The sequence below is a fragment of the Myotis nattereri genome (genome assembly GCF_964212035.1).
Source record: "Myotis nattereri genome assembly, chromosome: 15".
Lineage (NCBI taxonomy): Eukaryota > Metazoa > Chordata > Mammalia > Chiroptera > Vespertilionidae > Myotis > Myotis nattereri.
Window position 1 is genome coordinate 51,996,794 of NC_138090.1, and position 143,187 is coordinate 52,139,980.

Here is a 143,187-nt window from a genome sequence, read left to right on the forward strand (position 1 = left end):
ACAACTCTAAGGTCAATAAATTTCTGCTTCCAAATTGTTGTACTCTGAAATTCAGTCAACTTCATTTCAAAGTCAGCCATGTCTATCCATGAAAACATTTGAAAGTTTAGTTCCTCCAGTTTTATGCTGTCTGGAAACCTCATGAATTTTGCTGTCTCTTCCAGTTCTCTGAATTTCGCAAATCTTGAGAGGAACTGCTCACTAGTTGACTCAATGATGTTTAAAAACAGCTTTTGAAGGCTTTGACAGTCCGTTGTGTCATCTTTTGGGAGGCCTTTGATGTACCTCTTGAGTTTTGGGAAATACCTAAATTTCTCACCATCCACATCCCTTTTTAAAACTTCCAGTTTCTTTTCAAAAGCCTTTATGTAACCAAACATAACTTCAAGTATCTTGCCAGTTCCTTGTAGTTTAACATTTAAGTCATTCAAATGTTCACAAAAATTGTAAATGCAAGATGATAAGAGAGGGTTTTGCGTGCCAGCTAAAGTTACTGGCGTGCCATGTTTGGCACACATGCCAGGGGTTCCCCCCCCGTCCTAGTTCATGAGTCAATGCTCAATCAGTGAGACATACCGGGCAGCATTTATTTATTGATTTTAGAGACAGAAATGGAGAGAGAGAAACAGAGAGTGAGGCGTTGATGTGCTGTTGTACCCATCTGTGCATTCATTGGTTGTCCCCTACATGTGCCCTGATGGGGGATCAAACCCACCATCCTGGGGCATCAGGTCCACACTCTCAACGACTGAGCCACCTGGATAGGATTCTGAACTTGTTTATTAATTTCAGGAGCTCATAGTAGAATCTCGAGAAATTTCTCTTTGGAGGGTCATGTCATCTCCTAACATCAACATCTCTTATGATGCATTGTGGTTCATAGTGACAGGTGTAATGTCTTATCTTTTATTTCTTCTTTTACTTATTTGAGGCTTGGTTTCTGTTTGTTTTTGCTTTAGTGTAGAGAGAAACATTGATGATAGAGAAACATTGATTGAGCTGAGTGTGCAGGAGGCACACTGGGGATGTGCCCGCCACCACGGTACATGCCCTTGACCGGAATTGAACCTGGGACCCTTCAGTCCTCAAGCCAATGCTCCATCCACTGAACCAAACCAGTTAGGGCTACATTTTCTGAATGTTATACATAAGCTTTGGTACATTGTCCTGTTATTTACTTTGCCTCTAGACTTCTTGAGGTCTCTTGTTTTTGGCTACCCTGAAATTCTTATGTCTTTCTTTATTATTCCTTTTACATAGAGAGGAAGGGAATTGGGGGGAGAGAGATGAGGAGAAACAGCAATTGGCTGCCATCTGCACAGTTGAAAACCAGGTATGGAACCCACATTCTGATATGTGCCCTAACCGGGAATATAACCCTCGACCCTTCAATACACAGGATGCTGCTCCAACCCACTGAATCACACTGGCTAGGGCATTGTGTGGTTTTTGGAAACAATACTTTCTGTTTTTTTTTTTGAGAACAGGCCACTGGGATCAATGAGAACAGAAGTATCGTGGCTGGTAGTGGTATCCCTGACCCTTTATTTTTATTTTATTTATTTATTTATTTTATTAAAAGACATTTATTCATCGTCAGGATCAGAGTATCGCATTTAGCAATCAACAGCAAGGGTGCAAAAAAAATAAAATATACATTAAAACCCTTGGTTGGAATGCTTTACACTTTCCACAGAACAGAAACTAAAATAACCTGTTATACAGTTAGTCACAAATACAGTCCTCGAGTTTTTTTCCCCATTCACATGAGTATTGTCTAACACATGTCTTCTTTGTAGCAGCTAGGCCCTGCCATCACTGTGCTTGATGAGTTCACACATCTGTTGAAACCTGTAGCTTCCCTGTCACTTCTCTGGCTCTCCTCTCCTGCTATGCTCTGTTTCCTGGCAGTAATTAAAACCTTCTGCCACTGCCATAGCTACTGCTGCTGCTGGAACCGCCACAGCCACCTTGGTTTCATGGTTTGGCAAAGTATTGACGTCCACCACCATAAGGGCCAGAGCTTCTGCCTCCAAAGTTTCCTCCTTTCATAGGCCCAACATTTGAAGATGGATGGTTGTAATTGCCAAAATCATTGTAGCTTCCACCACCTCCAAAATTGCTTCCACTACCACCGCCAAAGCCGCCTCCGCCTCCTCCGTTGTTATAGCTGTCATAGCTGCCACTCCCGCCATAGCCACTGCCCCGGTTTACATAACCCTGTCCACCACTTCCATAGCCTCTGCTTCCTCCAGAGTATCCAAGGCCGCCTCCTCCGTAACCACCATCATTACCAAATCCATTATAGCCGTCCCCACTGCCACCATATCCACTGCCACCTCAGGTGCCACCAAAGCCACCTCGACCACTGAAGTTTCCTCCACGACCAAAGTTGTTGTTTCCACCAAAACCACCTCCACGATCACCTCCGAAGTTTCCAGAACCACTTCGACCTCTTTGGCTGGACGAAGCACTAGCCATCTCTTGTTAGATAGAGCTTTCCTTACTTCACAGTTGTGGCCATTCAGAGTCTGGTATTTCTGAATGACAATCTTGTATACAGAATCATGGTCGTCAAAGGTTAGAGAAGCAATGCCTTTCTTTTTGCCACTGCCTCGGTTCAATCACTTCTATTTTTCCACACTGTTCAAAATAATTCCTTAGATGATGTTCTTCAGTGTCTTATTTAATACCATCAACAAAAATCTTTTTCACAGTTAAGTGGGCACCAGGTCTTTGAGAATCTTCTCTGGAGACAGCCCTCTTTGGTTCCACCACTCTTCCGTCCACCTTGTGTGGCCTTGTGTTCATGGCTGCATCCGTCTCCTCCTCAGTGGCATAGGTGACAAACCCAAAGCCTCTGGAGCGGTTGGTGTTTGGATCTGTCATCACCATACAGTCCATCAGCGTTCCCCATTGCTCAGAATGTCTCCTCAAATTCTCATCGGTTCTTTCAAAGCTCAAACCTCCGATAAAGAGCTTCCGCAGCTGCTCCAGCTCTTTGGGAGACTCAGACTTAGACATGATGACTGCAACAGGGGAAATTCCGACGACGCTTACTCTGCACCGTTCACCGGCAGAAAGGAGTGATCTAAGGAGCGAATCTCTTGTTTCAATTTTTATTTACAATATATTTTTATTGATTTCAGACAGCAAGAAGGAGGGAGAGAGAGATAGAAACATCAGTGATGAGAGAGAATCATTAATTGGCTGCCTTGTGCATGCCCCACAGCTGGAACCGAGCCTGCAACCCGGTCATGTGCCCTTGACCTCAATTGAACCTGGGACCCTTCAGTTCACAAGCAGATGCTCAATCCACTAAGCCCAACTGGCTAGGGCTGACCCTCTTTTTAAAAAAATACTCTTTTATTAATTTCTGAGAGGAAGCGGGGGGAGAGACAGAGAAATATTAATGATGTCAAAGTGTCACTGATCAGCTCCCTCCTGCATGCCCCCTACAGGAACTGAACCCACAAAACCTTTGCATGTGCCCTTGAGTGGAATAGAACCTTGGACCTTTCAGTCCGCACGCTGACACTCTATCCACTGAGCAAACCAGCTAAGGCTGACTCTTGCTTCCTTCCTTCCTTTATTTATTTATTTCCTTAGTTAGTTAGTTATTAACCATTTTTTTGACCTTCGATATCTTCAAATGTGTTTGCTCACCCAGTTTCCTGTCATCCTTTCTATGCAGTTGTCCTTATTTGGTATTCTGTATTACTGTTTGTCTTCATGGTACTCTTTTCTCCATTCCCTGTGGAATTTTTTTTTTCATGGATGGCTGTCTACTTAGTCTGGGATGGGGAAAGATTCTCTGTCTCTGATTCTGCCATCTTGCTGATGTCACTCACATAGGTCTTTTGCCTGTGGTCTCATTTGTGGTTTGTTGTTCTACCACAGTGCTGACCATACCTCGTTTTAGTTTTTCTTTTAAGATTTGCATCATTTATCTCATGCTGTGGCTCAACTTGGATTTAAGAGGCAAATTCTTCTGTGCATCACAGGAGAAACATGACTTTATCAATGACAGGGTAGACCCAGAGGCAGTCTTGTCTTGGTGAAGGGCTGTGGGGGCGGTTTTCATGACTGGGCTCTTTTACGTTCATAACTAGGAAGCCATTTTGTTCAACAATAAAAATATTTTGTTACCATTGCCCACTCCTCACCCAATTCTACTTCTTCTTGCTTAAGGTTGAAACTTTGCCTATGACTCAGTTTTAATAGTGATCCTTTTACTTGGATTCCCAGCCCATGGATAACCTGGACCTCTGTAAACTTTGCACCTCTACCTCTATCCCACGTCTCGGCTTTACTGCACTCCAGTGTTGTTGCATGCCTGCAGAGCTTTAGAGTGCATACGTATTATATTGACGCTGAACATCACATACTTTCCTATGATTGATATTTTATGGGTTTGAGCACATTGAAATTGTTTCACACAGACTCATATCGCCAGCATGAAAGGTCCTAAAGGAAGCCATTTGTGGAGTCATAACGAGCAGACCCTGCCTCTCTTCTTTTTGTGGCAGCCTATGCTTCTGTTCTCCCTTGGTGAGATTTTGATCATCCAGTGACCTTTTGGGCCATGTTATATATAACAACCATTTCCTGAGTAGCTAACTTACTTATCTTGAAAATCATTGTATGGAATCATGTCCAGTTGTGACATAAACAGTTGTCGTGAAGATACTATGTTTTTATCAGGTCAACATGCACTTTACCTACGTTTCCTTTTGAACAGGTTGCTGCTGTGGAGCAGAAATTATGGAGGCAACGAGTGAACAGAAGGTTTCAGTAAGAGTGTCACAGGCAAGGAATCCCAAGTTAGCCTTGTCATCCCGCAAGAGCCACCCCTGTGAGAGTTGTGGGCTCGTCTTGGGAAACATTTTCCACGTGATGGAGCTGCAGGGAACACAACACAGACCAATACTATTGAGGTGTGGAGCGTGTGCAAAACGATTTCATTTCTGTGCAAAATTTCAACAGCAGCATGTGTCAGAGAAGACTTTCATTAGAGGTGTGGAGAGGATCTCACTTGCAAACAGCTGCAATTTCAATGTGTCCCAGAATCATTTCTCATGCGGGGAGGTTGGGCAGGGTGTCTTTATGGGGTCAGGATCTCTGCACCTAAAGGCTATTCAGACCAGGGGCAGTCCAACTGCAATTTCCACGTGTGGGATGATGTTTCAAAGGAGAAAAAAATATTACAATAGAAAAGAATGTAAGGGAGACATTAGTTGCACCCACACAGTTATTCAGGAAAAAGGTGTCCATCTTGGAAGTTGGTGTTTTGATTCCTCTGAATGTGGAAAATTTTTTACCAAATGTTCTAGCTTTCATAATCAACAGAGAGGTCACACTGGAGAAAAGCCTTATGAATGCAGTGAATGTGGAAAAACTTTTGCACGGAGCAGTGGCCTTCGTTATCATCAGAGGGTTCACACAGGAGAAAAGCCTTATGAATGCAATGAATGTGGGAAATCTTTTACCGTAAAAACTAGCCTTCGTTATCATCAGAGAGTTCATACAGGAGAAAAGCCTTATAAATGCAGTGAATGTGGAAAATCTTTTGCACGGAGCAATGTCCTCCTTGATCATCAGAGAGTTCACACTGGAGAAAAGCCTTATAAGTGCAGTGAATGTGGAAAATCTTTTCTACGGAGCCATGTCCTTCGTTATCATCAGAGAGTTCATACAGGAGAAAAGCCCTATAAATGCAATGAATGTGGGAAATCTTTTAACCTGAAAACTAGACTTCGTTATCATCAGAGAGTTCATACAGGAGAAAAGCCTTATAAATGCAGTGAATGTGGAAAATCTTTTACCCAGAGCAGTACCCTTCATTTTCATGAGAGAGTTCACACAGGAGAAAAGCCTTATAAATGCAGTGAATGTGGGAAATCTTTTGCACGCAGTGATACCCTTTATTGTCATCAGAGAGTTCATACAGGAGAAAAGCCTTATAAATGCAGTGAATGTGGGAAAGCTTACACTACTAGGACTAATCTTTGTTGTCATCAGAGAGTGCACACTGGAGAGAGGCCTTATCAATGCAGTGAATGTAGAAAATCTTTTACCACTAACAGCCAGCTTCGTACTCATCAGAGAGTTCACACTAAAGAAAAGCCTTATAAATGTAATGAATGTGGAAAATCTTTTACATATAGCAGTAGTCTCCAATATCATCAGAGAGTTCACTCTGGAGTAAAGCCTTATCAATGCAGTGAATGTGGAAAATCTTTTATGGCTAAGGCTGACGTTCATCAACATCAGAGAGTTCATACGGGAGAAAAGCCTTATAAATGTAGTGAATGTGGAAAATCTTTTACCACTACTCGTGACCTTCATTGTCATCAGCGTATTCACACTGGAGAAAAGCCTTATCAGTGCAGTGAATGTGGAAAATCTTTTGCCCGGAGCAATGCACTTCGTTATCATCAGAGAGTTCATACGGGAGAAAAGCCTTATAAATGCAGTGAATGTGGGAAATGTTTTAAAAGTATCAGTGGTCTCCAGTATCATCAGAGAGTTCACAATGGAGAAAGCCCTTATGAGTGCAATTAATATGAGGTATCTCTCAGCCAAATTTCTAAATTTGCTCTCCACTGGAGTACAACTGTGAGAAATTTCTTAGATGTGTAGGAAATGTGGTTTCTTAGTTAGAAGTTAACAATAGTACAAGAAAATTTGTTAATCCTCATTTTTCTGAATTATATCCTATACATTTAATCACCTATCCTTTGTAAAATTCCCATAAGTGTTTTGGCTGTTCTATGTGTGTGTTTTTATGTTGGAACACTATGTAATTATGTTGCACATTCTAACATACAGAGATGTTCTGCCAGATCTATGTCACTGCACATTTCTGTTGCTGAAGGTATTTCACCTGAACCACCTATAAGGTCTCTACAGATGGCATCAGTCACCATCCTCCTGTGCCAGGGAAGCTATGTCTGTTGTCTCATTTGTCAACGATAATGAGGAATACCTGAGCCCTTGGTTCTTATTTGTTTCCCTGTCTTGTGTTGCCACATAGGACTCATTACTGTTGGCCCCAGTAAACATAATGTTGCAGAGGGCCTGCCATTTTCAGGGACACACTTTCCGCAGATGCTAATGATGAGTTTATTGTGTGCCTAAGTCACCAATGGAAGAACTGCCATTCTCATGTCTCTTTGGTTTGTAAAAAAACGAAGGCTTTTTCTTAAGCCTTCGTCAATCTGGGGTGTTCTATTTACTCTGTCGGTTAGTTTATAAGGAGATCAGGGCTTTCCAAGCGTGTTAAGGTGAAACACTTTTATGGGGTCTCAAACATTTTTCCCTTGGGGGAAGCGTATGGTTCAGAAATTAGCTCATCAGTTTTTTTGCAAATTTACATTGCTGCCCATATTTTCCTAGGAAACACTGTGTACACTCTACTTCTCATGTGAAGATGTGTGCTTTGAGACACAGAGATCACTCCAAAGAGGGGGTAGCTAGGACAACCTCAAGTATGTCTGGGAGCATGAATTTTTTTTCCTGTTTGCAAGCGATGCCAATACGTGTGAGGTGAATCTCTTGCCCAGGTCTTCTAGGGTGCCGTGTGCCGACAATATCACGGGTGATGGTCACTGGTTTGAGGACAATGGCATTCAGGGAAAACCCTTTCACTACAGAAACGCTGACCTAATTGTGGTTGGATGAGACTGCACCCCTTTAGGTGGAATAGTCCTAACCTAACTGTGCATCCAGGAATTATTTTGAGGAAAAGGCCACAAGAGCTGTTTGTACACAGATCTGAGGGACTCCAGAGATGTGCATCTTCTGTGGAGTAGTCATTGTCATTGATTATAATCAAGATGTTTTGTGGCTCCTGTAGTGTCTCAGAAGTTCTCCTCAGAGGCATTGTTGCGCTGGCAACAAAAGAAAGATGGAGAAATTAAAGATTGAAATAATAATTTAATCAAAAATAGAGTATAAAATAAAAGAAAAAGAAAGATGGAGACAATGGCTGTCTTTAGTTAGGAATGTGGCTTTTGTGAGTTTGGGTGAAAGTTCTTCATTGTTTATTACATTTTCTGTCACTGAGATTAGACTCTCACCCAGAGGGCATAAATACTGGTATTGAATATAGAGTTGCCAAACCTGTTCTTCCAGAATACTATTGAACCATTTTTAATAACTATAATGAGTAAATTACATGTGTTAAGTATAGTGTTTCATAAATCTTGACATGTGCATGAAACTGAAACCATCATTATAGTCATAATGCTGACCATATCTGTCTCTGTGTAATTGCATAATGACCTCTTTTAATCTGTCCCTGTTCTTCACAGCTCTCCTAGTTTCCATGGATTTACATTCCATTTTCATAGAGAACTTTATTTTTATGCTTTAGTTTATGTTTCATACAAACTTGAAGTTTTATTAAAGTTATACTAGTAACTCATCGTTTTTTCTGATATTGTTGTCATTGATATATCACCATCAGTTTGCCCACTTTAATAAATACTTGGTCATTTCTAATAAAGATAGTACAAACATTTCTGTATAATTCCTTGTCCTATCTAATAAAAGAGAAACATGGTAATTAGCGTATGACCGTACCCTTCCCATTGGCTAATCAGGGCAATATGCAAATTAACTGCCAGCCAAGATGGCGGCCGGCAGCCAGGCAGCTTGAAACTAACATGAGGCTTGCTTGCTTCAGTGACAGAGGAAACCAACGTTCCCTGCCTGCCTTGCCTGCCTTGCCGGCCTCTGAGCCTGCAATTTGAAACATTGTAAAAAATATAGAAGCTAAACAAAACCCCAGAAACCTGGTTTCAGCGAGCCGGGATCTCAGAGCTGGAGTTATACATTGTTTTGATTATAGAATCCAAGCAAACTCGATACCTGCTTTCAGCAGCAGTGGCCTCAGAGCTGGAGCCAGAGCTAAAGCTGGCCCAGAATTAAAAAAAAAAAAGGAGCAGTTGGGAGCTTCAGCCATCATCCCCTCACCCAGGCTGCCAGGCACCCCAGTGGGACCCCCACCCTGATCCAGGACAGTCTTCAGGGCACACCAGCCAGCCCCACCCATGCACCAGGCCTCTATCCTATATAGTAAAAGGGTAATCCTCTGAGCACCGGGATCAGCGGAGCCGCGAGGCTTCCCAGCACTGGGATCAACGGAGCCAGGAGGCCTCCCGGCACCAAGACAGCTTGACGGGGCAGCGCCCAAACCCCCTGATCTCCCCGCGGCTCTGTTCGTGACAGGGGAAGGCGCCCCAACCTCCTGATCAGCCCTGCTATGTGCCTGATACGGGGGAGCTCCCCAACCCCCTGATTGCCCTGCGGCTCTGTGTGTGACAGGGTATGGCGCCCCACCCCCACGGGCCCTGCTCTGTGTGTGACAGGGTAGAGCCATAACCTTCCCATCGGCCCTGCCTTGATTGTGAGAGTGGCAGCGCCCCAACCCCCTGATTGGCCCTGCTCTGTGGGTGATAGAGGGTGGCGCCCCAACCCCCTGATCCGCCCTGCTCTGTGTGTGACGGGGCGGTGCCCCAACTCCCCTATCGGCCCTACTCTGTGAGTGACAGGGGGGAGCTCCTCAACCCCCTGATGGGCCCTGCTCTGTGTGTGACAGGGGGGAGATCCCCAACCCCCTGATCAACCCTGCTCTGTGGGTGACAGGGTAAGGAGCCCCAATCCCCCTGATGAGCCCTGCTCTGTCCGTGAGGGGGCAGCGCCCCAATCCCCGGATTGGCCCTGCTCTGTGCGTGACAGGGGGTGGGGCCACAACCTCCCCATCGACCCTGCCTTGAGTGTGACAGGGGGCAGTGCCCCAACCCCCCAATCGGCCCTACCCTGAGCGTGACTGAGGGTGGCATCGCAACCTCCCAATCCGCCCTGCTCTGTGCATGACGGGGGGCCGCGCCCCAACTCCCCAATCAGCCTTGCTCTGTGCCCGGTCAGGGGCTGCACCTAGGGATTGGGCCTGCCCTCTGCCACCCGGGAGTAGGCCTAAGCCAGCAGGGCGTTATCTCCCAAGGAGTCCCAGACTGCGAGAGGGCACAGGCCAGGATGAGGGACCCCCCCTTCCCCCCAGTGCATAAATTTTTGTGCACCGGGCCTCTAGTATGTATATAAGTGTTATTTACTTTTGTCAAAATTTCAGTGCATAGTCTGGGGTTTTTGAGTAGATGAATGTTTAAATTTACTAAGATTAGCAAATTGTGATCTAAATGGAATATACCACTAGGGCCGGTGTGTTCAGTATTTGTCCATCATGTTGTTCAGCACAGGGTTGTGGATTTGATTGCCAGTGGTGATATGTGCCTGTGTTGTGGGCTAGATCCACAGAAGTGAGTGTGCAGGAGGTCACTGGCCAATATGGCACTCTTCCATCAATGTTTCTCTCCCTCCTTTCTCCCTCTAAAAATTAATAAACTGTTCTTCAAAAATAAAAAATAAACCTATCCCTAGCCAGTTTGGAACAGTGGATTGAGCGTCAGTCTGCCAACTAAAGGGTCCCTGATTGGATTCCGGCCAAGGGCACTGGGTTTGGGGCTGAATCCCCAGTAGTGTGCATGCAGGAGGTGTGATCAATGATTCTCCCTCTCCCTCTTCAAAATCAATAATATGTCTAAAAACAGAAAACAGTGTCTATGAGCATGTCTCCCTAAGAATGGAGTGACTCAACCAATAGCCGAGTTCTATGGTATGCTAATAAGTAATATTGTTTTTAAAAAATAAACCTTAACTGATTTTACTTTTTTGCATGAATAAACAGTAACAAAAGGATGTAACAACAGAGGCCTAATATAAAAATGACAAAAACATTCTATGAAAACAACAAAAACAAGATATAAAAACAACAGTGATGCAAACAATGACTGATAAAGTGATTAAACTTATTCTAATATTTCCCTGTACACCATAATAAGAGTGAAAACGCTTTCAGAGTGCTTGACTAATTTCCTTTGTGATGAAGTACTTAGAACTTTAACTGTAACATCACATGCTCTTCAAACTCTAGAGAAAGCAACATATAACTGACTATGTGCAAAAACGGGTTCAGGTAGGAACATGCCTACTCTGTCTAGAGTTTATCCTTGTGATTTATTAATAGTCATCACAAATGCTGGCATCACGGAAAACCATCGTTGAATCAATTTAAATGGAAGGCCAGTGTCAGATGGGGACAGATTAATTCTTGGAATCAGAACAGCCTCTCCCTCCGCAGATCCTGTTAATACTTCAGCTTTGACAGTGTTAGGTCGTAATCTTTTCTTTTTTTCTTTTTTCTTTTTTTTTTTAAGCCTTAAAGATTCACTGCACATATGCATACCCATCCATCATTATTTGTTATTTATAATGTTTTATGTGGTTTTAAAGTGTTGGGGCTGTATAGTACATAGGTCATCTTTCAGTATGAATATGTATTTCTTTTTTTTTTTTTTTCTATAGCAAAGATGGAAATTTGTTGAACAATAGATACAGACTCCCACGTGGAGAGAGGGACGAGTCCCACAGAATGAACTACCACATAGGGATGGGTAAAGGGCCCCACTGAGTTCTTTTTCCACATGGCTTATAAAGTCTGCACTTCCTGTGTCCTGATATCCCCTCTGATTGGTCAATATTCCCCTTCAAATTGGTTACTATAGTGATTCCTAAGGCCATCCTCCCTTATAGTCCTTCCGTTCCTCTGGGCTGTCTTCTTTTCCATCTGAATGAAGGGCTTCCTTCTCTTTATTTTGTAAATATAGACCTTTCCTGGCTACTTCCAGCTCCCTTGTCTTACGTAAAACCATCCTTCATCAACATCAGAGAGTTCATACAGGAGGAAAGCTTTATAAATGCACTGAATGTGGAAAGTCTTTCACAAGTAGCAATAGTTTCTGATATCATCAGAAAAAGCCATTATGAGTGCAATTGAAAGGGCGAGACCTCAACCTAGAGGCTCTGATGCCCAGCGCTCCCCGTGGTTGGTCACGGCGTTCCCCGCCCTTCTCCTGGCACCAGCGCTGGGTTGGCCGCCCCAGGTCTAATTTCCTGCCTGGGAAGGCGAGGGCCGCGGAGAGGGGGCGGGCCCGGGGCTCTGGGGGGAGCATGGGCGGCCGAACCCCCTCCAGCAGGGAAACGGTGCCCCGGGCACCTGGGTGCTGGGGAGCGGCCTGCGGCCTTCAGGGAAGGACGCCTATGGGGGGGGGGTGGCTAGGACTGCGCCCTCCATCTTGCCCTGGGTCCTCCATTTTTGGGGCAGCCGCCATGTGCTCAGGAGAGTACCTTCTTCCCGGAAGCCCAGGCCCCTGCTGGCCACACCCGGGATTTCTTTAAACTAACCAATGACAATCAAGGGACATGCGCGCCATAGAGATGACCACATCCTGTGTAACAAGACCCGACTCTGCCTGGCCAATTGGCGGGGCCCACAGTCCCCTCCCCTGCCCTTACTATAAAACCCACAATCCCATCAGGCCTCTCTCTCTCTCTCTCTCTCTCTCTCTCTCTCTCTCTCTCTCTCTCTGCCACTGGGCTTACCGTTGCATCGGTGAGTGTGGTCAGGGAGCCGAACTAGTTCGAAATGAAGGACTCTTTGCTTTTGCATCGAACTGGCTGGCTCCCTGGTGGGCCCTTGGGAATCTTGAAATCTGGGCACAACACAATTAATGTGAGGTATCTCTCAGCCAAATTTCTAAATTCGCTCTCCACATAAGAGTACAAATGTGAGAAATTTCTTAGATGTGTAGGAAATGTAGTTTGTTAGTTAGGACTTAACAATAGTACAAGAAAATTTCTGAACCCTCATTTTTCTAAAATGTATCTCATGCATTTAATCACCTATATTATGTAAAGTTCACATAAGTGTTTTTCTGTTGTGTTTGTGTGTTTTTATGTTGGAACACTATGTAATTATATTGCACGTTCTAATGTACAGAGATGTCCTGCCAGATCTATGTCACTGCATATTTCTGTTGCTGAAGGCAAATTTATTGTGAGTCTTTTCTCAGATGTATATTTGCTGTGTCTGTATCTGTCTTAAAACCTCCGATCATATGTTCTGCCTCATGTTTTATGAGTTTTGGCAATATTCTTTAACCAAAAGACAAACATTATTAAAACTTTTACATTTACTCTTAAGTGTTCCTACTCCCATATCTTTCTTCCTATTATATTCATTCTTTATATCCCTTCTCACTATTTTTATTTCCTCACCTCTAATTCTTTACAGCTCCTCTGCAACTTACACAAACCCTTCAGTTTGTCAATTTACCTTTTTCCTTTATCTCTATACTTCTATTATATCAAAACTATACATTCTGCCCTAACTGGTTTGGCTCAGTGGATAGAGCGTCGGCCTGTGGACTGAAAGTCCCAGGTTCCATTCTGGTCAAGGGCATGTACCTTGGTTGCAGGCACATCCCCAGTAGGGGGTGTGCAGGAGGCAGCTGATCCATGTTTCGCTCTCATCGATGTTTCTAACTGTCTCTCTCTCTTCCTCTCTGTAAAAAATCAATAAAAATATATTTCAAAACAAAAAAAAATGTACATACGTTCTAATTGGAATTAAATGTCAGTTCTACACAGGTTCCTCCATTGCCAGCTTCAGAGCAGTTGGAGTGGTAAGAAGTACTTCTCAGGGTCCATCTCTCTTTTAGTCCTTACTCTGCTCATGTCTGTCTCACTGCCTACAATACTACTCTCAAGGATCTTGGCTCTGAGTTCTTTTTAGGGAAAGGGGACGCTGGCTTTCTTCTGAAACTGCTTTCTGCTCGTGAGGGGTCAAAGGTTTCTCTCAGGGCCAAGAGACCCTTGCTCTCTGTCAGAGGGATGATGAGGCCTGGGCAAAGAAGGAGATGGCAATGGTGCCTAGAGGCGGTATTCCCTACATGCAAGTAGGAATTCTACCTTGTGGAGACAAATTTGCTATAAAATTTAGTGTGATTGGCAAAAGTTAGAACAGTAAGAATTATGACAAATGGTCTGATGAAAGAAAACAGCATTTTAGTTCTACTAATTTCCTGTTGAACACAATTTCTCTCCCTAAAATTGCCCTTATGTTTATTAAAGAGTCAAATTAAGATCAATTTATTTACTGAATTAAGTCTAGTTTAAAATTGGTCTTGCCGAATCTGGTTTGGCTCAGTGGATGGAGCGTTGGCCGGTGGACTGAAAGGTCCCAGGTTCGATTCCGGTCAAGGGCATGTACCTGGGTTGCGGGCACATCCCCAGTAGGAGGTGTGCAGGAGGCAGCTAATCGATGTTTCTCTCTCATCGATATTTTTAACTCTCTATCTCTCTCCCTTCCTCTCTGTAAAAAACAGTAAAATATATTTTAAAAATAATCGGTCTGATTGTTTATATGAACACAAGAATAACAGTTGATCATATAGGCTATTTTATTAAATATATTTTATTGATTTTTTACAGAGAGAAAGGGAGAGAGATAGAAACATCAATGAGAGAGAAACACCAATCAGCTGCCTCCTGCACATCTCCCACTGGGTATGTGCCCGCAACCAAGGCACATGCCCTTGACCGGAATCGAACCCGGGACCTTTCAGTCCGCAGGCCGACACTCTATCCACTGAGCCAAACCGGTTTTGGCGATCATATTGGCTATTTTAAATATATATACACGTTGCCGGAATCTCATGATAAAGTTTACTCCCGTGGTAAAGAAGCCAAGCTAACAGTTGCCATCAGGCTCAGTCTGTGATACCTGCACAATTGGGGTGCATTCCTCAAATTGAGGTTCCCACAGGTTTCTTGACGTTCTTTCATGCCATCTCTCAGGAAAGTAATCTTCGTTCCTTCCCTGGGAAGACCATTATAAACCACATGACCAAGCAAGGTACCAGGCTAATTATCCAAGGGGCTTATCAGCTTCAAAGTCAGTCTTCATTCCTTATCAGTAGTTCTCAACCTTCTGCCCCCCCCCCTTTTAAAAATATTTATTGTTCAGATTATTACAGTTGTTCCTCTTTTTTCTCCCCATAGCTCCCCTCCACTCAGTTCCCACCCCACCCTCTGCCCTTACCCCCCACCCCTACTATCCTCATCCATAGGTGTACGATTTTTGTCCAGTCTCTTACCACACCCCTTTCCCCCCCACCCTGAGAATTGTCAGTCCACTCCCTTTCTATGCCCCTGAGTCTATTATATTTACCAGTTTATTCTGTTCACCAGATTTTTTATTCACTTGATTCTTAGATTCACTTGTTGATAGATATGTATTTGTTGTTCATAATTTGTATCTTTACCTTCTTCTTCTCCCTCTTCTTAAAGGATACCTTTCAGCATTTGATATACTACTGGTTTGGTGGTGATGAACTCCTTTAGCTTTTCCTTATCTGTGAAGCTCTTTATCTGACCTTCAATTCTGAATGATAGCTTTGCTGGAGAAAGTAATCTTGGTTGTAGGTTCTTGGTATTCATCACTTTGAATATTTCTTGCCACTCCCTTCTGGCCTGCAAAGTTTCTGTTGAGAAATCAGCTGACAGTCGTATGGGTATTCCCTTGTAGGTAACTGAGTTTCTTTCTCTTGCTGCTTTTAAGATTCTCTCTTTATCTTTTGCTCCTGGCAGTTTAATTATGATGTGTCTTGGTGTGGTCCTCTTTGGATTCCTTTTGTTTGGGGTTCTCTGTGCTTCCTGGACTTGTAAGTCTATTCCTTTTACCAGGCAGGGGAAGTTTTCTGTCATTATTTCTTCATATAGGTTTTCAATATCTTGCTCTCTCTCTTCTTCTGGCACCCCTATAATTTGGGTGTTGGGACACTTGAAGTTGTCCCAGAGGCTCCTTACACTATCTTGATATTTTTGGATTGTTTTTTCTTTTTGCTTTTCTGGTTGGGTGTTTTTTACTTCTTCGTATTTTAAATCTTTGACTTGATTCTTGGGATCCTCTTGTCTGCTGTTGGATCTCTGTATATTATTCTTTATTTCAGTCAGTGTATGCTTAATTTCTAGTTGGTCCTTTTTCTTTTTTCTTTTTTTTTTTAAATATATATTTTATTGATTTTTTTACAGAGAGGAAGGGAGAGGGATAGAGAGTTAGAAACATCGATGAGAGAGAAGCATCGATCAGCTGCCTCCTGCACACCCCCTACTGGGGATGTGCCTGCAACCAAGGTACATGCCCTTGACCGGAATCGAACCTGGGACCCTTCAGTCCCCAGGCCAACGCTCTATCCAGTGAGCCAAACCAGTCAGGGCTATTTTACAATTTTAAATTTATATTGATTTCAGAGGGGAAGGGAGAGACAAAGAGAAATAGAAATATCAATGCTGACAATCACTTATTGGACAGAGGTTCTCATATACCTTAAGTATAAAATTTTCCTTCATAAGGAGAGAAAGCAAATCCTTAAGGCATTCCGGGGCCCATTGGAATGACTAAAGCCAGTTGTAGCTCAAGGAAAATTTTCTTAAAATTTAAACCCTGGAAAGGTAGTCAAATACATTAGGCTAAAATATTCTATATCATTATTATTAAACAGTATTAAGTAATGTATTCATTTAAAGTAATCAAGTTCCTGATTAACATAAGTATTTTAATAATATATATAAAACTTTTGATTGCTAGGCAAATATAGGAAAAACTTTTTTTTTCTTACTTTCAAAAATAGGCTTATCTTTCCAGTGGAAAATATACTTACATTCTTTTTTTTTTTTAAATATATTTTATTGATTTTTTACAGAGAGGAAGTGAGAGAGATAGAGAGTTAGAAACATCGATGAGAGAGAAACATAGATCAGCTGAGGTAGATGCCCCTGACTGGAGTCAAACCTGGGACCTTTCAGTCCACAGGCCGACGCTCTATCCACTGAGCCAAACTGGTTTTGGCAACTTACATTCTTAAGAAGCATAACAGAGATAGTAATTTTCTTAGCTGAGAAATAATCCCCTCCAACTTGGAAATCCCCATTGGGCTCCAATGACTTACTACACAGTTACTTTGATTTTCTTACTCTTACTTTGTCCACTGCATATTATTGCGTTCCTGGGTCCTCACACGGGGCACTACCTGTTGGGGGTGACCAGCAGACCCTGAGTGATGGGTGAATGATTACTCTGATACATGTTTCTGTGAAAGAGAGGGTTAAGGGACACACTGGCTATTGGAACCAAACAGCCCCATTAGCACACTTCCTTGGGCTTTTATTGTAACAACAGCTTGCACTAAAATTAACTATTAGATACTATCAGTAGGGTAAGCATCCTTGAGAAGACACATGTCTCTGCAGTGTCCTTTAAGAAAGGATGTGTAAGACTAAGCATACAGGTTCTAGTAAACACCCAGGTGCTTGCACATACACAGACTTGCTTCCCAACAAAACAAGTGTCAGATATAAGAGGCTGGATTGCAACCCAGTATTGTGCCTTGCATTGCCAGTGGGTAAAAGGGCCTAGTTGTGGGCTAGATCCCCAGAGCAGGGTGTGAACAAGGCTGCTGGCTGAGGTTGCACTCTCACGTTGATATTTCTCTCCCACTCTCTAATTCTTTCTCTAAAAATCAGTAAACTATTATTTAAAAACTAGAGGCCCATTGCATGAAGAGATTCGTGCAATAGGCCTTCCTTCCCCTGGCTGCCGGCACCGGTTTTCCTCCGGCACCTGGGACCCAGGCCTTTGCTCCGGCTGCAGCGGAGAAGTGAAGCCTCTTCAGCCTCAGTCTTTGCTCTCACCTGTGTATGCAAATTAACCACCATCTTTGTTGGGTTAATTTGCATAGTCACTCTGATTGGCTGGTGGGCATAGCAGAGTGACAACAATTTGCATGTTTCTATTTTATTAGTGTAGATAAATATTAAATATAAATTGATTGTACATTTATGCATTATTGCAGCAGTGAGTGAGAGTTTCACATTCTCCACATCCTAGAGAATATTTAGTTCAATCATTCTTTATTTAAACTTTTTTTGGGCTACCTTTTTTTTGGGGGTGGGGGTAACTTTGTCGTGCTACCTCACTGGTGTTTGATTGTATTTTTTTTAGGAATTTATAGTGAACCTTATCTCAGATGTGCATTTGCTGTGTCAGTATCTTTGTTAAAACATCTGATCATATTTTCGGCCTAATGTGCTATGACTGTTGGCACTTTTCTTTAAGAAAAAGATATTGAAATAACAAAGATGGATGTTGGAATTTCACTCATTTTGTGCCTCTTTTGCTTTATGAAGTAAATTTTTTTGTATTAGGAAAATGTGTTTATATATTTTACATTTTTAAAATATATTTTATTGATTTTTTACAGAGAGGAAGGGAGAGGGATAGAGAGTTGGAAATATTGATGAGAGAGAAACATCATTCAGCTGCCTCCTGCACACCTTCCACTGGGTATGTGCCCGCAACCAAGGCACATGCTCCCAACCGGAATCGAACCCGGGACCCTTCAGTCCACAGGCCGATGCTCTATCCACTGAGCCAAACCAGTCAGGGCTATTTTACAATTTTAAATTTATATTGATTTCAGAGGGGAAGGGAGAGACAAAGAGAAATAGAGATATCAATGCTGACAATCACTGATTGGCTGCCTTCCACACACAAACTACTGGGGACCAAACCCAAAACCTGGGCATGTGCCTGACCAGGAACCTAATCATGACTTCCAGGTTCATCGGTAGATGCTCAACCACTGATCCACACCAGCCAGGGTATGCATTTTCTCTTTAATTGTCACAACAACCTGGGATGTTGAAACTATCAAATTGTTGAGAAGATCCACAATTAGGGAAAAGAAGTAGGTTCTCCAAGTTTACTAATCAAACAAGTGTCAGATATCCCATGTGCCAAGTTCATAGGTGAGTCCAGAGAGATCCTGTGGTGTGGAGCAGGAAGTTGGCAGAGCTTGGGCAGTGAACCTGGGGTCTGAAGACAGGAAGGAGGTGGACATTAAACAGTGGTGTTCACATTTGGGAGATGTGTGAGCTGATGGTCCCAGAGACCTGGTGTTGGCACTTAAAAAAAGAAAAAAAATCCTATCTAATAATAGACAAACATGGTAATTAACTGTACCTTTGCTACCATTGCCATGGGCTGATCAGCATGATATGCAAATTAACCTCCAACAAAGATGGTGGCTAATTTGCATACTGCAGGCGGGGCGGGACACCGGGAGCCGCCATCTGGGCCCCTGTGTGCAACCCCAGGAGCCGCCAGAAAGCCGGGCCACAGGCAAGGCGGCCCCCTAGGATCCAGGAGCCCATTGGTGAGGTCTGCAGGTGAAGCAGCAATCAAGCTATGAGGGGGAGGGTGGGGGGCAGAAGGAGCTACAGGAGCAGCTCTGGCCAGAGACTGAAGACTCCAGAGCGAAGATGGAAGGCGGTGGCCAGAGTGAAGGTCTGGGTCCCGGGTGCCAGAGGAAAACTGGTGCTGGCAGCCAGGGGAAAGAAGGACTGTTGCACGAATCTTTGTGCAACAGGCCTCTAATTATATATATATATATATATATATATACACACACACACACACACACACACACACACATATATATATATATATATACATATATATTTTAAAATATATTTTATTGACTTTTTTACAGAGAGGAAGGGAGAGAGATAGAGAGTTAGAAACATCAATGAGAGAGAAACACCGATCAGCTGCCTCCTGCACACCTCCTACTGGGGATGTGCCTGCAACCCAAGTACATGCCCTTGACCGGAATCGAACCTGGGACCTTTCAGTCCACAGGCTGACACTCTATCCACTGAACCAAACCGGTTTTGGCCATATATATATATATATATATATATATATATATATATATATATATATTATTGATTTCAGAGGACAGGAGAGGCAAAGAGATAGAAACATCAGTATTGACAGAGAATCAACCATCGGCTGTCTCCTGCACGCCCCGTACTGGGGATTGAGTCCACAACCGGCCTGTGGGCTTGATTAGACTGGAAACCTGGATCCTTCAGTCCACAGGACAACACCCTATCCACTGAGCGAAACTAGATGGTATTTCTCTGCTGTCTCCCTTCCCAACCCATCTATTGCGCTGAGGGCAATCACAGTGACTAATGGGACTGTGATGAGAGAGCAGCCAGCCCTGGCATTAGGGCCTGGTGTCCACACTAAACTGGGGAGCCCTGGAGGAGGTTGAGGGGGGAAGGTGTGTAAAGAGAAGGATGGCAGGTGTCTCCATTCTGACAGGTTGGCATGACCTTTGAGGACATTGCCCTGTACTTCTCCAGGGAGGAATGGAGCCTCCTTGATGAGGGTCAGAGACAGCTGTACCTGAATGTGATGCTGGAGAACTTTGAACTTATATCCTCCCTGGGTAAGAACCCCACTCTGGCTGGTTTCTGGGACTTGGCTTTGCATTTCCTATGCCCCCTCACCTCCAGGGGGGGCTCTATCCTCACTTCTGGACTGTATACATTGCATGATTTTTCCAGTTTTCTGGGTAGCTGCTGTGGTTGGCAGGTTTGGTTTGATTGCTCTGCTCCCGTCTGCCCCTTTATTCACAACACCCGGTGTACTGAACTCATAGGGGAGGGTTTGTGGTTGGTTGTGTGGCGAGGAGCCAAATGGATTCCACTTGAGTATTGACCAAAGCATATGCTTTATTGCTGTTCTTGATTTGTATGTATTTGTTTTGAAAGTAGTCTCTACATCCTTATCCTATTTTTTTATATATATTTTATTGATTTTTTACAGAGAGGAAGGGAGAGGGATAGAGAGTTAGAAGCATTGATGAGAGAGAAACATCGATCAGCTGCCTCCTGCACACCCCCTCCTGGTGATGTGCCCGCAGCCAAGGTACATGCCCTTGACAGGAATCGAACCCGGGACCCTTCAGTCTGCAGGCCGACGCTCTATCCACTGAGCCAAACCGGTCAGGGCCCTTATCCTATTTTTAACCATGTTATTTGGCTAATGAGTCTTTTGAATACTTTTTCTAGTTCATAATAAGGTATTTTCTTTGCATTTGCTTAATTGTGCTTCCCAAATATTGCATTTTGTTTTATTTGCAAATTCCATGTTTTTGGCAACTGTGCATTCAAGAAGCCTAGTGTAGCTATTTTTCCAGCAGGCTCAGATGCTGCTTACCAGTGTTTTCTGATAAAGTGTTTTTTTTAGTGTTTTTTTTAGAGCTTTCTTGTTGCTTCCAGAGAACAGAAGAAAATGCTCAGGTCTCAGGTGACTGTGTGTGTGTGTGTGTGTGTGTGTGTGTGTGTGTTTAATCCTCTAAAGATTTTTTTTCTTTTCTTTTTTTTAACTTTCTCCTGCCTTCCCTCAGAGATTCAGCCTGTAATTCATGTCTCTGATGTCCTCAACATGTTCTCTATTGTTTGCCATAGATGAATAATTAGAGCCAGTGGTATCAGATGGAATGCAGCTGGACTCCAGCCTCACTGCGGCCCAGGCAGAGCTGACACTGCTGATGGCCTCAGAAGCAGATGCTCTGAAGTATTAGTGTCTGTTTTGTGACATTAACTTTGCTTAGTGGATTCAATGGAGGCAACATAGTTCTTGTTAGAAAGGAGCAATGTTCCCCAGCAACCTAAGACCTGAAGGAGACAAATGCCTAATGGCCTGAATGAAGAAAAAAATGCCTGTTATTCTGAAAGAGCAGGTCCTGAAGAAAGATATGCAAATCCAGCAGCTAAAGGAAGCCTCACAGGCGCCCCAGAAACAAACTTGCCCTAAAGATCACATCCGCTGGAGGTGGTGGAGGACACTTAGTATACTTGGTGTGTACTGAGCTATATGCCCCCCAGTCCAGTCCTGGATTGAGCTGTGGAAATACAGGATCCTGGCCTTGGACCGTAGGAACTACATTACCCAGAAGGCCGGGCGTGGAATGACAACGGGCTGAGCCAATGGAGGCTCAGGAAAGGCGTTTCCGCTTGGCCACTTCTGTAGGGCGGGACGGGTAGGCCTCCTGGCGGGGTTTTGTCTTCTCTCAGTTTTATTTTCAGGCGGTCAGGAGCTCCTGGTCGCAGAGTCCGGTGGAGAAGGCTGGAGGGTGGTGCTCCCCGCCTCAGAGCCCATGGTGGGAGCCTGCAGGGGTGCGCACAGCTCACATGTGGGATTGAAGCTCCCAGTCGCTATCAGGGCCGGGCCAGGGACCGCCATTCCCGCAGCGGCCTCCGGCCCCGCGCTGCCCACAGGGTCTAATGGCGGCGCCCGAGCTGAGTTGCAGGCCTGAGGTGAGTGCGTGTCCCTTCGGGTCCTCATCGCCTCCTCACACCCAACAGGACAGACCGGGTGCGGGCGCCTGTCCCGTCCTGCAGCTCAGTCCCGCGTGGAGGACCGTGAGGAAGGCGGAGGGGAGAGACGAGTGTGGTGGCTTCTGAGGACACAGCAAGTGCAGGGCAGAGAGGACGGGGTGACTCGCATCTGAGGTTCCCTGAGGATGTGGGTGGTTAGTATTGAGGCAAAAATCGGAGCCGGGCAGGGAGGACTTAAGAGCCGCATGCCCTGCTTTCCCCAGGCTGTGGGGTCCGACAGGAAACTGGGGTTGTGCCAGATCCTTCTGAACCCTCTCAAACTCTCTCTGGATGCCATGTGCCAAGTTCATGGGTGAGTGCAGAGAGGTGCTGTGCTGTGGAGCAGGAAGGGGGCAGAGCTGAGGGAGTGAACCTGGGGTCTGAGATGGGAAGGAGGTAGACATTACACAGTGGTGTGCACATCTGGCGGAAGTGTGAGCTGGTGGTCCCGGGGACCTGGTGTGAGGATTAAAGGGTGAAGCATAAGCCCAGGTTTGTCTTTGTCCTGGAAGCAGGATCTAGGAGACTGCAGTGGTGTTGCTTGGCAGGAAGGCTGGGGCCCTGCAGGCATGGCCCAGAGCTGCCTTAGATGATATTTCTCTGCTGTCCCCCTTCCCAACCCAGCTGCTCTGCTGAGGGCCATCACAGTGACTAATGGGACTGTGATGAGAGAGCAGCCTGCCCTGGCATGAGGGACTGGTGTCCACACTAAACTGGGGAGCCCTGGAGGAGGTTGAGGGTGGGGAAGAGGTGTAAGGAGTCGAATTACTGGTTCTCAGAGAGACAGCTCTGATTTCATTTCTCTCCATTCTGACAGGTTGGCGTGACCTTTGAGGACATTGCCCTGTACTTCTCCAGGGAGGAGTGGAGCCTCCTTGATGAGGATCAGAGGCAGCTGTACCTGAACGTGATGCTGGAGAACTTTGAACTTATATCCTCCCTGGGTAAGACCCTCACTCTGGCTGGTTCTGGAGACTTGGCTTTGCATGTCCTCATCCCCCCCTCACCTCTAGGAGTGCTCTGTCCTCACCTGTGGACTGTATACATTGCTTGATTTTTCCACTTTTCTGGGCAGTTGCTGTGGTTGGCAGGGTGGGTTTGTTTGTACTGCTCTATTCTAACCCTTTAGTCCATCGGTTCTCAGCCTGTGGGTTGCGACCCCTTTGGGGGTCGAACGACCCTTTCACAGGGGTCGCCTAAGACCATCCTATATATCAGATATTTACATTACGATTCATAACAGTAGCTATATTGCAGTTATGAAGTAGCAACGAAAATAATTTTATGGTTGGGTCACAACATGAGGAACTGTATTTAAAGGGCCAGAAGGTTGAGAACCACTGCTTTAGTCACTAAACCTGCTGTGGTGAACTCTTAGGGAAGGATTGTGGTTGGTAGTGTGTCAGGGGGCCAAATGGATTCCACCTTGACTAGTGAGTTAAAGCATTTTTTTAATATTCCTGATGGTCATTTGTACGTATTTTTTTGAAAATTGTCTCTATGACCCTAGTCCTAATTGTAACAATATTTTTTGGCTAATGAGTCTTTTGAATTCCTTTTCCAGTTTATATATTAAGGCACATGACTTTTAGCATTTGCTTAGTTGTTCTTCCCAAATATTGCATTCTTGTTTTATTTACAAATTTCATGTTTTGGTCAACTCTTCATTCAGGAAATCTAGTGTGGCTATTTTCCAGGCAGGCTCAGATGTTGGTTACCAGTGTTTACTGATAAGCTATTTTTAAAAAAATATATTTTATTGGATTTTTTTACAGAGAGGAAGGGAGAGGGATAGAGAGTTAGAAACATCGGTGAGAGAGAAACATCGATCAGCTGCCTCCTGCACACCCTTTACCAGGGATGTGCCCGCAACCAAGGTACATACCCCTGATCGGAATCGAACCTGGGACCCTTGAGTCCGCAGGCTGATACTCTATCTACTGAGCCAAACCAGTTAGGGCCTGATAAAGTATTTTTAAGAAATTTATTTAGAGTTTTTTCAATAAAACTATTGTGTTCTTCATAGCCTTCATTATAGTGTTAACATGACATGACCTTCTATACCTGGATATTAGCTTATTTATTTATTTATTTATTTATTTATTATGTTTTAAGTCTCACCTGAGGATATTTTGCTATTGAGTTTTAGAGAGAGATAAAGAGAGGAAAAGGCAGAGAAATATAGATGTGGAGAGCGACAGGTCGATCGGTTGCCTCCTGCACCTGCCCTGACCAGGTTTGGGCTGGGGGAGCCTTCAGCCAAGGTACATGCTGTGGCCCTGCATCCATCCTGGAACCCTAAGGGCCGCAGGCTGATGCTTTATCCACTGAGGCTGACCGTCCAGGGCTGATATTTGCTTTACTGAGCTGATCTGAGTGAAATCACAATATCTTCCATAAGTTCACCTCATTTGCAGGTATGGTCTCCCATCCTCCTGGAGATTGCCTTTTCATTTCATTGTGTTAATTGCTATTGTGCTGAGAAGTCGCTCTTTCCTTTGTTGTAGCCTGGACTGCTGGTTTTACTTTTCTGCCTGGAGGTTGGTATCACATCCCAAAAAATCTTGTCCAAAACACATCTCCAAAGTGTTTTCTCTGGGTTGTCTTGAAGGAGTTTTAGGTATTAAGAGACGAATGTAATGGTTTCGTGCAGTCTGAGTTAATTTTTATCAGTGGTGTTTAGTTTTGTTGTTTTACATGCAAATATCCATTTTCTCAGCACCATTCATTGAAGAAACTATCCTTTTCTACTTAACCTGTCTTGTGGTTTAGGTCAAAGATTACCTGGACCTACATGCCTGAGTTTATTCCTGTGTTTATGTTCTTTGCTATTGGTGTGTGTTTCTGGGTGTATTTCAGTAACACACTGGTTGGTGGCTTTGGCTTTGTGATAGATTGAAGGCAGGAAGTGTGATGCCACCAGGTCCATTGCTCAAGGTTACTTTTGCTGTTTGACGTATCTTGAGGTTTCAGACATTGGAATTCTCATCCAGATTGCATTTAATCTGGAGATTGCTTTGGCTAGTAGGGACATTTTAAAGATACTCCATTTTCAAATGCAAGAACACGGGATGTTTTGCCCTGGCCGGTTTGGCTCAGTGGATAGAGCGTCAGCCTGCAGACTGAAGGATCCGGGGTTTGATTCTGGTCAGGGGCACATGCCCGGGTTGCGAGCTCAATCCCCAGGGTGGGCGTGCGAGAGGCGGCTGATCAGTGATTCTCTTTCATCATTGATCTTTCTATTTCTCCCTCTTCCTTCCTCTCTAAAATCAATAAGAAAATATTTATTAAAAAAAAAAGAACATGGGATGTCTTTCCACTTTTTTGTGTTTTCTTCCATTTCTTTTTTCTTTTCTTTTTTTTTTTTTAAATATATTTTATTGATTCTTTTACAGAGAGGAAGGGAAAGAGATAGAGAGTTAGAAACATCGATGAGAGAGAAACATCGATCAGCTGCCTCCTGCACATCTCCTACTGGGGATGTGCCCGCAACCCAGGCACATGCCCCTGACCGGAATCGAACCCGGGACCCTTCAGTCCGCAGGCCGACGCTCTATCCACTGAGCCAAACCGGTTTCGGCTCTTTTTTCTTTTTTTAAAAAAAATATATTTTACTGATTTTTTTACAGAGAGGAAGGGAGAGGAATAGAGAGTTAGAAACATCAATGAGAGAGAAACATCGATCAGCTGCTCCTGCGCGCCCCCCACTGGAGATGTGCCTGCAACCAAGGTACATGCCCTTGACCAGAATCGAACCTGGGACCCTTCAGTCCGCAGGCCAGTGCTCTATCCACTGAGCCAAACCAGTTAGGGCTTCCATTTCTTTCATCACTGTAGTCTAGTGTTCAATGTACAGATCTTTCACCTTTGTGGTTGAATTTATTTCTCAGTATTTTATTTATTTTAATGTTATTGTCTACTTTCTTCATTTGTTTTTTAAAAAAATATGTTTTTGTTCATTTTTCAGAGAGACAGAAATGGAGAGGGAGAGAGTGAAACATCCAGTTCAGATACAACCATCAGCAGCCTCCTGCACCACCCCCCTACTGGGAATCTTGCCTACAATCCGGGCATATGCCCTGACCTGGAATAGAACTGGTGTCCTCTCAGTTCATGGGAAGATGCTCAACCAACCAAACCATACTGACCAGGGCCTTTCTTCATTTCTTTATCAAAAAATTCATTGTTAGTGTTTAGAAATGGAACTAATCGTGCTCGCTTCGGCAGCACATATACTAGAAATGGAGCTAATGTTTGTATGTTGATATTTTATCCTGTAAGTTTTCTGAATTTATTTTTTAATATTTATGTATTGCTCTTAGAGTGAGAGAGAGAAATTGCTCTGCTCTTCCACCCATTTCTGTATCATTGGCTGCTTGGCTCCCACCTCCCCCACCCCCCCCCCCCCCCCCGTTGTACCCTGATGGAAAATCAAACCCACTTCCTTGGTGTATCAGATCCACACTCTCCCAAACTGAGCTACCCAGCTAGGGCTCTGAATTTTTTAAATTAATTTTAGAAGTTTATAGTGAGTTCTTTACAATTGATTTTAGAGAGAGGAGGGGAGAGGAATAGAGAGTTAGAAACATTAAGGATGAGAGAGAATTATTGATTAGCTGCCTGCTGTATGCCCCCTACTGGGGATTGAACCCACTACTGGCATTTGCCCTGACCCAGAATAGAACTGTGACCTCCTGGTTCATAGGTTGACACTTGGGCTTACTTTCTTTTCTTTTTTTAAATTCTCATCTTTTTAGTTTTCATTTCAAAGAGCTTTACAAATTTGACCACCAATTTCATTCTTCAAATTTAAATTCTCTTATTCTATTTTTCTGAAGAAAATCTGCTCTTAAAGGGTATAAAATTATACTGAACAGGACTTCATTGGGTAAATGAAAATAGTTTATTTATTTATTTTTAAAAATATATTTTATTGGTTTTTACAGAGAGGAAGGAAGAGTGATAGAGAGTTAGAAACATCAATGAGTGCCAAACTGGTTTGGCTCAGTGGATACAGCGTCAGCCTGCGGACTTAAGGGTCCCGGGTTCGATTCCGGTCAAGGGCATGTACCTTGGTTGCGGGCACATCCCCAGCAGGAGGTGTGCAGGAGGCAGCTGGTCGGTGTTTCTCTCTCATCGATGTTTCTAACTCTCTATCCCTCTCCCTTCCTCTCTGTAAAAAAATCAATAAAATATATATTAAAAAAAAAAAAAAGAAACATCAATGAGAGAGAAACATCGATCAGCTGCCTCTTGCACAACCCTTATCGGGCATTGAGCCCGCAACCAAGGTACATGCCCTTGACTGGAATTGAACTCAGGACCTTTTAGTCTACAGCCCGAAGCTCTATGCACAGAGCCAAACCAGTTAGGGTGAAAATAGCTTTTTTTTTTTTTTTTTTTTTTTTTTTTTTTTTAAATATATTTTATTGATTTTTTACAGAGAGGAAGGGAGAGAGATAGAGAGCTAGAAACATCGATGAGAGAGAAACATCGACCAGCTGCCTCCTGCACATCCCCCACTGGGGATATGCCCGCAACCCAGGTACATGCCCCCGACCGGAATCGAACCCGGGACCTTTCAGTCCACAGGCCGACGCTCTATCCACTGAGCCAAACCGGTCTCGGCGAAAATAGCTTTTTTAATGAATGTTATATGCAATAAACATTGATATTTTAAGAAAAAACTATTCTAATTATAATATTATATGCAATAAAAATTAATATTTCAAGGAAAACAGGCTTTTAAGTGTAGTAATATTACCAAAACTGTACTAACATAGTATAATATCACAAAAGTTGTAGGAAAGATTAAAAATCTGCAAATAACAAGATTACTTCTATTATATTCTAAAATGTTTTTTTCCTCTGGCTCTATTTTGGCTCATCAGTTTATGTTGTTCATTATATTCCACATATGAGTGAGATTATATGATATTTGTATTTCTCCAACTGGCTTATTTCACTTAGCATAATGCTCTCCAGGTGCATCCATGCTATTGCAAATGGCACGCGTTCCTTCTTTTTTACAGCAGCGTAGTATTCCATTGTGTAGATGTACCACAGTTTTCTAATCCACTCATCTGCTGGTGAGCATTTAGGCTGTTTCCAAATCTTAACTATTGTAATTGTGCTGCAATGAACATAGGGGTGCATATATCCTTTCTGATTGGTGTTTCTGATTTCTTGGGATATATTCCTAGAAGTGGGATTACTGGCTCAAATGGGAGCTCCATTTTTAATTTTTTGAGGAAACTCCATACTGTTCTCCACAGTGGCTGCACCAGCATACATTCCTATCAGCAGTGCACGAGGGTTCCTTTTTCTCCACATCCTCGCCAGCACTTGTAGTTTATTGATTTGTTGATAACTGGTATTCTGACAGGTGTGAGATAGTACCTCATTGTTTTGATTTGCATCTCTCGGATGATTAGTGACTTTGAGCATGTTTTCTTATGTCTCTTGGCCTTCTGTAGGTCCTCTTTATTGAAACTAAAACTGATTTCTAGTTTCATACATTGTGACTAGATAAGGTACTTGATGTGATTTCTTCTCAAACTTTGAGACTAATTTTTTGACTTAACATATGATCTACTTAGAGAATGTCTCATGTGTGCTTGACAAGAATGCATCTCCTGCTGCACTTGGATGGGATGTTCTGTATATATTTCTTAGTTTTGTTTCTTTAGAGCAGCGGTTCTCAATCTGTGGGTCGCGACCCCTTTGTGGGTCCAACGACCCTTTCACAGGGGTCGCCTAAGACCATCTGCATATCAGATGTTTACATTACGATTCATAACAGTAGCAAAATTACAGTTATGAAGTAGCAATGAAAATAATTTTATGGTTGGGGGTCACAACATGAGGAATTGTATTTAAAGGGCCAGAAGGTTGAGAACCACTGCTCTAGAGTCTAGTCAGACTTCAGTTATTCTTATTGCTTTTGGATGGGATGTCTACCTATTATTGAAGGGGCATTTTCTGTTGTATCGCAACAGAAGCGAGCTAGACGCCTTAATGAGCCAATTAGTTAAGAGTCATCTTTATTGCTCACAGGTTCAGAGCAATTGTTGTCTTGATGTTGTCCTTGTTTTTAGTGCTGTGTTGATGTCTACACATTCAATGAAGCAGTTACTCCTTTCAACTTTAGGACCAATTCTAGCTCAAGAAATACTTTCGTTGGCGTATGGAATCAACGGTTGTTGACTGGGTGGGGTGTTGTTTCAGGTTTGAGAAAGTCCCAGTAGCCTAGTTTCCTTGAAGCCCCTTGAGCTGAGGTCAGAATAACAAGGAATGTATAGGTCCACGGTGGATTTGGCAGCAATTTTTTTTTTAAATATATTTTATTGATATTTCACAGAGAGGAAGGGAGAGAGAAAGAGAGCTAGAAACATCGATGAGAGAGAAACATTGATCAGCTGCCTCCCATACATCTCCCACTGGGGACGTGCCTGCAACCCAGGCACATGCCCCTGACCGGAACCGAACCTGGGACCCCCCAGTCCGCAGGCCGACGCTCCATCCACCGAGCCAAACCGGTTTCGGCTGGCAGCAATTTTTTTTTTCAGTGACAACTGATGGTTTTAGTGTCTTTGGTTACAAATACTGTTGGGGACATATTGATTTTTATTGCATTCCTAGGTCTAGTTGTTGCCAAAGGGATTTCTTTTGGAATTCATGCTGACAAACTTTATGGGGTCCTCTGATTGTGTAGACTGTGGGGAATTCATAGATGTTGCAGGGGCTCCTGTGATTCCAAAAAACACAAATTTGCAATGTTTTTCACAGAGCAGGCCACAAAGTCAACATTTTTGCAAGTGCAATGGTTGATAGAGAAATTTCTGACTCTTGGGTTTGACTGTAAGTATGTTTGATTACCCATTGTTCCATTGGCCTTTTTTTGCTCCACTGAGTTCCTTTCTATCTTAATTTCACTCTTTTGAAAAAAAATCTTTACTTGTGTATATTATTCTCTATTACTTTTCAGAGGAATTAGAAGGTAGTAAGGGAGATAGAGAGGAAGACAGAGAGAGAAACATTAATGGGAAAGAGACACATTGACTGGTTGCCTTGTGTATATGCCCTGACGGGGGCTGGCAGCTTATCACAACCCAGATTTATGACTTTGACGAGGAATCAAACCCTCAACCCTTTGCTGTGCAGGCCGTCACTCCAACCACTGAGCCAGCCAGGGTTTAATTCCCCTTATAGTGGTTTTTATTCATGTCTGGCTGTGTACTTGTTCTGGGAGTGGAAAGAATTCTTGTATTTCCTATTCTGCCATCTTGGTAATGGCATTCACATATATCTTTTTCCTGTATGTCTTCTGTGCTGTGTTGTTCTACCAAAGTGCTGGCCTTATATCTCTTTGGTTTTTCCTTTTGGATTTATATCATCTGAATCCCGTGCTGACTCATCTGTGTTTTAGATGGGAAGAATCATTTGTGTATCACAGAAGAAAGATGACTTAGTGAATGACACAATGGACTCACATGTGGTCTTGCCTTGGTGAAGGGCTGTTAGGGAGGTTTTTGATTCTGTTAATGTCATAAATATGAACTCATTTTGTTCAATAGTGTTTTATTATGACTGCCCATTCCTCACCCAGTTCTACTTCTCCTTGCTTATTGTTGGTACTTTGCAAACTACTCAGTTCTAACAGTGATCATTTCTTCTCAGATTCCTAGCCCACAGAAAACCTTAACTTTGCCCTAACCGGTTTGGCTCAGTGGATAGAGCGTCAGCCTGCGGACTGAAGGGTCCCAGGTTCGATTCCAGTCAAGGGCATATACCTTGGTTGTGGGCACATCCTCAGTAGGGGGTTTTGCAGGAGGCAGCTGATCGATGTTTTTGTTTTTTTTTTTGTTTTTTTGAGGGCCTGGAGGCTTTTATTTCTCCCCTTGTCCATGGGTGGTGGGTGGGCTCCACTACACAGCCACCTGGCTGGACCCTTGGCTTCTGGCCAGATCTTCCTCCCTCTGCTCCTGCCACTTCTTCTGCTGGAGCAGCCACCGCTTGCACTCAAACTCCTTCATTCGTATCACGTAGTCGAGGTGCTTGCAGTAGTCCCAGTCGTGCTGCTCGTGCTTGCAGGCCAGGAAGTTGGGTAAGCTGTTGCGCTTGCATTTGAGCAGCCAGATAAGGTAGTGAGCAGTAGTCTCACTGCTGGAGCACCAGTTGTGCATCATTCATCTGCTGCTGCGTGGCCACCATCTCACGCTCCTTGCGCCCGGGGAAGCCGTAGTCGGGCGGAAAGGTGGGCATCCGCAGAGGGTCTGGCTCCTCTGATGAATCGCCCAGGTAGCGCCTGGCCAGGTGTGCTCCCATAGCTGCAGCCGCCACAGATTTCTGTCTGATTTTTTTTTAAATATATTTTTATTGATTTCAGAAAGGAAGGGAGAGGGAGAGAGAGATAGAAACATCAATGATGAGAGGGAATCATTGATTGGCTGCCTCCTGCATGTTGGACCGAGCCAGCAAACCAGGTATATGCCCTTGACCAGAATCAAGTCAGGGACCCTTCAGTCTGCAGGCTGACGCTCTATCCACTGAGCCAAACCTGCTAGGGCTAGCTGATCGATGTTTGATGTTTCTCTCTCATCGATGTTTCTAACTCTCTATCCCTTTCCCTTCCTCCCTGTAAAAAAATCAATAAAATATATTAAAAAACGAAAAAGAAAACCTTAACTTCTCTAGACTTTGCAACTCTACCTCTTCCACAGGTCTCTTTTTACTGCACTCCAACATTGGTCAATGCCTGCAGAGCCTTAGTGTGCACATGTGTTATTATACTGATGTTGAACATCATGTGCGCTAATATAATTGATTTTTATGGGTTTGAGCACATTCAGATTTTTCTACACAGACTCAAGTCACCAGCATGAAAGGTCCTAAAGGAAGCCATTTGGGGAGGAACAATGAGCAGACCCTTGCCTCTTCTTTGTGTCCCATCTGTGCTTCTGTCCCTCCCTTGCTGAGATTTTCACCATTGACTGACCTTTGGGGCCAAAACCTATATAATAAAAGCGTAATATACTAAGTGTTTGGTTGAATGGTCGGCCCTTCAACCATTCAAAGCATAATATGCTAATGATATGCTAAGGCCGCTCAACCCCTCGCTATGATGTGCACTGACCGCCTGGGGCAGAAGGTCGACCGGTCGACCAGTTTCTATGACGTACACTGACCAGCAGGAGGCAGATCCTCTGACCGGTAAGTTAGCTTGCTGCTGGTTTCTGGCCGATCGGGACTGAGTGAGACGGGCTGGACACGCCCTGGAGCCCTTTTACAGTTCCTCCCTGGCTGGCCAACCTCCTGCGTCTCTCCCTGGCTCTGAAAATGCACCGGTGGGGTCCCTTTGCCTGGCCTGCGCCCTCTCCCAATGCAGGACCCCTCAAGGGATGTCGGAGAGCCAGTTTTGACCCGATCCTGCAGGCCAGACTAGGGTCCCCACTGGTGCACGAATTCGTGCACTGGGCCTCTATTACTGTATAAAACACATTTGTGGTGAAGATATTCTGTTTTCATAAGGTCAATATGTACCTCACCAGCCTTTCCTTTTGTTCAGGTTGCTGCTGTGGAGCAGAGAATGTGGAGGCACCAACTGAACAGAATGTTTCTGTAAGATTGTCACAGACAAGGAATCCCAAGTTAGCCTTGTCTTCCCAGAAGAGCCACAGTGAGAGTTGTAGACTAGTTTTGGGAAACATTTTCAAATTGACTGAGCTGCAGGGAACACAATATGGACAGACACTGTTGGGGAATGGGGCAGGTGCAAAAAAGCTCTTTTTCAAAGAATTTCACCAGCAGCATGTGAGAAAGAAGACTTTCATTAGAGATGTAGACAGGACCTCACTTACAAATGGCTGCAATTTGGACGTGTCCCAGAATCATTTTCCCTGGGGGAAGCTTGGGCAGGGCATTCTTACTGGGTCAGGGCATGTCCACCAAGAGACTACTCAGACCAGGGAAAGGCCAAATGATATTTTGAAGTGTGGGGTGACATTTCAAAGGAGAAAAGATTATTACATCAGAAAAGAATGCGAAGAAGACATTGGCTGCAACGACACGTTTATTCAAGACAAGGGTGTCCATGCTGGAAGTGGGCGTTTTGTTTGCTGTGAGTATGGAAAATATTTTACCAAGTGTTCTAGCTTTCATTATCAGAGACTTCATACGGGAGAAAGGTCTTATGAGTGCAGTAAATTTGGGAAATCTTTTATTAGTAGCAATCAACTTCATTATCATCAGACAGTTCACACTGGAGAAAAGCCTTATAAATGCAGTGAATGTGGGAAATCTTTTACCACTAGCAGTAACCTTCGTTGTCATCAGAGGGTTCACAATGGTGAAAAGCCTTATCAATGCAGTGCGTGTGGGAAAGCTTTTACCACAATGCAAAGCCTTTGTCATCATCAGAGACTTCACACTGGAGAAAGGCCTTATGAGTGCAGTGAATGTGGAAAATCTTTTACCACTAGCAGTAACCTTCATTGTCATCAGAGAGTTCACACAGGAGAAAAGCCTTATAAATGCAGTGAATGTGGGAAAGCTTTTACGAGGATGCAAAACCTTTGTCGTCATCAGAGACTTCACACTGGAGAAAGGCCTTATGAGTGCAGTGAGTGCGGGAAATCTTTTACCACTAGCACTGCATTTTGTTGTCATCAGAGAATTCATACTGGAGAAAGCCGTTATCAGTGCAGTGAATGTGGGAAATCTTTTACCACTAGCAGTAACCTTCGTTGTCATCAGAGAGTTCACACTGGAGAAAAGCCTTATAAATGCAGTGAATGTGGGAAAGCTTTTACCAATAACACTGATTTTTGTCGTCATCAGAGATTTCATACTGGAGAAAGACCTTATCAATGCAATGAATGTGGGAAATCTTTTACCGATAACAGCAACCTTCATTGTCATCAGAGGGTTCACACTGGAGAAAAGCCTTATAAATGCAGTGAATGTGAGAAAGCTTTTACTAGTAGCACTAAACTTTGTCGTCATCAGAGAGTACACACTGGAGAAAGGCCTTATCATTGCAGTGAATGTGGGAAATCTTTTATCACAAGCACTGACCTTCGTTGTCATCAGAGAGTTCACACTGGGGAAAGGCCTTATCAGTGCAGTGAATGTGGCAAATCTTTTACCAGTAGCAGTACACTCCGTAATCATCAACGTTCTCACACTGGAGAAAGGCCTTATCATTGTAGGGAATGTGGGAAATCTTTTATCACTAGCACTCAACTTCGTTGTCATCAGAGAGTTCACTCTGGAGAAAGGTCTTCTCAGTGTAGTGAATGTGGGAAATCTTTTATTACTAGCACTCACCCTAATTGTAATCAGAGAATTCACACTGGAGAAAGGCCTTATAAATGCAGTGAATGTGGGAAGTCTTTCACCAGGTCAGATAGTCTTCATGATCATCAGAGAGTTCATTCTGGAGAAAGGCCTTATGAATGCAGTGAATGTAGTAAATCTTTTACACGTAGAAATGGCCTCCGTGAACATCAGAGAGTTCACACGGGAGAAAAGCCTTATAAATGCAGGGAATGTGGTAAATCTTTTTCCAGTAGGGGCGGTCTCCATAATCATCAGAAAGTTCACTCTGGATAAAGGCCTTATGTGTGCAATTAATGTGAGGAATCTTTCAGCCAATCTTCTCTTTGCTTTGTGCATATGAATTCATGTGAAAAATTTCTTATATGTGTAGAAAATGTAGTTTTTTTGTTAGGTCTTAACAATATGGCAAACTTTGTGAAACCTCATTAATCTGAATTGAATCACATACATTTAAACACAAACATTATTGAAAGTTCCCTTAAGTGTTACTGTTTTTTTTGTGTGTGTGTGTGTGTGTGTGTTTATTATTCTGGAAGTGTATGTATCTATTTTGCACTTTCTTTTTTAAAATATTTTTATTGATTTCAGTGAGGAACGGAGAGGCTAAGATAGAAACATCAATGATGAGAGGGAATCATTGAATGGCTGCCTCTTAAACTTACCCTACATCAGGGGTGGGCAACCTTTTTGTGAGTGCGTGCCAAAACCAGCAAAATCTCTGACTCAAAATTCTTTTGCGTGCCAACCCTAATTTTTTGAGAACATGTTACACCTACTTGATATCTCTCTTAAGGTGTACATATGTGAGGAACCTTGAAGAAATAATAAAATTCATTCGAGTAACAAAAACACAGTATATGATGAAATAAAAAAGTCGATATTAAGCAAAAAATTGTAGATGGAAGATTATAAGAGAGGGTTTCGCGTGCCAGCAAAAGTTACTGGCGTGCCATGTTTGGCACGCGTGCCAAGGGTTGTCCACCCCTGCATGGTATCATGCCCACAATCTGGGCATTTGCCCTTGATTGTAATTGAACCCTGGACCCTTCCCTCTCACCTGACCCCATCAGAGTTGTCTGCCTGTTCTCTGTGGGTCTGTTTCTATAGTGTATTCTTTCTCTTAGCATAATGTTCAGATGCAGTTATTTGCAATGATTCCTTAAGGCAGTGGTTCTCAACCTTCTGGCCCTTTAAATACAGTTCCTCATGTTGTGACCCCCAACCATGAAATTATTTTCGTTGCTCCTTCATAACTGTAATGTTGCTACTGTTATGAATCATAATGTAAATATCTGATATGCAGGATGGTCTTAGCCGACCCCTGTGAAAGGGTCATTCAACCTCCAAAGGGGTCGCGACCCACAGGTTGAGAACCGCTGCCTTAAGGAGACTCAGTCCAGACTCCAGTTGTGACTTTTGTGACCCAGCCAGTATTCCTGTTGGTTTGGGTGAAAATTCTTTATTGTTATATTTTCTGTTACTGGGCGAGACTCTCGCCCAGAGGGAATAAGAAGGTGGATTGAATATAGATTTGCCAAACCTATTTTTCCAATAGAGTTGAACATACAATTTTTAAAAAAATCTGGAACCATTTTTAAAAGCTATGATGAATAAAGTACATGTGTTTAGTATAGCATTTCATAAATCTTGCTGTGTGCATGAAACTGAAACCATCATTATACGCATAACACTGACCATACCTGTCACTGTGAACTTGCTTCATGACCTTTTTTAATCTGCCCTGTTCTTCACAGCTTTCCTACTAACCATTGCTTTACATCCCATTTTAATAGATCACTTTGCAGTTTCTAAGTATTCTTCTGCTTTAATTTATGTTTCATAAGTACTTGGAGGTTTAGTAAAGATATATGAGTAACTCATCTTTTTTTCTGATATTCTTACCTTTGAATATATCACCAATAGTTTTTCCCTTTTTTTTAATATTTTATTGATTTTTTACAGAGAGGAAGGGAGAGAGAGAGTCAGAAACATCGATGAGAGAGAAACATCCATCAGCTGCCTCTTGCACATCTCCCATTGGGGATGTGCCCAACCCAGGTACATGCCCCTGACCGGAATCGAACCTGGGACCTTTCAGTCCGCAGGCCAACGCTCTATCCACTGAGCCAAACCGGTTTCGGCAGTTTTTCCCTTTTTATGAATATTTCGGTATTTTTAATAAAACTGGTTCAAACATTTCTGTATAATTCTTTATATGGATATAAGTTTAACTTTGTCAAAAATTCATTGCATAATTTAGATCATTGTGTATTTGAATGTTTAAATTTACAAAGATTAGCACTTTGTAATCTAAACTGAATATACCATCATGGATGTTGTGGCTCACTTGTTTGGGTGTAATACCATGCACAGTCGGGTTACCAATTGGATTGCTGGGATTGTGCCTAGGTTGTGTGCTAGCTCCTCGGAGTTGGGTGTGCAGGAGGCAGCTGGTTGATATTGCACTCTCACATTGTGTTTCTCTCCTGCCTTTTTATTTCTCCAAAAATTAATAAAATTGCCCATCCAGCATGTCTTAGTCATTGAGCTTTGACCTATGAACCAGGAGGTCATGGTTAGATTCCCAGTCAGGGCACATTCCCGAGTTGCTGGCTCAAATCCCAGTGTGGGGTGTGCAGAAGACAGCCAATCAATGATTCTCTTGCATCATTGGTGCCTCTATCTATCTCTCTGTCTCTCCTTTTCTTCCTGAGGTCAATATATATATATATATATATATATACATATTATATATATTTTTTTATTTTTTACAGAGAAGAAAGGGATAGAGGGTTAGAAACATCGATCAGGTGCCTCCTGCACACCTCCCACTGAGGACATGCCCGCAACCAAGGTACATGCCCTTGACTGGAATCAAACCCAGGACCTCTCGGTCCACAGGCCGACGCTCTATCCACCGAGCCAAACCGGTTAGGGCAATAAATATATATTTTAAAAATCAATAAACTGTTCTTTAAAAATACAAATGAACTGATTGTATCTTTTGGCATTTTTCCACCTATGTGTGATGGTTTTACATTCTACACATTCTAGCAAATATTTTGTTTTGTCATTTAAACAAATTCTGTAATTTTCTCATTCTACCTCACTGTTGTTTGATTGTATTTTTTCTAGGAATTTATGGTGAGACTTTTCTCAGAAGTGTGCTTGTTGAGTCTGTATCTTTGTTAAAGCCTCTTATCATATGTTTTGCCTACTGTGCTGTGAGTTTGGGCAGTTTTCTTTAACAAAAGGACAGTGGAACAACAAAGATGGATGTTGGAATTTCACTCATTTTGTGCCTTTTTAGCTTTAGGAAATAAATGTTTTTTTGTATTGGAATAATATGTTTTAATATTGTTTACTTTTCAATGAATAAGAGAATTTTAAATATTTTTATTGATTCATAGAGCAGGAGAGAGGGATAGAAACATCAGTGATGAGAGGCCAGCTGGCTTGACTCAGTGGTTCCACCTGGACCTATGTACCAGGAGGTCATGGTTCAATTCCCAGTCAGGGCACATGCCTGGGCCCTGTGGTTTACACCCAGTGTGAAGCTTGCAGGAGGCAGCTGATCAATGATTCTTGCTGATCAATGAGTCTCTCTGATCATTGATGATTCTCTCTCTCTTCCTTTCCTGGCCACTCCAGCCGCTCCTGCAGAGACCTTCCCAGGCAGGCACTTCTCACTCCCCGATGCCCACAAGCACCTTTGTCTTTGGGTGCATTTTAATGAGAAATGGGACCTATAAAAGCCCCTGACTCTGCTGCAGGGAGGTGGGTGCTGTGGGCACTCAGGTCTCATCGTGGTGGGCCCCACCTGGGCATCTCCAGCAGACACACTAGGGCTCCCTGAGTCTCAGTTGGCTGAATGTGACATGCAGATGATTGATGGCCCTTACTCTGGCCTTCCCAGATCAATAAAGGTAACAAGCTGAGTACTTGTTGCCAGGATTCCATGGCTAGATTTTTGAGCATTTTCTCTTTTAATTCTCACAACAACCTGGACAAGTAGAAACTCCTGTCAAATTGCTGAAAAATTCAGTATCAGAGAAATGAAGTCAGCTCCCCAAGTTTGCACCATAGACAAGTGTCAGATTCAAGGGACTGGATTTTTTTTTTTTAAATATATTTTATTGATTTTTTACAGAGAGAGGAAGGGAGAGAGATAGAGTTAGAAACATCGATGGGAGAGAAACATCGATCAGCCGCCTCCTGCACATCTCCCACTGGGGATGTGCCCGCAACCCAGGTACATGCCCTTGACTGGAATCGAACCTGGGACCCCTCAGTCCGCAGGCCGATGCTCTATCCACTGAGCCAAACCGGTTTCGGCGGGACTGGATTTTAACCATTGTTTTCTCCAGCGTCAGACACAGTCTCTACCGCTGATGTGCAGCCCTCACTGGAGCAGGTACAGTCTGAGGTCCAGGGTGGCTCAGCTACAGCTCCTGTTTCCATGGTTGCAGTTATGCGTTTCCTCCTGTTCCTTTTACATCTCAGAGCACTTCCCCTTGGTCTCCCCGTGTTCAGGGGAACGCCATCATTTCTCAGCTGCAGCGGTTTCTCCAGGGGAACCTGCTTTCAGAGTGAGCTGCTGTTTGTCTGCCTCCCCTTTGATGTCAGCACAGAGTTTGACCCTCAGGAGACCTCAGTAATTTGGTCTGGGTCTCTGCACTTGTGCCCACATATTGGGTGTCTGACTGTGATCCCATCCACTGTGATGAATTTTGTGCCTCAGCTTGACCCTTTAAATGATGTTCCTACGTGGCAGTGACATTCACCCTGCAGGAGAGGGGACAATGAACATGAATTCTGGGACCTAATGTTGGAAGTGATGCTGGAGTCCTACATGATCCTGGTCTCATTGGATGGGTGCTCACCTCTTATTCATACATAAGACCCACTGCCCATGTGACTCTGTCCTGTATATCACTACTGGCTGAATGAGACAATGGCTCTCACCATGTTTTCCCTGCAGCCCATATCATGTTCTGGATTCACATCCTCTTTCCTAGACCCCTGTGTGTGCACCATGGAGCTTGGGTTGACAAAGTCCTTATGAGTACAGGCCCTCACCACAGTGCATAGCACATGGGGCCACAACTGAGGTGCTTACGGTGCTTTACCTGACAATCCACCCTAACTGACTCTCCACACATATTTTTTAAAATATATTTTTATTGAGTTTTTACAGAGAGGAAGGGAGAGGGATAGAGAGCTAGAAACATAGATGAGAGAGAAACACCGACCAGCTGCCTCCTGCACACCTCCCACTGGGCATGTGCCTGCAACCAAAGCACATGTCTTTGACCGGAATCGAACCTGGGACCCTTCAGTCCGCAGGCCAACGCTCCATCCACTGAGCCAAACAGGTTTTGGCTCCACACACATTTTTTATTGTAGGTGAAGGTGGCTTTAGAGGTGAAGGTATTTTCCATTTTGGTCAGTTACTCCATTTTTCGAGTTGTTTCCATGTATATTAAGGTATACAGGTTAATAACTTTTTGGTTGTTTTCCCCCTGTTAATCTGTATTTTATCTATTTAATTATTAGGCCACCCAAAGAACCTAGAAAAGGAAATATTTTGCTTCTACAGTATCATTTCCCTCACTTTCTCCCATTGAACTCCAAAGAATAAAGGAATTCTGTTAGGGTTTGTGCCGAGATGTGGGCTGTGGAAGAATTCACACCTAAAAGAAGAGATGCAGAGAGGAAGTTTATTTTACTTTCCAAGAGAGGAAGGGGCCTGTATTGCTAGTCACTACAGGGCAGGGAAGAAAGGGTGGCTTCTGCTTTCCAGCAGTGCCTTTTGCTAAGGGACAAAGAATGGAGGGGCCTTGGGCTGAGCTGAAGGTGCGTAGATATGAGGGGCTGACTTTTAAAGATACTGTTTCTTTGCTTTCCAGGAGAGAGTGTGGAAAATGTCTTACTATTTTTCCCAAGGGTGTAAAATATGCTTAGAGCAAAAATTATGAAAAGTTCAAAAGAGGCTTGTTTGAAGGGGTGGTGGGAAAGAAACTTTCTACTAACTGGAGTCTCCTTGGTGCAAATTATCCCTGAGGTGTGACAACAGCAGGGAGGAGGGGTATACAAGAATGTAGCCTTGACAGTAGCTTATCTTGTTCTGCAGTTTGAACAGAGCAGGTATTTGAATTAGAGGCGCCAACAATCTTGGGGTTTAATTAGCAGGTGCTTCTCATAAATTTTGGAAGGTCACAGAAAAGAAACAGAAAGACTTGTTTCTTGTCTTTACAAATACCTAACCACATTTAGAACCAAAGGCTTTATTGACCTGAAGAGTGACTACTTCTAAGAGACCAAATAAAAAGACATCCGCGCCGAAACCGGTTTGGCTCAGTGGATAGAGCGTCGGCCTGCGGACTGAAAGGTCCCAGGTTCGATTCCGGTCAAGGGCATGTACCTGGGTTACGGGCATATCCCCAGTAGGAGATGTGCAGGAGGCAGCTGATCGATGTTTCTCTCTCATTGATGTTTCTAACTCTCTATCTCTCTCCCTTTCTCTCTGTCAAAAATCAATAAAATATATTAAAAAAAAAAAAAAAAAGACATCCGCAATACTGGGAGCATTGTGTTCAGGAGGACATCAACAATGGGTCCCCGAGGAAGGAAACCATTCATTGAATTTTCTACTCAACCCACAGGTTCTAACTCAGTGATGGCGAACCTTTTGAGCTCGCCGTGCCAGCATTTTGTAAAACCCTAACTTAACTCTGGTGCCGTGTCACATATAGAAATTTTTTGATATTTGCAACCATAGTAAAACAAAGATATATATATATTTCAAATATATTGATTTTTTGCAGAGAGGAAGGGAGAGGGATAGAGAGTTAGAGAAGCATCAGTGAGAGAGAAACATCGATCAGCTGCCTCCTGCACACCCCCTATTGGGGATGTGCCCGCAACCAAGGTACATGCCCTTGACTGAAATCAAACCTGGGACCCTTCAGTCCGCAGGCCGACGCTCTATCCACTGAGCCAAACCAGTTAGGGCAAGATTTATATTTTTGATATTTATTTTATATATTTAAATGCCATTTAACAAAGAAAAATCAACCCAAAAAATGAGTTCACGTGTCACCTCTGAAACGCGTGTTATAGGTTTGCCATCACTGTTCTAACTCCTACTATGGACAAAAATGATGGCACATGCTATACCTATCGAGCTGAGAGAGCCCAGCATGGCATGGCCAATTTTACAAACTCAGAGGCCAAAAGTAACCATACAGGATGGTTTGAAAATAAAGGTTTGTAAGTTAAAGCAATAGTTATGACCTAGCCTTGTTTTTATTTTTCTGTGTTGTTTTTTGTTTTGTTTTGTTTTTGCAAAGGTCTCTCTTTGCCTTATCGAGCCTATCTATTGTATTTTTGCATCTAGGATAACATACCTTTGGATTTTCAGGGAAATTTCCATTTTTACAGACTCCTAAGGGCACAATTTGTCAACATAGAAGACCACAGAGCCCCAATTACTATTGTTAGTCTGTTAAATATTAACTGTTAACTATTGATAACATTTAAGAAGTTTGTGTCTAGCCGAAACCGGTTTGGCTCAGTGGATAGAGCGTCGGCCTGAGGACTGAGGGGTCCCGGGTTCGATTCCGGTCGGGGGCATGTGCCTGGGTTGTGGGCATATCCCCAGTGGGAGATGTGCAGGAGGCAGCTGATCGATGTTTCTCTCTCATCGATGTTTCTGGCTCTCTATCTCTCTCCCTTCCGCTCTGTGAAAAATCAATAAAATATATTAAAAAAAAAAAAAAAAGTTTGTGTCTATTTTTTAATATATTTTATTGATTTTTTACAGAGAGGAAGGGAGAGGGACAGAGAGCTAGAAACATCGATGAGAGAGAAACATCCATCAGCTGCCTCCTGCACACACCCCACTGGGGATATGCCCGCAACCAAGGCACATGCCCCTGACTGGAACCAAACCTGGGACCCTTCAGTCCGCAGGCCGACGCTCCATCCACTTAGCCAAACCGGTTAGGGCTGTGTCTATTTGTTTTTGGGTTTTTTTTTTTACTTTTTATCCAATCCCAGAGATTTCCCTCCTCAGCCCACCCCCATAATTTATCACCTGTGAATGTCATTTAATCCCCTTATGTCTTCTCCTTTGAGTCTAATGTATAAAACAGGTGCACAACTACCATTCTCCTAAGCATTACTCAGTGTGTTCTTATTTTACTTCCTGGAAATTGTCACTGGATTGGGTCACATAAACTTAGAAAAATTCTCACGGGTTTGGACATTTATTACAACAAAACCCAAAGCAATTGACTCATTTGAAGCAGGAGAAAGTTACGTGGAGGGGTATCAGCATTTCCAGGGACCCAGCTGACTGAAGACAGATTTATAAACACAAATTTAGAGCAGACTCAGAACCCAGAGAGCTAGAGCTTTCCCGTTGCTTTCAGAGAACTGAAAAAAAAAATGCGCAAGACTCAGTTGACAGTGTGTGTGTGTGTGTGTGTGTGTGTGTGTGTGTGTTGAATCCTCATCCACGGATGTTTTTCTTTTTTACCATCCCCTGACTTCCCTTTTAGATTCTGCACTCAGTTCCATGCTTCCATTTCTCTGGATCCACTCCATTCATAGGTTTATTTGATTAGATTCCACATATGAGTGAGATCAAGTGATACTTGTCATTCTCTGACTGACTTATTTCACTTAGCGTGATGCTCTCCAGGTCCCTGCATGCCGTCTGAAAGGGTAAGAGATTATTCTTTTTTACCACTGCAGAGTATTCCATGGTATAAATGTACCACAGCTTTTTTTATCTACTCATCTACTGATGGGCAATGGGGCTGTTTGCAGATCTTTGCTATTGTAAATTGTGCTTCTTTGAACATAGAGGTGCATATATTCTGATTGTTTCACGTTTCTTAGGATTTATTCTTAGAAGTGGAATCACTGGATCAAATGGCAGTTCCATATTAAATTTTGCGAAAACTCCATACTGATTTTTCATAATGGCTGCACCAGTTTGCATTCCCTCCAGCAGTGTACTAGGGTGTTCCCTTTTTTCCACATCCTTGCCAGCACTTGTCATTTGTTGATTTGTTGATGGCCGCCATTCTGACAGTTGGGGGGTGGTCTTTAATTGTTGCTTTAATTTGCATCTCTCTGTTGATCAGTGACTTTGAGTGTTTTTTCACATGTCTCTTGGCCATCTTATCCACACTGCAGCCCAGGCAGAGCTGACACTTCTGGTGGCATCAGAAGCAGATGCTCTTAAATATGAGTGTCTGTTTTGTGACATGAACTTTGTATAATGGATTCAATGGAGGCAGGTTAAGGCAGTTAGAGACTTGAGCAACCTCCTCCAGCTACATTTGGCCTGAAGGAGACACATGCCAAAAGTCACGAATGAACAAACAATGCCTGCCATTCAGAAAGAGCAGGTCCTAAAGAAAGATATACAAAACCAGCCCCGCAGGTGCTGGAGAAACAAACTTGCCCCGGACATCACCTCCATGAAGGCACTAGAGGACCCTTAGTGTACTTGGTGTGTTCTTGGGCTATTTGCGCCTAAATCCAGTCCTTTAGTCAACTGAGAAATAGGGCACCCTGGCCTTGGAGCTTAGAAACTACATTACCCACAAGGCCAAGCATGGACTGCCACCAGGCTGAGCCAATGGGGGCTCAGAGAAGGCATTTCCGTTCGGCCGCTTCTGTAGGGCGGGACCGGTAGTCCCCTGGCGGGTTTTGTCTGTTCAGGTTTTTGTCGGGCGGTCGGGAGTTCTTGGGTTCAGAGTCCAGTGGAGGAGGCCGGAGAGTGCTTTTCCCCGCCCTACAGCCCATGGTCGGAGCCTACAGTGGTGTCACAGCTCACACTTGGGATTGAAACTGGGAGTCACCGCCCGGACCCACGCCAGGACCGGGCCAGAGACCGCCATTCCTGCAGCGGCTTCTGCTCCCGCCCGGCTCCGCCCACAGAGGGCAATGGCGGCGGCCCTGCTGAGGAGACGGGCTGAGGTGAGTTGAGTCCCCCAGGCCCTCACCGCCTCCTCACACAGACTCCACAGCCTGGGGAGGGCGCCTGTCCCGTCCTGCAGCTCAGTCCCGCGCGGAGGACCGTGAGGAAGGTGGAGGGGAGAGAGGAGTGTTGTGGCTTCTGAGGACACAGCAAGTGCAGGGCAGACAGGACGGGGGTGACTCGCATCTGAAGGTCCCTGAGGGTGTGGCTGTGAGTATTGACGGAAAGAGCAGAGGCTGCAGGGAGGACGGCGCAGACTCATTCGGGGCTTTCCCGGCTGTGGGTCCATCAGGGGCCTGGGGTGGTCCTGGATCCGGCTGGACTACAAGCTCTCCACACGCCATATGCCAAGTTCATGGGTGAGTCCAGCGAGATCCGGTGGCATTGGAGCAGGAAGGGGGCAGAGCTGAGGGAGTGAACCTGGGGTCTGAACATGGGAAGGGGATGAACATTACCCAGTGGTGTGCACATCTGGAGGAAGTGTGAGCTGATGGTCCCGGGACCTGGTGTGGGGACTTAAAGGTGAAGCATAAACCGACGCTTGGCTTTGTCTTGGAGGCAGGATCTAGGAGACTGCAGTGGTGTTGCCTGGCAGGACGGCTGGGGCCCTGCGGGCATCGCCCAGTCCTTAAATGGCATTGCTCTCTACCCTCCCCTCCCCCAATCCTTCCCACCCAACCCAGCTGCTCTGCTGAGGGCCATGCAGTGAGTAATAGGACTGTGATGAGAGAGCAGCCTGCACTGGCATTAGGGCCTGGTGTCCACAGTAACCGGGTGCCCTGGAGGAGGTTGTGGGGGGAAAGGTGGGTAAGGAGTAGGATTACTGGTTCTCAGAGAGACAGCTCTATTTCAATTGTCTTAATTCTGACAGGTTGGCGTGACCTTTGAGGACATTGCCCTGTACTTCTCCAGGGAGGAATGGAGCCTCCTTGATGAGGGTCAGAGACAGCTGTACCTGAATGTGATGCTGGAGAACTTTGAACTTATATCCTCCCTGGGTAAGACCCTCACTCTCACCAGTGACCTGGACTTGGCTTTGCCATTTCCCAGGCCCCATCCCCCAGGGTGTGCTCTGTCCTCCCATGTAGACTGTGGAACTGCTTGATTTTCCAGTTTCCTGGGTACATGCTGTCCTGGGGAGGGTTGGTCTGGTTCCACTGCTCCCTTCTATTCCTGAAGTCCCAATACTCCCCGCTGCACTAAACTCACAGGGAAGGACTTGTGGTTGGCTGTGTTGCAGGAAGCTTAAAGGATTCCACCTTAATTAGTGAGGGAAGCATTTTCTATATTCCTATTGGTAATCCTATATAATAAAGGGGTAATATGCATGTTGACCATCACTCCAACACACAAGATGGCCGGCAGGGGAGGGCAGTTGTGGGCGATCAGGCCAGCAGTGGAGGGCAGTTGGAGGGAACCAGGCCTGCACGGGAAGGCACTTGGGGGCAACCAGGCCAGCAGGGGACGGCAGTTGGGTGGACCAGTCCTTCAGGGGAGGGCATTTGGGTGGACCAGGCCTGCAGGGGAGGGCAGTTGGGTGGGCCAGGCCTGCAGGGGAGGGCAGTTGGGTGGACCAGGCCTGCAGGGGAGGGTAGTTGGGGGGTACCAGGCCTGCAGAAGGGGGCAATTGGGGGGACCAGGCCTGCAGGGGAGGGCAGTTAGGGGGACCAGGCCTGTAGGTGAGGGCAGTTGGGAGTTACTAGGCTTGCAGAAGAGGGCAGTTGGGAGGGCTAAGGCCAGCGGGGGAGGGTAGTTGGGGGGACAACGCCTGCAGGGGAGGGCATTTGGGGGGACAAGGCCTGCAGGGGAGGGCAGTTGGGAAGGACAAGGCCAGCAAGGGAGGGCAGTTGGGGGGACAAGGCCTGCAGCGGAGGGCAGTTGGGAGGGACAAGGCCAGCAGGGGAGGGCAGTTGGGGGGACAAGGCCTGCAGCGGAGGGCAGTTGGGAGGGACAAGGCCAGCATGGGAGGGCAGTTGGGGGGACAACCCCTGCAGGTGAGGGCAGTTTGGGGGGACAAGGCCAGCAGGGGAGGGCAATAGGGAGGGACAGGCCTGCAGGTGAGGGCAGTTGCGGTGGACAAGGCCAGCAGGGGAGGGGAGTTGGGAGGGACAAGGCCAGCAGGGGAGGGCTGTTGGGAGGGACAAGGCCAGCATGGGAGGGGAGTTGGGGGGGACAAGGCCAGCATGAGAGGGGAGTTGGGAGGGACAAGGCCAGCAGGGGACGGCAGTTGGGAGGACAAGGCCAGCAGGGGACGGCAGTTGCGGGGGACAAGGCCAGCATGGGAGGGGAGTTGAGGGGGACAAGGCCAGCATGAGAGGGGAGTTGGGAGGGACAAGGCCAGCATGGGAGGGGAGTTGGGGGGGACAAGGCCAGCATGGGAGGGCAGTTGGGGGGACAACCCCTGCAGGTGAGGGCAGTTTGGGGGGACAAGGCCAGCAGGGGAGGGCAATAGGGAGGAACAGGCCTGCAGGTGAGGGCAGTTGCAGTGGACAAGGCCAGCAGGGGAGGGCAGTTGGGAAGGACAAGGCCGACATGGGAGGGCAGTGGAGGTGACCAGGCCTGCAGGGGAGGGCAGTTGAGGGCAATCAGGCGTGCAGGGGAGGGCAGTTGAGGGCAATCAGGCCTGCAGGGGAGGACAGTTGGAGGGGACGAGGCCAGCATGGGAGGGCAGTGGAGGTGACCAGGCCTGCAGGGGAGGGCAGTTGAGGGCAATCAGGCGTGCAGGGGAGGGCAGTTGAGGGCAATCAGGCCTGCAGGGGAGGGCAGTTGAGGGCGATCAGGCCTGCAGGGAAGGGCAGTTGAGGGCGATCAGGCCTGCAGGGGAGGGCAGGTGGGGAGGACCAGGCCAGCAGGGGAGGGCAGTTGGGAGGGACAAGGCCTGCATGGGAGGGCAGTTGGAGGTGACCAGGCCTGCAGGGGAGGGCAGTTGAGGGCGATCAGGCCTGCAGGGGAGGGCAGTTGGGGGGACCAGGCCTGCACGGGAGGGCAATTGGGGCGAACCAGGCCAGCAGGGGAGGACAGTTGAGAGGGAAAAGACCTGCAGGGGAGGGCAGTTGGGGAGGGAACCAGGCCTGCAGGAGAAGGCAGTTGGTGGGGACCAGGCCTGCAGGGGAGGGCAGTTGGGGGCAACCAAGCCTTCATGGGAGGGCAGTTAGAGGTGACCAGGCTGGCAGGGGAGGGCAATTACGGGCTTCAGGCTGGCAGGGGAGCAGTTAGCATCGATCAGGCTGGTGGGGGAGTGGTTAGGGGATCAGGCTGGCAGGCAGAAGCAGTTAGGGGCAGTCAGGCAGGCAGGCAGGCGAGCAGTTAGGAGTCAGCAGTCCTGGATTGTGAGAGGGGTCCCAGATTGGAGAGGGTGCAGGCTGGGCTGAGAACCACCCCCCCCCAAGTGCACGAATTTCGTGCACTGGGCCTCTAGTGTGTATATATTTTTGAAAAACTGTCTCCACGTCCTTATCCTATTTACTAACTGTATTTTTTTATTAGAGTCTTTTGAATACCTTATATATTTTATATATTATTTGCTTATTACATACAGAAAGACATATTTTTGCATGTGCTTAATAGTTCTTTGCGGATATTACTCCCCCAAACCTGCTTTTCTACAAAGTCCATGTTGTTGGCAACCTTGCATTCAGCAGGCCTAGTGCCACCATGTTTCTAGCAAGCTCAGATGCTTCTTACTAGTGCTTAGCAATTAAATATTGTCAATGAAGTTATATAGACTTTGCTTTTGAGGCAGAGTCATTGATTGCATTGTTATTAGCCTGCAGTATAGTATTAACATACCTTCGTTTTTCCTGGGGAACTGCAACTCTGTGTGAATTTCTGTCTATATCACAATATTCGCTTTATTGTGCTGATCATAGCCGAATCCACAATATCTCCAAGGGATTCCTTCATATGGCTTGCAAGTATTTTCTTTTGTTCTCTAGATTGCCTTTCATTTCACTTTGTTTATTGCTATTGTGCATTGAAGATGCTATTTTTCCTTATTTGTTGCAGTGTGGACTGTTTATGTTTTCTATTTTGTGTGGTGGTTGGTCTCACATTCAGAAAATCCTGTCCAAAACAAACCTCCAAAACTTTTTCTCTAGGTTGTCCTGAGGAGTTTTAAGTTTTAGCGCTGACATTTAATTCTGTCATACAGTTGGCTTAGATTTTATCAGTGGTGTCCAGTTTTGTTGTTTTACATGTGAATGTCCATTTATACCAGCAGAATCTATCTTTCCCTTCTTCTGTGGCTTGCAGCTTTGTCTAAGATTACTTAAAAGTATGTGCCTGGGTTTTTTCTGTTTTCTGTTCTGTTCTGTTGATATATGTGTCTGTGTTTCTCCAGCAACACACTGTTTGCTTGCTTTCTCTTTGTAATATATTGAAGTCAGAAAGTGTGATGCCACCAGCTTTCTTCTTGCTCAAGACTGCTTTTGTTTCCCTCTAGTGGTCTGTAAACTGTGGCTCGCAAACCACAAGCGGCTCTTTGGCCCCTTGAGTGTGGCTCTTCCACAAAATACCATGTGCGAGCGTGCACGTACAGTGCGATTAAAACTTCGTGGCCCATGCGCAGAAGTCAGTATTTTGTGGAAGAGCCACACTCAAGGGGCCAAAGAGCCTCATGTGGCTTGCAAGCCGCAGTTTGCCGACCACTGCCTTAGCCCATTTTGCTCAGTGGATAGAGCCTCGGCCGGTGGACTCAAGGGGCCTAGTTTCGATTCTGGTCAAGAACATGTACCTGGGTTGCGGGCACATACCCAGTATGGAGTGTGCAGGAGGCAGCTGATCGATGTTTCTCTATCATCGATGTTTCTAACTCTCTATCCCTCTCCCTTCCTCTCTGTAAAAAATCATCAATAAAATATATTTTTTATAAAAAGATTGCTTTTGTTAATGGAGGTCTTTTGATTCCATTTCCAGATTTTCTGTTCATTTCATTTATATATATATATATATATATATACACATATATATATGTATGTGTATATATATATATATATATATATGTATGTATATATTATTGATTTTTTACAAGAGGAAGGGAGAAGGATAGAGAGTTAGAAACATCGATGAGAGAGAAACATCCATCAGTTACCTCCTGCACGCCCGTTACTGGGGATGTGCCCGCAACCAAGGTACATGCCCTTGACAGGAATCGAACCCGGGACCCTTGAGTCCGCAGGCCGATGCTCTATCCACTGAGCCAAACTGGTCAGGGCTCTCTTCATTTCTTTGTAAAATACCATTGGAGTTATTGGGATTGCATTTAATCTGTAGTTTGCCTTGTGTACTATGGCTGTCTCCGCCATATTTCATTTTCTGATCCATGAACACAGGTTGTCTTTCAACTGATTTGGGTTTTCTTTCATTCCTTTCATCACTGTCTTATAGTAGTCCCTGTACAGATGTTTCACATTTTGGTTGAATTTATTCCTTTGGGTTTCATTGTTTTGGATTCTTTCGTAAATTTGATTACATTCTTCATTTTTCCATCAAAGAATTTACTATTAGGTTGTAGAAATGGAACTAATGGTTATATGTTTATTTTGCATCCTGTAACTTTTCTGATTTTTTTTTTTTAAATATATTTTATTGATTTTTCACAGAGAGGAAGGGAGAGAGATAGAGAGTTAGAAACATCGATGAGAGAGGAACATCGATCAGCTGCCTCCTGCACATCTCCCACTGGGGGATGTGCCCACAACCCAGGTACATGCCCTTGACCGGAATCGAACCTGGGACCCTTCAGTCCGCAAGCCGACGCTCCATCCACCGAGCCAGACTGGTTTCGGCTGATTTTAATTCTTTATTCTTCTTTTATCCTCACCCGAATAGTGAGGATATTTTTTCCACTGATTGATTTTTTTATAGAGAGAGTGGGAGACAGAGAGAGAGAGAGAGAGAGAGAGAGAGAGAGAGAGAGAGAGAACATCGATTGGCTGCCTCCCACATGTTGCTTCTACTGTGAGTGGGGATTGGACCTTCAACCCAGGTATCTACCTTTGACTAGGAATCAAACCCTAGCCCTCCAGTGCACAAGGCAGCACTGTCATCAGTGAAGCACAGGGGCTAGGGATATTTATTTATTCTTTAAAGTAATTATTTATTTATTTATTTAAATATATGTATTTTTTATTTACTAGAGGAAAAGGAGAGAGAGATAAAAACATCAATGATGAGCCCTAGCTGGTTTTGCTCAGTGGATAGAGCGTCGGCTTGCGGACTGAAGGGTCCCAGGTTCGATTCCGGTCAAGGGCATGTACCTGGGCTGTGGGCACATCCCCAGTAGGAGATGTGCAGGAGGCAGCTGATGGATGTTTCTCTCTCATCACATCGAACTCTCTATCTCTCTCCCTTCCTCTCTGTAAAAAATCAATAAAATATATTTTAAAAAATGGTTTATTGGCATGTTAAGCGCTGTAATTCTTAGATTAATTACTATAACAGCAACTGCTGCAGCACCTGGGGTAGCATTACAGCGATCAGTCCAACTGCTACTTTTGTTCAAGACTGGCATAAAGATTCAGAACGGTTATGGAGTTCTCAACGGAAAATTGATAGTGAAATCAATGAACAATCAGCCAATCTTGAACAATCAGTAGTTTTATTAGGGGACCAAATTGTTAGTCTCCAAAGGCGATTACAGTTAAAATGTGATTGGAACCATACTAGTTTATATGTCACCCCTGTACCTTATAATGAAACAGCTTTGCTATCTTCTCTGTCATGAACCTGAAGCAAAACAAAAAAGGGGGAAAATGTAGCTGGACATGTGGAATGAGAAGTTAACTAGAAGAGGACGTTCTGCCAAGAAAAGACGGGAGCCTGCAAGCAGGCCACGTCAGAACAAAGTCTTGCAAACAAGACTTATTGTTTAGAGGCAGAACTTTCCTTGAGGTGATAAATAGTCTATAAGGGTGTGGAAAGTTCAAGGGAGGGTGCACTGCTCCAGGTGGAAAGAGTCTTTGTATAACATAGGAAATTAATAGTGTAATGTATAACTTAGCTCAGATGATCTCATGCTGGGGTCCAACCCCAGCAGGTCCAGGGGTCCCCAAAGGTGTGGACGGAGTCAGCGAAGAAGGAATGACAAGGAGACAGCGTTCAGTTGATCAGCAGCCTAGCCAGGATCTCCAGCCAAGTTCTGGTCTCGATCTCCAGAGAGGTTCTGCTTAGGATCTCCAGCCAGGTTCTGTGTCCATGGTCTCTTGCTAGGTTCTCCAGCCAGGTTCTGTAGCCATGTTCCCTCGCTAGGTTTTCCAGCCAGGTTCTGTCCAGGATCTCCAGCCAGGTTCAGTCACCAGGTTCTAGTCAGGTTCTCTTGCCAATTTCTGTAGTCAGGTTCAGTCCAGGATCTTTTGCCATGTTCTCTCGCTAGGTTCTGTCTCTAGGTTCTGAGGCCAGTTTCTGTCCAGGATCTTTTGCCATGTTCTCTCCAGCGAAGTTCTTCTGTCTCTAGAGAACGTTCTGTGTAGGTTCTGTGCCAATATCTGTCTTCTTAGTTCTGAGTCTTGCTGTCTTGTTACATCTGTATTTATACCAGTTGATTCAATCCTATCAATCTCTATTCCAAAGGTTAGGGCGTTTCTTATCTCCATTCCAGGGAGTAAAGATTATGTAGCTTAAGCATGATTGTTCGTAGTTAAAGTGATTAATTACCTGCCTGGCACTTAGTTAAGAGGTTTTATTCCCTCCCTAACTTCAGGGGAAAATCCCTACCTGGGGAAACAACCTTTCTCAGAGACCTTGGTTAAAACACATAGTGCCAAGAAGGTGAGCAAACATATTAAGAACAGTATGCCATATATGCCAGGTCCCTTGAAACAGCAAGCATGGACCGGCTCCCGGCAAATTCCCCCTTTTTTATTTTTTAAAAACCAGGCATTAAAAAGAAAAACCTGAAATGCTCTCTTGTATCCATTTTAAGAGTATGATTGGCGCTTTCCGCTATTACCTGAGTCCTGACCTATCACCCCAGGGAGAGCTTGCCAATCCTGCACTTTCCCGGGGTGGAAAGGCTGCAGTGGGGTTAAGGATAAGGCTCCTTGGGCCTACCTTCTCCCATGCCTTTACATTTACCTTTCCGGCACCTTTCCTTCCTCAGAAAAGCATGGACCTATTTCTTGTATAAAATGTTCCATCTGACTGGGAGTAACCTTAATTCCTCTGCTAGCAAGCATATGTGTTAAAAGATCAATACAGAGTCTTATTTCTTTAGACTCAGTATGGCACATCTTCTTAATCTAAGAATCAATACAGAGTCTTCTTTCTTTGGACTCAGTATGGCACATCTTCTCAATCTGAGTTCTGTACTATCCACCTTCTAACCCTACTTATCCTCTGTAGGGGGGTCTGCAGTACCCTGGTGGAGTCCTATCCGTCCCGAGTGTGGGGTTCTCAATGGGGGCGGGGGGGCTTACCTAGGGGAATCCTGTTCCAGGAGTTCCCAAAGGTGTGGACGGAGTCGGCGAAGACTATCCACCCTCTTCCTACGGTGGAGTCCTATCCGTCCCGAGTGTGGGGCGCTTACCTAGGGCTCCCTGTTCGGGCGCCATATGCTGGGGTCCAACCCCAGCGGGTCCAGGGGTCCCCAAAGGTGTGGACGGAGTCAGCGAAGAAGGAATGACACGGAGACAGCGTTCAGTTGATCAGCAGCCTAGCCAGGATCTCCAGCCAAGTTCTGGTCTCGATCTCCAGAGAGGTTCTGCTTAGGATCTCCAGCCAGGTTCTGTGTCCATGGTCTCTTGCTAGGTTCTCCAGCCAGGTTCTGTAGCCATGTTCCCTCGCTAGGTTTTCCAGCCAGGTTCTGTCCAGGATCTCCAGCCAGGTTCAGTCACCAGGTTCTAGTCAGGTTCTCTTGCCAATTTCTGTAGTCAGGTTCAGTCCAGGATCTTTTGCCATGTTCTCTCGCTAGGTTCTGTCTCTAGGTTCTGAGGCCAGTTTCTGTCCAGGATCTTTTGCCATGTTCTCTCCAGCGAAGTTCTTCTGTCTCTAGAGAACATTCTGTGTAGGTTCTCTGCCAATATCTGTCTTCTTAGTTCTGAGTCTTGCTGTCTTGTTACATCTGTATTTATACCAGTTGATTCAATCCTATCAATCTCTATTCCAAAGGTTAGGGCATTTCTTATCTCCATTCCAGGGAGTAAAGATTATGTAGCTTAAGCATGATTGTTCGTAGTTAAAGTGATTAATTACCCGCCTGGCACTTAGTTAAGAGCTTTTATTCCCTCCCTAACTTCAGGGGAAAATCCCTACCTGGGGAAACAACCTTTCTCAGAGACCTTGGTTAAAACACATAGTGCCAAGAAGGTGAGCAAACATATTAAGAACAGTATGCCATATATGCCAGGTCCCTTGAAACAGCAAGCATGGACCGGCTCCCGGCAATCTCACAAGCATGCCTGTTAATCATTGTCACTTGCTGTACTCCATTGTTATTTGCTGTGCTCCCTGAATAAAAGCCATGAGGGCTTTGGGGGCCTTTGCTACTTGCCTGACTAGCAATAGCCCTCTGCTTCTCTAAACTCAATCCTGCACGCCAAGCTCATCTCAGCGTCACCGTTCACAAAGAACATCAATGGTGCATCACAGGAGAACCATGACTTTATCAATGACAGGGTAGACCCAGAGGCAGTCTTGCCTTGATGAAGGACTCTGAGGGCGGTTTTCATGCCTGGGCTATGTTACATTCATAACTAGGAAGCCATTTTGTTCAACAACAAAAATGTTTTGTTACCATTGCCCACTCCTCACCCAATTTGACTTCTTGCTTAATGTTGACACCTTGCCTATGACTCAGTTTTAATAGTGATCATTCTACTCGGATTCCCAGGCCATGGATAACCTGAACCTCTTTCAACTTTGCACCTCTACCTGTTTCACACATCTCGCTTTACTGCACTCCAGTGTTGTTGCATGCCTGCAGAGCTTAAAGTACACACGTATTATATTGACGCTGAACAGCACGTTCTTTACTATGATTGATATTTTATGTGTTTGAGCACATTGAAATTATTTTACACAGACTCATATCGCCAGCATGAAAGGTCCTAAAGGAAGCCATTTGTGGAGTAATAATGAGCAGACCCTGCCTCTCTTCTTTTTGTGCCAGCTTATGCTTCTGTCCTCCCTTGGTGAGACTTTCCTCATCCAGTGACCTTTTGGGCCATGTTATATATAACAGCCATTTCCTGAGAGTCTCACTGACTTGTCTTGAAAATCATTGTATGGAATCATGTCCAGTTGTGACATAAACAATTCTGGTGAAGATATTCTGTTTTTATCAGGTCAGCATGCACTTTTGCTACGTTTCTTTTCTTCAGGTTGCTGCTGTGGAGCAGAGAATGTGGAGGCAACGACTGAACAGAAGGATTCTGTAAGAGTGTCACAGGCAAGGAATCCCAAGTTACCGTTGTCTTCCCAGGAGAGCCACCCCTGTGAGAGTTGTGGGCTAGTCTTGGGGAACATTTTCCACGTGATGGAGCTGCAGGGAACACAACACGGACAGATACTGTTGAGGTGTGGGGCATGTGCAAAACAATTTTATTTCCGTGCAAAATTTCACCAGCAGCATGTGAGAGAGAAGACTTTCACTAGAGGTGTGGACAAGATCTCACTTGCAAACAACTGCAATTTCAATGTGTCCCAGTATCGTTTCACATGTAGGGATGTTGGGCAGGGTGTCCTTACAGGGTCAGGACATCTCCACCTAAAGGCTACTCAGACCAGGCACAGCCCAACTGCCATTTCGACGTGTGGGATTTCGTTTCAAAGGAGAAAAAATTATTATAGTAGAAAAGAATGTAAGAGAGACGTTAGTTGCACCCACACGTTTATTCAGGAAAAAGGTGTCCATCTTGGAAGTGGGTGTTGTGTGTGCTCTGAATGTGGAATATATTTCACCAAATTTTCTAGCTTTCATTATCAACAGAGAAGTCACACTGGAGAAAAGCCTTATAAATGCAGTGAGTGTGGGAAAGCTTTTATCGCTAAGGCTGACGTTCATCAACATCAGAGAGTTCATACAGGAGAAAAGCCTTATAAATGCAGTGAGTGTGGAAAATCTTTTACCACTACTAGTGACCTTCATTGTCATCAGCGTATTCACACTGGAGAAAAGCCTTATCAATGCAGTGAATGTGGAAAATCTTTTGCCCGGAGCAATGCACTTGGTTATCATCAGAGAGTTCATACGGGAGAAAAGCCTTATCAATGCAGTGAATGTGGGAAATGTTTTAAAAGTATCAGTGGTCTCCAGTATCATCAGAGAGTTCACACTGGAGAAAAGCCTTATCAATGCAGTGAATGTGGCAAATCTTTTACCTCTAAGAACATCCTTCATCAACATCAGAGAGTTCACACTGGAGAAAAGCCTTATAAATGCAGTGAATGTGGGATATCTTTTACCCAGAGCTCTGCCCTTTCTCATCATCAGAGACTTCATACAGGAGAAAAGCCTTATAAATGCAATGAATGTGGAAAATCTTTTACCTCTAAGACCCACCTTCATCATCATCAGAGAGTTCATACAGGAGAAAAGCCTTATAAATGTAGTGAATGTGGGAAATCTTATAAAGGCAGAAGTGGTCTCCTATATCATCAAAGAGTTCACAATGGAGAAAGCCCTAATGAGTGCAATTAATATGAGGAATCTCTCAGCCAAATTTCTAAATCCGTTCTCCGCATAAAATTACAAATGTGAGAAATTTCTTAGATGTGTAGGAAATGTAGTTTCTTATTTAGGACTTAAAAATACTACAAGAAAATTTGTGAATCCTCATTTTTCTGAATTGTATCTCATACATTTAATCACCTATATTCTGTAAAGTTCCCATTAAGTCTTTTTGCTGTTGTGTTTCTGTGTTTTTATGTTGGAACACTATGTAATTATGTTGCACGTTCTAACATACGGAGATGTCCTGCCAGATCTGTGTCACTGCACATTTCTGTTGCTGAAGGTATTTCACCTCAACCACCTATAAGGTCCCTACAGATGGCATCAATCACCATCCTCCTGTCCCCAGGGAAGTTAATCTGTTGTCTAATTTGTTGATGGAAATGAGGAATACCTGAGCCCTTATTTCTTTCTTCTTTCCCTGTCATGCGTTGCCACATAGGACTCAGTACAGTTGGCCCCATAAACATAATGTTGCAGAAGAACTGCCATTTTCAGGGACACAATTTCTATAGATGCTAATGATGAGTTTATTGCGTGCCTAAGTCGTCAATGGAAGATCTGCCAGTCTCATGTTCTTTGGCTTGTAAAATAATGAAGGCTTTTTCCTAAGACTTCTTTAATCTGGAGTGTTCTATTTACTCTATAGATTAGTTTATAAGGAGATCTGGGCTTTCCAAGCATGATGAGGTGAAACACTTTCATGGGGTCTCAAACATCTTTTTCTTGGGGGAACAGTATGGTGCAGAAATTAGCTCAGCAGTTTTTGGCAAATTTACACTGCTGCCCATATTTTCCTAGGAAACACTGTGGATACTCTACTTCTCACGTGAAGATGGATGCTTTGCGACACAGAGATCACTCCAAAGAGTGGGTAGCTGGGACAACCTCAAGTATGTCTGGGAGCATGAGTTTTTTTTCTTGTTTGCAAGAGATGCTAATATGTGTAAAGTGAATCTCTGGCTCAGGTCTTGCAGAGGGCCATGTGCCCTAATGCCTACAATTTCACGGGTTATGGTCACTGATTTGAGGACAATCGCATTCATGAGAAACGCTTTCACTACAGAAACACTGACCTAATTGTTGTTGGATGAGACTGCACCCATTTAGATGGAATGGTCCTCATCTAACTGTGCATCCAGGAATTATTTTGAGGAAAAGACTACAAGAGCTGTGTGTACACAGATCTGAGGGACTCCAGGCTTGTTTATCTTCTGTGGAGCAGTCATTGTCATTGATTATAATCAAGATGTTTTGTGGCTCCTGTAGTTTCTCAGAAGTTTCCATCAGAGCCATTGTGGTGCTGGCATCAAAAGAAAGATGGACACAAAGGCTGTCTTTAGTCCAGGAATGTGGCTTTTGGGTTTGGGTGAAAGTTCTTCATTGTTTGTTACATTTTCTGTCACTGAGATGAGACTCTCACCCAGAGGGCATAAGTACAAGGGGATGGACTATAGAGGTGCCAAACCTGTTCTTCCAGAATACCATTGAACCATTTTTAACAGCTATAATGAGTAAATTACATCTGTTATAGTGTTTCATAAATCTTGACATGTGCATGAAACTGAAACCATCATTATAGTCATAATGCTGACCATATCTGTCTCTGTGTAACAGCTTTCCTAGTAACCATGGATTTACATTCCATTTTCATAGAGAACTTTATTTTTCTAAATATTTTTCTGCTTTATGTTTCATAAATACTTGGAGATTTAATAAGTTATACTAGTAATTCATCTTTTTTTCTGATATTCTTATCATATATCACCATCAATTTGTCCATTTTAATAAATGTTTGCTTATTTCTAATAAAGCTGGTACAAACATTTCTTCATAATTCCTTGTATGTATATAAGTGTTACTTACCTTTGTCAAAATTTCAGTGCATAATCTGTGGTTTTTGAGTAGATGAATGTTTAAATTTACTGAGGTTAGCAAATTGTGATCTAAATGGAATATACCACCAGCGGTGGCTGGTGTGGGTCAGTACTTGTCCATCATCTTGTGCAGCACAGGGTTGTGGATTTGATTGCCAGTAGGGATATGTGCCTGTGTTGTGGGCTAGATCCTCAGAAGTGGGTGTGCAGGAGGTCACTGGCCAATATGGCACTCTTCCATCAATGTTTCTCTCCCTCTCCCTTCTCTCTCTAAAAATTAATAAACTATTCTTTGAAAATAAAAAATAAGCCTTTCCCTAGCCGGATTGAGCATCAGTCTATGAACTAAAGGGTCCCTGATTCGATTCCGGCCAAGGGCACATGTATGGGTTTGGGATTGAATCCCCAGTAGTGGGCATGCAGGAGGTGCCATCAATGATTCTCTCTCCCTCTCCCTTCCTCTCCGAAATCAATAAGGAAATATGTTTTAAAACAAAAAACATCAGTGTCTATGAGCATGTCTCACTAAGAATGGAGTGACTCACCCAATAGCCGAGCTCTATGGTATGCTAATAAATAATAAAGATTGTTTTTTAAAAAAATATATATTTTATTGATTTTTCACAGAGAGGAAGGGCGAGGGACAGAGAGCTAGAAACATCCATGAGAGAGAAACATCCATCAGCTGCCTCCTTCACACCCCCCACTGGAGACATGCCCCTGACCGGAATCGAACCCGCGACTCCCCAGTCCACAGGCCGATGCTCCAGCCACCGAGCCAAACCGGTCAGGGTAAGATTGGTGTGGTTTTTTTGGTTTTATTTTGTTTTTTCGCGTCCCTGGGTGGGCACGAAGCTAGATTGTTTTTTAAAAATAAATAAACCTTAACTGAGTGTACTTTTTTGTATTTTTCCAGTGGTGTGTGAGGGATTCACATTCTTCACATCCTAGAGAATATTTTGTTTGCTCCATCATTATTTATTTAAACATTTTGTTTTGTAAGTTTGTCATGCTACCTCACTCTTTGGTTGTATTTTTTCTAGAACTTTATGGTGAGTCTTTTCTCAGATGTATATTTTCTGTGCTCGTATCTTTCTTAAAACCTCTGATCATATGTTCTGCCTAATGTTTTATGAGTTTTGGCAATTGTCTTTAACAAAAAGACAATGGGATAAGAAATATGGATGTTAGAATTTCACTCATTTTGTGCCTTTTTGATTTAGGAAATTAATTTTTGTATTGGCATAATGTGTTTTAATAATTTTTACCTTTTAAAAATATATATTTTTAGAGATTTTAAAAATATTTTTTATTGATTTCAGAGAGGAAGGGAGAGGGAGAAAGAGAGAATCATCAATAATGAGAGAGAATCATTGATGGGCTACCTCCTTCAAGCTGCTGCTGGTCTGGAAAGGACCCTGCAAGTCAGGCATGGGCCCTGATAAAAAATAGAATGGGGGACATCTTTGTGCGTGCACCGATGCTTAACCACTGAGCAACACCAGCTAGAAATTTTTTAGTTTTTAAATCTATGCACAATGCAGTGAACACTTTTATTTTTAACTCGCACTACTAACATTCCCCACCACCTTCAGAAGAGCAACTTTAGAAAACCTCAGGACAGGAACCCTTCAGTTCCCCAGTGCCAACAAGCACCTCTGTGTGTAAGGGCTTTTTAGAAAGAACTGGGGCCTTTCTGAACCCGCGGACCCACCCGCAGGGAGGCAGGACTGTGGGCACTAAGGTCTCAGTGTTGGGTCTCCAACTGGAATCTCCAGGAGACTCACTGCAGCTCCCTGCACCTCAGTTGGTTAAATGTGGACATGACCCTGATAACGGGACTTAGCTAGGACTGTGAGGATCAATAAAAGTTACAAACTTGGTACTTGCCGGGGCCAGGGTTCCAGAGATGACTTTTTGAGCATTTTCTCTTTTAATTCTCATAAAAAATGGGGAAGTCTAAACTGATATTGAACTACTGGGAACATCTTCGATTACAGAAATGAGGAAGATTTTCCAAGTTTATTTAAACAATGTCAGGGCTGAACAGCAGACTTTGAGTGATGGATGAATGATTACTCTGACCCATTTTTTTGTGATGAAAGGGCTAAGGGACTGCCTGGATATCAGAACCAAACAGCCCCCTTCGCCTGCCTCCTTAGGCTTTTATTGTAACAACAGCTTGAATCAAAATTAACTATTAGATACTGTCAGTAGGGTAAGCATCCTTGAGAACACACATGTATCTGCAGCGTCCTTTAACAAAGGACATCTAAAGACTAAGCATAAAGATTTTAGTAAACACCCAGGTGCTCGGACATAAACAGACTTGCTTCCCCACAAAATAAGTCAGATATAAAGCCTGGATTGCAAGCTAGTGTTGGGCCTTGGATTGCCAGTGGGGAAAAGGGCCTGGTAGTAGGCTAGATCCCCAGAACAAACGGGATGTGCACAAGGCTAATGATCGAGGTTTCACTGTCATACAGATGCTTCTTTGCCTTAATTCTCTAAAAATCAGTACAATATTATTTAAAAATAAATATAAATTGATTGTGCATTTTGCATTATACTAGCACCATCGTCGGCAAACTGCAGCTCGCAAGCCACATGCAACTCTTTGGCCCCTTGAGTGTGGCTCTTCCACAAAATACCACGTGTGAGCCCAAGCCGTCCTCTCCTTCCTTCGCGAAGTGGCTTCTCAGAAATCCTGGAGGGGAACTGGGGAGGCTGCCCAGGAGCGAAGGCGGGCGACGTCGACCTGGATTTCGAGATTGTAGACAGAGCAGGTGAGTGTGTCCCTCCGCCAACCTCTGCAGCCGCCCACCTCCCCTGGGTTGTGCCAGGAGGGGACAGGATTCCCCGGGCGGGCAGAGGGAGCGGAACTGGACCTCTGCCCTGACCCTGGCCCCCGGCAGTTCAGGCTGGTGCCAGCTGCTCTGTGTCCTGGGTGTCCTGTCCATTGTCACCTAGCGGTGAGGAAGTTGATTGTCTCCATGCCCGCTCAGCCCAGATGTTCAGACAGCTGCTCGTTCTGTCCCTCCTGCTCTGGACCCTGGGCACTTAGGCTGCAGTGCCACCTCCTGCTGGCTGGGGCACCTGTGGGAGCCTCTCTCCCCTTTCCCTGTGGCTTATGCCTTGTATCTGTCACTTAACTGGTTCTCTCTCTTCAAGCCGTGCGCCCCTCATGTCCGCCTTCTTACCTTCTACCCTACACACCTACCCCAGTCTTGGGCCTCACACAGAGTAGGTGCTCAGCACCCCACCTGGAATTCACCCTGTGGCCACCAGGGGGTGCACGCACCCTATGCTGGTCCACAGAGGCACCTGTGCAGTGGGGCAGTGGTCATGTGCCCAGAAACCTTACTCTTCCCAGATCACTGGTGGTTTTGTGACAGTGACCAAGGGAGAGGATCTTCCAGGGGAACCAGCCTGGCTGTGAGGCCAGGAGGGCAGGGGGCTTACTGCTCCTCTTCTGTGTGATCCCACATAATGTCCCACTTTCACGCATTTTAGTGGAATTCACCTCAAATAGGCCAGGAGCGCCCAGTGACCTCCACTTGACTAGAATGTATTCACGAATAGGGTTTCTCCGTGAGCTGGGCACAGGCAGCTGTCCGCCCTCTGCTGACCTCCAGTCCTCGGGGTGGGTGGTCCACCAGGTGGAGGAACAGCCTCCACCGCCTGGGCTGGGTCCATTGGCCTCCAGGCTGCATGTCAAAGTGCAGAGCTTGGGGACTGTTAGGTGGCTCAGGAAGGTGACATAGGAAATAAAGAGAACTGAGTCAATCAGAAAAGAAAGAAAAGGAAAGGTTTTATTCTGGGTCCCCGGGCGACCCACGGACCCCAAAGACAGGGCCAGTGGATTCGCGCCCACAGGGAGGGGGGCTTTGTTTTATACTGCGGTTGGGTGAGGGGCGGGGGCATGAACTGAGGAAGTTCCGCCACAGGGAGTCAGCAGGGTATTCAGGAAGGAGTCAGTATCTGTGTGGGGGTTGTTGTGGATTCAGGGAGAAGCCGGTATCTGTGTCTGGTATGCTGATCTGTCAGAAATTCCAGGGAGGGTCCATTATCTCATCACATGTCTGCATGTAACCGATCCTGGGCTCTCTCCGACCTAACATCCCGGCCTTTTGGTGATAGGGGATGCCGACTCATTCTGACTGCTTCCAGCTGACCAGGGATGTCAAGAGGAGCGCGGGGGTTTTAAAGGCCAGGGTCAGGCAGAGGCAGGTCAGAGGGGAGCCGGGTGTAAGGATGGAGCAGGAGCTGATTCACAGTCACCCGTGACATCTCCGCAATCCAGGAGCAGATGAACTTGAGGAGGCAGGGGGCTAGGAGAAAAAAGACACAGATGAGAATCAGGGGTCCTACCTGGGTAGGACCCGGGTAGCTAAGGGGCTTTGGAACCAGCCAAAAGGCAAGTTTTCCTGGGAGTGTCTTGCATGTAGTTTTTCATTCAGCTTAGTCAGGGTCTGCATGTTTTGCTCCACTACTCCAGACTCGTTGATGAAGTAGCAGCATTCTTCCTGAAGGAATATGCAGGTTCCTCCTTTTTCTGCAGTCAGAAGGTCTGAGGCGTGCTGGTTCTGTAGGGCTACTTGAGCTGTTGATGTCACTTGCCGCTGTAGGTAGGCTAAGGGAGACGGTAGTAGTCTCCAGGGCTAACTGGAGCTTGTCGTTCAACTCCTGAGCAGTGACCAGACTGTTCCTGAGGGCCCCCGCGGTGAGGCCTACTGAGGCAGCGATACTCACCCCTAACATGACAGGGAGGAAGGTGGCCCGGTGGGTCTGGGAGTGGGATGGAGGGAGCAGCCAGGCAAGTTCTGACTCTCCATACAAGGTTAATTGGGGAACTACTGTCTGGGTTCTGCTGGTGTGACTTGTTTGCCGTCTGGTAGCAGGTTTTACGGACCCTGAACCTCCACACATAAGCAGGTGGGGGTGGGTGTAGGTTGCTCAGGGCCGGCAGGAGGAGGAGGAGGGGGAGGGCAACCAAGGCGGACCTTAGTGGGGCACAACATCTCACATTTATACAAGTCATGCTGCTCTGGGGTCCTCTTGAGTCTGGAGAGGTGGTGCCACAATGGGTCGCCGAGCTGGAGTTGCCAAGCAACTTGGCCGTGGTGGGGACTGTGAGGATTACAGTGTGAGGTCCAATCCACCTAGGCTCCAAGGCTTGTGGATGTAGGTTCTTAAGGAGGACCAAGTCACCAGGGTGAAAGGGCTGGTCCTCGGGAGTCCTGGTTGGTCAGCTCTGGCTTGGGCAGAAACCTGTTCTCGTGTTCTCGGAGCAATTGCCTGGGTAAGATATGGGAGATAAGTACCCAGGGGAGGGGGATCAGTAAGGAGACAGTGGTTGAGCAAGAAGGGTCTCCCATATAGGAGTTCAAAAATGGCTTAAGAAGGTGGGGCTCCTTGGTGTAGCCCGGATTCAGCCAGGAGCTGCAAATTTCTAGAGAGAGAGTTTAGTTGGGTGGTCCAGTAGGTTGGAATTGAGTGGCTATGATGAGGGTTCAAGCTTGTGACAGACAAATCCAGCAGGCTGTAGAGGAGGGATTGATGTTCGAGAGTAGATGGAAAGTTGTGTTGATGAGGGTGGACAAAAGAGTAGGTCCAGGGTTCGTAAATAGAGAGTGACACTAGAGGATTTCCCATCCCAGACAGTAGAATTTATGACTCCCTCATCATTCCATGTCCGTTTCACCTGAAAATATTAAAACCTGAGCTTTTTCTGGAGTAAAAATTGGAGAGTCCCTTGCCAGGTAAGAGCCTGTGAGGAATGATGGGTCATGAGGTCCTGGATGGTGTCGCTGAATCTTCTTGGGGGATGGTGGGAGGCATTTGGTGAGCCTGAGAGAGGTAGGTATTACAGTGAAAGTGGGAGGAAATGTTAGAATGCGCTGTTATCCAAGGGAAAAGAGAAGGGAAGGAGCAGTGGAAGCCAGGGACCTGGATATGAGGCTGGAGAAAAGGAAGGGGGGTGGGAGCAGGCTGCCTGCTCCCAGGCCTCTAGCCGCTTGGATTTTAAAGTTGCCACATTTTTTTCCAGAGATAATGATTTCAGTTTCTGATAAAAGCCAGACTGTTGAATAAACCTGTGCATTCAAGGAAGTTTTCTTTGGGAAGAGTGGAAGGGGATGGGACGAGAAGGCGCCAAGGTCAGAACACTTTTCAGAGCATTAAAGGGATGAGGATGTTGGCCTTGGGATCTATGGGCTCAGTGAGGGGGTTCAATCGCCATGTCATGTCATAGAGGAGGTTTGCAAGAAGACTACAGTTGTGAACCCAGAGGCAAGAGTACCCAGTGAGCCTGAAGAAGGAGAACATTTCTTGTTCAGAGGAGGGGACAGTTGTGGAGGAGATAAGGAGATATGGCGTTCACAGCGAGACTAAGGTAGGTGGCTGTGGTCTGGGACAACAGGGCCCCATAAGGGGACACATGGCAGTGGGGGATCGGGGTCCCTGTGAAGGGAGGGGGCCAGGATTGGAAGGAGCAGGGAGGCTGAAGGGTTTGGAATGGGCTGCAGAGTGGCCACTAATTTGGTGAGGATGTCTCGTCCTAAAAGGGGCACAGGGCATGAAAACATGACTAAGAACGAGTGGGTTATAGGGCTATCACCAAGGAGGCAGGGAAGGGGTCCAGTGGTTAGCGGACAGGTGGATTTGCCGTCAATACCCATGACCGAGATCGTGGAAGGGAAAAGGGACCCTGACAAGGAGGGCAAAACAGAGAAGGCAGCCGCCATGTTGACCAGGAAGGAGACCAGTTGCCTTCAGCACAGCCCTGGGCTTGGCGAGGGTGGCGGGGGGGGGCGAGGGGGGAGTGTCGTCGAGGCTGGACTTCTTCAATCTTCAGCCAGTCCCAGCATGGCCAGCGGCGGGTCATGACCTGGAAAGCTGTCCCCTCCATGCTGGGGCGCAGAGGGCCCGCCACTTTTCCAGGGGCAGTCACTCTTCCAGTAGCCGCTTTGGCCTCATGCTGGGCAGGGCGTGGTTGGAGCCCGGGGCTGGGGGCACTGCTTTGCCCAGTGGCCTTCATTTCCGCATTTGAAGCATTCTCCAGGTGGTGTTCGTTCCTTTTGTTGCACCCCCGCCACGCACAGCCCCCTTGGGGCCATGGCAGCTGCCGTCGACTGCAGGGCCACAACTAAGGCGTGAATCTGCAGGTCTACCGTCTGTCGAAGGCAGGCCTCCCATTCCAACTGTGCCTCCTCCTCACAGGCATTAACCTTAAAGGCCATGTTCACTCGATCTCAGACTGGGGTCTGAGGGCTATTAAGGAGCTTAAAGGTCAGGTTAAAAAGGTTTATGGAAGTTTACGGTTAAGGTGGTCAGGTCAGTGCCCTCTCAATCTGTGAAGCTGGATGTAGAGAGTGGGGGCATAGATTCAGACTATGCCCTCAGTCCCTGCTGCCTCCCTCAGGGGTAGAATGGGCGCAGAAATAGAAGAGGCTGTTTTGGAGCTAACGTTCTCAGGACGGGCTCTCAGGGATAGGGGAGAAGGCGGCTGCTGGTTAAGAGGGTCTGAAGAGAAAGAGCTGAGGCCTTTTTCAATTTGAGGAAGGTCAGAGAGAGAGAGAGAATGGCTACCTCGATAAAGTCCTTCCCAGCTGCAAACTCTTGCAAAGGGAACTGGCCGGCCACCTGTCAATTTAATTGCTGGAGATTTGGCGGAGAGCGCATGGGGCGAGGTGGGTGGTTAGAATGAACAGGGGCGCACAGGGGGAATGCCACAACCTCCCGGGGGCGGGGCAGAGGGGAGGAGGGACAGAAGGAAGGTGGGACCTGCAGGCCCGTGTGTGTACTGACTGGGGAAGCAGGCAGGGGTGGGGGCAGGGTTGTCATCCGGTGACTTGAGTTTCTGGCTCCCGCAGTGGCTGCAGAGGTAGCAGCGGCAGTGGCGGAAGGGGGGAGGCCGGGGAAATTAGGTAATGGCGGAGAAGGCGTGGCTCAAGGAGGGTCCAGCAGGGAGGGAGGAGGAGAGGGTGTGGACGGACAGGGGCACAAGGCCGGCGGGAGAACGGGCGGCTTTTGCCGAGGGAGTTCGCGACGGTCTCCGGTGGATGGGGGGTGGGAGGACGCGGGGACGATGACAGTGCCGCTGTCCCCCACACATACCACACACACCGCGGGCTCAGCGGGGCACAGTGCAGCGCAGCCACAGCCTGGGGCAAGGAGAGGAGGCAGAAGGAACTTTGGGGGAAGGGACGGGGACACAGACAGGGTGGAGAAAGAGAGAGACTTGGGTACATTTCCCAGTTTGCTGGCGGAAATGACTGAGATCGGTACGGACAGTAAAGTCAAGGTCCCATTTTCATGAGGCCATGCTACGTTATAGAAATAGGACACAGGTCCGGGGCAGGCCTAGTGTTTAGCCAGGTTGGCAGGCAGGCACCCTAGAGGTGTGCTCAGATCAATTTTGGAATTTGGATTCCTCGTGCTCGATGCTTGTGGCCTGTAGCGGGGCCAAAGGCCAGCGTCTTAGCAATTTGACCCATGCTACGGACGGACGGAGGGACCAGGGGAGGTAGGGACGTCTCCACTACCTCCAGAGGTCCAGAGGAACCTTCCTGAAAGGGTCCAGAAAGGCAATCTCTGACGTGGCCGCATTTTACGGACAGACGCTGTTGGGCGGTGGCCACAAGGAATGGGGCAGGACTCACCGCTGATGTTGCCAAACTGGGAAAGGTTGCTGAGCTGAAGAAATGAGGTCCTGATGGGTCCTGGGCCACGAGGAGGGAGAGGCAGGCACCCTGAGCTGTGGAGGGATGGCCAAATGAGGTGCTCATGCCACCCGGGTTTCAAGGCACCAAATGTTAGGTGGCTCAGGAAGGTCACGTAGGAAATAAAGAGAACTGAGTCAATCAGAAAAGAAAGAAAAGGAAAGGTTTTATTCTGCGTCCCTGGGCGACCCAAGGACCCCAAAGACAGGGCCAGTGGATTTGCGCCCACAGGGAGGGGGGGCTTTGTTTTATACTGCGATTGAGGGGCGGGGACATGAACTGAGGAAGTTTCCGCCACAGGGTTCAGCAGGATACTCAGGAAGGAGTCAGTATCTGTGTGGGGGTCGTTGTGGATTCAGGGAGAAGTCAGTATCTGTGTCTGGCACGCTCATCTGTCAGAAATTCCAGGGAGGATCCATTATCTGATCCCATGTCTGCATGTATCCGATCCTGGGCTCTCTCTGACCTAACAGGGACCCCCAGGGACATCGAGGCCTAGGACCGCCAACTCGAGGTCTCCACCGCCAGCAGCTGGCATGGCCTGGGGTAAGCAGGAGCAGCCAATGCAGGCGGCAGGCACTGTCATGCAGAAAGGCGGGCCCGGATTCCACCAGGTTTGACTGGATGAAGGTGGAAGTGGATTCTAGCTTCCCCATCTCATAAAACGTGGGCAACATTCAGTCTCACAAAGGACACAGTGGAGGCCAGACCCAGGCCGGTGCAGCTCTCCGCCAGCTCCTCCCGGGTTGGGGAGATGAGTCAAAGTCTCAGCAGGAAGGAGGAGGAGGAGGTCAGTCTCAGCCGAGGTGGCTGAGGGCACTGAGGTAGCGTGTGGCCTCTAGGGCAGCCGGCTGGTGTCTGAGCCTTTGCTTCTGCCTAGACCTCCTGGAGTCTGAGAGTGGCCCACAGCTGATCTCCAGGGGCCTCTGTGTCCCAGCCAGGTGAGCAGAGGGGGGCCGGGCAGCAGGTGGCAGAGTGAGGGCTGTTGGCAGGCAACAGCCTTTTTGAGGCTGTCATGGCAGGAAGGGGGGTGGAGAATTCCAGAATGCCAGGGCTGGGGGCATAGCTGGGCTGCACACGAGCTCCGTGGCCCCTTCCTGCAGCAGCGTCTCTGTGCGGCGGCGGCAGCGGCTGGCCCAGAAGCTCCCGAGCCAGGTCACGGTGCTGGGCTTCCAGGGGGACACACTGCTGGAGCAGATGAGCGTCATCGGCGGGAACCTCACCGGCATCTTCATCCACCGCATCACCCCTGGCTCAGCGGCTGATGAGATGGCTTTGCGCCCAGGCACCCAGATCGTCACAGTGAGGTTCAGGGCTCTGTTCCTGCTGTTTGAACAGTGGCCTCATTGTCAGCTCCCGTGCGTGTGCGTGCACGTCTGTGTTTAAATTCACAGAACGTGTGGATGCACGTCTGTGTGTTCAAATACACAGAACGCGGGGCGGGGTTCACCACTTTAACTCTTAAAACTTTTTGTTGTGAAATATTAATGATGCTGCAGAAAACATAAATGTTCAACTTGACTAATTACCATTAAGCGAGTACAGTAGACGGGAGGGGACTTTGATGTTGCTGAAACTAGAACTTTAAGCTTTTTAACAATTTTTAACAATTGTAAGAAATTCACAAAATAGGCGTCACCGTCCCCGAGGCTTGCCCATCCCCTGGAGGAAACCCCATCTTCACGCCACGGGAGTCCTTTCTCCGTGTTTTGTTGTCAGTTACATCGTGGTTACAGCTGCAGAGTCCTTCATGGTGTTTGGGGACAGTCCTGATCCCCGAACGGGGCCAGTGCAGTTAAAGGCACATGCTCACTCTCCTTACAAAGTGTCCTCTCGGCCTGAGGCAGCGAGGGAGTGGACGGAGGGACAGTGAGAGCCAGGAACTTTCACAAGCAGGGCCGGGGAGGGGGATAGCAATGCCAGGGATGCCACTAACATCCTACAGGGCCCCAGGCGGCCCCACAGCAGTGACCCAGCTCCAAATGTCAGTAGTCCCAATGCCAAGAACCTGTGATGTAGAAAGCTCTAGAACAGTGATGGCGAACCTGACACGCGTGTCAGAGGTGACACGCAAACTCTTTTTTTGGTTTGATTTTTCTTTGTTAAATGGCATTTAAATATATAAAATAAATATCAAAAATATGTGTTTTACTATGGGTGCAAATATCAAAAAATTTCTGTATGTGACACGGCACCAGAGTTAAGTTAGGGTTTTTCAAAATGCTGACACACCGAGCTCAAAAGGTTCGCCATCACTGCTCTAGAACAAAGGTCCATTTTGGAGAGCAGACACTGGGTCCTGGGTGGTGCTCTCGGCATGCAGTTGGGAAGGGGTGGTGGTTGACTCAGGGTGGGAATGTGTGTGGCTTGGAGGAGCTAAATGCAGGTGCCCTGGTTCAGGGCCTGGGACAGAGGCCCTGATAGGCCTGTGGACAGCTGGGGGTGCATGTGGATGGCTGGGGCGGTGAGTGCAGATCTGTGCTCAGACTCCGACAAACCTGGTCGATAGCACCCGCCCCGGTGGTTTGCCCCCAGGTGGACTGTGAGGCCACAGAGCTCTTTTTCAAGGCCGTCCTGCAGGGCATGACCCTGGAGCAGGCCGTGAGTCTTCTCCGCAGGGTGGACGGTTTCTGCTGCCTGTCTGTGAAGGTCAACACGGAGGGTACACACTCCCTCCCCCCCCCCCCCCCCCGGCCCAACCCCCAGAAGCTCCCCTCTCAGGACCTGCCCAGCCTCCCAGTCCCAACTCTAAGCCGTGGCTGTGCCTGCCTCAGCCACCATGGACTACCCCAGAGCCAGGCCACACCCCCGGTCTGCAGAGGCCCCCAAGGCAGCCGGGACCTCCCACCCACTGACTCTGGCACCAGGACGGCTTCCAAGACTTTGGGGCGGTACCTTCTGTCCCTCCTCCTTTCACATTCCAGAACCTTCCCCCTGTGGGTCACGGCCTGGGCTGACCTGTCCTCTCTCACCAGGTTATAAGAAGCTGGTCCAGGACCTGGAGGCCAAAGTGACCACCTCAGGTGACTCCTTCTACATCCGGGTCAACCTGGCCTTGGAAGGGAGGACGGAGAGGGAGCTGCCAGTGCACTGCGGCAACATCCTGCACGTCACCTACACCATGTTCCAGGGCCCCGGCTGCTGGCATGCCCACCGCGTGGGCCCCTACAGAACCAGGGACGCAGAGGGCGGCACCATCCCCACCTATGCACAGTGAGCGGCTGTCGGACGGCCACTTCTCGGGGAGGGGACACTGCCCGAGTGGAATCCCCATGTGCCACCCCAGGTGGACAGGGTTTGTTTGTGAAAAGGGTGGACCTTGGTTCTAGAGCTTTCGGGGCCAGCGTTTCTAGCCTCAGCGCTGCGACCTGGGGGCAGCCCTGCTGCCTGGCACCGCCGGCCTGAGCAGCTTCCTGGCCTCATGCTGGCCCCAACCTGTGAAAACCGAAAGTGTCTCCAGACTTTGCCAGTGTCCCCAGGAGGTGGGCTCACCAGTCACCTGGTGTGTTCAGGACTGTGTTAATTTTAGCACAGAAAGTCCCACCTCCCAGGACCCTGTCCTGGGACAGATGTGGCAGGGCCAGCCCCCACCCCCCAGCAGCATCCGCCTGCCGGGAGCCGTGTACCAGCTCCCGGTACACGTGGTATCGGGTGGTACCGCTCAGCTCAGCAGTGTAGGGAGGCCAGGAGCCATGTCTCACCCAGGCTCACATCTGGGACATCAGCGGGCACCTCTGGTGGGCTGTGGGCATGCAGGGTTTCAGAGGCGCCGCTGGGCAGGGGGTGTGGAGCCTCCTGGCAGCTGTGTCTCCTCCTCCCAGGGCACAGCAGCTGCTCATCACCCTCCTGCAGAACCTGGCTCAGCAGAGCAGCTCCGCCCGCAAGGTGAGGCCGCTGCGGGGTCCTGGCCCGGGCCCTGTGTGTGTGTGTGTGTGTGGGGGGGGGGCCTGCCTCCTTCCTCCCTGGGCTGGCAGAGGGGTGGGGGCTGGCTAGGGGTCCTGTTGGGAGGGTGTGGGCTACTGATCTGAGGGAGTCTCCCTGTGAGTCCCTGCCCCATGGGTCCTGCACACCTTCCCCTGGGCCCCACAGGGCATCCAGCCTGCAGGTTCCTCCAGCGCCAGCAGTGCTGGATGTGCTTTCTTGGTTGTGCACTGCACCCCACTGCCTGGCCATCTGCACCCATTACTCCCTCTGAGGGTGGGGACATGGTGTCCTCCCCACGTAGGACACTCAGTGCCCCAGCAATGAGCTAGGGCGCTCCCCCTACCCCCATCATCATTATAAAGGAACCGACAGAAAGTATCCTGTCAGAAGCTACCGCCCACTGCCGGCTCTCCACCGCCTGGCCCTGACTGCCCACCGCTGGCTCTCCATGGACTGCCACTGACCGCCCACCGCCGGCTCTCCACGGCCCGGCACTGACCGCCCACTGCCGGCTCTCCACGGCCCGGCACTGACTGGGCTTTGAGACAAGTATCTTAGAAACTGACTCAATTCTCCTAAGAAGCTGACATGGTGATGCTATGAGCTTCCCGGCTTTCATGAATAAACACAGTCAGTTGGGCTGGAACAGGTGGGCTGGCCCCCAAGAGTGTCTGCCTGGAGCCGGCCAGTGGGACCTGACTTGGAGGAAGGGTCTTTGCAGGTGTAATTGGTGTGACCCGCGAGTGGGGGGCCTGTCCAAGGGCAAGTGTCGGGAGAGAGATACGCAGAGAGGGCATGTAGACCAGGCAGAGGCTGGAGCGACGGGGCCACCAGAAGCTGGAAAAGGCAGGAAGGGTCCTCCCCTGGAGCCACCGGAGGGAGGGGGCCCCGCCCACACCTTAACTTCAGACCTTCAGCCACCAAACTGTGAAGAGAACCCAGTTCTGGGGTCCCTGGCCACCGATTTTGTGGTCGTTTGTTAGGGCGGCCCCAGAGAAACTAACATAGGGTCACCCACCCCCACCCCCCAACCGTCCCCGTCTCCCCCCTCCCGCCCCCTGCCCCGCAGGCTCACCGACTCTCATGGCTGAGTTGGTAAACCCGGCTGTGCAGCATCTCCTCCTCGGCCAGGTGGCCCAGCACCTTAGCCTGGCGCAGGTAGGGGGTGAGGCGGCTGGGCAGATGCTGCGCACGATCCTGGGGCGGTGTCTCTCCGTCATCTCCCACAGCGTCTCCTCGTCCAGGGCTGCCAGCGAGGACTGCATGCGGTGCTGCTCCGCCATGGCCGGACCTGGACGACGGAAAGGGCAGCGGCGGAGGGCTGTCAGTGCAGGGCTCCCGGCCCCGAGGCCTTCCGCTTCCACCCATCCTCCCCACGGACAGGCAGGGAAGGAGAGGACCCCCGGCGAGGACAATGACACCAGCCCGGCCCTGGTGTCCTGTGACTGGCGGGCGGGACACCCACGGCACCAGGGGCGGAGCAAAGACCTGGCTTCTCTGGCTCTTGGGACACGGATCTGCCTCTGGCACACAGGCTGCTGCCTGGCCCGACCAGCGCTGGCTTAGGAGGTGGGTCTGGACCACTATCCTCCACAGGGGGGCGCAGGAGGGAGCGAGCCCCTGGACTCGCCCGTGTCCGCAGCACAGATGTGCGTAGGGAGACAGCAGTGCGCCTGTGGCGGTAACGTCTCCGGGCAGCACCGCCCTGAGGGAACGTGAGGCTGGGCGAGCTGGCACCCAGAGGCAGTGCCCGGGGCCCACATCCATCAGTGGGAAGCAGGCCGGGGCTGGGCTGCGCACAGAAAGCCACTGCTTGTCCTCGGCAGGGTGGACCCTGTCGCTTTCAGCAGCCCAGGACCCTGGCACTGAGACACCTGGGCGCAGCGCTGTAAACGCGCATTAGAGACGCCATAAAACTAGGACGGCTCTTGCGGGTGAGCAGTCAAGGCCACACTCCTCGGCTGGTGTGTGTACTGGCGGGGGGGGGGGGGGGGGGGGGGGGGGGGGGATGGCCAGGCCTCTGAGGGCTGAGCTGCAGGGCCTGGGCAGATCCTGGCTGGGTCCCAGCTCCAGTCTGTGTGGATCTAGTGCCTGAAGCAGTCACAACCCCGTCAGTCCCCGCCCCCGCCCTTGTGCTGGGAGGACCTCAGGGGGCTCCTCCCACTCCCACCCGGAGCACCCCCGCTCTGCTCTGGAACCACCGTGGCCACACTGCGTTCCCCGGGCACAAGGCCTTTAGCCTATTAATCCTTGTAACTCATTCTAAAATGCTGTGAGCTGTGGACTGTCTCGAGCATAGAAAACAGCCTCCTTCCTGGACTTCAGAATCCTGCGCTCAGTCCCTCTGCCCCATCCCCCCCTCTGCCCGCACACACACAGCACTTGAACAGCCACCTCGCACCCAGCGTCTCCACTGTGAACTCTCACTGTAGACAACAGCATCCGCTGGACGGGGCACCGCCCTCAGCAGGGGTTAGGGCAGTGATGGCGAACCTATGACATGCGTGTCAGAGGTGACACGAGAACTCAACCAGATTTTTCTTTGTTAAATGGCATTTAAATATATAAAATAAATATAAAAAATGTAAGTCTGGCTACATACACCTTGACTGCAGGCTGATTCAGTGATAGGAAGAAAGCACGGAGATGTACTGATGGTCCTATGGCTGCGCATTATGTTGTTTCCTTTTCTCATCACACTTGTGCATGAAGTCCTCGTGCACAGGTGGGCATAGGTAGGGCACAGGTGGGGCACAGGGGGGACACAGGTGCGAGTGTTTGCCCTGGACCCGAGAACCCTGTGATCTGGTCCTTTTCACGGGATGACAAGCTGTCTGGCTGGAGCCAAATGCCTCCTGAGAGGTGTGTGCAGTGAACCAGCTCCAACAGCAGAGCACGTCAGCGTGTAAACCACGGAAAATGGGAATGGCCGCTGCAGAGCCCTCCTCCGCGGACAGGCCCCCACGGGGCCGGCCCTCGAGTAGGTCTGTCTCGCTGCCCCTGGGGAGCGCATTCCATTTCTGCAGGGGACGGTCCATGGATGCTCATGAACCAGGATGTTGTGGGTTCGGTGGTGTCCCCCCAAAAGATGTTGAAGTCCTAACCCCTCAACACCTGTGAGTGTGGCCTTTTGGAAATAGGTCGCGATAGCTGAGGTCATTGGGTCGAGCCTTAAGCCCTATATGACAGGTGTCCTCATGGGACAAGGAGAGACCCAGGACACCCAGGGAGGGGCCAGGTGACAGCCCAGGCCAAGGGCTGCGGGCAGCACCAGGAGCTCAGAGCAGGCAGGCTCTCGGAGGGAGCCGGCCCTGCAGACCCCTGACTTTGGCTCCTGGCCTCTGAGGAGAGGGCTGGGGTGGCTGAAGTACTCGTGCTTTCTTTTTAGGATGAGATGTCCTAAAGCCACGTGGCTGGATTGTTAGACGCCACTGTGCTGCGCTCCTGACACGGTGAGCTATGCAGCATATAGGTCGGACCCCAATCAAGCTGTTTTTTAAAAACAGAAAGGCCCCAGAGCTGCCAGCGACCATTCCCACTGCCGTGGCCCCCTGGACAGGATGCAGGCTAGGGAGGTGGGGAGACGCTCCGGGGGCCTGGCCTGGCCCTGCCTCCCTTAGGCCAGCCCCCCTGACCTGTGGGTACCAGCCTCTCCTGTCTTTCTTCTTCCTCTCGGCCCAGGCAGGGCCTGCAGGCACCCTGTCTTAACCCCCCAACACCTATGAGTGTGACCTTTTAGGAAATAGGTCGCAGCATACATAACCAGGTTAAGATGAGGTCATGAAGTCAAGCCTGAAGCCCTCTATGATGGGTGTTCTCATGGGAAGAGGAGAGACCCAGACACACACAGGAGGGCCACCAGGCTCAGTCCTCAGGACGGGGGGGTGGGGGGGGGTGCACGCTGGGAGCCACTATGCTCTGCCCAGGAAGCTGAGTGCCCCCTGCCACTGCCCCTTCCCTCTGCTACATCCTGCATCCCTGCTCCCTGGGACTCCGGGATGCCTCTCGCACAGCACAGGCATCAGGGCTGCCCTCATGCCTTCTAGAGCAGCGGTCGCCAGCCGGTGTCTGCGGACCACTGGCCCATGAGGTCCGCAAGGTTGGCGACCGCTGTTCCAGATGACAGCCAGATGGTGCACATGTGAGTGCAGCCGCCTCCCACCGTGTCTGACTCAAAGATCCTGGATCACCAACATGTGAAACCAGCCGAGCGGGCAAGGGCAGAATGAGCAGACACGGTCTCTCCCTGTGCCTCACAAAATGAGCCGAAAATGTTTTTAAAGCAGCCACAAATGAGGCAGCTGGTCCTCCTCGCCTTACACCTAAACCTAGAAACCTCCCTTCTTCCTCTCTCTTTCCTCCTGGGGCACCAAAGCGGACATCAGAGTCCAAAACAGAGCATCCTTCATCCCTCCCGACCCACACTGTCCTCCTTGAAGGTGGAGCTGAGCCAGAGAGCACCCATCACTTAACCAAACACAACAGCCCCACACCAGGCCCCACCCCCGTCGGGAGGGAGACCCTCCTCCCCCCCACAACAGCTCTCAGACCCCCTTCAGGCTTGCCCGCCCTCCCCAGTGCTGACCTGCTCTCCGTGGACCGGCTCCATGCTGCGCTTCCTGGTCCTGCAGAAGGGACGCTGGGCGGTCTGAGCTGAGCAGCAGCTGGCGAGCAGGTCTGACAGGCAAGCCCGCCTGGCCACGCCTCACATGAGCCTGCACCCATCACTGAGCCCCAGGACATTCTCACAGCAGGGCTGTGTGCGGAGTTCCAAGAGCCATGGGAAGCTTCTGGAAACTGCCTGCGCATCTGGCCTCAGCGTGGGGGGAGATGCTCTCCCGCTTGTGAACAGCCGGCCTGGCTCATGATAAATCCCTCGGATGACGTCCGGGCACCATCAGGACTCATTCTGCAGCCTCTTCCGTCCTCACCATTAGTCCGGAAGCCTCTAAGCCAAGCATGTCACACTCACAGGCCAACACGGGCCAAATAAACAGGTGCAAGTGCATGTGGCCACAAAAAAACAAAAGCTTCAATTTTCTTTGAAAAGTAGGTTTATTCCGATAGAGACATGCTGAAAACAAAGGGCTGAAATGAATGAGTGATCGTTAACATAAAATAATAGAACATTTTAATAAAAATTAATATTTTTTCTTAAACATTTACTTATCAGACACTGGATAACTGCACAAATTAATAAGCGTAATGCAAATAAACCTATTTTTGTTCTCCGAGAGCGAGATATTTCCTGTTGCGCACACCAAAAAAGTCAGTCCAGGACTAATGAGGTGGCCATCGGCTACTAAAATATTCACTGCTGATATTAGTGGAGGGAAATGGTGTGCCTGCGCATAAGGGAAATGAATGCAACACGATTATAGTAATCAGTCATTAGCGAATGTTGTAGTTTGTTATTAATCATTATGTATAACAGGGTATTGTAAAAATTAAGATATGAAATTTTTATTAAAACGTTTCTTGCATACTGTTATACTGGCTGGGCCCGAAAATATTCGTTGTGGGCCGCATTTGACATGCTTGCTCTAAGCAATTCCTGGGGATCCTCTGGAATCACCATTAGATGGTCACTACTTAGATTTGGATGACGGTCTTTTTTTATTATTATTATTATTAATTTCAGAGAAAGAAAGAAACGTCAATGATGAGAATCATTTACTGGCTGCCTCCTGCACACCCCACACTGGGAATCGAGCCCACAACCCGGGCATGTGCCCTGACCGGGAATTGAACCGTGACTTCCTGTTTTTAGGTCGACGCTCAACCTCTGAGTCACACCATTGGGCTGGATTAAAGTCTTGGTTCTCCTACGTTAATGTATATCCAAAAAGACTCAACTGCTGGACACCTGCACGGCTCTGCCCTGATCATCACCTACCTGGACCCCTGTAACAATTTCCGAGCTGCCTCCTCCCATGGCCCCCAGTGCGAGTTCTCAGCACAGCAGACAGAGCGGCGGTCCTGTGAAAGGGGGTGCTCCGGTCATGTCATTCACTTTGGCTGACAGGCCCCCCAGTCCTACCATGGCCTGGGCACGAGGCCCACACTGACCTCATCTCCATTCACCTGCTCCACACACAGGGTCTCCCTGCTATCTGATGCGCCGGGCACACTCCTGTCCCAGGACCTTTGCACTTGCAGTTCCCTCTGCCTGCAATGTCCTTCCCCTCACCTTCCTCAGGACTCCCTTCCCAGAGAGGCCTACTCAGGCCATTCTATCTAACACCACACCTCCAACTCCCACCACCACCCCCGGCCCGCTTTCCCGTTTCTCTATTATGGACCCATGACTCCTGGCATATTGTGCATTCTAATTCCTTGTTGGTTTCTTGCCTGCATCCCACTGAGAGCCTGTCACCCCCAAAGGACAAGAATTCTTGTCTTTCTGGTGTAGAACCAGGTCATCTTCCCTCATAGGGCATTCTGGCTCCTCTCACCTCAAAGAAAGACCATCCTTAAGTGGCCACTAAGGCAACCAGGATGCACTTCAACTCCCCTTCATCATCTGGAGACCTTTCCTCATCGGTCCCTGCTCACACTCTTCCCTCCCACACCACACTGCACTCATGATGCCACAGCCACCTGCTTTCCATGCCTTGATGGTGCCAATCCCCTGCCCGTGTGGGGGGCCTTCAAACTCCCTGTTCCTTCTTCCTAGAACACTCACCGCAGGGTGTTCCCAGGGCCACCTCCTCTCACAACTCGGATGGCACCTTCTTCCCGCCACCAGTGTCAGTAACCCACCAGCTCTCCCACTTGCCTCATTTCACTGGCATCGCGGTAGCTATAGGAACTGCAGTCCTCTTACTGCTTTGCAGGCTTTGTCGAACTTGCCCTTTTCTGGAACATGGTCCTGGGAGGGCAGTGCTGTGCTGTCCATTCTGCCTGCCACCCAATCCAGCACCGGAGATCTCCATGCACGTCTGGTTCCCAGATGCTGGGTGCCAGTTGGACAGGGTCAGGCTGGGCTCGGGACTTCATCAGGTGCCCCGCCAGGCAAGTGGGTGGGAGACAGTCGCACCTGGAAAGGAAGTATCTGCCATTGAGAACCAGGTTTTGTGTGGGGTTTCTGGCAGGAAGGCTCTCTTTGGGAACAGCCCCTCTGACCCAGGACATCAAGGTATGCAGTGAGGACTCACAGGAACCCAGGCCAACCCAGGAGCCCCGCACCCAAGCCTCCTGCTGCCCAGGACAAGAAGAGCCACCATGACCATCCATACCAGGGATGGGAACCTTTCTCCTGCCAACAGCTGTTTGGCTATTTCTTTTTTTTATTATTATTTTTTATTTTAATATATTTTATTGATTTTTTACAGAAGGGAAGGCAGCGGGAGAGAGAGTTAGAAACATTGATGAGAGATAAACATCAATCAGCTGCCTCCTGCACACTCCCTACTGGGGATGTGCCTGCAACCAAGGTACATGCCCTTGACCGGAATCGAACCTGGGACCCTTGAGTCTGCAGGCTGACGCTCTATCCACTGAGCCAAACAGGTTAGGGCTGTTTGGCTATTTCTAACATAATTCTCAGGCCATACAAAATCATCAACTTAAATACCAGCCTGCTGTGTTTGGTTAAATACTTCATTAACTCACCCCTAATGCCATGGCAGGAGCAGACCAAATAGCATTCCCCACCCCTGCTCTAACCCCGAGTCCAGCACAGGCCCAGGGGAAGAGGCAGGGCTGGAGGGTACAGCTGCAGGCCGGTCCTGCCTTCCCATGACTCTGGCTTCAGCTCTGGAAGCTCCTGGACAGCCGCCTGCCCTCTCCTCCCCTGGACATCCAGGCACACCTGGTCTGCACCATAAAACCAGTATGCAAATCACTGAGATGTCACGTGCTTTCCTTATACTGTCTTCAAGATCCGTGTTTTACAACTCAGCCCCAGAGCACGGCTTACAAAACAGTGTGTGCACCCTCCCTCCCAGGAGACGCCTCCATGGAGGGAGAAGACCTAAGACCTCATAGTTCTATTTCACTTAACATCTAAGAGATTCATCTTTGCAAATGCTTAACATGCGATTAGTACCTGCATCCTTGCATGGCGCGTTTATTATCAGGTCAATTCTCTTGTAAGGGTTGCACGTATTTTTTTCAAGTATGTTTTTACTGATTTTTAGAAAGGAATAGGGATAGAAACATCGATGTCTGCCTTCTGCACGCCTCCTACTGGGGATGGAGCCCCAAACCCAGGTATGTGCCCTGACCAAGAATCAAACTGTGGCTCAACCACTGAGCCACGCCAGCTGGGACATATGCTGCCAGCAGGGTGTCATGAGAACTAAGCCCTCATGTACTTGCTGGTGTGCACCTGTTAGGACCCACTGCACGAGTGCCTGGTTTAGTGGGTGAACCTGATAGGGGCAGAAACAGAATACTGGGGACCAACTATAATTATAAGAAATGTGGCCGAAGCCGGTTTGGCTCAGTGGATAGAGCGTCGGCCTGCGGACTGAAGGGTCCCAGGTTCGGTTCCGGTCAGGGGCATGTGCCTGGGTGTTGGGAGCCATTAAAGATATTGGCTTAAACAAAGCCATCTTAAGAACTATAAGAAACTCCTGATTATCAGAGACCACCTGTGTCTTGCAAGTTGGCCAGCAGTTACAGATAAACTGCCCTCACACAGCTGCTAAATCACACATCTCCGCTGATAAGCACAGCCATCAAAAGCCTAATCTCTAGTAAAAGGTTACTGCCCATAGACCCCTTTTACCCACCCCCCTTCCCTAAAACAGTATATATCCTGCCGCTGTGAGAATAAAGTTTGAGGCTTGATCAGAACTTGTCTTGCCTCCATTCTTTCGTGTCCCTTGTTTGTCTCATTCTCCTAGGGTGTCTCTTCGTTCCCCCGTTGTTGTCCCGCAGGTCGGGACACCTGGGTTGCGGGCGCATCCCCGGTGGGGGATGTGCAAGAGGCGGCTGGTTGATGTTTCTCTCTCATCGATGTTTCTCTCTGTCTCTCTCCCTTCCTCTCTGTAAAAAATCAATAAAATATATTTTAAAAAAAAAGAAAAAAGAAATGTGGGTCATGCTGTTAACCGTGATTTTAAGGCAGGCACATTCTCACCTGGCTGGGAGATGCATTCCATCCTCCCCCTCAGGGAGCTGCCTATTATCCTGGAAAGATTAGCAGCCTTGCTGCAGGAACCAGAATCACTAGCCTTTTGAAGACCCACAGCCATTTGCTTATCACTAAGCCCTTTCAAGACTCCCAGCCCTTTACATACCCGCAGGCCTTTGCAAATCTCCAGCCCCCATTACCTGTCAACTTCCCCTCTGGCTACTTCCCCATGTAATCTCTGTCCTTCTACCCAGTATAAGCAGCGGGCTTATGGAGGGGGCAGAGCAGGTGGACGCCCTGCTGCTCTTCATGCTGTCAGCAGGACTGGAATATGTACTTATGTGATTCAATCCTGTCCCTGCTTAACTGGCTCAGGTAGTGACAGGCAGCATAGGGCCCTTGACTGTCCGGTTACATAATCTGGCAACTCTGGTGGGACACAAGGGGTGGGGGTGGGGCCTCTAGGGGATTCTGCTTGCTGCCTGGACTGGGGTCCCCCGGGAGCTGAGGCCTGGACTCTTCTTATTTGCAGCGCTGCCGGGAATTTTCCTGTTTCGAGTCCCAGCGCGGCCTCAGCAATCCCCGTCGTCTCACTTAAAACCTAAGTCTTGCCCTAGCTGGTTTGGCTCGGTGGATGGAGTGTTGGCCTGCGGACTGGAGGGTCATGGGTTCGATTCCGGTCAAGGGCCCATGCCTGAGTTGCGGGCTCGATCCCCAGGGCGGGGCCTGTAGGAGGTGGCCAAGGGATGACTCATCACTGATGTTTCTCTCCCTCCCCTTTCCTCTCTGAAATCAATAGGAAATACGTTAAACACACACCACACACACACACACACACACACACACACAAAACCTAAGTTAAATAGAGCGTTCTGGTGTTCTGTAATGGTGGAAGCGCGTTGTCTGTTGTCCCCCCTGTCTGGGTGAGCCTGACCAGCTCTCGATGGCAAGTGGCCTCTCACGGTCCTGGTCTCCGCACCCGAACCTGACCCGCGGGGTGCAGGGCACTGGGGTCTGTCATGGGGTGGGTTGTCTGGGCTGAGCCTGACCAGCTCCCCGTGGCAAGCGGCCTCTCACGGTCCCCTGGCTGCTCACCGTGGCCGCCCGCTGCCCACTGTGGGCCCTTGTAAACGCTGTGCATCAGGGTGGTCTTCGCCTGGTGTCACTGCCTGTCGTCTTGCTTAAGCTGTTCACGGATGGTTGCTGGGCGGCCCCTGGGTGCTGGGCGCCTCACGCTTCCTGCCAGTGGGAAAGGAAACGGCGTTCACTTACACGCTCGGCCTCCCTCTGACTCCCAACTGCGGACGAGGGCAGCGGAGCGGAGCTCTGGTCGGTGGGCGCCTGTAAATCCCGTTGAGAGCGTCTCCTGGCCGTCTGGTTCGATTTGTTTGTTAAAGACGGGGCAGCGCTGGGCACCGCTGGCCACGGGGCGGGGCGGCAGGAAGCCGTGCCTCTGGGTCACCTCCGCGGGGCAGGAAGAGCGAGCTGCAGGCCGACGAGGGCGCGTCCTGCTCCGTTCAGGCGGCGGGTCCGGGGTCCCGGGTGGGCGGGGGGCGGGAGCGGAGGAGCCCGGTGCGCGGCCCCAGGCGAGGCCGTCTCCACCCTCGGACCCGAGGGGGCTTTCCCACGGGGTTTAGTGAACACAGGCCGCCCCACCAGCGCCGGGTCCAGGTTCTCAAAGGCGGAGGCTGTGCAGGGGGTGTTCCCGTCCGGCACCAGTGAAAACGCGTCTCCCACGTTGCGCCCGGCGGCCTCACACCCTGAGGACCCGCCTCGTTCCTCACGCCCGAGCAGGACGCCCTGGCGCGACCGACGCGGAGCGTGAAGAAGCCAGACTCCTCAGCACAAAACTCCCGCTCCCGACACGCTAGCCGCCTCCGCCGTTTTCTGTGCGCAATGAGCGAGGCCCCGCCGCTCGCGAGACCCACCGAGGGTCTCGAGCCGCAGCGCCCCTCCTCCTATCACGTGACGACCACTCCTCCTATCACGTGATGAGAAGCTCTCGTTCCCTCCCGAGGCGCGGCTTCGGCGCACGCACGCACGCGCAGTGACGTCAGTTTCTGGCGGCGGCGGCTACGCGGGGTCGTGTTTTCGCTTGACGCCACAGACGCGCGCGCGCTCCGCTCCCAGCTGCCGCGGGATCATGGCGGGCACCGACGCGATGGCGAACTCCGGGTTGGCGCGGGAGCGGCTGCTCAAACAGGAAGACGTGACCAAAGTGGAATTCGAGACCAGCAAGGAAGTGGACGTGACGCCCACGTTCGACGTCTCTCACTCGGTCTAACCTGCCGCCATTGAATCCATGATACAAAGTTCATGTCACAAAACAGACACTTATACTTAAGAGCATCTGCTTCTGATGCCACCGGGAAGTGTCAGCTCTGCCTGGGCTGCAGTGTGGATAAGATGGCCAAGAGACATGTGAAAAAACGCTCAAAGCGGCTAATCATCAGAGAGATGCAAATTAAATCAACAATTGGGTGTCACCTCACCACTGTCAGAATGGCTGCCATCAGCAAATAAACAAAGCAGAAGTGCTGGGGAGGAGGTGGAAAAAAGGGAACCCAGATCACTGCTGGTGGGAATGCAAACTGCTACAGCCATTATGGAAATCAGTTTGCAGGTTTTGCAAAAAATTCAGTATGGAACTGTCATTTGATCCAGTGATTCTACTTCTAGGAATATATCCTAAGTAACCTGAAACAATCAGATAGAAAGTATGCACCACTCTGTTCATAGCAGCACAATTTACAATAGGAAAGGTCTGGAAACTGCCTAGGTACCCATCAGTAGATGAGTGGATAAAAAACAGTGGTATATTTACACCATGGAATACTATGCAGCAGTAAAAAAGAAGAATATTTACTGTTTCACACAGTATGGAGGGACCTGGAGAGCATGAAGCTAAGTGAAATAAGTCAGTCAGAGAAAGACAGTATCACTTGATCGCACCTGCATTTGGAATATAATGAACAAGAAACTGATGGATTGGATTCAGAGACATGGAAGCATGAAATTACTGCAGAATCTTGGAGGGAAAGTGGGGAAGAGTAAACAGTAATGTCCTCAGGTAAGGATTAAAAACACATGCATGCACACAATAAAAACAAGGTCTCCTGAGCCTTGAGTATTTTCTTCTGTTCTCTGAAAGCAAGGGGAAAACTCTAGCTTGCTGGGTCCTGGGTCTGCTCTACATTTGTGTTTATAAATATGTCTTCTGTCAGTTGTGTCCCTGGAAATGCTAATACTCCTCCAAGTAACGTTCTCCTGCTTCACATGAGTCAATTGCTTTTGGTGGTGTTGTAAGAAAATGTGCAAACCTGTGGAGACTTTTTCTAAGTTTATTTTACGGAAGTTAGCAATATTTCCCAGGAAGCAAAATAACAATAGATTGTGTAATGCTCGGAAGAATGGCAGTTTTACACCTTTTTTATACATTAGTATCAAAGGAAAAGACATAAGGGGGTTACATGAAATTCACTGGGGATATATTAGAGTGGGGGGAATGAGGAGGGAAATCTCTAGGATTAAATTAAAAATAAAAAAAAATAGACAAAAACTTCTTTTTAAAATGTTCTCCAACAGTTAACACTTAATATTTGACCCAACAACAATAATAATTGAGGACCTTAGGTCTTCGGTGTTTGGAGATTGTGCCCTTAGGAGTCTGTAAAAAAGGAAATTTTCCAGAAAATCCAAAGATATGTGTTCTAGATGCAAAAAGACAATAGACACGCTCAATAAGGTAAAGATTGAACTTTGCAAAGAAACAAACAAACAAAAAAAGAGGCTAGGGCATAACTACCCCTGTGACTTGCTTTTCCTTAAAAAGTTTTAACTTCAAACCATCATAGGTGGTTACTTTTGGCCTGAGTCTGTAGGATTCACCATGTGATGCCAGGCTACCTGAGCTTGCTATATTTACTATACCACCATTTTTGTCCATACTGTGGTGTTAAAACCTATGGGGTCAGGAGAAAAATCACTGAGCGCTGTAATTTCTTTGGGACCCATTGCTGACATCCTCCTGAACACAATGTCCCAGTACTGCTGGTGTCCCTTTATTTGGTCTCCTAGAAGTATTCACTCTTCAGGTCAATAAAGCCTTAGGTTCTAAAAGTGGTCAAGGTATTTGTAAGGACAAGGAAAAGGTCTTCCTGTTTCTTTTCTGTGACTTTCCACAATTTATGAGAAGCACTTGCTAATTAAACCCCAAAATTACTGGCTCCTCTAATTCAAAAGCTCCTCTGTTCAAACTGCAGAACAAGATAAGCTACTTTTTTTTTTTTTTTTTAGGTTACCACCAGTTATTAAGTGCTCTCAGCTGTTGTAGTAGCTGCTGTGTGTCAGCCTGTTCTTAAAACATAAAATGCTCTTCCCATTCCTCTTGTCCAGGACAGAACAATCTTCCAGGTAGCACGCCAACGGAACAAGAGACTCCAATGATGCCAGCTGCAATGATGGTGCCATCCAGAGAGGGAGAAGGTCATGGCACATTCAACCACGGCTTCCAGAGGTTTTGAAAAAGGAGCCTTTGGGGGCCCGGCCTGCCTGGCATTTTGATGCTGTCGGTGTGGGTTTATATTCCATAATGGTGTTGGGAGGTAGATTAAGCACTCGTTAAAGGGTATCCTGGATTTGGGCTGTGGTTGCTTGGTCACTGGCAGTCTTATTCCATATTTAAATAATGTCCTCCTGAAACCGGACAGAGACTACAGCCCCACAGTCCTCCCCAACCATGAACTGTTCCCCCAACATGGCCAGGATGAGGTTCTCCCAGCAACGCGATGCCAAGCCCTTCCGCAGCTGAATAATCCACTTGCCACGATTCTTATTTGCATCATCAGAAGAAAAGGTGCCGATCTGTTTGATATACTGTTCATAGCTCTGTGAGCTGGTGGGAAGGCAGGGGGTTCTCCTGGAGTACCAGAAAGTGTAGTTGTACTGCAAGGATGCTCGGCTGGTCCCAGGACAACAGCCTTCCTCTTGCTGCTGCTCTGACTTTTGTCCCATTCCATTTTTTCCTTCTCACCATCTTTCCTTGTGCTGTTTTCTTCATTCTGATCATGGTCACCACTGTCATCATCTTTCAATGCGTCAAACTTGTTCATTCTCTCGCTTTAAGGCTAAATTCTTACATACCTTTCCTTCTTGTCTTTGGTGTAAAAATGGGGAGCTGACTTCATTTCTCCGACACTGAACTTTTTCAGCAATTTGATATGGGATGCACCACAATGAGACCTGAGTGGCACAGCACCTGCCTCCCTGCAGCAGAGTCAGCAGCATTTTATAGGTCCCATTTCTCACAAAAATGCACCCAAAGACAAAGGTGCTGGTGGGCATTGGGGGAGTGAGGAGTGCCTGCCTGGGAAGGTCTCTGCAGAAGTTGCTGGAGCCAAGGCAGGCTGCAGGCACAGCTGCGTTACACAAGTGGACACCTCACCACTGGACCTTCTCCTATAGCTCCGGCATGGGGACTTACCTCGTACTTGTTTTTCACAGGAGGAAACTGACTTAGACCAGCAGAAGAGGTTATGTCATTGTAAGTCTCAGTGATAACAGAGAACTGAAATTCAAATCTAGGATGCCTGATCCAGGACAAAGGGTGTCTGATCACTGCTCATTTATTTCCTGCTGCATTGGCTTTGGGACTCTTTAAACACCCTGCCCAACCAGATGCCCTCTGGCCTTCTGGAGAGAAATGTTCCAACGCAAGCACCTCTATGACAGGAGACAAGGAAAATGCAGAAGAGGACAAAGCAAGGGCTTAGTGCAGGATCAGATGACAGGTGTTCTGAAAGCAATGGAGAATGTTAACACTGCAGGTTAAAATTAAAAATGTTCATTGCACAGGGCATAGCATTGAAAAAGTAATGAATCACCCAGCTGGTATGAGCCAGTGCTTGAGCTTCAATCCGTGACAAAGGGTCCTTGGTTAGATTCCCAGTCAGAGCACATGCCCGGATTGTAGGTTCCATCCCCAGTAGGGTATGGAGGAAGCAGTGACCAATGATTCCCTCTCATCTTTGATGTTTCTTTTCTTTTGTAAGATAATGGACTCAATTGTCTTTAATTTTTAATTGATTTCACAGAGGAAGGGAAAGAGTCAGACAGAAACATCAATGATTAAGGAGAATTAGTGATAAGCTGCCTCCTGCAAGTCCCACCTGGTGATCTAGCAGGGGCTCCTGCATGTGCCCTGAGGGAAAATGGGACTGTGACCTCCTGGTTCATAGGTCGACTGAGCCCCCTCGCCTGGCTATCATTGTTTCTCTCTCTCTCTCCACCTCCTTTGGTCTATGTACAATGGTCGGCAAACTCATTATTCAACAGAGCCAAATAGCAACAGTACTTCCTCAAAATAGACTCGCCCAGGCCAAAAACCTACTTCTGTGCATGGGCCAAGAAGTCTCAATTGCACTGTATGTGCGTGCCCACATATGCTATATTGGGGAAGAGCCACACTCAAGGGGCCAAAGAGCCACATGTGGCTCGCAAGCCGCAGTTTGCTGACCACTGGTCTATGAAATCAATAAAACTCTTTTAAAAATCAATTAAATATATTTATCAATTTAGTAAAATAAACTATTTTAAAATATATTTTTATTGATTTCAGAGAGTAAGGGAGAGGTAGAGAGAGAGAAACATCAATGATGAGAGAATGATTGATTGGCTGCCTCCTGCAGTCCCCACATGGATTGAGCCTGCAACCTGGGCACCTGCACTTGACTAGAAGCTCACCCTTTCAGTCTGAAGGCTGATGCTCGATTCACTGAGCCAAACCAGCTAGGGCAATTAAAATATCTTTTTTTTTTTTAATTATTAAAATATCTTTTAAGGAAAAAATATTAAAACATATCATCCCAATACAAAAAAAGTTTATTTTTTATAGTAAAAATGCACAAAATGAGTGAAATGCCAACATCCATCTTTGTTGTTCCACAATCCTATTGTTATAGAAAATTGCCAAAACTCATAGCACATTAGGCAGAACATATGATAAGATGTTTTAACAAAGATACAGACTCAACGAGCACACTTCTGAGAAAAGGCTCACCATAAATTACTAGAAAAAAATACAATCAAACAGTGAAGCAGCACAACAAATGTCTGGAAGAAAAAAAGTTTAAATCAATTATGATTGACTGAACAAACTATTCAAAGGATGTAAAACCCCAAGACACTGCTGAAAAATGTAAAAAACTGCAATCAGTTAAAGTTTATTTTCTACTTTTAAAGAATAGTTTAGTAATTTTTTTTTAATGTTTTATTGATTTTTTACAGAGAGGAAGGGAGAGAGACAGAGAGCCAGAAACATCGATCAGCTGCCCCCGGCACATCCCCCACCGGGGATGTGCCCGCAACCAAGGTACATGCCCTTGACCGGAATCGAACCTGGGACCCCTCAGTCTGCAGGCCAATGCTCTATCCACTGAGCCAAACCGGTTTCGGCATATTTTTTAGAGAGAGAAGGGAGAGGGAGAGAAACATTGATGGGAGAGTGCCATATCGGCAAGCCTGCCCCCTGCACACCCACTTCTGTGGATCTAGCCTACAAGCCAAGCACATATCCCCACTGGCAATCATCTCCACAACCCTGTGCTGCATGAGATGATGGTCAAGCACTGAGCCACGCTAGCCCTGGTGGTATAGTCTGTTTAGATCACAATTTGCTAATGTCCGTAAATTTAAACATTCATCTACTCAAAAACCCAGACATGCACTGAATTTTTGGTCAAGGTAAATAACAGTTATATACATATGAGAAATTATACAGAAATGTTAGTTAGTACCAGCTTTGTTAGGAAATAACCAAATATTTAAATGGAAAAACTGATGGTGATATATCAATGATAAGAATATCTATCAGAACCCTAACTAGTTTGGCTCAGGGTATACAGTGATGGCCTGTGGACCAAAGGGTCCCAGACTCGATTCCGCTCAAGGGCATGTACCTTGGTTGCAGGCACATCTCCAGTAGGGAAGGTGCAGGAGGCAGCTGATGGACTGAGCGATGTTTCTAACTCTCTACCCATTTCACATCCTCTTTGTAAAATCAATAAAATATATGTATATATATATATTTTTAGAGCTTTTATATTTTGAGTTTATTCTTCATTGAACTTTTAAAACACTACTGTACTTGAATATTAAAAGAAAAACAATAGCAAGTAGTGAGCATATTATGGTTACAATCCATAATTCATTCACTACTGTATATAAAATGCCAGCAGTGAGTGTTATTCTCTGGCCCCATTAAGAGGTCTGACACAGAACACCACCCCTAGGATGATGTTCATCATCCTCATATGCTTCTGCACTGTAATGGCACTATCTTTCTTGATTTGGATCAAAGTCCATCAGTTCTACCTGGTCCATTTCATCAGTCTCTTCTACTTCCTTCCTTTCCGGTAGGAGTTTTTCCAGCAAAGAGAGTTTATCAGGAGAGAGAAAGCCATTGTCAGGAAAGTTTCCCTTAAATTCCACGATTAGGCAACCCTTTTCATATGGTCTACGATTAATTGCCATGCCTTCATTTGATACACACTTGCTATCTCCATGCGTGACAATCTGATGTGGAAGAGAGGTGGTGACTATGTTTCAGTTGTCAAGAGTAGCTATTGGGCCGAAACCGGTTGGGCTAAGTGAATAGAGCATCGGCCTGTGGACTGAAAGGTCCCAGGTTCGATTCTGGTCAAGGGCATGTACCTGGGTTGTGGGCACATCCTCAGGAGATGTGCAGGAGGCAGCTGATCGATGTTTCTCTCTCATCGATGTTTCTGACTCTCTCTCTCCCTTCCTCTCTGTAAAAAATCAATAAAATATATTTAAAAAAAGAAAAAAAAGAGTAGCTATTGACTTTTGGAAGCCACACAATGTTTCATCCAGCCGTATGTCCGTACACATGAAAAGGTGTTCTCCTGGTCGAGTGAAAACAGCATGGTCCTTTGGATCTATAACAATGATAGTATCTCCTGGCTCCAGTCCTGGTTCCTGGTCTCCTTCACCATGGAATGTTATCTTCTGACCATCTTTCAATATGAATTTCTAGAGTTTTCTTCTCTCAAACTTCTTCCTTCTGTTATAGATTTTGCCTCTACCTTTAGGACTGATCCTTTCCCCATGGCCCCGGCACTCCATGCACTCAGACTGAATTTGCTGAACCATTCCAGGGCTTATCTGATGAATGCTTATTTGCATGCCAGTACCTGGCCATTTGGACAGCACACTACAGCTCCTTTCTTACCACCTCGGCCTTCACATTTATCACAAATCACATTCTTTTCTAGAACTAGTTTTCTCGCCGCACTAATATGTAAGTCTTCTAATGTACGGAGAGTTGATGCACAACTTTTTTACCTCTCCTTTCTCTCTGCTTCCTTCCTCCTCCACCAAAAAACATATCAAAGATGTCCATCGGGGAACCAAAACCACCACCTGCTCCAACTTCCATAAGTGCTTGGTCTCCTCCTTTATCACTATGCATCCCTTTTCTTTGCATCAGAGAGCACTTCATAAGTTTGAGAAAACTGTTTAAACTTCTCTCCTTTCATTTGGATTCTTATGAAGGTGGTACTTCAAGGCCAGCATCCTTTAAGCCTTTTTCAGTTCTTCCTGGGTGGCACTGGGTTTGACCCCCAAAACATCATAGTAAGTGGTTGCTTTCATCATACTTGACAGCCGGTGAGCAGGCTGAGGCAGGTGTGGAGGAGCTGGAAAGAGCATGTTGCTGTGCGCAGCTGAGGCAGCAGTCACTCCTCCACCTCACACCAAGCGTTCTGGAAACTTCCCTCAATAAAATATATTATTTTAAAAAAAGAATATCAGAAAGAAAGTTGAGTTACTAATATAACTTGAATAAATCTACAAGTATTTATGAAAAATCAATTAAAACAAAAAAATAAAGTTCTCTATGAAAATAGAATGTAAATCCATGGAAACTAGGAAAGCTTTGAAGAACAGGGACACGTTAAAATAGGTCATGAAGCAATTACACAGTGAAACACACAGTCAGCATTAGGACTGTAATGATGGTTTCAGTTTCATGCACATATCAAGATTTATGGCTGAACCGGTTTGGCTCAATGGATAGAGCATTGGCCTGAGGACTGAAGTGTCCCAGGTTCGATTCTGGTCAAGGGCATGTACCTTGGTTGCGGACACATCCCCAGTAGGGGGTGTGCAGGAGGCAGCTGATCGATCTCTCTCATCGATGTTTCAAACTCTCTATCCATCTCCCTTCTCTGTAAAAAATCAATAAAATATATTTTAAAAGAAACTAAAAAAAAAAAAAAGATTTATGAAACACTATACTTAACCCATGTAACTTACTCATTACAGCTGTTAAAAATGGTTCAACATAAAAACAAATGTATGTTCATCTATTTTAAAAGAACAGGTTTTGCAAGTCTATATTCATTCCACATTCATATGCCTTCTGGGTGAGAGTTTCATGTCAGTACAAAAAATGTAACAAACAATGAAGAACTTTCACCGAAAGCCACAAAAGAAACATCCTTAGACTACAGAGAGCCTTTGTCTCCATCTTTGTCTTGCTGCCTGAGCGCCAATACCTCTGATGGGAACATCTGAGAAGCTACAAGAGCCACAAAACATCTTGATTATAATGAATGACAATGACTGCTCCACAGAAGATAAACATGCCTGGGGTCCCATGGATATGTGTGCACAGAACTGCTGTAGTCTTTTCCTGAAAACAATTCCTGGATGCCCAGTTAGGTGAGGACCATTCCATCTAATGGGCTGCAGTCTCGTCCAACAATAATTAGGTCAGCGTTTCTGTAGTGAAAGGGTTTCCCCTGAATGCCATTGTCCTCAAACCAGTGACCATCACCTGTGAAATTATAGGCATTAGGGCACATGGCCCTCTGCAAGACCTGGGCAAGACATACCCTTCACATGTATTGGCATTCCTTGCAAACAAGAAAAAAATTCATGCTCCCAGACATACTTGAGGTTGTCACAGCTACCCCCTCTTTGGAGTGATCACTGTGTCTCAACGCATCCAGACATCACATGAGGAGTAGAGAGTCCAGAGTATTTCTTAGGAGAATATGGGAAGCAGTGTAAATTTGCCAAGAACTACTGAGCTAATTTCTGCACCATACTGTTGCCCCAAAGGCAAAAAGGTTTGAGACCCCATAAAAGTTGTTCACCTCATCATGCTTGGAGAGCCCCGACCTTCTTAAAGCTAACCCACACATTAAATAGAACAGCCAAGATTAAAGAAGTCTTGGGAAAAAGCCTTCATTATTGTACAAACCAAAGAGATATGAGACTGGCAGTTCTTCCACTGATGACTGAGGCACTCAATAAATTCATCACTGGCCTGCAGGGAAAGCATTCCCTCTGCAACATTATGTTTACCGGGGCCATCTGTAATGAGTCCCATGTGGCAACGCATGACAGGGAAACAAGAACGAACTATGGGCTTGGGTATTCCTCATTTTCTTTAACAAAAAAGACAGCAGAGTTAGCTTCCCTGGGCACATGAGGATGGTGATTGATGCCATTTGTAGGGACCTTATAAGTGGTTCAGGTGAAATACCATCAACAACAGAAATAAGAAGCGACATAGATCTGGCAGGACATCTCTCTATGTTAGAACGTGCAACATAATTACATAGTGTTCCAACATTAAAACAAAGACAACTACAAAAACTCTTATGGGAACTTTACATAATGTAGGTGATTAAATGTATGAGATACAATTCAGAAAAATGAGGATTCACAAATTTTCGTATACTAATGTTAAGTCCTAACTAAGAAACTACATTTCCCACACATCTCAGAAATGTCTCACATTTGTAATCTTATGCAGAGAGCGAATTTAGAAATTTGGCTGAGAGATACCTCATATTAATTGCACTCATAATGGCTTTCCCCATTGTGAACTCTCTGATGATATAGGAGACCACTTCTGCCATTATAAGATTTTCCACATTCACTGCACTTATAAGGCTTTTCTCCTGTATGAAGACTTTGATGATAACGAAGGCCATACTTCCATCTGAAAGATTTTCCACATTCACTGCATTTATAAGGTTTTTCTCGTGTATGGACTTTCTCATGACAATGAAGATTGTACTTACTGGTAAAAGATTTCCCACATTCACTGCATTTGTAAGGTTTTTCTCGCATATGAACTTTCTTATGACAACGAAGATTGTGCTTATTGGTAAAAGATTTTTGACATTCACTGCACTGATAAGGCCTTTCTCCAGTATGAACTCTCTGATGATATTGGAAACCTATTCTACTTTTAAAACATTTCCCACATTCAATGCATTTATAAGGCATTTCTCCCGTATGAACTCTCTGATGACGATGAAGGTCAGACTTTCTGGTAAAAGATTTTCCACATTCACTGCATTGATAAGGCTTTTCTCCAGTGTGACCTCTTTGATGATATTGGAGACCATTGCTACTTCTAAAAGATTTCCCACATTCACTGCATTCATAAGGCTTTTCTCCCGTATGAACTCTCTGATGACTGTAAAGGCTGGTCTTCGTGGTAAAAGATTTTCCACATTCACTGCATTGATAAGGCTTTTCTCCTGTGTGAACTCTCTGATGACAATGAAAATCGGGCTTACCGGTAAAAGATTTTCCACATTCAGTGCATTGATAAGGCTTTTCTCCTGTATGAACTCTGTGATGATATTGGAGACCATTGCTACTTTTCAAAGATTTTCCACATTCACTGCATTGATAAGGCTTTTCTCCAGTGTGAACTCTCTGATGATATTGGAGACTACTGAAACTTTGAAAACATTTTCCACATTCACTGCATATAAAAGGATTTTCTCCCATATGAACTCTCCGATGACGATGAAGGATGGTCTTCGTAGTAAAAGATTTTCCACATTCGGTGCATTGATAAGGCTTTTCTCCTGTATGAACTCTCTGATGACAATGAAGGGCGGTTTTATAGGTAAAAGATTTTCCACATTCACTGCATTGATAAGGCTTTTCTCCAGTGTGAACTCTCTGATGATATTGGAGACCACTGAAACTTCGAAAACATTTTCCACATTCACTGCATATAAAAGGATTTTCTCCTGTATGAACTCTCTGATGACGATGAAGGACGGTTTTCGTAGTAAAAGATTTTCCACATTCGGTGCATTGATAAGGCTTTTCTCCTGTATGAACTCTCTGATGAGAATGTAGGGCGGCCTTATAGGTAAAAGATTTTCCACATTCAGTGCATTGGTAAGGCTTTTTTCCACTGTGAACTCTCTGATGATATTGAAGAACACTGCTCCTTGTAAACGATTTTCCACATTCACTGCACTTATAAGGCTTTTCTCCTGTATGAACTCTCTGATGACAATGAAGGGCGGTCTTATAGGTAAAAGATTTCCCACATTCATTACATTGATAAGGCTTTTCACCAGTGTGAACACTCCGATGATATTGGAGACCATTGCCACTTCTAAAAGATTTTCCACATTCACTGCAGTTATAAGGTTTTTCTCCCGTATGAACTCTCTGATGACGACGAAGGACGGTCTTAGTGGTAAAAGATTTTTGACATTCACTGCATTGATAAGGCTTTTCTCCAGTGTGAACTCTCTGATGATGTTGGAGACCTTTTCTACCTTTAAAAGATTTTCCACAATCACTGATTTTATAAGGCTTTTCTCCTGTATGAACTCTCTGATGATAACGAAGGGTAGTGCTACTGGTAAAAGATTTTCCACATTCACTGCATTTATAAGGCTTTTCTCCAGTGTGAACTCTCTGTTGAAAATGAAAACCAGAAAATTTGGTAAAATATTTACCACATTAACAGCACACACAACAACCACTTCCAAGAGGGACACCTTTTTGCTGAATAAATGTGTGGGAGCAACTAATGTCTTTCTTACTTTCTTTTCTGCAGAAACAATTTTTTCTCCTTTCAATCGTCAGCCCATGCATAAAAATTGCATTTGGGCTGTCCCTGGTCTGAGGAGCCTTTAGGTGGAGATGTCCTGACCCATTAAGGACAACCTGCCCAACATCCCTGCATGTGAAATGTACTGGGACACATTGAACTTCCAGCTGTTGGCAAGTAACAGCATTTCCACACCTCTAATGAAAGTCTTCTCTCTCACATGCTGCTGGTGAAATTTTGCACACAAAGAAAAACTTTTTGCACATGCCCCACAGCTCAACATTATCTTCTGTATTGTGTACCCTGCAGCTTCATCACGTGGAAAATGTGTCCCAAGACTAGCCCACAACTCTCACAGGGTGACTCTTCTGGGAAGACAAGGGTAAATTTGGATTCCTTGCCTGTGACAATCTTCCAGAAACCTTTTGTTCAGTCACAATCTCCACATTCTCTTCTCCACAGCAGCAACCTGAACAAAAGGAAACGTAGGTGAAGTGCATGTTGACCTGACAAAAACAGAATATCTTCACCACAGATGTTTCTCTGTCATGACTAGACATGATTCCCTACAATGATTTTCAAGACGAGTGAGTCAGACTCTCAGGAAATGGCTGTTATATATAACATGGCCCAAAAGGTCACTGGATGAGGAAAATATCACCAAGGGAGGACAGAAGCATAGGCTGGCACAAAAAGAAGAGAGGCAGGGTCAGCTCGTTATTACTCAACAAATGGCTTCCTTTAGGACCCTTCATGTGGCGATAGGAGTCTGTGTAGAATAATTCCAATGTGTTCAAAACCATAAATGATCAATCAAATTAGAGCACGTGATGTTCAACGCCAATATAATAATACATGTGCACGCTAATGACTGAAGGCATGGAACAGTACTGGAGTGCAATAAAGCGAAATGTGTGAAAGAGGTAGAGGTGCAAAGTTTAGAGAGGTTAAGGTTATCCATGAGCTGGGAATCCGAGTAGAATTATCAGTATTAAAACTGAAAAGTGTCAACATTAAGCAAGAAGAAGTAGAATTGGGTGAGGAGTGGGCAATGGTAAGACAACATTGTTGAACAAAATGGGTTCCTAGATATAAATGTAACAAAGCCCAGGCGTGAAAACTGCCCCCACAGCCCTTCACCAAGGGAAGACTGCCTCAGGGTCTAGCAGTGCCTGTCATTGATAAAGTCATGTTTCTCCTGTGATGCACAAAGGATTCTGCCTCTCAAATCCCAGTTGAGCCACTGCATGGAATAAATGATGCAAATCTTAAAAGAAAAACTAAAAAGAGTGATGGTCAGCACTGTGGTAGAACAACAAAGCACAAAAGAGATCACGGGCAAAAGACCTATGTGAGTGACATCAGCAAGATGGCAGAATGAGAGATAGAGAAACGTTCCCCATCCCAGAGTAAGTAGACAGCTATCCATGAGAAAAACATCCCACAGGAAATGGGAATAAGAGTACCATGGAGACAAAAAGGAATACAGAATACCAAATAAGGACAACTGCATAGAAAGGATGACAGGAACTGGGTGAGGAAGCACATTTGAGAATACCTAAGGTCAAAAACAAGGGTTAATAATAACTAACGAACTGACTAAATAAATAAATACAGTAACGGTCAGCTCTAGCTGGTTTACTCAGTGGATAGAGTGTCAGCCCAGGGACCGAATGGTCCTAGGTTCCATTCCAGTCAAGGTCACAGGCTGAAGTTTGTTGTGGGTTCAGTTCCAGTAAGGGGGCATGCAGGAGGCAGCTGACCAGTGATACTCTCTCATCATTAATGTTTCTCTCTCTCTTTGTCTCTCTTTCTCTGTCTCCCTCCCTCTGAGAAATCAATAAAAATGTATTAAAACAAAAGGGTTAGCCCTAGCTGGTTTAGCTCAGTGGATACAGCATCAGCTTTTAGACTGAAGGGTCCCAGGTTCCATTCCGAGCAGGGCACATGACCGGGTTGTAGGCTCCGTTCCCGTTCGGGGGCGTTCAGGAGGCAGCCAAACAATGATTCTCTCTCATCATTGATGTTTCTATCCCTCACTCTCTCTCCCTTCTGAAATCAATAAAAATATATTTTAATAAATAAAAAAATAAAGGGTTAGCATTACCACTATCAGCCACTGTGCTTCTATTCTCATTGATCCTAGTGGCCTGTTCTCTAAAAACCTGGAAATTTTTTTATTTTAAACACCACAGAATGCCCTGGTCAGTGTGGCTCAGTTGGATGGAGCATCCTCCAGTGTATCAAAGGGTGGAGGGTTCCAATCTCGGTGAGAGCACATATCAGAATGAGGTTTTCATATCCGGTTTGCATGTGTGCAGAAGGCAGCCAGCCGATTGATTTTTCTCCCCCACCTCTATCTCTCTATCTCTTTCTCCATTTCTCTTCCTCTCTATGTAAAAGGAATCTAATTATATAAACAGCTAGGGGCCCTGGCAGCCTAAATGACTGAACTGACAACCGAACACCGGAAGTCAATCCTGACCCAGCACTGACTGCCGAGTCTGGAGGTCCAGAAGCGCCAGGCGGGGGTCAGATGTGGGAGTCAATCCCACGAAGGAGTCATTTCTGGGTCATGTAAGTGGAAACTGTAAGATATAGAAACAAGGAAGACCTATCCCTCCACCTGGGGAGATATTGGCAGAAGATTAGTAGGGAGCCAGAACTCCCACCAACTCAGAACAATAATGAATACCCATTTCCTCCCTGACCCCCCCCAACCCTCCCCAACACACACACACACCTACAAACCTGGGGCCAAGTGGGGAACCTTGACTTGTACTCTCTTCTTGAAATAATGAGATGGCATCTCACCCTTCCCTTTACCAGAGCAGTAACAAAGCAACCCAGATAAAACAGCTTGAAAAGATCCAGAGTTTCATAATGCTCAAAATTTCTAGGTTTCAATGATCAAATTAGTCATACAAAGAAGCGGAAAGATCTAAAACTGAATAAAAAAGATAATAGAGACTAACACTATTAGTGATGATAGAGTTATTTGATAATAAGTTTAACGCAGCCATCAAAACAATCTTTACATGAGTGATTTTGAACATCCTTAAAGGGGGAAAAAAGAAAGTTATGGCAAGTAAATAGAAAGTCTCAACAAAGAAAATGAAGCTATAAAGAAAAACCAGATGAAAATTATAGTACAGAAGACTATAATAACTGAAATAAATAACTCAGTAAGTAGGCTCAAAGCAGAAAGGATAAAACAGAGGAACCACTCAGGGAACTAGAAAATATAACCATAAAAATATCCAATGAGAATAGAGAGAAAACGGGCTGGAAAACAGCAACAGAAAAAGATCGGAACCAAGGAACCAGTGGAATCATAACAACAACAACAACAAAAACAGACCACAAAATAAAACTGTAACATTTGGAGTCCAGGAAGAAATGAAAGAAGATGGAGCTGAAAGACTACTTGAAGAAATAATGGCTGAAAACTCTTCCAATTGGTCAAAAGACAGAAATCCCCAATTTTAGAAGTTGAGCAAATACAAAATGAGATAAACCCAAAGATATCAACACCCACAACATAGTCAAATTTCTGAAAAATAAAAACGAAGAAAAGAATCTTGAAAGTTCTGAAAGATAAATAGCACTTCATCTATAAGGAAAAAGTAATTCTCATGACAATAGGTTTTCCATTGGAAACCATAAAGTCTAAAAATAAAAGAACTGTCAACAGAGTCCTATTTCCAGTGAAAATACCATTCAGCAATATGGGGAAAATCAAGGCTCCTCAGGAAAGAGAACACAAATGTAAAGAAAAATTGATAAAGGATAATATCCAAATCTCAAAAAATATATGAAATATATTCAATATCATCTCTCCAGGTAAACTCAAATTTGTTCCTCCAGGACTTACTTACCAGGATAGCTAAAATTAAATAGGTTTATAATATTAATTATTGGCAAGTATCTGCATGATCTGGAACTCTCAGTCACTGCTGGTGGTTGTATCACTTGGATAAAAGGATGTGCAAACAGTACCTTCTGCCCTAACCGGTTTGGCTCAGTGGATGGAGCATCGGCCTGGGGACTGGGGGGTCTCGGGTTCGATTCCAGTCAAGGGCATGTACCTTGGTTGCGGGCACTTCCCCAGTGGGGAAGTGCGGGAGGCTGCTGATCGATGTTTGTCTCTCATCGATGTTTCTAACTGTCCATCCCTTTCCCTTCCTCTCTGTGGAAAATCAATAAAATATATTAAAAAAAGAGAAGAAGATCCAATTATACCACTCAGTAACCCTGAAAAATGAAAGGATTTACCCTGATTAAGAACTCTGAAGAGCGGAAAAACCAAGATGGCGGCACAGGTAAACACCAGAGATTGCTGCCTCTCACAAACACTTCAAAAATAAACTAAAAGACGGAAAGGACATCATCCAGAACCACAGGAAGGCTGGCTGAGTGGAAATTCTACAACTAGAAGGAAAGAGAAAAGCATAACGTGACTCAGAGGAGGTGCAGCACGGAAGAAAAATACAGAGGTACAGAGGCACATGCGGAGAGGGTTGGCAGCTGAGGACACGGTTGTCTTTTTCAATCTGGAGGAAGTCTCAAGCTCTGAGCTCCCATTCTGGGCGAGTCTCTGGGGACCCAGTATCATATGGGAGAAACTGGGCTGTGTGGCATCAGTCAGAACTGGAGGGCAGCTTTCTCTCAGGGGTGCTTGCAGCAATGGCCAGGACACTGAGAAGCAGGGCCTCTGAGGGGAGGACTGAGAGCAGGACACTGAGAAGCAGGGCCTCTGAGGGCAGGACTGAGAGCAGCCATAACTGCTTGCTCTGCCCTGTTGATCCCCTGGGATCCTACGCAAGCCACTAGGCTTTTGCATATGAAAGGCCTGGCCCTTTACAATCTGATAATTACCTAACAAACTGCAGCTGGCCCAAGGCCCCAGGGAAACTTGAATTGCTTCACAGCTGGCTCCTGCTGGATAGCCTCAGGCAGAGGCTAGATTAGCACCTCCTTAGAGATCTAGGAGCCAGTCTGCCCAGTGGTCCGAGTGGGACCATCAAGAATGCAGCTATTCGGACTCATAAAGGACACACTCAGGGGGCAGACTCAGTGAGCACCAAAGCCCCATTGAAGCAAGATGTGCCCCAGAGGGGTGTCTCCACCACAGAAGTTCTCCCACTGCAGACACAGCTGATTCTCACAGCCAATTGGCCTGGAGGTCAATTCCTCTCAGAGTTACCTACAACAATCAAGGCTTAACTACAACAAGACTGGCTCAAGGGGGTGCACTGAGGCTGACCACCTCAGGTAATTGGGGAGGCTGAGCCACTGGGCCCTATAGGACACCTAGCACAGAAAGCTACTCTATCGAAATAGCGAAGCATAAAAAAATGAGGAGACAAAGAAACAAGACACAAATGACAGAAATGGAGGAAAGCAAACTACTGGATATAGAGTTCGAAACCACACTTTTAAAGTTTTTCAAGAATTTCCTAGAAACCGCCAATAAACTTAATGAAACCCTCAAGAAATCTAATGAGACCCTCGAGGTTGTGATAAAGGACCAACTAGAAATTAAGCATACACTGACTGAAATAAAGAATATTATACAGACCCCCAACAGCAGACTAGAAGATCCCAAGAATCAAGTCAAAGATTTGAAATACGAAGAAGCAAAAAACACCCAACCGGAAAAGCAAAATGAAAAAGAATCCAAAAATACGAAGATAGTGTAAGGAGCCTCTGGGAAAGCTTCAAGTGTACCAACATTCGATTTATAGGGGTGCCAGAAGAAGAGAGAGCAAGATATTGAAAACCTATTTGAAGAAATAATGACAGAAAACTTCCCTTACCTGGTGAAAGAAATAGATTTACAAGTCCAGGAAGCACAGAGAACCCCAAACAAAAGGAATCCAAAGAGGACCACACCAAGACACATCATCATTAAAATGCCAAGAGCAAAAGACAAAGAGAGAATCTTAAAAGCAGCAAGAGAAAGAAACTCAGTTACCTACAAGGAAGTACCCATATGACTGTCAGCTGATTTCTCAACAGAAACTTTGCAGGCCAGAAGGGAGTGGCAAGAAATATTCAAAGTGATGAATGCCAAGAACCTACAACCAAGATTACTTTATCCAGCAAAGCTATCATACAGAATTGAAGGTCAGATAAAGAGCTTCACAGATAAGAAAAAGCTAAAGGAGTTCATCACCACCAAACCAGTATTATATGAAATGCTGAAAGGTATCCTTTAAGAGGAGGAAGAAGAAGAAAAGGGTAAAGATACAAACTATGAACAACAAATACGCATCTATCAACAAGTGAATCTAAGAATCAAGTGAATAAATAATCTGATGAACAGAATGAACTGGTGATTATAATAGAATCAGGGACATAGAAAGGGAATGGAGTGACTATTCTTGGGGGGGGGAGGGGTATGGGAGATGCGGGAAAAGACTGAACAAAAATCGTGCAACTATGGATGAAGACAGTGGGTGGGGAGTCAGGGCGGAGGGTGGGGTGGGAATTGGGAGGAGTTTTGGGGGAAAAAAGAGTAACAAATGTAATAATCTGAACAATAAATATTTAATATAAAAAAATAAAAATCAAGTGAATAAATAATCTGATGAACAGAATGAACTGGTGATTATAATAGAATTAGGGGCATAGAAAGGGAGTGGACTGAATATTCTTGGGGGGAAAAGGGGTGTGGGGGATGCAGGAAGAGACCAGACAAAAATCGTGCACCTATGGATGAGGACAGTCGGTGGGGAGTGAGGATGAAGGGTGGGGTGGGAAACGGTTGAGGGGAGCTATGGGGAGGGAAAAGAGGAACAACTGTAATAATCTAAAAAATAAAGATTTAATTAAAAAAATAGAACTCTGAAGAAATCATACTAACAATTCAGTATAATTCACCAAATATTCTGCATAAAATATCACCTCAAATGGAGTACCATTTATGATTCCATAATTGGAATTTATGAGGAAGTAAAACAGTAGGTCTTTTTTATTCTCATAGTTTGCAGCCTCAGTAGTAATACAGATAAACTAATGAAAAAGTAGGTGTTTACTTTTTCTACAAATATTTAAATTGTTTGGGTAATTCCAAAAGACTATACATTCTTAGCCTAAATATACTTTAATGTATTTTTATTGTTGATTTTAGAGAAGAAGGGAGAGGGAGAGAAAGATAGAAACATCAATGATGAGAGAGAATCACTGATTGGCTTCTTCCTGCATACCCCACACTGGGGATCTAGCCCGTAACTCGGGCATGTGCCCTGACCAGGAATCCAACTGTGACTTCTTGGTTCATAGGTGGATGCTCAACCATTAAGAAACACCAACCAGGCAGCCTAAACATACTTTAAAAATTACTGTCATATATTGGGAAATGAGACATTAAAGTAATATATAATCTATACTAATAAAAGGATATTATGCTAATTAGACAGGGAGACTGGCTCTCTTCTGGACAAAGCCAAGGTGGAGGGGGCCTAGGCAGAGATAGTTAGGGGCCATGAGGCTGGCAGCACAGGGCAGTTGGGGGCCAGGAGGCTGGCAGGGGAGGGCAGTTGGGAGCCATCAGGCCAGAAGGGGAGTGGTTAGGCAGCAATCCGAGGCAGTAGGTTGGCAATCAGGAGCCAGTGGTCCCGGATTGCAAGAGGGATGTCCAACTAGCCCAAAACCGGCAGTCAGACATCCCCGAGGGGTCCCGGATTGGAGACTGGAGAGGGTGCAGGCTGAACTGAGGGGCACCCCGCCCCCTCCTCTCCCATGCACAAATTTCGAGCACCAGGTTTCTAGTAATAAATAAATACATAAGAATTTCAGGGAAGCCAAAAACAGAAGTGATCTAAAAAAACTCTAGAGACAAAGGAAATGACAAAACAACCTACCAAACCTTCTGTATAACATTCAGAAAAGTAATGTAATTCTAAGGGGAAATTTTATAGAGATAAATGCCTACATTGTCACAAAAGATCTCAAAGAACCTAACATGGCACCTCAGGAAACTAGAAGCACAATAGGAAAGTAAATCCAAAGGTTTCAAAGGAAAGAAACCATACATATTAGAACAAACATAAATAAGAGAGAGGCAAGACAAAAGAAAAGAACACCTAAAAGGTATATTTTTTAAAAAGATATGAAAAAGTTCAAGTCTTTACCTACACAAAAGGAAAAACAACCAAAAACCAAGCCTCAAATAAGTTAAAAAAGAAATGAAAGAGACCTAACTGGTGGCTTGGCTTAGTCAATAGAGCGTCGGCCTGCGGACTGAAGGGTCCCAGGTTCAATTCCAGTCAGGGGCATGTACCTTGGTTGTGGGCACATCCTCAGTAGGAGGCAGCTAATTAATTTTTCTCTCTCATCAATGTTTCTAACTTTCTATCCCTCTCCCTTCCTCTTATAAAAAAAAAATCAATATAATAGAGAAACCAAGTTGGCGGCATAAGTAAACACCAGAAATTCCTGCCTTGCACAACCACTTCAAAACTACAACAAAAAGACAAAACGGACATCATCCAGAACCTCAGCAATGCTGGATCAGTGGAAATTCTAAAACTAGAAGGAAAGAGAAAAGCACGCTAAGACTCAGAGGAGGTGCAGAAGTAAAGTGCAGAGGTACAGAGGAACACTCGGAAAGGGCTGGCAACTGAGAACATGGTTGTCTCTTTTAATCAGGAGGGAGGCTCTGAACTCGACCCAGACTCATACAGGGAGAAACTGGACTGTCTGGCATCGGGCGGTACTGGAGCGTGGCTTTCTCTCAGAGGTGCTTGCAGCAATTACTGCTGGACACTGAGACCTGGGGCCTCTTTGGGCAGGACTGAGGATCAGCCATAACTGTTTGCTGGGACCTGTTGATTCCCAGAGACTCTGCCCCACCCAAGCTGTGAGCATAGTCTTTTGCATATGAATGGCCTGGCCCTTCGGAATCTAAAATTACCTAGCAAACTGCAGCTGGGTCAGAGAGACCCAGAACATCCAAAAGAAGGCCTAAGGCCCCACAGCAGCTTGCACTGCTTCACAGCTGGGCCTCATCGGGACACCTCCAAACCTGAAACGAGGAAAAGGAATCTGCAGATCTCTCCATAGCTCCTGCTGGGTAGCCTCAGGTAGAGGCTAAATTAGCACCCCCTTAGAGATCAAAGAGTCAGTGTACCCAGTGGTCAGAGTGGGACCACTCAGATTACAACTCCTCAGATCTATAAGGGACACACTCAGGGGGAAAGACTCAGTGAGCACCCAAGCCCCACTGAAGCATGTTTTGCCCCAGAAGGGTGTCTAAACCATAAAATTTCTCCCATTGTGGACACGGCTGATTCTCACGGCCAATTGGCCTGGAGGTCAATTCCTCCCAGCGATACCTACGACAATCAAGGCTTCACTACAACAAGACGGTGCACAAAGCCCACAAAGGGTGCACTAAGAGTGTCCACCTCAGGTAATCGGGGAGGCTGAGCCACTGGGCCCTATAGGACAACTAGCAAACAAAGCCATTCTATCAACACAGGGAAGCTGCCAAAATGCAGAGACAAAGAAACAGGTCACAAAAGACAGAAATGGAGGAAAGCAAATTACAGGATATAGAGTTCAATACCACAGTCATAAGGTTTTTCAAGAATTTTCTAGAAACCGCAGATAAATTTAGTGAGACCCTTGAGGATATGAAAAACGACCAACTACAAATTAAGCATACACTTACTGACATAAAGAATAATATACAGAGATCCAAAAGCAGACTAGAGGATCGCAAAAATCAAGTCAAAGATTTGAAATACGAAGACACAAAAAACACCTACCCGGAAAAACAAAAAGAGAAAAGAATAAAAAATATGAAGATAGTGTAAGGAGTCTCCGGGACAACTTCAAGGGTACCAATATCTGAATTATGGGGTACAAGAAGAGGAGAGAAAGCAAGATATTGAAAACCTATTTGAGGAAATAATGACAGAAAACTTCCACTACCTGGTGAAAGAAATAGAATTACAAATCCAGAAAGTGCAAAGAACCCCAAACAAAAGGAATCCAAAGCTCCCCCCCACCAAAAAAAGGAATCCAAAGAGGACCACACCAAGACATGTCATAATTAAAATGCCAAGAGCAAAAGACAAAGAGAGGATCTTAAGAGGAGCAAGAGAAAAACAGTTAGTTATCTACAAGGGAATACCCATACAATTGTCAGCTGATTTCTAAACAGAAACTATGCAGCAAGAAGGAAGTGTGGCAAGAAATATTCAAAATGATGAATAGCAAGAACATACAACCTAGATTACTTTACCCAGCAAAGCTCTCATTCAGAATTGAAGGTCAGATAAAGAGCTTCACAGATAAGAAAAAGCCAAAAGAGTTTATCACCACCAAACCAGTATTATATGAAATCCTGAAAGGAATTCTTTAAGAAAAGGAAGAAGTGCCGTAACCGGTTTGGCTCAGTGGATAGAGCGTCGGCCAGCGGACTCAGGGGTCCCGGGTTCCATTCTGCTCAGGGGCATGTGCCTTGGTTGTGGGCACATCCCGAGTGGGGGGTGTGCAGGAGGCAGCCGATCCATGTTTCTCTCTCATCGATGTTTCTAACTCTCTATCCCTCTTCCTTCATCTCTGTAAAAAATCAATGAAATATATTTCAAAAAAAGAAAAGAAAAGGAAGAAGCCATAGCTGGTTTGGCTCAGTGGATAGAGCATCGGCCAGTGGACTCAAGGGTCCCAGGTTCAATTCTTGTAAAGGACATGTACCTTGGTTGCAGGCACATCCCCAGTGGGGAGTGTGCAGGAGGCAGCTGATCGATGTTCCTCTCTCATCGATGTTTCTAACTCTCTATCCCTCTCCCTTCATCTCTGTAAAAATTCAATAAAAATATATTTAAAAAAAAAAGGAAGAGGAGGAAAAGAAAAAGGTAAAGATAAAAATTATGAACAACAAATACATCGCTATCAACTAGTGAATCTAAAAATCAAGTGAATAAAAAACCTGATTGCTGAAACAGGTTTGGATCAGTGGATGGAGCGTTGACCTGCAGACTGAAGGGTCCCAGGTTCGATTCCAGTCAAGTGCATGTACCTTGGTTTCGGGAACATCCCCAGTGGGAGATGTGCAGGAGGCAGCTGATTGATGTTTCTTTCTCATCAATGTTTCTAACTATCTTTCTCCCTTTCTCTCTGTAAAAAAATCAATAAAATATATTTTTTAAAAAAATCTGATGAACAGAGTAAACTGGCGAATATAATAGAATCAGTGGCATAGAAAGGGAGTGGACTTACAATTCTCAGGGGAAAAAGGGTGGAGAGGGTGTGGGAAGGACTGGACAAAAATTGTACACCCATGGATGAGGACAGTGGGGGAGGGGGGTAAGGGCAGACGATGGGGTGGGAACCAGGTGGAGGGGAGCTATGGGGGTAAAAAAGAGGAACAACTGTAATAAGCTGAACAATAAAGATTTATTTTTAAAAAAATCAATGAAATATATTTTAAAAAAGCAACACATGAAAGATAAGACATTATGCCTATCACGATGAACCACAATGCATCATAAGAGATGTTGATGTGCCCTAACCGGTTTGGCTCAGTGGACAGAGCATTGGCCTACAGACTCAAGGGTCCAGGGTTCCATTCCAGTCAAGGACATGTAGGTTGCGGGCACATCCACAGTAGGGACTGTGCAGGAGGCAGCTGATCGATGTTTCTCTTTGTCGTCGATGTTTCTAACTCTCTATCCCTCTCCCTTCCTCTCTGTAAAAAATCAATAAAATATATTAAAAAAAAAAAAGAGATGTTGATGTTAGCACATGACATGATGCTCCATAGATACATTTGTCAAGATCCTACTATGAGCTTCTGAAATAATAACAAAATCAGAATCCTGTCCAGGTGGCTCAGTTGGTGAGTGTGTGGTCCTGATGCACCAAGGTTGTGGACTTGATCCCCCATCAGGGCACATGTAGGAGACAACCAATGAATGCATAGATAGGTAGAACAGCTGATCAGTGTTTCCCCTCCTTTTCTCTGTCTCCCTTCCTGTCTCTCAAATCAATAAATAAATGCTACTGGTATGTCTCACTGATTGAGCATTGACTCATGAACTAGGACGTCACAATTCGATTCTTTGTTAGGACACTTGCACTGGTTGCGAGCTCAATCACCAGTGGGGGTCGTGCAGGAGGCAGCTGATCAATGACTCTCTCTCATCATTGATGTTTCTATCTCTCTCTCCAATTCCTCTAGGAAATAAAAAAATACATATATTTTTAAATAAATAAATAATTTAAAGAATAAAGAGCCATAGCCAGTGTGGCTCACTGATGAGCGTGCAAGCTTGTGCACTGGAAGAACAGGGTTCAATTCCCAATCAAAGGCAGGTACTGGGTTGCTGGTCCCATCCACACTCTCAGTAGGGGCACATGTGGGAGGGAACCAATCGATTTTTCTCTCTCTCTCTGACTCCCACGCCCTCTCTCTAAAAAAACTAATCAATGAAAAAAATATCCTCACTATTCGGGTGAAGATAATAGAAGAATAAAGAATTAAATTCAGAAAGGTTACAGAAACATAAACAACATAAACATATAAATACGAGTTCAATTTCTACACACTAACAATATATTCTTTGACAGAAAAATGATGAAGGAACCTGACCAGTTTGGCTCAGTGGATAGAGCATCGGCCTGCGTACTTAATGGTCCCAGGTTTGATTCTGGTCAAGGGCATGTATCTTGGTTGTGGGTACATCCCCAGTGGTAGGTGTGCGAGAGGCAGCTGATTAATGTTTCTCTCCCATCAATGTTTCTAACTCTCTATTCCTCTCCATTCCTCTCTGGAAAAAAATCAATTAAAATATATTAAAAACAAAACAAAATAGCAAAAAAAACTAAATAAAATTCGCAGGAATAAATTCAACCAAAATGTGAAACATCTGTACATTGAATACTATAAGACAGTGATGAAAGGAATGGAAGAAAACACAAATAAGTTGAAAGACAACCTGTGTTCAAGGATCTGGAAATGAAATATGGTGGAGACAGCCGTAGTACACAAAGCAATCTAAGATCAAATGCAATCCCAATAATTCCAATGGTATTTTACAAAGAAATGAATAGATAATCTTGCAAAGGAATCAAAACCTCCATTAACACAATCAATCTTGAGGGAGAACAAAGCTGGTGGCATCACACTTCCTGCCTTCAATTTATTACAAAGAGAAAGCAAGCAAACAGTGTGTTGCTGGAGAAACACAGACACATACATCAACAGAACAGAACAGAAAACAGAGAAATAAACACAGGCACAGACTTTCAAGTATCTTTGACAAAGCAGCAGCCACAGAAGGAAGGAAAGATAGTTTCTTCAACGAATGGGGCTGGTAATAATCAACATTCAATAAAACAACAAAGCTGGACACTGCTGATAAAATTTAACTCAACCTGCAAAACAGAATTAAATGTCAGTGCTAAAACTTAAAATTCTTCAGGACAACCTAGAGAAAAAGTTTTGGAGGTTTGTTTTGGACAGGATTTCGTAAGTGTGACACCAACCACCACACAAAATAGAAAAAATGAACAGTCCACACTGCAACAAATAAAGAAAAATAGCGCCTTCACTGCACAACAGGAATAAACAAAAAGTGGGAACCAAGAAGGCGGCATAGGTAAACACCGGAGATTGCTGCCTTGCACAACCACTTCAAAAATACAACTAAAAGACTGAAAGGACAACACCCAGAACCACAGGAAGGCTGGCTGAGTGGAAATTCTACAACTAGAAGGAAAGAGAAAAGCATACCGAGACTCAGAGTAGGCGCAGTGCAGAAGTAAACTACTAAGGTGCGGAGGTACAGGTGGAGCGGACTGGCGGCTGAAAGCACAGTTGTCTTTTGCAATCGGGAGGGAGTCTCAGGCTCTGAGCTCCAGTTCCGGGCGAGTCTCTAGGGACCCAGACTCATACGGGAGAAGCGGGACTGTCTGGCATCGGTCGGAACTCGAGGGCAGCTTTCTCTCTGAGGGGCTTGCAGCGACTACCGGGTCATTGAGAAGCAAAGCCTCTGAGGGCAGGACTGAGAGCAGCCATAACTGCTGGCCCCGTCCTGTTGATCCCTTGGGACCCGCCCCGCCCAAGGCCTGCAGGGAGGCTTTTGCTGGATAGCCTAAGGCAAAGGCTAGATTAGCACCTCCCTAGAGATCCAGGAGCCAGGAAGCATAGAGGTCAAAGTGGGACCATCCAGTTTGCAGCTCCGTGAAAACATAAAGGACACACTCAGGGGGCAGACGCAGTGAGCACCAAAGCCCCACTGAAGCAAGTCTTGCCCCGGAGTGGTGTCTCCAGCACGGAAGTTCTCCCACTGCAAACACAGCTGATTCTCACAGACAATTGGTCTGGAGGCCAATTCGTCCCAGTGATACCTACAACAATCAAGGCTTAACTACTCCAAGACTGTGCACAAAGACCACAAGGGGGTGCACCAAGAGTGACCACCTCAGGTAATTGGGGAGGCTGAACCACTGGGCCCTATAGGACACTTAGCACAGAAAACCACTGTATCAACACAGGGAAGCATAAAAAATGCGGAGACAAAGAAAAAGGACACAAATGACAGAAATAGAGGAAAGCAAACTACTGGATATAGAGTTCAAAATCACACTTTTAAGGTCTTTCAATAATTTTCTAGAAACTGCCGATAAACTTAATGAGATCTACAAGAAATCTAATGAGACCCTCGATGTTGTGATAAAGAACCAACTAGAAATTAAGCATACACTGACTGAAATAAAGAATATTATACAGACTCCCAACAGCAGACTAGAGGATTGGAAGAATCAAGTCAACGATTTGAAATACGAAGAAGCAGAAAACACCCAACTGGAAAAGCAAAATGAAAAAAGATTCCAAAAATTCGAAGATAGTGTAAGAAGCCTCTGGGACAGCTTCAAGCGCACCAACATCCCAATTATAGGGGTGCCAGAAGAAGAGAGAGAGCAAGATATTGAAAACCTATTTGAAGAAATAATGACAGAAAACTTCCCTTACCTGGTGAAAGAAATAGACTTACAAGTCCAGGAAGCACAGAGAACCCCAAACAAAAGCAATCCAAAGAGGACCACACCAAGACACATCATCATTAAAATGCCAAGAGCAAAAGACAAAGAGAAAATCTTAAAAGCAGCAAGAGAAAGAAACTCAGTTACCTACAAGGGAGTACCCATATGACTGTCAGCTGATTTCTCAACAGAAACTTTGCAGGCCAGAAGGGAGTGGCAAGAAATATTCAAAGTGATGAATGCCAAGAACCTACAACCAAGATTACTTTATCCAGCAACGCTATCATTCAGAATTGAAGGTCAGATAAAGAGCTTCACAGATAAGGAAAACCTAAAGGAGTTCATCACCACCAAACCAGTATTATATGAAATGCTGAAAGGTATCCTTTAAGAAGAGGAAGAAGAAGAAAAGGGTAAAGATACAAATTATGAACAACAAATACGCATCTATCAACAAGTGAATCTGAAAATCAAGTGAATAATCTGATGAACAGAATGAACTGGTGATTATAATAGAATCAGGGGCATAGAAAGGGAGTGGATTGACTATTCTGGGGGGGGAAGGGGTGGGGGCATGCGGGAGAGACTGGACAAAAATCGTGCAACTATGGATGAGGACAGTGGGTGGGGAGTGAGGGCGGAGGGTGGCCTGGGAACTGGGTGGAGGGCAGTTATGGGGGGAAAAAAGAGTAACAAATGTAATAATCTGAACAATAAAGATTTAATTAAAAAAACCGCAATGAAAAGCAATCAAGAGGACGGGAGAAAATACTCGCAAATCATATGAAGGAATCTCTTGGAGATATTGTGGATTTGGCTATGATCAGCACAATAAAGCTAATATTGCTATTAGGACAGATTTTCAAACAAATAGTTGGAGTTCCCTGGGAATAATGAAGGTATGTTAATACTATACTGCAGGCTAAGAACAATGCAATGACTCTGCCTCAAAAGCAAACTCTATATAACTTCATTAACAATATTTAATTGCTAAGCACTAGTAACAAGCACCTGAGCTTGCTAGAAACATGGTGGCACTAGACCTGCTGAATGCAGGGTTGCCAAATACATGCACTTTGGAGAAAAGCGGGTGTGGGGGAGCAATATCTGCAAAGCACAATTAAGCACATGGAACATTATGTGTTCCTGTATCAAATAAGCAATTAATATATAAAATATACAAAATATTCCAAAGATTCTTTGGAATCTAAAAAAAAGTAGTTAATAAACTGGATAAGGATTTAGAGGCAATTTTTCAAATAATATTTACACATGACAAAGAGGAATACAGAAAATGCTTTTTTTCTTTTTTTCTTCAGAAAATGCTTTCTTCACTACTTAAGGTGGAATCCCTTAGATGTCTACAACACAGCCAACCACAAGCCCTTCCCTGTGAATTTAGTGGAGTGGGGAGTATTGGGACTTCAGGAATAGAAGGGAGCAGTGGAAACAGAACAGCCCTCCCCAGGACAGCATGTACCCAGGAAACTGGAAAATTCAAGCAGTACCACAGTCTACATGGGAGGACAGAGCACACCCTGGGGGATGGGGCCTGGGAAACCTCAAAGCCAAGTCCAGGTCACTGGTGAGAGTGAGGGTCTTACCCAGGGAGGACAGAAGTTCAAAGTTCTCCCGCATCACATTCAGGTACAGCTGTCTCTGACCCTCATCAAGGAGGCTCCATTCCTCCCTGGAGAAGTACAGGGCAATGTCCTCAAAGGTCAAGCCAACCTGTCAAAATCGAGACAATTGAAACCAGAGCTGCATTTCTGAGAACCAGTAATCCTACTCCTTACAAATCTTCCCCACCCTCAACATCCTCCAGGGCACCTTGTTAGTGTGGACACCAGCCCCTAATGCCAGTGCAGGCTGCTCTCTCATCACAGTGCCATTACTCACTGTGATGGCCCTCAGCAGAGCAGCTGGGTTGGTGGGAAGGATTGGGGGAGGGGAGGGGAGAGGGCAATGCCATTTAAGGTCAGGGCGATGTCTGCAGGGACCCAGACTTCCTGCCAAGCAACACCACTGCAGTCTCCTAGATCCTGCCTCCAACACAAAGACAAGCGTCCGTTTATGCTTCGCCTTTAAGTCCCCACACCAGGTCCCGGGACCATCAGCTCACACTTCCTCCAGATGTGCTCACCACTGGGTAATGTTCATCCCCTTCCCATGTTCAGACCCCAGGTTCACTGCCTCAGCTCTGCCCCCTTCCTGCTCCAATGCCACCGGATCTCGCTGGGCTCACCCATGAACTTGGCATATGGCGTGTAGAGAGCTTGGAGTCCAGCCGGATCCAGGACCACCCCAGGCCCCTGATGGACCCACAGCCGGGAAAGCCCCGAATGAGTCTGTGCCGTCCTCCCTGCAGCCTCTGCTCTTCCCGTCAATACTCACAGCCACACCCTCAGGGACCTTCAGATGCGAGTCACCCCAGTCCTCTCTGCCCTGCACCTGCTGTGTCCTCAGAAGCCACACACTCCTCTCTCCCCTCCACCTTCCTCACGGTCCCTCTGGCGGACTGAGCTGCAGGACAGGCGCCCTCCCCAGGCTGTACTGTTCGGTGTAAGAGGCGGTGAGGGCCTGGGGGACACAAACTCACCTCAGCCCGTCTCCTCAGCACCGGCGCCGCCATTGCCCTCTGTGGGCTGAGCCGGGCGGGAGCAGAAGCCGCTGCAGGAACGGAGGTCCCTGTCCCGGCTCTGGGCGGGTCTGGTGGCGACTCCGAGCTTTAATCCCAGGTGTGCGCTGTGAGCACCACTGGAGGCTCCCACCACGGGCTGCGAGGCCGGGAGCACCACTCTCCAGCCTTCTCCACTGGAATCAGGGACCAGGTACCGCCGACCGCTTAAGACAAAATGGAGAAAAGACCGGTCCCGCACACCAGAACTTGAAAAACGGAAACGCCCTTTCTGAGCTTCCTTTGGCTCAGCCCGGTGGCATTCCACGCGCGGCCTTCTGGGTAATGTAGTTCCCACGCTCCACGGCCAGGATCCTGTATTTCCTCAGCTGACTCCAGGAATGGTTTTGAGGGCAAATAGCCCAAGAAAACACCAAGTATACTCAGGACCCTCAGTGCCTTCAGGGGAGGTGATTTCAAGGGCAAGTTTGTTTCTGGGGCACCCGCGTGGCTTCCTTTAGCTGCTGGATTTGCATATCTTTCTTCAAGACCAGCTCTTTTCTGAATGGCAGGCATTGTGTCTTCTTTCAGGCCATTAGGCATCTGTCTCCTTCAGGATAAATGTAGCTTGCAGAGGTTGCTCAAGTGTCTAACTCATCTAACCTGCCTCCATTGAACGAAGTTAATGTCTCAAAACAGACATCACTATTTAAGAACATCTGCTTCTGGGGCCATTTGAAGTGTCAGCTCTGCCTGGGCTGCAGTGTGGATAAGATGGCCAAGAGACATGTGAAAAAATGGTGAAAGACGCTGATCATCAATGAGATGTAAATTAAAGCAACAATTAGATACCACCTAACAACTGTTGGCATGGCTACCGGTAACAAAGGACAAGTGCTGGTGAGCATATGGAAAAAAGGGAACCCTAGTACACTGCTGGTAGGAATGCAGACTGGTGCAGACATTATGGAAAACATCGGGAGTTTCCTCAAAAAATTAAATATGGAACTGCCATTTGATCCTGTGATCACACTTCTAAGAATATATCCTAAGAAACCTGAAACAACAATCAGAAAGAATGTATGCACCGCTATGTTCATAGCAGCACAATTTACAATAGTTAAGATTTAAAAACAGCCCAAATGACCATCAGTAGATGAGTGGATAGAAAAGCTGTGGTACATTTATACCATGGAATGCTACACAGCGGTAAAAAGGAAGTATCTCTTAACTGTTCACACAGCGTGGAGGGACCTGGAGAGCATCATGCTAAGTGAAATAAGTCAGTCAGAGAAAGAAAAGCATCTCTTGATCACACACATAGATGGAACCTAATTAACAAAATTAACTGAAGAATGGAGTGGATCCAGAGACATGGAAGCATGGAAGAGAGTGCAGAATCGCAGATGGAAGTCGAGGGAGGGTAAAAAAAAAAAAAGAGAGAGAGAGAATAAACATCCCTGGGTGAGGATTAAAGAAACACACACACACTCACACACACATACCAAACAAAGCCACATGAGCCTTGAGCATTTTCTTCTGTTCTCTGGCAGCAACCAGAAAGCTCTAGCTTGCTGTGTTCTTGGTTGGCTCTAAATTTGTGTTTGTAAATCTGTCTTCAGTCAACTCTATCCATGGAATTGCTGACCCCGCCCCCCCCCCCGCTCCCCCCCCCCCCCATGTAACTTTCACCTGCTTTCACATGAGTCCATTGCTTTTGGTGTTGTTGTAAGGAATGTCCAAACCTGTGGGGAATTTTCTAAGTTTCTTTGACCCAAGTTGGCAAAATAACAACAGATTGAGTAATGGTAAGAGGAACGGCAGTTTTGCACCTTTTTCATACACGAGACTCAAAGACATATGGGGGTTACATGAAATTAACTGGTAAAAAATTAGAGTGGGGAGGACTGAGGAGGGAAATTTCTGGGATTGAATAAAAAGTTAAAAAAAAAATAGACACAAACTTCTTTTTAAAATATTCTCCAAGCTGTAACCGGTTTGGCTCAGTGGATGGAGCATCAACCTGTTGACTGAAAGGTCCCAGGTTCAATTCCAGTCAAGGGCATGGACCTTGGTTGCGGGCACATCCCCAGTAGGAGGTGTGTAGGAGACAGCTGATCAATGTTTGTAACTCTCTATCCCTCTGCCTTTCTCTATGTAAAAAAATCAATACAATATACTTTTCTTATTTTTCTTTTTTCTTTTAAATATATTTCATTGATATATTACAGAGCGGAAGGGAGAGGGAGAGAGGGTTGGAAACACCGATGAGAGAGAAACATCGATCAGCTGCCTCTTGCACATCCCCTACTGGGGATATGCCTGAAACCTTGGTACATGCCCTTGACCAGAATCAAACCTGGGACCCTCGAGTCCGGAGGCTGACGCTCTGTCCACTGAGCCAAACCGGTTAAAGCCAATATAGTTTTCTTAAAAAAATGTTCTCCAATACTTAAGAGGTAATATTTAACACAGCAACAATAATAATTCTAGCTCTGAGATCTTCTGTGTTTGGAGATTGTGCCCTTAGGTGTCTGTAAAAAAGGAAATTTCCCTGAAAATCCAGAGGTATGTTATCCTAGATGCAAAAAGAAAATTGACAGGCTTAATAAGGTAAAGATTGACCTTTGCAAAGAAACAAAAGAAAAAAAGGAGTCTAGGACATAACTATCCCTGTGACTTGCTTTTACTTAGAAAGTTTTAATTTCAAACCATCGTAGGTGGTTACTTTTGTCCTCCGAGTTTGTAGGATTCACCATGCCATGCCAGGCTACCTGAGCTCCCTATGGTTACTATATACCATCATTTTTGTCCTTACTGTAGTGTTGAAACCTATGGTGTCAGGAGAAAAATCATTAAGTGGTTTATTTCCTTCGGGACCCATTGCTCACATCCTCCTGCACACAATGCCCCCAGTACCGCTGGTGTCCCTTTATTTCGTCTCCTAGAAGTATTCACTCTTCAGGTTAATAAAGCCTTAGGTTCTAAAAGTGGTTGAGGCATTTGTAAGGACAAGAAGAAGGTCTTTCTGTTTCTTTTCTGTGACCTTCCACAACTTATGAGAAGCACTTGCTAATTAAACCCCAAAATTACTGGCTCCTCTAATTCAAAAAGCTCCTCTGTTCAAACTGCAGAACAAGCTAAGCTATTTTTAAGGCTAATTTTTTACATACCCCTCCTTCCTGCTGTTTTTACACCACAGGGATAACTCACATCAAGGAGTCTCCAGTTAGTATAAAGTTTCCTCCCCTCCACACCTTCAAACATGCCTCTTCATAACTTTTTCTCTGGTCATATTTTATAGGCTGGGAAAGAAACTGATAAGACACCTCCCTAGAACATCTGCCAGACTGTCTCCTGGACTCCAAACAAACTGTAACTTTTAAGGACAGCCCCTCTTATCTAAACAACTTCAGCTCAACCCATGGCCCCTCCATTCTTTGTCCCTTAGTAACAGGCACTGCTGAAAAGCAGAAGCCACCATTTCTTCCCTGCCCTGAATTGACCAGCAATACTTGGCTTTTTCCTCTCTTGGAAAGTAAAATAAACTTCCTCTCTGCATTGCTTTTAGTTGTGCATTCTTTCACAGGCTGTATCACCGCCCAAAACTTAACAGTATTCCTTTATTTCGTGGAGTTACGGGAGTGATTGTGAAAGAAGATCAGGGAAATGACATTGTTGAAGCAAAATAATTTTCCCTTCTTTTGTAGTTTCTTTGGTTAGTCTACAAATTAAATGGTTAGCCTTAGCTGATTTGGCTTAGTGGAGAGAGTGTCGGCCTGTGGACTGAAGGGTTCCTGGTTCAATTCCAGTTAGGGGCAAATGCCAGGGTTGTGGGCTTGATCCCCAGTGTGGGGCACACAGGAGGTAGCCCAGAAATGATTCTCTGCCATCACTGATGTTTCCGTCTCTCACTCTCCCTGCCTCTCTGAGATCAATAGAAATATATTTTTTAAAAAATAAAATAAAAACTTAAATGGATATAACACAGATTAACGGGGGAAAACAATAAAAAAAAACTTATTAAAATGTAAACCTACTGCATAATTAAGCCTGTCAAAGGTGGGTCCCCCAGGCTGCAGGGGGCCCACAATGAATATTCAGTAATGATCACTCATTTTGTTATGGACCAATGTTCATGAGAGTAAGACCACCAACTCCAATTAGGTCTTAGCAGCAAGCGAGGATTTATTGAAAGCTGGCCAGTGTCTGCAACAGGTGCCTCCACACAGGGAGCCCCATCCTGCTGCAGCCCCGAGCCTTTCTCTAATAGCCTTTTGAAAGGGTGTGACAAGCCAAAACCGGTTTAGCTCAGTGGATAGAGTGTTGGCCTGCGGACTGAAGGGTCCCAGGTTCGATTCCGGTCAAGGGCATGTACCTTGGTTGCGGGCACATCCCCAGTGGGGGGTGTGCAGGAGGCAGCTGATCGATGTTCCTCTCTCATCGATGTTTCTAACTCTCTATCCCTCTCCCTTCCTCTCTGTAAAAAATCAATAAAAATATATTAAGAAAAATAAAAATAAAAAAAATAAAAATAAAGGGTGTGACAAACTCGACAGCGGCCAGTGCGGTGTCACACCTGGCTGGAGCTTTTTAACCACAACCCATTCTTTGAACAACCCAGTGGAAACTACCTACTCTTTGAAAGTTTAGTAGAAACAGGTGTAACGCTTGGCTGGAGCATGTCCGAGTTCCCGAACCACAGAGTGACATCAAGATACAGAGAATACAAACAAGTTACAAAATTTTCTTTACGTCAGTTAAGGGTTACATATCCATACCCATTTCACAATATGACGCTAAGCGTGCATGCCCATCACACTCCCTACTGGTCTTTAGGATGAATCAGACTCTGGATTCATCGCTAGTATCTAGTAGCTGCGAGTATTGCGTGTGCAAAACCATAAGTTTGACCGCCTGGATGCGGTCATGAATAAAATTGAGCAGGCAACGCAGCAAACAGGGCCTACATATTAATCCCACTATAAGCAAAAGTAAGGGTCCAGCCACCGCTGACAGGAGGGTCGTCAGCCAGGGGGACCAGGAGAAGAGATTCTCATACCAGTTCCCTGCTGCCTTGTGAGCCTCCGCTCTGTCAGCCAACCTCTTTCTTAGTTGGCTTAAACTTTCTCGGACTACTCCCGAGTGGTTGGTGTAAAAACAGCAAGCTTCTCCCAGGGCTAGGCGGAGTCCCCACTGCTTCAGGAATAATAAATCTAAGCCCTTCCTGTTCTGTAAAACCACTTCAGCCAGTGACCCCTATTGATTCCTCTAGTTTTCCTATGGACTTTTCAAAGGTGCTTAGGTCCTGGTCAATCTGGTGGCCCAGCTCTTGGTAGTTCTGGTCCCCTTTGATTAGGGCTGCTGTCCCTACAGCTGTGGACCCTGCTAATCCAAGCCCTACTACGAAGGGAATAAGTATCGGGACCCTCCTGACCCGCCCTAGTTCTATTAGGAGATGCTCTCATCTCCCCCCGCAGAGTAATAGTAGACTTGGGGCAAAATATGGGTTAGTACACAAAGAGATGGGCTCCCCCCCCCGACCTGCATGGTTAAGGAGAGAATGCACGGAGTGATTCCTACTGTACATGCCCACCAAGTTCTATTTGGGGCTACCAGGTACCAGGGGACCCCCGCCCCCGGCTCTCCTCTTAATTTTAGGGTTTTGTTGCAATTTCCCTGGTAAGGGGAGTCACCTAGTAATTTGCTGAGGCTACACATAGCCCTGTGCCAGAGATGTCCCCAAGGGTGAGCCCCCTCCTCCTGTGTCCCTATGGACAGAGTCCTGGTGTCTCCTGGTCCGTGGAGACATTTATAGGTCCTTGGGGAACAGGCCATTTCGGTGGTGATGGTTCCAGTACCGGCTTCACCCCTGGGCCTGGGCTCACGACGGTGGTCCACGCAGAAATGGGCGATGGGGTAGGGGTTTCCTTGGGAGCTGGCGTCCCCTGGACCTCCGGCAGCCTCACAGGTGCCAGCGGCCCGATGGGGTTGAAAGGCCGAGGGGTCTCTCGCCTCTGGATCGTGAAGAGCACCCCAGGGTCTGGTCCTGAAACATAGAGCCGCAGCCCCCCAGGTCGCCCACCCCCCTGCCCAGCCGGGGATCCAGTACTGCAGGGGCGTCAGCACCAGCTTAACTTTTAGTCCTCCGGGCTGGTGCCGCTTGACCCAGACGAGGTCTCCCGGCAAAAACTGATGTCCCCTGGGCTCCTTCTGCTGTTCAGTCTCTCGGTGAGCCTCTTTCACAATCCTTTGGGCTATTGTGGTGGCTTGCTGGAGTGCCTGCAAAGACTTAAGCAAATTACGGGTAGAGACGGGTGACCTCCTCCTCCCCCAACCTGGGCACCAATGGTGGTGGTCGCCCAAACATTATCTCAAAAGGAGTTAACCCTTGGATGTACGGGTTGCATCTAGAAACTTAGTTCTCGCCAGTCTCTATTTTTAGTTTGGTTAACCTTTCCTTTAATGTCCGATTTATTCTCTCTACCTGTCCTGAACTCTGTGGCCTGTATACACAATGCAATTTCCAAGTTACCTTTAATGCCTTAGCTGCCAATTGGGTGATCCTGGCGATGAACGCCGGGCCACTGTGGGACCCCATGTATAGTGGCAGGCCAAACGGGGGGACAATTTCTAAGAGGAATTTTTTAACCACTACCTGTGCTGTTTCTGCCTTGGTTGGGTATGCCTCAGGCCAGCCAGAGAAGGTGTCAATGAAAACCAGCAAGTATTTATACCCTCCTTGTCCTCCTGATATCTCGGTGAAGTTCACTTCCCAGTAATCTCTGGAGTTCTGACCTCGGAATCGCTGCCCCGGCGCGGCCACAACAGGGGTTCCTTGGTTCACCTGGGCACACAAGTTGGCACCTTCTGGCCAAGTCTTGAGACATTTTCTGGAGCCCTGGGATGTAAAAGTCTCTTCCCAGTAGTTCTGATAGCTTCGTTCCCCCCAGGTGGGTATTTTGGTGGGTTTGGGAAGCGATGGTCCGCCTCAGGGCTTCTGGCACTATAGGCCTTCCATCTGGCAGGGTTAGCCATTAAGCCTCTCCTTCCTGGGCCCTTAGTTTCTCAGCTAGCCTCTGCTCCTCTGGTAGATGAGTAGGCTTCTCTGGGAGCCTTCGTGCTGGCAGGGCAACGAGAACTTCTAGGGGCCCTACTGGTCTTTTAGCCACTTCCTTGGTTCCTATATGGCTGCTAGGAGGTTGAGTATCTCAGGAGCATTTTTAATGTCCTTTCCTCTTGAGTTCAGGAGACCTCTTTAAGGTGGCTCCCGTGTCCTCCTGTAAGGGCAGTGTGAGGAGATATATCCCTGCAGTCCCTGGGTAGGTCTGGCAGGACGAGTGCCGGGGTGCTCCCCAGGGCTTCTTTCTAATCCTGGCTGATTGTAGATCTCCCCTGGCTCCTCCTCATGTCACTACTGCCACCCCCGCATACCGGGTACTTTCCTCTACCAAGCTGCTCTCGTCTGTGTAGAGGGTCTCATCCGGATTCTGCAGGGGCTGGTCCACAAGGTCCTCGCGGAGGGAAGTGAGGGTTGTCAGTGTCTCCTCGCAGTCATGCAAAGGGGCCTCTGCCTCCTCGTCAGGGAGGAGTGTGGCCGGGTTCAAGGCAGCTGTTTTCAGGAAGCTGAAATATTCACTCTTTTCCCCTTTCCCCACCAGAGGGCCTGAGTGAGTGCTGAGTTCCATAAGGAAGTCCACCTTTTGGCCCCCCACTGTCAGGGTTATCCTGGGTTCTTGGGGGCCAGCTGAGCCCTGACAACCCTAATCCACCTCCTCCACTAACACGGGAGTCAGTTCCCCACTCCCTTTTCCAATGTCCTTTCTTTCTGCAAAATGCACATTGATTTTTCCCAAGCCCAGGGTCAGACTCCTTTTCTCCCATGAGGCTTTTCTTTGCCCTTGTTGTCTCTTCAGCCCCTTGGGCCTTTTTCCTTGCTTATAGCCAGGAGGACCTTCGCCATCCGGGTGTTTAAACTTGCCATTGGGTCCTCCCGATTGGTAAAAACTTTCTGAGCCCTCTAAACCAACTTGGAGATTGATTTCCCCTCAAAGTCCTCTAACTTCTGCAAATTTTCCTAATATTTGGGGCCGACTGGGAAACAAATGTAACATTTACAGCCAGGGTTAGGCCCCTGGACTGTCTCTGTCACCTTAGAGAGGGTTGTGGGTGTCCGAGCAGTAGAGTCTGGCGGTACTCGTCGAGAACCCGTTAATACTGGGGTTCCAGTCGGGTCGCCTGGAGGGAAACACAGCCTCTAATCTGTCATGGTCAGATGTAGGCTGTCCATCCAGACCCACAAAAATTTCCTCCCTTCCGCCCTGACCCTCTCTCTCTCTCTCTTCTGAAGTGAAAAGGGTAGCTGCTGACAATTATAAAAAATTATGGACTCCAAAAGAGAGATTAACCCCTGTGGATTCTGGGAGAAAGAAGGACCCCAGCCCCTCTAACTGTACAGGTCACTGGTAGAAAAGGGGACACAGACCACAAAAGGCTGCCTGTCTGGACCCAAAGGGGCTGCCCGCCTCAGTGGCAACACAGGAGCTGCAGGACCAGCAGACTCCGCAGGGCTCCACCAGTCCTCCCCCTCCCTGCCTCCACACTCCCCCTCCCTGCCTCCGCATGCCCGACCCCCACCCAGTGGGAGGAGAGGAGGGGAGAATGGAGCCGAGCCCTGGACTGGTGGAAACCGGCTGTGGAGGAGGCAGGCTCGGGATCGGGGTCTTTTGCCACCATGGGACCGGTGGGTGGAGGAGCATACGGGGGAGGCCTGACCCCGGGGAGTGCCTCCTCACCTGGACCTTGGAGAACAGGGGGAGTTCAGCCCTCTGGGCCGAGGCCAAGAGGACTGTCCGTCTCTGTCCCAATTTCTTTTCCTCATTCTGGCAACTCTTTAACCACCTTGGTTTTTCAGTCAAAATATCGACCCACACTTGAATATAGGGAATTTGGTCAGGGTGACCTGGCCGGCCATAGAAACATGGTAAACCTGAAAAGCAGTGGTTAAATTATAAGTCACTACATCCGGCCATCCAACCTGGAAAGTGGGCCACTCCCTTTCACAGAATTTCTGCAAATCAAAAGCATTAACATCATAACCTTTAAATCTACCCCAGAACTTCAATTTTAATACAGTAAATTTACAACCTAGGTAAGAGAAACTGATAGACAGAAATCTTTATTAACTAAGTGGGCTGATTCCCCTTTAATAGTGAGCAAAAGACTCAGAAAAATAATTCTCGCAGCTGCTGAGAGACTTTTGAAGACCATTATGGGTCCAGCCCAAATGTTCAGCCAGATGTATCAACAGAAAAGCAGAATAAATCAAAGTAGCTTTCACTTCACACAGACCAGTTAATGAGTAGCTAAGGCAAACACCCGTACTTATACTCTCTCAGTACTAGCTCAGACTGGAGCTGCATCTAGTCCTCCTTCTCCGTAGTAAATTGGCTAGTCCCACACAAACAAACAGCTGTTTCCAACATGCAATTGAGAACAGTGGGTTTACTTTGTCCCAACCCCATGATGATAGGTGGCGAGACAGACAAGGGAGGGGGTGACCTGTTTTCACAGATCCTCATGCAGATGCCCGCCTGGCTACATCCATTAGGAGCTTAGATTCGCCTTAGCTAAGGTGCACCCGTATAAACCCTGGGCCTGGTCACCTCCACTTGGGGGTGAGTCACCATTATACCATCTGACAAATCGTGGAACCGCAGGTTGGGGCCCACTCGGACTCTGTAACCGAAGTCGTGGAGCCACATAAAGGAGAGGAGAGGGCAGGCCCCCTCCCTCCACACTCACACTTTCACCGAATATTCACTCAGAGTTTAAACAATCCACCCAATTCCTAACTAATTCCCAATTCCTGAGAGAGCTCTATGGTTTCCCGGGAGGTGATCAAGCTCCCCTTCCACTCATCAGAGTGGGCCTGACTGATAGGGTCGACGAAGATGACTGACCCTAACCCATTTTGACAAAGACAAAGACAACAAAGAACAAAGACAAAATAAACCAGACAAATGCAACCTAAGGTTGCCTGGAACTTGCAGCTCGCTCCTTGAAGTCCTGAAAATTTTTCAAAAAACATTGCAGCAGGGTGCACACAGAAGCACATGACTTTTTGACAACAAATACCAAGACAACAAACACCAGACAGACAAACCCAGTGCAACCGAAAGTCACACTTTCCAGATGCCGTGGCCACCATCCTGGCCTCCTGGCTGGAGTCGGGAGGTAGTGCTGCATCCAGCCCTCCACTTGATTCCCCTCTGTGAGATCTCACCCTAGGCGCCTCCAGGCCTTACCTCCTGCAAGGTTTCCAATAAATCCTTACTGCCTTCCTGGCCCAAATGGGTGGGAGAGCCTCCTGCCCCTCTGGGGGTAACTCTCACCATCACCAGGTATCTCACTGCATGCCCAGCGATAAATGGGAGAGAGCCTCCTGCCTTAAATAGAGGGTCCCTCTCACCCCTGCCGCGGGAGAGCCTCCTGCGCTAAATAAGGGGTCCCTCTGTCGGGGATCTCACTGGGGCCTCCAACTGTTATGGACCAATGTTCGGAAGAGTAGAACCACCAACTCCAATTAGTTATTAGCAGCAAGCGAGGATTTATTGAAAGCTGGCCAGTGTCTGCAACAGGTGCCTCCACACAGGGAGCCCCATCCTGCTGCAGCCCCGAGCCTTTCTCTAATAGCCTTTTGAAAGGGTGTCACAAACTCAAGAGCGGCAAGTACGGTGTCACACCTGGCTGGAGCTTTTTAACCACAACCCATTCTTTGAACAATGCAGTGGAAACTACCTACTCTTTGAAAGTTTAGTAGAAACAGGTATAATGCTTGGCTGGAGCGTGTCCAAGTTCCCGAACCACAGAGTGACATCAAGATACAGAGAATACAAACAAGTTACAAAATTTTCTTGACGTCAGTTAAAGGTTACATATCTATACCCATTTCACAATATGATGCTAAGCGTGAATGCCCATCAGAATTTTAATCAGTCCTTTGTATTCAACCTCTCTATCAAAATAAACCTACATTTCTATAAAAATTCAAGTTTGATTTTGTGGTTTTGTGTTTTTTTTGCAGCGCACATAAACTTAAACCTTGTTTATATGGCTCATGTTAGCCTTTGAGCTTGACATGCTTAGTATATCGAAACGACTCAAAAATGAGTAACAGGCCGAAATGGCAAACACCATCATCTGAAAAGCCAACTTAATCTACAGTAAAAAAATGTTGTGTGGAGAGTCAGTCAGCGTAGATTGTCAGGAAAAGCACAGTAAGGACCTCAGTTACGGCCCAGTGTGCTGTGCACTGCGGTGAGGGCTTGTACTCAAAAGGACTCTGTTCCAAACCAAAGACCCATGGTGCAGGCACAGGAGACTGCGGAGGATGGGAGTCCAGAACATGACCGGGCTGCAGAGAAAGCATGTTGAGAGCCATTGTCTCAGCCAGGAGGGATATATAGCACAGGATCACATGGCAGTGGGTCCTAGGCATGAATAAGAGGTGAGCACCTGTCAACTGAGACCAGGATCATGTAGGACTCCATCATCACTTCCGAATATTAGGTCGCAACATTCATGTCAAATCGTACCCTCTCCTAAGGGGTGAGTGTCAGCGTCACATATTAGGGGTCAAACTGAAGCATGAAATTCACTTCAGTAAAGAGAACAGAAGTATGACACCCAACAGGTGGGGACAAGTGCAGAAACCCAGCCCTAATTACCGAGGTCTCCTGAGGGTCATAGTCTGTGCTGGGATCAAAGGGGAGGCAGACAAACAGCTGCTCACTCTGAAAGAAGGTTCTCGGAGAAAAACCACTGCACTGAGAAATGATGGCGTTCCCCTACACACAGGGAGGCCAGGGAAAAGTGCTCTGAGATGTTAAGGGAACGGGAGGAAACAAGAGCTGCAGCTGAGCCACCCTGGTCCTCAGACTGTACCTGCTCCAGTGAGGCCTGCACATCAGTGGTAGAGACTGTGTCTGCCGCTGGAGAAGATAATAGTTAAAATCCAGCCCCTTGAATCTGACTTCATTTCTCTGACATTAAGTTTTTTCAGCAATTTGATATGGGACGCACCACAATGACACCTGAGGGGCACAGCACCTGCCTCCCTGCAGCAGAGTCAGCAGCTTCTTCTTTTTTTTATTTTTTTTATTGGAAGGCCACTGACTTTATTGATTTAAAAAACTTTATATTGCCAAAGCTGGTTTGGCTCAGTGGATAGAGCGTCGGCCTGCGGACTGGGGGGGGGGGGGGGGTCCCAGGTTCGATTCCAGTTAAGGGCATGTACCTGGGTTGCGGGCACATCCCCAGTAGGAGATGTGCAGGAGGCGGCTGATCGATGTTTCTCTCTCATCGATGTTTCTGACTCTCTGTCTCTCTCCCTTCCTCTCTGTAAAAAATCAATAAAATATATTAAAAAAAACAAACAAACAAAACTTTATATGGACAGTGACTGTTTTGCCAAAAGAGAAGCCAAATGTCATTGAACAGACCAGGGGCGAGGGTAGGGGCCAGAAATCCACTCAGAAAAGCTGATTATCGACCTGAAACTGGCAGGGGAAAGAGGGAGATGCATGCAAGAGTGAGAATTCCAAAAAAGTTGAAATGGTGAGGGGAGAGAACTCCCCCAGAGACCCGGACATTGGTGGTGAGCAGACAGCAATCGCTTCCTTGGTAGAGGACAAGGGAGTAGCCCCCACTCAGCTGCAAACTCTGAAGACTCAAGGCTGGCATTAGGGATGGGGGGCTCCCCAGAGAGCATCACAAGAAGGCGTCACACCACTCTCGAAGGCACCCAAAGCAGTCCCGGGACTGCTTGGCATTGGCGCCCCATGTGTCCTTTAGCCATTCCCGGAAGAGGTCTTCGTCTTTCTTTAGCACCAGAAACTGGCCAAGGACCACATAAGCCTTGTCAAAGCCCCTTTCCTCCAGCTTCTTGCCCAGGACTTCGCCGATCCCGGCCAGGCTCCCCACTGGCTTTTCCCCCATGGGCTCTGCCACGAAGTCTTGGTGCTTTTGGGAGGTTGTCATCTTGATCAGGATTAATCGGCAGTTCCAGCTCATGTAACGGCTCCTCCCGCCCCCGCCAGCTGCTCCCGCCAATACCTCAACCCACTCAGCAGCTTCTTATATGTCCCATTTCTCACTAAAATGCACCCAAAGCCAAAGGTGCTTGCGGGCATCGGGGGAGTGAGGAGTGCCTGCCTGGGAATGTCTCTGCAGGGAGAGGCTGGAGTTGCTGGAGCCAAGGCAGGCTGCAGGCACAGCTGCGTTACACAAGTGGACACCTCACCACTGGACCTTCTCCAATAGCTCCTCCATGGGGACTTACCTCGTACTTGTTTTTCACAGGAGGAAACTGACTTAGACCAGCAGAAGGGGTTATGGCATTGTAAGTCCCAGTGATAACAGAGAACCTGAAATTCAAATCTAGGATGCCTGATTCACGGCAAAGGGTGTCTGATTCACTGCTCATTTATTTCCTGCTGCATTGGCTTTGGGACTCTTTAAACACCCTGCCCACCCAGATGCCCTCTGGCCTTCTGGAGAGAAATGTTCCAACGCAAGCACCTCTATGACAGGAGACAAGGAAAATGCAGAAGAGGACAAAGCAAGGGCTTAGTGCAGGATCAGATGACTGGTGTTCTGAAAGCAATGGAGAATGTTAACACTGCAGGTTAAAATTAAAAATGTTCATTGCACAGGGCATAGCATTTAAAAAGTAATGAATCACCCAGCTGGTATGAGTCAGTGCTTGAGCTTCAATCCGTGACAAAGGGTCCTTGGTTAGATTCCCAGTCAGAGCACATGCCCGGATTGTAGGTTCCATCCCCAGTAGGGTATGGAGGAAGCAGTGACCAATGATTCCCTCTCATCTTTGATGTTTCTTTTCTTTTGTAAGATAATGGACTCAATTTTCTTTAATTTTTAATTGATTTCACAGAGGAAGGGAAAGAGTCAGACAGAAACATCAACGATTAAGGAGAATTAGTGATAAGCTGCCTCCTGCAAGTCCCACCTGGTGATCTAGCAGGGGCTCATGCATGTGCCCTGAGGGAAAATGGGACTGTGACCTCCTGGTTCATAGGTCGACTGAGCCCCCTCGCCTGGCTATCATTGTTTCTCTCTCTCTCTCCACCTCCTTTGGTCTATGTACAATGGTCGGCAAACTCATTATTCAACAGAGCCAAATAGCAACAGTACTTCCTCAAAATAGACTCGCCCAGGCCAAAAACCTACTTCTGTGCATGGGCCAGGAAGTCTCAATTGCACTGTACGTGCGCGCCCACATATGCTATACTGGGGAAGAGCCACACTCAAGGGGCCAAAGAGCCACATGTAACTCGCAAGCCGCAGTTTGCCGACCACTGGTCTATGAAATCAATAAAACTCTTTTAAAAATCAATTAAATATATTTATCAATTTAGTAAAATAAATTAAACTATTTTAAAATATATTTTTATTGATTTCAGAGAGTAAGGGAGAGGTAGAGAGAGAGAAACATCAATGATGAGAGAATGATTGATTGGCTGCCTCCTGCAGTCCCCACACGGATTGAGCCTGCACTTGACTAGAAGCTCACCCTGGACCTTTCAGTCTGAAGGCTGATGCTCGATTCACTGAGCCAAACCTGCTAGGGCAATTAAAATATCTTTTTTTTTAAATTATTAAAATATATTTTAAGGAAAAAATGTTAAAACATATCATCCCAATACAAAAAAGTTTATTTTTTATAGTAAAAATGCACAAAATGAGTGAAATGCCAACATCCATCTTTGTTGTTCCACAATCCTATTGTTATAGAAAATTGCCAAAACTCATAGCACATTAGGCAGAACATATGATAAGATGTTTTGTTTTTTTTTTATATTTTATTGATTTTTTACAAAGAGGAAGGGAGAGAGATAGAGAGTCAGAAACATCGATGAGAGAGAATCATTGATCAGCTGCCTCCTGCACATCTCCCACTGGGGATATGCCCGCAACCCAGGTACATGCCCTTGACCGGAATCGAACCCGGGACCTCTCAGTCCGCAGGCCGACGCTCTATCCACTGAGCCAAACCGGTTTCGGCATGATAAGATGTTTTAACAAAGATACAGACTCAACAAGCACACTTCTGAGAAAAGGCTCACCATAAATTCCTAGAAAAAAATACAATCAAACAGTGAAGCAGCACAACAAATGTCTGGACGAAAAAAAGTTTAAATCAATTATGATTGACTGAACAAACTATTCTCTAGGATGTGAAACCCCAAGACACTGCTGAAAAATGTAAAAAACTGTAATCAGTTAAAGTTTATTTTCTATTTTTAAAGAATAGTTTATTAATTTTTAGAGAGAGAAGGGAGAGAGAGAAACATTGATGGAAGAGTGCCATATTGGCCAGTGACCTCCTGCACAACCACTTCTGTGGATCTAGCTCACAACGTGGCAAATATCCCTACCGGTAATCAAATCTACAACACTGTACTGCACGAGATGATGGCCAAGCACTGACCCACACCAGCCCCGGTGGTATATTCCATTTAGATAACAATTTGCTAATGTTGGTAAATTTAAACATTCATCTACTCAAAAACCAAGACTATGCACTGAATTTTTGACAAAGGTAAATAACACTTATATACATAGGAGAAATTATACAGAAATATTAGCACCAGCTTTTTTAGAAATAACCAAATATTTATTAAAATGGACAAACTGGCCAAAACCGGTTTGGCTTAGTGGATGGAGCGTCGGCCTGCGGACTGAGGGGTCCCGGGTTCGATTCCGGTCAAGGGCATGTACCTGGGTTGCGGGCACATCCCCAGTGGGAGATGTGCAGGAGGCGGCTGATGGATGTTTCTCTCTCATCGATGTTTCTGACTCTCTATCTCTCTCCCTTCCTCTGTGTAAAAAATCAATAAAATATTTAAAAAAAAATGGACAAACTGATGGTGATATATCAATGATAAGAATATCTATCAGAGCCCTAACTCGTTTCGCTCAGTGGATACAGTGCTGGCCTGTGGACCAAAGTGTCCCAGATTTGATTCTGGTCAAGAGCATGTACATCCGTTGCAGGCATATCCCCAGTAGGGGCAGTGCAGGAGGAAGCTGATGGCTTGAGTGATGTTTCTAACTACCCATTTCCCATCCTCTCTGTAAAATCAATAAAATATATGTAAATATTTTTTTCAGAGCTTTTATATTTGAGTATTTGAGTTTATTCTTCATATAACTTTTAAAACACTACTATACTTGAATATTAAAACAAAAACAACAGCAAGTAGTGAGCATATTATCGTTACAGTCCATCACTCATTCACTACTGTATATAAAATGCCAGCAGTGAATGTTATTCACTGGCCCCATTGAGAGGTCTGATGGCTCTGCATAAAGAGAGGCTGCCCTGGGCAAACATGGCGAGTGTGCATGCCACAGTTCACTTTCAGGCCATAATCGTCTACATTGCGTGTTAAAGGATCCTAGAAGGGCTGCATAAAAAAACAAGCAACAAACCTGAACCACCATGACCAGGCTTTGCTGTCCTACCGCTAGATGGTGCTAACAACACTTAAACAAAAGTTCCTGTTCAAGTGCGAGCAACTATGTGAAGGTGCCAAGTGAGCCCACAAGGAAATATAAAAAGTAATAAAGGAATGCATACAAACAAATTATGCCTTCATCTCTAAAATATATTAAAGTAACCTGAGATATATTCTTGGACTCAGTGACAATTCTTGAAATTTGTACCAAGAGAAAATATCAGATGGGGAGAACCAAGATGGCGGTGTAGGGTACGGACCTGTGCATGCTGCCTCCCACAACAGCATCAAAACTACCAACTATAAGACAAACAGCTGTCTTTCAGAACCATGGGAAAGCTGGCCCTGCGGAAGCTCTACGACTAGAAGGAAATAAAGAACAGCATTGAGACTGAGTAGGATACGCAGAGGCTCCAAGAACAGAGGTGTGGAGTCACACGCCAGGCAGGCTGCAACTGGATGCACGGTTTTTTCAATTGGAAGGGGTTACAGACTGTCAAATGCACTCAGCGGGACTCTGAGGTCCCAGACCCCTACTGGGAGTGGCGGGACGGCCTTGCAGCAGGTCAGAGAGTAAGGGACGCTTTTTCACAAAGCTGCTCGCCAGCACTCAGGGACGCTGAGATGCGCAGGGAGTCGCAGAGAGCCAAGGAGTCGCGGAGATGCCATTGCCCTTTGCTCTGCCCTGGTGTCTCCCGGAGACCCCGTCCTACTCAATTTACATCCCCGCCCAAGACGTGCCAGTGGAACAAAGAGAAACTCTTGTGCTTTTGCAGCCCAACCCAAAAAAAGGCAGACTTCAATTCCTCGCATACATAAGGGACACACGCAGGAAGCAGAATCAGAGAGCACTTCGTAAGCTTGAGAAATCTGTTTAAACTTCTCTCCCTTCATTTGAATTCTTATCAAGGTGGTACGTCAAGGCCAGCGTCCTATAAGCCTTTTTCAGTTCTTCCTGGGTGGCACTGGGTTTGACCCCCAAAACATCATAGTAAGTGGTTGCTTTCATCATATTTGACAGCCGGTGAGAAGGCCGAGGCAGGTGTGGAGGAGCTGGAAAGAGCGTGTTGCTGTGCTCAGCTGAGGCAGCAGCTGCTCCTCCACCTCACACCAAGTGTTCTGGAAACTTCCCTCAATAAAATGTATTCTTTTTTAAAAAGAATATCAGAAAAAAAGTTTAGTTACTAATATAACTTGAATAAATCCACAAGTATATGAAAAATCAATTAAAGCAAAAAATACTTAAAAAAAAATAAAGTTCTCTATGAAAATGGAATGTAAATCCACGGAAACTAGGAAAGCTTTGAAGAAAAGGGACAGGTTAAAGTAGGTCATGAAGCAATTACACAGTAAAACATATAGTCAGCATTATGACTATAATGATAGTTTCAGTTTAATGCACATGTCAAGATTTATGAAACACTATACTTAACACATGTAACTTACTCATTACAGCTGTTAAAAATGGTTCAAGATAAAACAAATGTACGTTCATCTACTTTAGAAGAACAGGTTTCGCAACTCTATATTCATTCCACATTCATATGCCCTCTGGGTGAGGGTCTCATGTCATTAGAGAAAATATAACAAACAATGAAGAACTTTCACCCAAACCCACAAAAGCCACATCCTTGCACTATAGACAGCCTTTGCTTCCACCTTTGTTTTACTGCCTGAGCATCAATGGCTCTCTGATGGGAACATCTGAGAAGCTATAAGAGCCACAAAACATCTCGATTATAATCAATGACAATGACTGCTCCACAAAAGATAAACATGCCTGGGGTCCCTCCGATCTGTGTACACACAGCTCTTGTAGTCTTTTCCCCAAAATGATTCCTGGATGCACAGATAGGTGAGGACCATTCCATCTAATGGGCTGCAGTCTCGTCCAACAATAATTAGGTCAGCGTTTCTGTAGTGAAAGGGTTTCCCCTGAATGCCATTGTCCTCAAACCAGTGACCATCACCTGTGAAATTGTAGGCATTAAGGCACATGGCCCTCTGCAAGACCTGGGCAAGACATACCCTTCACATGTATTGGAATCCCTTGCAAACAAGGAAAAAATTCATGCTCCCAGACATACTTGAGGTTGTCACAACTACCCCCTCTTTGGAGTGATCCTCTGTGTCTCAACGCATCCAGACATCACATGAGGATTAGAGAGTCCAGAGTATTTCTTAGGAAAATATGGGCAGCAGTGTAAATTTACCAAAAACTGCTGAGCTAATTTCTGCACCATACTGTTGCCCCAAGGGCAAAAAGGTTTGAGACCCCATAAAAGTTGTTCACCTCATCGTGCTTGGAGAGCTCTGATCTCCTTAAAGCTAACCCACGCAGTAAATAAAACACCCAAGATTAAAGAAGTCTTAGGAAAAATCCTCCTTTATTGTACAAACCAAAAAGATATGAGACTGGCAGTTCTTCCACTGATGACTCAGGCACTCAATAAATTAATCAATGGCCTGCAGGGAAAGCATTCCCTCTGCAACATTATGTTTACTGGGGCTAACAGTCATGAGTCCCATGTGGCATGACAGGGAAAAAAGAAAGAACTATGGGCTCAGGTATTCCTCATTTTCTTCAACAAAAAAGACAACAGACTTTGCTTCCCTGGGCACATGAGGATGGTGATTGACACCATCTGTAGGGACCTTATAGGTGGTTCACGTAAAATACCTTCAACAGAAATATGCAGTGACATAGATCTGGCAGGACATCTCTGTATGTTAGAAAGTGCAACATAATTACATAGTGTGCCAACATAAAAACAAAGACAACAACAAAAACACTTATGAGAACTTCACATAATGTAGGTGACTAAATGTATCCGATACAATTCAGAAAAATGAGGACTCACAAATTTTCTTGTATTAATATTAAGTCCTAACTAAGAAACTACATTTCCTACACATCTAAGAAATTTCTCACATTTGGACTCATATGTGAAGAGCGAATTTAGAAATTTGGCTGAGAGATACCTCATATTAATTGCACTCATGTTTTTCTCCAGTGTGAACTCTTCTGATGATATTGAAGACTACTGCTCCTTGTAAAAGATTTCCCACATTCACTGCATTTATAAGGCTTTTCTCCTGTATGAAGTCTCTGATGATAATGAAGGGCAGTGCTCTGGGTAAAAGATTTCCCACATTCACTACATTGATAAGGCTTTTCACCAGTGTGAACACTCTTATGATATTGGAGACCATTGCAACTTGTAAAAGATTTTCCACATTCACTGCATTTATAAGGTTTTTCTCCCGTATGAACTCTCTGGTGACGACGAAGGACGGTCTTAGTGGTAAAAGATTTTTGACATTCACTGCATTGATAAGGCTTTTCTCCACTGTGAACTCTCTGATGATATTGGAGACCTTTTCTACTTTGAAATGATTTTCCACATTCACTGCATTTATAAGGCTTTTCTCCAGTATGAACTCTCTGATGATGATGAAGGTCGGTCTTAGCGAAAAACGATTTCCCACATTCACTGCATTTATAAGGCTTTTCTCCAGTGTGAACACTCTGATGATATTGGAGAGAACTGCTACGTGTAAAAGATTTTCCACATTCACTGCATTTATGAGGCTTTTCCCCTGTATGAAGTCTGTGATGATAATAAAGAGTGGAGCTATGGGTAAAAGATTTCCCACATTCTCTGCATTTATAAGGCTTTTCTCCTGTATGAAGTCTGTGATGATAACGAAGTTCAATGCTCTGGATAAAAGACTTCCCACATTCACTGCATTTATAAGGCTTTTCTCCCGAATGAATTCTCTGATGTTGACAAAGGATGGTCTTAGAGGTAAAAGATTTTCCACATTCACTGCATTGATAAGGCTTTTCTCCAGTGTGTACTCTCTGATGATATTGGAGACCATTGCTCGTTTTAAAAGATTTCCCACAGACAGTGCATTTATAAGGCGTTTCTCCTGTATGAACTCTCTGATGAAAACGAAAGTGAGTGCTCCGGGTAAAAGATTTCCCACATTCACTGCACTGAAAAGGCTTTTCTCCTGTATGAACTACCTGATGATAACGAAGGCCAGTGCTCCGCGGAAAAGTTTTTCCATATTCACTGCATTTATAAAGCTTTTCTCCCAAATGAAGTCTCAGATGTCGATGAAGGTGGGTCTTAGCCGTAAAAGCTTTCCCACATTCACTGCATTGATAGGTCTTTTCTCCAGTGTGAACTCTCTGATGATACTGGAGAGCATGGCAACTTGTAAAAGATTTCCCACATTCACTGCATTTAAAAGGATTTTCTCCCATATGAAATCTCTGATGACGATGAAGGTGTGTCTTCTGGGTAAAAGATTTTCCACATTCACTGCATTGAAAAGGCCTTTCTCCTGTATGAACTCTCAGATGACGATGAAATTTGGACTTATAGGTAAAAGATTTACCACATTCAGTGCATTGATAAGCCTTTTTTCCAGTGTGAACCCTCTGATGATAGTGAAGAACACTGCTCCTTGTAAAAGATTTTCCACATTCACTGCATTTATAAGGCTTTTCTCCCTTATGAACTCTCTGATGTCGATGAAGGTGGGTATTAGCAGTAAAAGATTTTCCACATTCACTACATTGATAAGGCTTTTCTCCGGTGTGAACTCTCTGTAGAAAATGAAAACCAGAAAATTTGGTAAAATATTTACCACATTAAGAACACACATAACAACCACTTCCAAGATGGACACCTTTCTCCTGAATAAATGTGTGGGAGGAACTAATGTCTTACTTGCATTCTTTTCTGCTGAAATAATTTTTCTCTCGTTTGAAATGCCAGCCCACGCATCAAAATAGCATTTGGACTGTCCCTGGGCAGAGTACCCTTTAGGTGGAGATTTCCTAACCCATTAAGGACAACCTGCCCAACATCCCTGCATGTGAAATGATTGTGGGACACATTGAACTTCCAGCTGTTTGCAAGTGACAGCCTTTCCACACCTCTAATGAAAGTCTTCTGTCTCACATGCTGCTGGTGAAATTTTGCAGTCAAAGAAAATCTTTTTGCACATGCCCCACACCTCAACAGTATCTGTCTGTGTTGTGTTCCCTGCAGCTCCATCACGTGGAAAACGTTTCCCAGGACTAGCCCACAGCTCTCACAGGGTGACTCTTCTGGGAAGACAAGGGTAAATTTGGATTCCTTGCCTGTGACAATCTTCCAGAAACCTTTTGTTCAGTCAGGACCTCCACATTCTCTTCTCCACAGCAGCAACCTGAAAACAAGGAAATGTAGAGGAAGTTCATGTTGACCTGATAAAAACAGAATATCTTCAACACAGATGTTTCTCTGTCATGACTAGACATGATTCCCTACAATGATTTTCAAGACGAGTGAGTCAGACTCTCAGGAAATGGCTGTTATATATAACATGGCCCAAAAGGTCACTGGATGAGGAAAGTCTCACCAAGGGAGGACAGAAACATAGGCTGGCACAAAAAGAAGAGAGGCTGTGTCTGCTCGTTATTACTCCACAAATGGCTTCTTTTAGGACCTTTCATGCTGGCGATATGAGTCTGTGAAGAATAATTCCAATGTGTTCAAAACCATAAATGATCAATCAAATTAGAGCACGTGATGTTCAATGCCAATATAATAATACATGTGCACGCTAAGGCCTGAAGGCATGGAACAGTATTGGAGTGCAACAATGATAGATTTGTGAAAGAGGTAGAGGTGCAAAGTTTAGAGAGGTTAAGGTGATCCACGGGCTGGGAATCCGAGTGGAATGATCAGTATTAAAACTGATAAGTGTCAACATTAAGCAAGAAGAAGTAGAATTGGGTGAGTAGTGGGCAATGGTAAGAAAACATTGTTGAAAAAAATGGGTTCCTAGTTATGAATGTAACAAAGCCCAGGCGTGAAAACTACCCCCACAGCCCTTCACCAAGGCAAGACTGCCACATGGTCTAGCCTGTCATTGATAAAGTCATGTTTCTCCTGTGATGCACAAAGGATTCTGCCTCTCAAATCCCAGTTGAGCTACTGCGTGGAATAAATGATGCAAATCTTAAAAGAAAAACTAAAAAGCGTGATGGTCAGCACTGTGGTAGAACAACAAAGCACAAAGGAGATCACAGACAAAAGACCTATGTGAGTGACATCAGCAAGATGGCAGAATGAGAGATAGAGAAACTTTCCCCATCCCAGAGTAAGTAGACAGCTATCCATGAGAAAAACATCCCACAGGAAATGAGAATAAGAGTACCATGAAGACAAAAAGGAATACAGAATACCAAATAAGGACAACTGCATAGATAGGATGACAGGAAACTGGGTGAGGAAGCACATTTGAGAATACCTAAGGTCAAAAACAAGGGTTAATAATAACTAACGAACTGACTAAGTAAATAAATAAATACAGTAACGGTCAGCTCTAGCTGGTTTACTCAGTGGATAGAGTGTCAGCCCAGGGACGGAAAGGTACTAGGTTCAGTTCTAGTCAAGGTCACAGGCCGAGTTTATTGTGGGTTAAGTTCCAGTAAGGGGGCATGCAGGAGGCAGCTGACCAGTGATACTCTCTCATCATTAATGTTTCTCTCTGTCTGTCTCTCTTTCTCCGTCTCCCTTCCTCTGAGAAATCAATAAAAAAGCTAGGGTTAGTCCTAGCTGGTTTAGCTCAGTGGATAGAGCATCAGCTTTTAGACTGAAGGGTACCAGGTTCCATTCAAGGCAAGGGCACATGACCAGGTTGTAGGCTCCGTCCCTGCTGGGGGGCGTGCAGGAGGCAACCAATCAATGATCTCCCTTCTGAAATCAATAAAAATATGTTTTAATAAATAAATAAAAATAAAGGGTTAGCATTACCACTATCAGCCACTGTGCTTCTATTCTCATTGATCCTAGTGGCCTGTTCTCTAAAAAACTGGAAATTTTTTATTTTAAACACTGCAGAATGCCTTGGTCAGTGTGGCTCAGTTGGACTGAGCATCCTCCAGTGTATCAAAGGGTGAAGGGTTCCAATCTCAGTGAGAGCACATATCAGAATGAGGTTTTCATATCTGGTTTGCATGTGTGCAGAAGGCAGCCAGCCGATTGATTTTTCTCCCCCACCTCTATCTCTCTCTCTCTTTCTCCATTTCTCTTCCTCTCTATGTAAAAGGAATCTAATTATATAAACAGGTAGGGGCCCTGGCGGCCTAAATGACCGAACTGACAACCGAACACCGGAAGTCAATCCTGACCCAGCACTGACTGCCAAATCTGGAGGTCCGGCAGCGCCAGGCAGGAGTCAGTCCCGCGAAGGAGTCATTTCCGGGTCATGTAAGTGGAAACCGTAAGATATAGAAACAAGGAAGACCTATCCCTCCACCTGGGGAGATATTGGCAGAAGATTAGTAGGGAGCCAGAACTCCCACCAACTCAGAACAATAATGAATACCCATTTCCTCCCTGACCCCCCCACCCCTCCCCAACACACACACACACACCTACAAACCTTGGGCCAAGTGGGGAACCTGGACTTGTACTCTCTACTTGAAATAATGAGATGGCATCTCACCCTTCCCTTTACCAGAGCAGTAACAAAGCAACCCAGATAAAATGGCTTGAAAAGATCCAGAGTTTCATAATGCTCAAAATTTCTAGGTTTCAATGATCAAATTAGTCATACAAAGAAGTGGAAAGATCTAAAACTGAATAAAAAAGATAACAGAGACTAACACTATTAGTGATGATAGAGTTATTTGATAATAAGTTTAATGCAGCCATCAAAACAATCTTTACATGAGTGATTTTGAACATCCTTAAAGGGGGAAAAAAGAAAGTTATGGCAAGTAAATAGAAAGTCTCAACAAAGAAAATGAAGCTATAAAGAAAAACCAGATGAAAATTATAGTACAGAAGACTATAATAACTGAAATAAATAACTCAGTAAGTAGGCTCAAAGCAGAAAGGATAAAACAGAGGAATCACTCAGGGAACTAGAAAATATAACCATAAAAATATCCAATGACAATAGAGAGAAAATGGGCTTGAAAACAGCAACAGAAAAAGGTCGGAACCAAGAAACCAGTGGAATCATAACAACAACAAAAACAACAACAAAAAACGGAACACAAAATAAAACTGTAACATTTGGAGTCCAGGAAGAAATGAAAGAAGATGGAGCTGAAAGACTACTTGAAGAAATAATGGCTGAAAACTCTTCCAATTGGTCAAAAGACAGAAATCCCCAATTTTAGAAGTTGAGCAAATACAAAATGAGATAAACCCAAAGATATCAAAACCCACATCATAGTCAAATTTCTGAAAAATAAAAACACAGAAAAGAATCTTGAAAGTTCTGAAAGATAAATAGCAATTCATCTATAAGGAAAAAGTAATTCTCATGACAATAGGTTTTCCATTGGAAACCATAAAGTCTAAAAATAAAAGAACTGTCAACAGAGTCCTATTTCCAGTGAAAATACCATTCAGCAATATGGGGAAAATCAAGGCTCCTCAGGAAAGAGAACACAAATGTAAAGAAAAATTGATAAAGGATAATATCCAAATCTCAAAAAATATATGAAATATATTCAATATCATCTCTCCAGGTAAACTCAAATTTGTTCCTCCAGGACTTACTTACCAGGATAGCTAAAATTAAATAGGTTTATAGCCGAAACCGGTTTGGCTCAGCGGATAGAGCGTCGGCCTGTGGACTGAAAGGTCCCAGGTTCGATTCCGGTCAAGGGCATGTACCTGGCTTGCGGGCACATTCCCAGTAGGAGATGTGCAGGAGGCAGCTGATCGATGTTTCTAACTCTCTATCTCTCTCCCTTCCTCTCTGTAAAAAATCAATAAAATATATTAAAAATAAATAAATAAATAAATAGGTTTATAATATTAATTATTGGCAAGTATCTGCTGGATTTGGAACTCTCATTCACTGCTGGTGGTTGTATCACTTGGATAAAAGGATGTGCAAAACAGTACCTTCTGCCCTAACCGGTTTGGCTCAGTGGATGGAGCATCGGCCTGGGGACTGGGGGGTCTCGGGTTCGATTCCAGTCAAGGGCATGTACCTTGGTTGCGGGCACTTCCCCAGTGGGAAAGTGTGGGAGGCGGCTGATCGATGTTTGTCTCTCATTGATGTTTCTATCTGTCTATCCCTTTCCCTTCCTCTCTGTGGAAAATCAATAAAATATATTTAAAAAAAAAAAAAGGAGATCCAATTTTACCACACAGTAACCCTGAAAAAATGAAAGGATTTACCCTGATTAAGAACTCTGAAGAGGGGAAAAACCAAGATGGCGGCATAGGTAAACACTGGAGATTGCTGCCTCGTACAACCACTTCAAAAATAAACTAAAAGACGGAAAGGACATCATCCAGAACCACAGGAAGGCTGGCTGAGTGGAAATTTTACAACTAAAAGGAAAGAGAAAAGCATACCAAGACTCAGAGGAGGTGTGGTGCGGAAGTAAAATACAGAGGTACAGAGGCGCATGCGGAGAGGGTTGGCGGCTGAGGACACGGTTGTCTTTTTCAATTGGGAGGGAGTCTCAAGCTCTGAGCTCCCATTCCAGGCAAGTCTCTGGGGACCCAGACTCATATGGGAGAAACTGGGCTGTGTGGCATCAGTCGGAACTGGAGGGCAGCTTTCTCTCAGGGGTGCTTGCAGCAATGGCGGGGACACTGAGAAGCAGGGCCTCTGAGGGCAGGACTGAGAGCAGCCATAACTGCTCGCTCCGTCCTGTTGATCCCCTGGGACCCCGCTCCGCCCAAGCCACTAGGCTTTTGCATATGAAAGGCCTGGCCCTTTGCAATCTGATAATTACCTAACAAACTGCAGCTGGCCCAAGGCCCTAGGGTAACTTGCATTGCTTCACAGCTGGCAACTGCTGGATAGCCTCAGGCAGAGGCGAGATTAGCACCTCCTTAAAGATCCAGGAGCCAGTGTGCCCCATGGTCAGAGTGGGACTATCCAGATTGCAGTTCCTCGGATCCATAAAGGACACACTCAGGGGGCTGACTTAGTGAGCACTAAAGCCCCACTGAAGCAAGTCTTGCCCCGGAGGGGTGTCTCCAGCACAGAAGTTCTCCCACTGCAGACACAGCTGATTTTCACAGCCAATTTGCCTTGAGGTCAATCCCTCCCATTGTTACCTACAACAATCAAGGCTTAACTACAACAAGACTGTGCACAAAGACAACAAGGGGGTGCACCAAGAGTGTCCACCTCAGGTAATTGGGGAGGCTGAGCCACTGGGCCCTATAGGACACCTAGCACAGAAAGCCACTCTATCGACACAGCAAAGCAAAAAAAAAATGCGGAGACAAAGACACAAGACACAAATGATAGAAATGGAGGAAAGCAAACTGCGGGATATAGAGTTCAAAACCACACTTTTAAGGTTTTTCAAGAATTTTCTAGAAACCGCCAATAAACATAATGAGACCCTCAAGAAATCCAATGAGACCCTCGAGGTTGTGATAAAGGATCAACTAGAAATTAAGCATACACTGACTGAAATAAAGAATATTATACAGACCCCCAACAGCAGACTAGAGGATCGCAAGAATCAAGTCAAAGATTTGAAATACGAAGAAGCAAAAAACACCCAACCGGAAAAGCAAAATGAAAAAAGAATCCAAAAATATGAAGATAGTGTAAGGAGCCTCTTGGACCACTTCAAGCGTACCAATATCCGAGTTATAGGGGTGACAGAAGAAGAGAGAGAGCAAGATATTAAAAACATATTTCAAGAAATAATGACAGAAAACTTCCACTACCTGGTGAAAGAAATAGACTTAGAAGTCCAGGAAGCACAGAGAACCCCAAACAAAAGGAATCCAAAGAGGACCACACCAAGACACATCATCATTAAAATGCCAAGAGCAAACGACAAAGAGAGAATCTTAAAAGCAGCAATAGACAAAAAGTCAGTTAATTACAAGGGAGTACCCGTACGACTGTCAGCTGATTTCTCAACAGAAACTTTGCAGGCCAGAAGAGAGTGGCAAGAAATATTCAAAGTGATGAATGCCAAGAACCTACAACCAACATTACTTTATCCAGCAAAGCTATCATTCAGAATTGAAGGTCAGATAAAGAGCTTCACAGATAAGAAAAAGCTAAAGGATTTCATCACCACCAAACCAGTATTATATGAAATGCTGAAAGGTATCCTTTAAGAAGAGGAAGAAGAAGAAAAAGGTAAAGATACAAATTATGAACAACAAATACACATCTATCAACAAGTGAATCTAAAAATCAGGTGAATAATCTGATGAACAGAATGAACTGGTGATTATAATAGAATCAGAGGTATAAAAACGGAATGGACTGACTATTCTTGGGGGGGAAAGGGGTGTGGGGGATGCGGGAAGAGACTGGACAAAAATCGTGCACCTACGAAAGAGGACAGTGGGTGGGGAGTGAGTGGGGAGGGTGGGGTGGGAACTGGGTGGAGGGAGTTATGGGGGGAAAAAAAAGGAACAAATGTAATAATCTGAACAATAAAGATTTAATAGAAAAAATAACAATCACTGAAAAAAATATCCTCACTATTCGGGTGAAGATAATAGAAGAATAAAGAATTAAATTCAGAAAGGTTACAGGATGCAACATAAACATATAAATACGAGTTCAATTTCTACACACTAACAATATATTCTTTGACAGAAAAATAATGAAGGAACCTGACCAGTCTGGCTCAGTGGATAGAGCGTCGGCCTGCGTACTTAATGGTCCCAGGTTTGATTCTGGTCAAGGGCATGTATCTTGGTTGTGGGCACATCCTCAGTGGCAGGTATGCAGGAGGCAGCTGATCAATGTTTCTCTCCCATCAATGTTTCTAACTCTCAATTCCTTTCCCTTCCTCTCTGTAAAAAATCAATAAAGATATATTAAAAACATATCAAAATAACAAAACAAAAAAATAAAAGTTGCAGGAATAAATTCAACTCAAATGTGAAATATCTGTACATTGAGTACTATAAAACAGCGATGAAAGGAATGGAGGAAAACACAAATAACTTGAAAGACAACCTGTGTTCATGGGTCTGGAAATGAAATATGGTGGAGACAGCCGTAGTACACAAAGCAATTTACAGATTAAATGCAATCCCAATAATTCCAATGGTATTTTACAAAGAAATGAATAGATAATCTTGCAAAGGAATCAAAACCTCCATTAACACAATCAATCTTGAGGGAGAACAAAGCTGGTGGCATCACACTTCCTGCCTTCAATTTATTACAAAGAGAAAGCAAGCAAACAGTGTGTTGCTGGAGAAACACAGACACATACATCAACAGAACAGAACAAAAAACACAAAAAGAAGCCTAGGCACAGACTTTCAAATATCTTTGACAAAGCAGCAGTCACAGAAGGAAGGAAAGATAGTTTCTTCAACGAATGGGGCTGGTAATAATCAACATTCCCATGTAAAACAACAAAACTGGACACTGCTGATAAAATTTAACTCAACCTGCAGGACAGAACCAAATGTCATCGCTAAAACTTAAAACTCCTCAGGACAACCTGGAGAAAAGTTCTGGAGGTTTGTTTTGGACAGAATTTTCTGAATGTGACACCAACCACCACACAAAATAGAAAAAATAAACAGTCCACACTGCAACAAATAAAGAAAAATAGCGTCTTCAATGTACAACAGCAATAAACAAAATGCAATGAAAAGCAATCAAGAGGACAGGAGAAAATACTCGCAAATCATATGAAGGAATCTGTTGGAGATATTGTGGATTCACCTGTGATCAGCACAATAAAGCTAATATTGCGATATAGACACACATTCACACAAATAGTTGGAGTTCCCTGGGAATAATGAAGGTATGTTAATACTATACTGCAGGCTAAGAACAATGCAGTGACTCTGCCTCAAAAGCAAAGTCTATATAACTTCATTAACAATATTTAATTGCTAAGCACTAGTACCAAGCACCTGAGCTTGCTAGAAACATGGTGGCACTAGACCTGCTGAATGCAGGGTTGCCAACAACATGGACTTTGTAGGAAAGCAGGTGTGGGGGAGCAATATCTGCAAAGCACAATTAAGCACATGCAAAATTATGTGTTCCTGTATTAAATAAGGAATTAATATATAAAATATACATGGTATTCCAAAGATTCTTTAACAAAAAAAAATTAGTTAATAAACTGGAAAAGGATGTAGAGACAATTTTTCAAATATTTACGCATGACAAAGAGGAATACAGAAAATGCTTTCTTTTTTTTTCCTTCTTCTTCAGAAAATGCTTTCTTCACTACTTAAGTTGGAATCCCTTAGATGTCTACAACACGATCAACCACAAGCCCTTCCCTGTGAATTTAGTGCAGCAGGGAGTATTGGGTCTTCAGGAATAGAAGAGAGCAGTGGAAACAGACCAACCCTCCCCAAGACAGCAACTACCCCGGAAACTGGAAAATCAATCAGTACCACAGTCTACATGGGAGGACAGAGCACATCCTGGGGGATGGGGCCTGGGAAACCACAAAGCCAAGTCCAAGTCACTGGTGAGAGTGAGAGTCTTACCCAGGGAGGATAGAAGTTCAAAATTCTCCCGCATCACATTGAGGTACAGCTGTCTCTGACTCTCATCAAGGAGGCTCCATTCCTCCGTGGAGAAAAACAGGGCAATGTCCTCAAAGGTCACGCCAACCTGTCAAAATCGAGACAATTGTAACTGAAGGGACAGAACGGAACTGATAGTTGTGTCCCTAACGCCTCCTGCCTGAAAAGCCACAGAATGTATCAGTTACTCAGCCTGCCCTTATCTCAGCCAATGGGAAAGCAAGGGAAACTAGCCCCATCCCCTCTTCACTCAACCAACCAGAATCAACCAAGTGCCTCCACCCCTCTCCCCAAGCCCTATAAATTCTTTGTTCTCTTGGGACTCCGGGCTCTCTCTCGCATCCAGTCATGGAGGTGGAGGGGGACCAAGCCCGGGCTTGAATAAATGACTCTATGCTTTTGCATCGGACTCGGCTCCCTAGTGGTCTGTCTTGGGGGAATCTTGAAATCTAGGCATAACAGTAACCAGACCCGCCTTTCTGAGAACCAGTAATTCTAATCCTTACACACCTTCCCCCCCTCAACCTCCTCCAGGGCACATGGTTAGTGTGCATACCAGGCCCTAATGCCAGTGCAGGCTGCTCTCTCATCACAGTCCCATTACTCACTGTGATTGCCCTCAGCAGAGCAGCTGGGTTGGTGGGAAGGATTGGGGGAGTGGAGGGGAGAGGGCAATGCCATTTAAGGTCTGGGCGATGCCTGCAGGGCCCCAGCCTTTCTGCCAAGCAACACCACTGCAGTCTCCTAGATCCTGCCTCCAAGACAAAGACAAGCGTCCGTTTATGCTTCACCTTTAAGTCCCCACACCAGGTCCCGGGACCATCAGCTCACACTTCCTCCAGATGTGCACACCACTGGGTAATGTTCATCCCCTTCCCATGTTCAGACCCCAGGTTCACTCCCTCAGCTCTGCCCCCTTCCTGCTCCAATGCCACTGGATGTCACTGGACTCACCCATGAACTTGGCATATGGCGTGTAGAGAGCTTGTAGTCCAGCCGGATCCAGGACCACCCCAGACCCCTGATGGACCCACAGCCGGGAAAGCCCCGAATGAGTTTGTGCCGTCCTCCCTGCAGCCTCTGGTCTTCCCGTCAATACTCACAGCCACACCCTCAGGGACCTTCAGATGCAAGTCACCCCCGTCCTCTCTGCCCTGCACCTGCTGTGTCCTCAGAAGCCACCACACTCCTCTCTCCCCTCCGCCTTCCTCACGGTCCTCCGCGCGGGACTGAGCTGCAGGACAGGCGCCCTCCCCAGGCTGTGGTGTCTGTGTGAGGAGGCGGTGAGGGCCGGCGGGACAGGAACTCACCTCAGCCCGTCTCCTCAGCACCGGCGCCTCCATTGCCCTCTGTTGGCTGAGCCGGGCGGGAGCAGAAGCCGCTGCAGGAACGGAGGTCCCTGTCCCGGCTCTGGGCGGGTCTGGTGGCGACTCCGAGCTTCAATCCCAGGTGTGCGCTGTGAGCACCACTGGAGGCTCAAACCATTGGCTGCGAGGCAGGGAGCACCACTCTCCAGCCTTCCCCACTGGACTCTGCGACCAGGTACCGCCGACCGCTTAAGACAAAATGGAGAAAAGACTACCGGTCCCGCACACCAGAACTTGAAAAACGGAAACGCCCTTTCTGAGCTCCCATTGGCTTAGCCTGGTGGCATTCCACGCGCGGTCTTCTGGGTAATGTAGTTCCCACGCTCCACGGCCAGGATCCTATATTTCCTCAGCTGACTCCAGGAATGGTTTTGAGGGCAAATAGCCCAAGAAAACACCAAGTATACTCAG

General features: G+C 46.0%; 4 protein-coding genes and 4 pseudogenes across 11 annotated transcripts; 2 read left to right on the forward strand and 6 right to left on the reverse strand.

Annotated features, from left to right (window-relative positions):
• Window positions 1-1,914: 1,914 nt before the first annotated feature.
• On the reverse strand, window positions 1,915-3,024 carry LOC308531494 (heterogeneous nuclear ribonucleoprotein A1-like; annotated as a pseudogene). The gene has a single exon. The product of its transcript is annotated as a heterogeneous nuclear ribonucleoprotein A1-like (transcript).
• Window positions 3,025-21,556: 18,532 nt separating this feature from the next.
• LOC308531491 (uncharacterized protein) lies at window positions 21,557-35,371 on the forward strand. Its single transcript, XM_081108427.1, has 3 exons — window positions 21,557-22,137; window positions 23,015-23,141; window positions 32,765-35,371. Exons 1-3 carry the CDS (start codon window positions 22,105-22,107, stop codon window positions 34,807-34,809), a joined length of 2,205 nt encoding a protein of 734 aa, XP_080964553.1. The 5' UTR covers window positions 21,557-22,104; the 3' UTR covers window positions 34,810-35,371.
• Window positions 31,125-31,524, reverse strand: LOC308531365 (NADH dehydrogenase [ubiquinone] 1 beta subcomplex subunit 7-like; annotated as a pseudogene). The gene has a single exon. The product of its transcript is annotated as an NADH dehydrogenase [ubiquinone] 1 beta subcomplex subunit 7-like (transcript).
• Window positions 35,372-44,352: 8,981 nt separating the features above from the next.
• LOC308531503 (uncharacterized protein) lies at window positions 44,353-72,143 on the forward strand (the record flags this gene model as incomplete). 2 transcript variants are annotated; one of them, XR_013996925.1, is made up of 6 exons in its annotated part: window positions 44,353-44,532; window positions 45,405-45,531; window positions 60,652-60,864; window positions 69,777-70,014; window positions 70,623-70,686; window positions 71,088-71,817. XR_013996925.1 is itself a non-coding variant. In XM_081108437.1 (6 exons), the coding sequence occupies exons 4-6, from the start codon at window positions 69,923-69,925 to the stop codon at window positions 72,141-72,143; spliced, it is 330 nt and encodes a 109-aa protein (XP_080964563.1). In that variant the 5' UTR covers window positions 44,490-44,532; window positions 45,405-45,531; window positions 60,652-60,864; window positions 69,777-69,922. The 2 variants fall into 2 exon arrangements, 1 of the variants encoding a protein (XP_080964563.1); XM_081108437.1 differs by lacking the exon at window positions 71,088-71,817 and adding an exon at window positions 71,970-72,143 and having other exon boundaries at window positions 44,490-44,532.
• Window positions 61,814-77,063, reverse strand: LOC308531498 (uncharacterized protein). 3 transcript variants are annotated; one of them, XM_081108431.1, is made up of 4 exons: window positions 76,622-77,063; window positions 75,311-75,813; window positions 71,801-72,016; window positions 66,954-68,127 (listed from the first exon to the last, which is right to left on the reverse strand). In XM_081108431.1, the coding sequence occupies exons 2-4, from the start codon at window positions 75,532-75,534 to the stop codon at window positions 67,815-67,817; spliced, it is 753 nt and encodes a 250-aa protein (XP_080964557.1). In that variant the 5' UTR covers window positions 75,535-75,813; window positions 76,622-77,063; the 3' UTR covers window positions 66,954-67,814. The 3 variants fall into 3 exon arrangements, 2 of the variants coding, with proteins under 2 accessions (XP_080964558.1, XP_080964557.1); XR_013996924.1 differs by lacking the exons at window positions 66,954-68,127; window positions 76,622-77,063 and adding an exon at window positions 61,814-62,409 and having other exon boundaries at window positions 75,311-76,209; XM_081108432.1 differs by lacking the exon at window positions 76,622-77,063 and having other exon boundaries at window positions 66,946-68,127; window positions 75,311-76,100.
• Window positions 77,064-83,137: 6,074 nt separating this feature from the next.
• Window positions 83,138-84,989, reverse strand: LOC308531501 (eukaryotic translation initiation factor 4E type 2-like; annotated as a pseudogene). Its single transcript has one exon. The product of its transcript is annotated as a eukaryotic translation initiation factor 4E type 2-like (transcript).
• A 3,074-nt stretch (window positions 84,990-88,063) lies between these two features.
• Window positions 88,064-89,479, reverse strand: LOC308531493 (dnaJ homolog subfamily A member 1-like; annotated as a pseudogene). Its single transcript has 2 exons — window positions 88,668-89,479; window positions 88,064-88,448 (listed from the first exon to the last, which is right to left on the reverse strand). The product of its transcript is annotated as a dnaJ homolog subfamily A member 1-like (transcript).
• A 34,439-nt stretch (window positions 89,480-123,918) lies between these two features.
• Window positions 123,919-124,376, reverse strand: LOC308531504 (barrier-to-autointegration factor-like). The gene has a single exon (XM_081108438.1). The coding sequence runs from the start codon at window positions 124,369-124,371 to the stop codon at window positions 124,102-124,104; it is 270 nt and encodes an 89-aa protein (XP_080964564.1). The 5' UTR covers window positions 124,372-124,376; the 3' UTR covers window positions 123,919-124,101.
• Between the last annotated feature and the right edge of the window lie 18,811 nt (window positions 124,377-143,187).

Excerpts from the sequence above, each read along its gene's own strand:
- LOC308531498 (XM_081108432.1), bottom strand. The coding sequence starts at position 75,534 with ATGCGCAGGCAGTTTCCAGAAGCTTCCCATGGCTCTTGGAACTCCGCA. Across the intron at positions 72,017-75,310 it reads AGCCGGTCCACGGAGAGCAG|GTCCGGCCATGGCGGAGCAG; the intron begins GTCAGCACTGGG and ends TCCGTCGTCCAG. Across the intron at positions 68,128-71,800 it reads CAACTCAGCCATGAGAGTCG|CAGGAACAGAGCCCTGAACC; the intron begins GTGAGCCTGCGG and ends CTGTTCAAACAG.
- LOC308531491 (XM_081108427.1), top strand. The coding sequence starts at position 22,105 with ATGGCGGCGCCCGAGCTGAGTTGCAGGCCTGAG. Across the intron at positions 22,138-23,014 it reads AGCTGAGTTGCAGGCCTGAG|GTTGGCGTGACCTTTGAGGA; the intron begins GTGAGTGCGTGT and ends CCATTCTGACAG. Across the intron at positions 23,142-32,764 it reads TGAACTTATATCCTCCCTGG|GTTGCTGCTGTGGAGCAGAG; the intron begins GTAAGACCCTCA and ends CCTTTTGTTCAG.
- LOC308531504 (XM_081108438.1), bottom strand. The coding sequence starts at position 124,371 with ATGACAACCTCCCAAAAGCACCAAGACTTCGTGGCAGAGCCCATGGGG.